Source organism: Aquarana catesbeiana, linkage group LG09 (genome assembly GCF_042186555.1).
Source record: "Aquarana catesbeiana isolate 2022-GZ linkage group LG09, ASM4218655v1, whole genome shotgun sequence".
Lineage (NCBI taxonomy): Eukaryota > Metazoa > Chordata > Amphibia > Anura > Ranidae > Aquarana > Aquarana catesbeiana.
Window position 1 is genome coordinate 48,090,850 of NC_133332.1, and position 131,388 is coordinate 48,222,237.

The 131,388-nt window shown below is 44.6% G+C and overlaps 1 protein-coding gene across 1 annotated transcript; it reads left to right on the plus strand.

Moving 5' to 3' along the window:
- Nucleotides 1–1,717: 1,717 nt before the first annotated feature.
- Nucleotides 1,718–106,292, plus strand: LOC141107590 (complement factor B-like). The gene is made up of 18 exons (XM_073598435.1): nucleotides 1,718–1,823; nucleotides 7,966–8,169; nucleotides 10,126–10,311; nucleotides 11,138–11,311; nucleotides 14,162–14,257; nucleotides 15,825–15,952; nucleotides 43,569–43,701; nucleotides 51,226–51,357; nucleotides 53,508–53,606; nucleotides 70,988–71,125; nucleotides 79,881–79,975; nucleotides 85,523–85,637; nucleotides 88,372–88,531; nucleotides 97,728–97,807; nucleotides 99,598–99,701; nucleotides 100,101–100,233; nucleotides 100,322–100,371; nucleotides 105,980–106,292. Exons 1-18 carry the CDS (start codon nucleotides 1,790–1,792, stop codon nucleotides 106,157–106,159), a joined length of 2,241 nt encoding a protein of 746 aa, XP_073454536.1. The 5' UTR covers nucleotides 1,718–1,789; the 3' UTR covers nucleotides 106,160–106,292.
- The last annotated feature ends 25,096 nt before the right edge of the window (nucleotides 106,293–131,388 follow it).

Here is a 131,388-nt window from a genome sequence, read left to right on the forward strand (position 1 = left end):
CTTAGACTAGCATTCTTTGAAACATCCTGTTTCAAATAATGCTAGTTATTTGTCGATAGCCCTCCCCGGGCTATCGTGGAGGAGGATGCCGATACCAGCTCCTTTGCAGCCTGACCGGGGGACCGAGATGCCTGCCACCTTTCCCAGGTATTTGTAGACCTCCTTCCCCTTCTCCCATAGGTATCTCCCAGGCTCAGGGGAAGGAGAGATCCATCCAGCCTCCTCCTCCGGTGAAGGAAAAGCAAAGACTGAGGAAGAGGGACAGAAGCCTCCCCTTTAAAGATCTGAATATGTGTTTCCTGCCTCCGGAGGTGGAGCCTATCTCTCTATTGCTGTCCTGGACAGACAACTAGAGAAATAGATCTACTTTAAAGTGGCCCTGTCATGACATAAATTTGTCCAAAACAGGAATACCTGTAATATAAGAGAGGAGATACCTACCTTTCCTGCTGCTCACACAACCAGTAAATCACAGCGTTCATTCAGTAGAAATAGTTTTCTGTCCACAGAAAACTGACACTTCCAGGAGTGTCGGCCTCCTGTGTCCCCCCACTGCTTTCTCCTGCTGACCTTCTCTAATTACACGAGACAGGAGTCACGCGGAGGTCAGCAGGAGGAACCCATGGAAGTAACGGGGGGCCCAGGAGAGCGACACTTCTGGAAGTGTCAGTTCTCCTGTAGACTTCAGAGCAGGATTCTACAGAACAGAACAGTGTTCTGGTGGTGTGAGCAGCAAGAAAAGTAGGTATCCCTGCTCTTATTTTGCAGACATGCCTATTTCAGACATAATTAGTCAGTAATGAGTAAGCACGACAGTGTGAAACGCGTCTACCGAGAACCTTTGGACTGACTATATGTGTGTTATGTTTCATTTTTTTATGGATCTTCAATAAAGCTACTGTTTTTAACTCCTGGATGTGCCGCCACCTTTCTCTTTTTCTATGGACTGTTTTGGCTGTGGACCAGGCAGGCACCCATGTCTTCACAGCAGTGCATGAGATCTTGCAGGCTGCTTGGAGCTTCCACTGTTTTGGACATGTTTATGTTATGACGGGCCTGCTATAAAGTATATCCAAATCCAGTAACTAAAATACAGTGCCAGGACAGTTTCATCCAGTGTCCAGGGCTAAAATACGGAACTGCACCCACCTCACCTTCTGCGTACTGCCCTGCCTGCTCTGGCACACCCAATTCTTCGCCTCTCATACTCTGGCTTCCCACCATTGATATTGAGGGTGTACTGTGCATGCATAGTCATTTGCTTGCCTTCTAGCAGCTGGGGGTGGACGGCGTTTGTTCCTCGTTCACTGTGGACAATCGGGGTTAGGAGGGCAGAGAGTGGGCATGTTGGAGCACAAAGTGTAAGCAGTAGTTGTTAGAGCAAACACAGTTTAGGGAAGGTCATGTTTCAATAGTTGCCAAATCTAGTGCATGCATGCAGTGGGGTGCTAGCTAAGCAGCACCCCCTTTCCTTATCCTCATACATAGCTTTCAACCCCAGAATCTGAGAAAGAGGGACACTTTGGGATGGAGAAAACATGGACGATGGTAGATGTGGCTACACTGCAACATAACAAGGTCACTAGAAGAATTTACTTTATCTTTCTTTGATTAATCTAAAGTATACAAGTTGTGAAATATTTATTTTAGCATTTAGCAAGAAATCAGCAAAATTCCTACTCTTGACCTTTGTGTTTTGTACCTAATGTCTATCCAGAGTCTGATCAGTAACATCATTGTGTGGGACAGGGAGGTGAAAGGACAGACTGTTGGAGAGGCACTTTTCAGGATGTTACCTTTGCTTCTACTCATCCACATTGCATGTAAGTATTAGAGGGATTGATTTTGTCAATGTCAGTAATCAAAACTGTCTTCCTTTAATGATCTATGACCACAGAGGTTTCCAAAAAAAAAAAAAAAATTCATAAAATTTGGGGCATGTGCCAGGCAGAATCTTCTACTTGTGGTCTATTAGACAACTTGACTGTTAACAGTGGCTCCTGTTTATACACTGATCAGGTATAACATTATGACCACGGACAAGTAGAGTGAATAACACTGACGTTGATTTACTAAGACTGGAGAGTGCAAAATCTGGTACAGCTCTGCATAGAGGCCAATCGGTTTCCAGGTTTGTTTGTGTTTTTTTTTTTAAATCGAAGCTTATTTGAACAAGCTGAATTTAGAAGCCGATTGGACACCATGCACAGCTGCACCAAGTTTTGCACTCTCCAGTTTTGGTAAATCAGTCCCATTGATTATCTCATTACAATGGCACCTGAAAGTGTATGGAATATACAAGACAGAAGGAGAAAACATTGTCCCTGAAGTTGAAAGCAGAAAAAAAAAAAAAAAAAAAAATGGACAAGCATAAGGATTTGAGTGACTTTGTGAAGGCCAAATCGTAATGGCTAGATGACAGGGTAAGAGCTTGTTCCTGGTGTGCAGTGGTTGGGACAGGACATTACCATTATCATCGAGAGTGAAAGTTAAACAGGACAAATAGAGAGGATGCACAGACAGCAACAAAATCCTGACAGAGGATCAAATCCCTCTCCACTTTATCCAAAACTAAAAAAAAAAAAAAAAAAAAAAAAAAAAAAAAGAAGTTTTGCCTTAAGTTCCAAAAATCCCTATTATTGAGACAGCACACAACACTTTTGACTTATGTTTTCATAGTCGGTCATCCAATTAGATTCTAAAAAAATAAATCGGGCTTTGCCATATCATCTTGCACCTATTCCTGTGAACAAATTGTAATATGCTCTCTCATTTCATTTGTCCTCAGCAATCTCATAACTTGCCAATTGTCTAAGTCAAATACTTTAATTGTATACTCAACACACCAGGGCCTTTTAAGATGCCAGTTAAGGAACACTTATTTATATAAAGCTTTTACCACTCCATTCAATAATCAAAAATAGGATAATTGATATAAAAAAAATCTTTTGCATAAGGAAGAACCAGCTTTTCACCCCACACATGTAGTAATCAAAGAACCTAACTGATTAAAGGGCTTCTTCTAATCTGTCTTCCTTTAGTCAATCCCGGAAAGCTCATCTCTTCAGGACAGCCTCTCATGCTCCAGTAAAAACTGGAATTTAAAACTTTCTCCATCAGCTTATCCTACACAGTTTTTACCTTTTGTATCACTTATTCATCCCTTTTAGATTGTAAGCTCTTACCACAAGCAGGGCCCTCCTAAAACTGGCCATGGATTGATCAAAAATCTGCTGGTTCAGCAGCGACACTAAATTTGTATCCATCTGTAGGCCATTCCCACTCCAGAGAAGTTGATCTAATAATCTGCAAGTGAAAAACAAAAAATCCTGTGTGCTGCTCACAGCTAAATCAAACTGATACGAAGCAGCTGCAAACTGTGTTCCCACATTCACCAGAAACTGAAAACCTAAAATGTATTGCGCTACTTCAAAAATGAACATATGCTCTACCCAAAACTGAAAAGTGACGCTAACATCCACTGTAATTATCAATCAACAATTCATGGATCAATATGTTAAGAAATAAATCAATATCAGTGAATTATACACTATATTGCCAAAAGTATTGGGACGCCTGCCTTTACACGCACATAAACTTTAATGGCATCCCTGCTCTAGTCTGTAGGGTTCAATATTGAGTTGGACCACCCTTTGCAGCTATAACAGCTTCAACTCTTCTGGGAAGGCTGTCCACAAGGTTTAGGTGTGTGTCTATGGGAATGTTTGACTGGCTCGCAGTCTCCGCTCTAATTTATCCCAAAGGTGTTCTATCAGGTTGAGATCAGGACTCTGTGCAGGCCAGTCAAGTTCCTCCACCCCAAACACGCTCATCTATGTCTTTATGGACCTTGTTTTGTGCCTGGTGTGCAGTAGGGTTGCCACCTCATCCCTTCAAAACCGACTACATATGAATTACACAGGTTCTGTGGCTGTTAAAAAAAAAAACTGATCCATTTATGGTTACCCCCCTGTCTTGAATTGTATTATAACCGTGTTGTCTCCCTTTATTTTGGCAAGTGCTGTGGAAACTGTTGGGGCTCTATAAATCCTGTATAATAATAACTCAAGACTAAACAAATATTGTCTAAACACAAGAGATGTGTATCTTTCTTTGAATGTTCCTTGGTATCGTTTGTGTACTTCTTCCAGATCTGTGCAGTAATCAAGGATGGAACAACTCCTGTACTTTACTTCTTTACAGAAATGTCCTGTGATAAGGACCAGTCACTGCGTCTCTCCCTCATTCAGCAAGGTGTCCAGTCTTGTATCTGCTCCTCCTGTAGTTTTCTGGAGGCAGCCTATAGTGGGATGACCTCATCGGTCCCACCCACATCTCTGCTCAAGCTATTTGCATCCCAGTGATGATGTCACCTTATTTAAAAGGCAGAATTTGAGTTTGCAAGAGATTTTGGTGCATACTAAGTGGATTTCTGACTATCGGGTGTGGAGCTCACCCCCAGGAGGGGCTGCTGAGAATATATCCAGGTCCCCCTTGCTAATACAGAGACTGCCAGTCACAAGCACAGTTCTATGCACACTGACAATACAAGATCAGTCTAGGGCAGGGGTAGGCAAACTTAGAGAGATCTACTTGAGCAACACTGATGAAGTCAAAGATCACAGGGCGCAGTGTCCTATTGTTAGGGCCAGTTCACACCAGAACGGAATGCCAGAAAGGCATGTTTTATGTGTGTTTCCTGCACCGTGTTCAAAACGCACTGCCTTTGTGATCTACTGCGGGTGATGACACATTGTTAACCCCAAACATAGATCGCAAATGCAGTGGACACAAAAAAAAGTATTACAAGAGAGTGCAGGGTTTAGGAGTGCGTTATGCTCAGAATGCAGGGTTCAGGATTGTGTTATGCTCAGAATGCAGGGTTCAGGCATGCGTTACGCTCAGAATGCAGGGTTCAGGAGTGCGTTACACTCAGAATGCAGGATTCAGGAGTGCCTTACGCTCAGAATGCAGGATTCAGGTGTGTGTTACGCTCAGAATGCAGGGTTCAGGAGTGCGTTGCGCTCAGAATGCAGGGATCAGGAGTGCGTTGCGCTCAGATTATAGGGTTCAGGGGAGTGTTGCACTCAGAATGCAGGGATCAGGAGTGTGTTGTGCTCAGAATGCAGGGATCAGGAGTGCGTTGCGCTCAGAATGCAGGGATCAGGAGTGCGTTGCACTCAGAATGCAGGGATTAGGAGTGCGTTGCGCTCAGAATGCAGGGATCAGGAGTGTGCTGCGCTCAGAATGCAGGGATCAGGAGTGCGAGGTGCTCAGAATGCAGGGATCAGGAGTGTGTTGTGCTCAGAATGCAGGGATCAGGAGTGCATTGCTTTCAGAATGCAGGGATCAGGAGTGTGTTGCCCTCAGAATGCAGGGATCAGGGGTGTCTTGCGTTCAGAATGCAGGCATCAGAAGTGCGTTGCTCTCAGAATGCAGGGACCAAGAGTGTGTTGCACTCAGAATGCAGGGATCAGGAGTGCGTTGCGTTTAGAATGCAGGATCTAGGAGTGCGTTGTGCTCAGAATGCAGGGTCAAGGAGTGCATCATGCTCAGAATGCAGGGACTGGGGGGGTGATGTGAAGTGTGGTAGAGGACACTGCTATCGGGGTGGTCCTGCCCATAGTAGTGTCCACTGCCCCCCTCAGATCACCCCCCCCCCCCACACACACACACAGTAGTGTGCTCTTCCCCCCTCCCTCCCATAGCATCCTACCTGTGTACACAGGAGAGCGAGAGGCAGCATAGTTCTGGACAGGGGGTGGAAGCTAACAGAGTGACTTTTCATATTAGCAAGCTGGTGATTGGTTGCTTAGGGCCTAGCAACCAATCACCTGTGGGTTAACTTGGCCAGCTCCTCCCCCCGCCCTCAATCCTGAGCTGTCCTGCCTCTTGCTTCACTGATAACAGCAGCAGGGGAGGCTGGGGCAGAGAGAGGAGGACCGAAGGCGCAGCGGAGGAGGCTCAGGGCTGAGAAAAAACAGCTAGCAATAGAAGGCCAGGATCAGAGGTGCAGACCAGTTTCCGGTCTACCTGTCACCTACCCACGGTCAACATGTAGCCTGCGATCGACGGTTTGCTGACCCCGGGTCTAGGGGTTGTCTTTTTTAGAATTTATGCTTGAATTACTTGAACAGGAGATAGGTTCAGAAATCAGGATACTCCAAATGATAGCAGAACAGGATAGAAAGAACAGGAGTATGGCTTCTTACTAATAGACATGTACAATTCGTTTCACATTCGCATTATGAATCAAAATTCAGACACAATTTTCCTTATTCAGGAATTTGGATGTATCCGAGATTCTGAATCACAATAGTAATACATTTCAATGAATTTAAAATAAATTATAACTAAACAAATTACCCGAATTCAAATTTAAAAAATAAATTAAAATTCCAATTTGAAAATGAATTTGAATTCAAAATGGAAACATATTGCGATAAATATAGTAAGGTATAAAAGTAAAATAAAAGATGATGATTCCTACTTAGACTGCTTTAAAGAACAGAATAGAATAGAACAGAAGAAAATAGAAGAAAACAGAATTTAATTTAATAGACTAGAAAGACTAGAAAAAGAATATAATAGAAAAAAAACAAATAGAATAGAAAAAAAGAATAGAATAGAAAAAAAATAGAATAGAATTAATACAGCCATCTTCCGAAATTCTAATTTTGGAAGATGGCTATATTCCTTCTTTTTATTCTATTCTTTTCTATTCTACTCTATTCTTTTCTAGTATATTCTTTTATTTTCTATTCTATTTCTTTATTTAGTATTCTATTCTTTGATTTTCTACTCTCTTTTATTCTATTCTATTACTTTATTATTCATTCTATTCTATTGTATTTTCTATTCTATTCGTTTCTATTCTATTCTATAAAGCAGCCTAAATAGGAATCATCATCTTATTTAACTTTGATAGATTACTGTATTTATTACAATATGCTTCCATTTTGAATTTAAATTTGTTTTCAAATTAGACTAGTTTCCAAATTGATTTGAAAATAATGAACATATGAAATGAATCCAAATATATGAAATGAATATCAAAAACGAATCATTCTAACATAACGAATATGACAAAATTAAATTATTACCCTAGTGAACTAATCCGGAACAAAACACATTTTTTTGCATCGTGCACGTCTACTCGCTAATCTTCTCTAAGCAGACTTCTCTGGAGATAACAGGGGATGGCCAGTATATCTAGGAATCTATAAGAGCAGTCCCAGTCCACATAGCATCCTCTTTCACTTAGTTCCCTTTTAGCACTTGCATACCCAAGAGTCCACAGCTCACCCAAGGTCCTTACTCACAATGTCCCAGATGGTGTCTGCCACCTAACATCCTCAGGTAATTCCTCAGTGAGGGCGATAACAAGAACCTTCTCCAGACCAGAACTTTAGGACAGTGCCCTCCAGCAAAAATCCATTAGTAATCTTCTCCAGGCCCTCAGCTCAGCACAGCACAATTTTTTGTCTCACTAGCTATCTCACATGGGCAGCAGCCCCAGGAAAACTAGAACCTTCCCTGGAGAGGAAAAACACTCTGGAAAGGCCTCCCAAATATTTATCACCTCCCCGGCCACCTTCTGGGTGCCTCCTTCCAGGAAATGGCTGGGGTATGATAAATATTCATACTGGTCATTTGACTCTCCCTGCATGATATTCTGGAATCTTATTCCAGGAGCAGGTGAGGGAAATCAAACACCCAGCTAGGAAATCCTGACTAGACAAAAATAATTGATCTTCTCCACTGGCTGCTGTGAAGCTGGAAACTAAATTTAGCCTAGCAGCCTAACTAAAAGAGGGCGTACAGGGAATATATTTCAATAAAATATTTTGTGCCTGGAGTTAAGCTTTAAATGTTTGCCACATCTATTCAGAGTGAGTTGAATGATCTTTTGTACAGGACATGGATGCAGTGACTTAATTGTTTTGTTCTTCATATTTCTCTCAGTGACTTTTGCGACTCCTGAAATAAAGTGTGACCTGACCAAACTGGCTATTGATGGCGGTAACTACACCCTAAGCGATGGTGGCAATATTGGCAGTGAAGTGCACTACAGTTGCCCCAAAGAAAAGTACCCCTATCCATCGTTTTTCCAGGAGTGCCTTGCTAATGGACAATGGACTTATGCTATGCACCAGTTTGTATGTAAAGGTAAGTAATAGCTGTGCCATTTGCCATGTATTCATGATTCATCCCATGTATTGCCAATGACCGTGTAGAGGCAAAGTTCCTTCACAGCTCTCCCTGGGCCTCCTCCTGCGATCGGTACACCCCCCCTAGTTGCCCCCCCTCCTGCTGCTGCCTAGTATTCCATTCCTCACTTCATTCAGCCGACAAATCCCCTCAGTGGCATATCACCTCAGCTTATATAGGAGGCCCGCCCCTGCCAATACCAATCTCCAAATGTATTGATACTCCATAAAAGACAAAAAGGTACAGCAGATGTTAATGCGTTTCAGCCATGATGGCCTTGTTTACAACAAGGCCGTCATGGCTGAAATGTCATGTGAACAAGGCCGTCATGGCTGAAATGTCATGTGAACAAGGCCGTCATGGCTGAAACGTCATGTGAACGAGGCTGTCATGGCTGAAACACGTTAACATTTGCTGTACCTATTTGTCTTTTATGAAGTATCAATAAATTTGGAGATATTTAGGAGCATGTATGGTGTTGCGGATCATCTTCTATCAGTTACGCTGCAGGCTTGCTTCTGAATTTGGACACAGCGTGATGTCAGCAGGCCCCGGCCAATGATATATGGCTAAGACCTGCTGATCAGTTGTGTCCAATCACAGCAGAATCCTGTGTTTACAAACACACAGAACACAGATCTGGCTGTTTCTTTGCTTTGCAGGAAGAAAAACAGCCAGATCTGTTAGTAAAAGCAGCACATATTACACACATTACACTTGTTAGGCACACAATTAACCCCTTGATTGCCTCTAGATGTTAACCCCTTCCCAGCCAGTGTCATTAGTACAGTGACAATGCACAGTATTTTTACCAATTACTGTATTAGTGACACTATTAATGTCAGTGTCAGTGTAACTCCCAGTGAGGGTCTGTTGTGCCCGCCACACTACCACAGTCCCACTATAAGTCGCTGATCACTGCCATTACCAGTATAGTATCATGCTGTATAAATTCCAGTATATATACAATAGTTTGTAGACGCTATAACATTTGCACAAGCCAATTAATATACACTTATTGGTGTTTTTTGTTTACCAAAGACATGTAACATTTTGGCTTAAATATATGGCAAAATGTGATTTTTCATTTTTTTTATTGGATATGATTTATAACAGAAAGCAGAAAATGGCGTTTTTTTCAAAATTTTTGTTCATTTTGGTTAATATAATTAAAAATAAAAAAAAATCCAGTGGTAATCAAATACCACCACCACCACCACCACTATTTATATGAAAAAAATATATAAATTTAATTTGGGTACAGTTTTGCATGACCACGCTAATGCCAGTTAAAATATCAATGCTAGTGTCGAATAGCAAAAACATGTCCTCGTCATGAAGGAGGTAAAACCTTCTGGAAGTCAAGTGGTTAAAATGAATGACTCTTAGAATATTGTGAGCTTATCCAGGAGCTTTGATTGAGTGATTTTTTTCATGTAAAATTTCTCTCTCCCCCCTGAGATTTAAGCTGGGTACACACTATGAGAAAATTGGAAGAAAAACTCCATACAAGACACGATCATTTGATTTTCTGATAGTGTGTACACAACTTTCCACGTTCAATTCAGACTTTCCAAACTAAAATTTCCGGAGGGACAAACTCCAAAATTTTTCTTGTATGTGAACAGAACTAACGATTTTCATTTAAAGTGTACTGTTTTTTTACACAAGAAAAATCTGATACAAAAGACATGTGCGCATGATCAGAAACAATAAACAAAAAAAAAAGCGCCTTTGTTGTGTTAGAATTTTCGTACATTATTTGCATCCTCGGTTTTGGCTTGCTGTGGAACATCATGGAAAAACGGACGATCGTTCACCCGATTTTCTTATAGTGTGTACCCATCTTACCTTCAGTTCCTTACATTTATCATGCTTGGCTTCTGTGTCATCTTCCATTTCTTTTTCTGCTAGATGTCCACTGTCCGGGTCAGCTGATGTTTGAGGGAGGAGAATACTTTCCAAGGAAAACAAAGCACAATGTTGGTGATGTCCTAAACTTTCAGTGCTATGCTGGATTTTCAATGACTGGACCAGAAAGGCGCATATGTCAGGAAGATGGACAATGGAGTGGAACCACAACTACATGCCAGAATTACTGTAAGACAGGCATAGGGACCAGAGAACAGTATGTTATTACCTTATGGTGGAGAGAACCCAATACCAGGCAGTTGTCAGTGTGGGGGTTTCAGCAAAAAAAAAGTATAAAAATTGTCTTTACATTCCCTAACCTCAAGCTTAGTGCAGTTTGGCCACACCCACAATTTACTAAATACAACACGTTCGGTTGATGGTGGAGAGACAAATGAATAACAGTGTCCCCTCCCAATCTCGTGTATCACTTTCACTGAAAACAATGCGAGGAGTGTTGTGAATGGAAGAGAGGACAGAAACGGGCAAGTGGCCCTTGGGGCTTTGTTTAACATGTGTGATTAAAGCTGTACTCAAAAAAAAAAAAAAATAACTATGCCTTTGTTTTAATCCTTAACTTTACCTAATCTTAATGCTTGACCCAGAGTCAAAAAAGAAAAAATGTGTTATATTGCAGTTTACAAGTCCTTAGATGCGGTGGCTACATTCATTTTCATTGTTTTCCAGGCTTTTTATTTTTGAACGATAATCCTGCAAATAACACAGTTCCTGTCCCCTCGTGGCTGTACTAACCCTTCCATTATCAATGGAGGGAGGCATGGTTGTCACATGGTTCTACTTTTAGGCTCACAGAAAGTAACAAGAACATGGCATTTCTGGCATGGTCAACAGGTATTTTTTGTACTTGCTGAAAATGTTCTTAGCCTGAATAAAGAAAACTAAATCAGTCACTGCATTTAAGGACTCGGAAGCTGCATTATATCACATTTTTTGTTCTTGGGTTAAGCTATCCTTTAAATCTTTTGTCTTTTTTTTAATCGCTTCTCCTGTGTAGTTGGACACTGCTCTGATCCTGGAGTCCCGCCTGGAGCAACTAAAGCCGGAACTTCATATGGAGTTAATGATGAAGTCCATTATTGTTGCCGAGCTGGGTTACATCTGATTGGATCTAAAGAAAGACAGTGTATGAGGAACAAGCAATGGTCCGGTGCTGAGCCATACTGCAAGGGTAAGAGGAGATGTTTTATTGTGAGCTAGAACTGGGTTGGTGTACTAAATTGCCATTGTCTATTCCCTTTTCACCTAGAGCACTGATTTGTAGTGGTATTGGTGAGGTACCCGGGCTCAACCTTATTAATGGCACAAGTAAGTGGGACCTAATCAGGTACACTTGGGAGGAACTGTACACACAGACACACAATATATGAAGCACTGATGTATTCTGTATTCATCTTGAGTAGGCTTATTAGTGCAACTAATAGGCAAGTCCTTAGCATGGCTATACAAGTCCAGTGAATAAACAGTTTCAATGTTTGGCAAGATGTGTTACCAAAGAACAGCTTCAGTTACCGGAAGTGGTGTCACTTTTTAGTAGCCTGCTCCACGCTCCCGTACCAATCACTGAAGTGTATAAAGTGATGAGGGAGCCTTTGCTGAGCTATCCCTGCTCAACTGGAACCTCTCTCTTTGCCGAGTGATGTCCCTCACAAGCAGGTTCCTCTCTCTGACCAGCCACCAAAATGACATGGGTTCCCTATTTAAAAGATTCCCCAATCAAAATGGTCAAAGTCTCTAGAGAGTTCTGTGCCCAATTGGACAACTTCCCTTTCCTAGGCAACTGACAGAATCCCTTAAGAGACCCCCTTTAAGTGTAGTAATGGCACAATGCCACCTACAGGTGGGAAGACTACCTTCACTTGTCTACACTTCTCAGTGGTCCCCAATGGGGAAATGACCATTGTTTCAGAGACAGAAAGTGATGGGAAATCCAAAATTGTTGAGTTGTAACCAAAGCAAGAATCGAGGAGAAGTGTTGCAATGTCATATGGGAATTCCTCAAGTTTTGTTCTCATTTCCTGTTGCGTCTCCAGGGCAGGAAGCAAAGGAAAAATCTCAACAGTGGAACAAAAAAAAACAGGGGTTACTCTTCTCTATTCTATTAAAAACGAAATAAAAACTTACCTGCTCTGTGCAGTTTCTTTTGCACAGAGCAGCCTACTCAAGCCGGCCCTCCTGGCTCCTCCCTTCTGCTGGGTTCCCCCACAGGAAGCAGCTTGCTCTGGGGGCACCAAAGCAGGTGTGCTTTCGAGCCACGGCTCTGTGTGTCCATTCACACATGGAGCAGTGGCTCAGCCCCGCCCCCTCCACCTCCTGATTGTCTCACTGGCTGAGATTGCCAGCAGTGGGAGCCAATGGCTCCTGCTGCTGCCAAAAGCCAATCAGGAGTGCAAGGCCCTGGAGAGGCAAGGCTCTCCTGGACACCGCTAGATCGAGAGTGGGCTTTGGTAAGTTTTAAGGGGGCTGCTGCACACAGAAGGATTTTTACCTTCATGCATATAAAGCATGAAGGTAAAAAACCTTGTGCCTTTACAACAACTTTAACTTAGATGCACATTTTATCAGTTTTGTATGGATGCACTGATATTTTTTGACACCACTAGAATTCACTTTTGAAAAATAAATATCGTTTTAGGGTATCTTGGCGAGTAATCCATTCCAAAATGGGAAGATTTTTAGGGTTCTTGCACAGGGCCATACATTAGGGTGTACAGAATATGTAGAATATGCCTTTTGTTGTGGTGCTCAGTAGTCACAGCTGCAATGTATTTTTAGGCATTACAGTATTCTATGTGCGCAGCTATATGTGTATAACCTGCATACTCTGTACACCCATTACTCCACTATACGGATGTGTGCAAGAGTACTTTTCTACTTAACCCCTTGCCGACCAGCGCACGACGATATACGTCGGCACAATGGCAAATGGGCGTACAGGTACGTCCCCTTTAAATCGCGGCATAGTGGGCGCGTGCACGCCATCATCGGGGCGCGCGCGTGCCCGCCACATACTCCATGAGCATGCCCATGGTTCCCGCGGACTCGATCGTGTCACGGAGCGCCAGTACGAGGAGATGCCTATGTAAACAAGGCATTTCCCTGTTCTGCTTAGCAACATGACAGAGATCTACTGCTCCCTGTCATCGAGAGCAGTGATCTCTGTCATGTTCTAGTGAGACAATCCCCTCTACAGCTAGAATCACTCCCTAGGACACACTTAACCCCTTGATCGCCCCCTAGTGTTTGACCCCTTCCCTGCCAGTGTCATTTACACAGTAATCAGTGCATTTTTATAGCACTGATCGCTGTATAAATGACAATGGTCCCAAAATAGTGTCAAAAGTGTCTGATGTGTCCGCTATAATGTCGCAGTCACGATAAAAATCGCAGATCGCCGACATTACTAATAAAAAAATTAATAATAAAAATGCCATAAATCTATCTCCTATTTTGTAGACGCTATAAATTTTGCGCAAACCAATCAATATACGCTTATTGAGATTTTTTTTTACCAAAAATATGTAGAAGAATACCTATTGGCCTAAACTGAGAAAGAGTTTTTTTTATATATTTTTCGGGGATATTTATTATAGCAAAAAGTAAAAAATACTGCTTTTTTTTCAAAATTGTTCCTCTTTTTTTGTTTATTGCACAAAAAAATTAAAATTGCAGAGATGATCAAATACCACCAAAAGAAAGCTCTATTTGTGGGAAAAAAGGACATCAATTTTGTTTGGGTGCAACGTTGCACGACTGCGCAATTGTCAGTTAAAGCGACGCAGTGCTGTATTGCAAAAAGTGCTCTGGTCAGCAAGGGGGTAAATCCTTCCGGGGCTGAAGTGGTTGTATGAGAGAGTATTATGTTCTCTTTGCATTGCTTCCTTTGTGTGAAATCCCTGGCGTTCCTGCCAGTCGCTAACTCACCTATCACCATCATGGCAAGATTTGGCTTTATAACTGGAAGATTCATTTTTAGGTAATTAATTACAAAGTGATTCAACTCTCTCCCATTGTATTACAGATCGGTACATGTTTGACACTCCAGAGAAGGTGGCAGAAAGTTTTTCCTACTCAATTGCTGAAATTATTGCCAGATCAAAAAAAACAGTTAGGGAAGGTAAGATACTGTATCCAAAATCCCAGCAGATGGAAGAAAATGCTCACTTGATTAGGGTCGCCATGTAGTAACATGGAAGGGTTTCCACCTTCTATGGCCTTTGTGAACATTGGCAAACTGAATATGCCAGTTTCCCACTTAGACTTGTGAATGAATGACTTTGTTTTTTAGATCCTGGTTTCCCAAACCAATACTAAAGGTGGCAGCATGGCCATTAGCTAAAGATAGACATCCTATTCTATATACAGTTTCTAATCTTATTCATTGTTTTGGGTGAAATGATATCCAATTCTTTGAGAGATATAATTTTATCTTATGTTGGCACATCTTGTTTTATCCATTTGTAACATTGTTACAGTCTCTCGCTCATTTTGATTTAGGGCTGATTCACACCATGAATAGCACAGGAATGCACTTTGCATTCCTGGGCGATTCACATGCCATCCAGGTACAGTGCGATTTCAATCATTTGAATGTGCTGAAATCACACAGGACCGCAGGAAATGTAGTGAAGGCACTACTTTACAAAGTGCAGAGCAACTGGATTGCATGGTACAGAATTATCATGCGATCCGGTGCAGGCAAATACACTGCATTTGCAACCCGCACTTGGGGTGTCATTAACATTCCACTGACATCTGCTGAAGATCGCAAGGGCAGTGCGTTTTGAACACGGTGCAAGAAACATGCACGGAATGAGGGTATCCTGCACCACAGACTCTGTTAGCCCTCCAGTGGCTATTTAGATTACTATGTAGTACTTTTGCCTCTTTTTTGGTGCAGACCACAGGTTATTGTAAGGGCCACAGACAATCTTCTTTCTTGGCAAACTAAAGCCTGACCAGAGCAATACCATGGTTTGTTTTGTGGTGCACGGGATAATAAATACAAATCAGAAGACTCTACATAGCCAGTGTTCAGTAATGATTAAAGCAGAGTTTCACCAAAAGTAGAAGCTCCGCTTATCTGCTTCCTCCCCCCTCTGGTGCCACATTTGGCATCTTTTCGAGGGGGGAGTGGATACCTGTCAAACACAGGTACCTGATCCCACTTCTCTGTATGGTCGCTGCGCCTCTCCTCCTTCCCCCTGCTGCCTTCTGGGAAACACACACAGGTCCCAGAAGACAGTGGGGCCATTTAGAAAGCGCAGCGCGACTCGCGCATGCACAGTAGGAAACAAGCTGTGAAGCCGCAAGGCTTCACTTCCTGTTTCCCTTAGTAAGGATGTTGGCGCTTGCACCCGAACCCGATGGACGGGTCGGCTTCGGGTGCTGACATCACAGGCTCCCTTATATTAAAAGTCAGTAGCTACAGTATTTGTAGCTGCTGACTTTTAGTTTTTTTAATACAGGTTGGAACTTTAAAAAGTAATACATGAACGAAATGTCATTTTGAGTAGAAAAAAATATCCCTAATATTATTTTAACTGTTGGCAACTGTGAACGCATCTGCAGTGTACATAGGCACAGCTGGACGCAAGCTGATGCAAGTGACTAGTGAAAACCCTGCGTCCTACTTTACATTCCTACCTCCTTGAATTGCTGACCATTTCCCTTTTAATCACCAGAAAGCCGCAAACTGGCAATAAGTAAAGAAGACACTCTAAATATCTTCATCGTCATTGACACCTCAAAAGGCATTGGGAAAATTAATTTTCAGACAGCAAAGTATATCAGTGAAATCTTCATAGAAAAGGTAAGATATCTCTGAGCACACACTAACATATTGAACTATGGTTAGCCTGGGGCGATTACTCACAAAGTACACTGGCACCTAGAACAAGTATGCAACTAGTGAAGTCAACAGGGAGTCAAAAAAGCCCAAACTCCTGCAAACTTGTTCCAGGTCAATGGCTTAAAGCACTGAGGCCACTGATTCACCATGACAGTGGGGCAACCAATATTTTGAGACAGAGTGGTCAACAATTGAAAGCCTAGAAGACTGGTAGTTTCTGTTGTATATTAACATTTAGTGCCAATAGACTGGTTTTGGTAGTTTTCTGTGCAGCTCCCGCCACAAAGATCTATGACCTACCCTACGCCCCCTCCATACTATCCCTCCTGGTAACCCTAATACCAACTTTCACCCTAAAACTCTCTGTTACACAAGCCCTCCTTTTTGTTTGCTTTAGAACTGTTTCTCTCCTCACAAGTCTATGCAAATTTAATAGCAGCTCAAGGTCAAGTGCAAGTTAACTGTGCCTGCAATGAATTTTGAATAGTCTCACAATTGTCTCAAACACATGTCAAAATCACACTGCATTTTACCAGTGAAGCCCTTGACTAGACATGCGCACAACAAAAAAAATTGCTTAGTTTTGTTTCTTTACATTTCCGTTGATTCGTAATTTCGTAAGACGCAAGTTTTTATATTCGGACTCGTTTGTATTTTCGTAACAGTTATATTTTCTTTGATACTAAATGATTCGTAATTCCGTTAGTCTAATTTTCTTTGATTCGAAATTCGTAATTTTGTTAGATAATAATTTTCATTTATTCGGTACACTACTCGTAATTTAGTAATTGTTACTTTTGTGTTTTTTGATTGCCTTTTTTGTTGATTCGTACTTTTGTAGGAAATAAAGAATAATTATCCTATGCTTGCTTTTCTAATAAGTCCTGTACTTACTGCAGTCCACTCCCTCAGTCACGAGACCTGACTCCGCCTCCTCCTCAACTGAATCTAAAAAGATTCAGGAATGCAGTGTGACTCAGACATAAAAGGGATAAGCTGATTGGCTAAAGATATTAAGTAAGATACATCACTCACTAATACACTGCCTATTCGAAAGAACGATTTGAGAACATGAAATTACGAACTTACATATTAAAATGCACTTACACTGTCCATTCAAAAGAACGATTCGAGAACACAAACAAACGAAATTATGAACAGATGAAGAAACAAAATTACGAACACACGAATGAAAATACGAACATACGAAATTATGAACAAAGGATTGAAAATACGAAATGTAAATCATTCGTTATAGATGTCATTTTCTTTCTTTTACTGTTTCGGAGTTTCGTATTTTCGTAAGTTTGTCCGTTCGGAAGTTCATATTTTCGCGTGTTCATTATTTTGCTTATTCGTAATTTCGTAAATTTCGTATTTTGGTTCTTTCAGTTATTCGGATGTTCGAATTGATCCGAATGTACGAATAATAACAAATTCATATGAAAATCTATTCGTTACGAACCGAATCGCACATGTCTACCATTGACATAAGTTCTAATTCTTGCCTTAACCATCCCCATAATCCTTATACTAACTGTGACCCTAATCCTTCCTAACCCTTCCTGTAACCATAACACTATCTGTTGTGTTACACTTTGTCAATTATTATTGCTCAGTGTCATTGGCTCTGTTCCCTTCTGTCTAGTTGAACTCTCTCCCCCACTGTAGTCTGTATATTCCCCTCATCTTCCTGTCTCTGATTCATTTGCTCAGTATACCACCATGCTATAACATCTTTTCATGTGGCTTACAACACCTTTGTTTTTCTACCTATGAATATCCATCATTAAACGGAACATTCAAAAGGATTCATCGTCTTTCCCTCCATACAGTGAGTTTATTCATTGAGTTAAGCTGTCTGAATTGATGCAAGGGATAAATAGATCACCAGGTCGTGTAAGCCCTATATGAAGCTGGAGATAAAGTTTATGGCCTTTTAGTTGAGTCAGAACAGTAGAAAAACAGAGTTTCAGAGCCTAATTACAAGATTTCTGCATGACAGTACTGCTACAGACAAGATTTACTGCCCTCATTGCAAGAAAGAATAATAGAGCAGCATGTGGAAGCTTCATAACCTGAGTCCAGGCTGAGTGATGTTATATTACAGCACACAGATCCCATCTGCTTACCACTCAATCATTATCTGCCATGAGTAGGAATGAGCCGAACACCCCCCTGTTCGGTTCGCACCAGAACATGCGAACAGGCAAAAAATTTGCTAGAACACGCGAACACCGTTAAAGTTTATGGGACACGAACATGAATAATCAAAAGTGCTAATTTTAAAGGCTTATATGCAAGTTATTGTCATAAAAAGTGTTTGGGGACCCGGGTCCTGCCCCAGGGGACATGGATCAATGCAATAAAAAAGGTTTAAAAACGTCCGTTTTTTCGGGAGCAGTGAATTTAATGATGCTTAAAGTGAAAAAATAAGTGTAATATTCCTTTAAATTTCGTACCTGGGGGGTGTCTATAGTATGCCTGTAAAGGGGCTCATGTTTCCCGTGTTTAGAACAGTCTGACAGCAAAATTACATTTCAAAGGAAAAAAAGTCATTTAAAACTACTCGCAGCTTTTAATGAATTGCCGGTCCGACAATACACATAAAAGTTCATTTATAAAAAACGGCATGGGAATTCCCCACAGGAAAACCACGAACCAAAGTTTAAAAAAAAAAAGGGTGTGGGGGGGTCCCCCTAAATTCCATACCAGGCCCTTCAGGTCTGGTATGGATATTAAGGGGAACCCTGGCCAATTTTTTTTTTTAAATGGTGTGGGGTCCCCCTCAAAATCTATACCAAACCCTTCAGGTCTGGTATGGATTTTAAGGGGAACCCCGCGCCAAAATTTTTAAAAAAATGGCGTGGGGTCCCCCCCAAAATCCATACCAGACCCTTATCTGAGCACGCAACCTGGCAGGCCGCAAGAAAAGAGGGGGGGACGAGAGAGCGCCCCCCCTCCTGAACCGTACCAGGCCACATGCCCTTAACATTGGGAGGGTGCTTTGGGGTAGCCCTCCAAAACACCTTGTCCCCATGTTGATGGGGACAAGGGCCTCATCCCCACAACCCCTGCCAGGTGGTTGTGGGGGTCTGCGGGCGGGGGGCTTATCGGAATCTGGAAGCCCCCTTTAACAAGGGGACCCCCAGATCCCGGCCCTCCCCCCTGTGTGAAATGGTAAGGGGGTACAAAAGTACTCCTACCATTTCACAAAAAAAGTGTCAAAAATGACAAGAGACAGTTTTTGACAATTCCTTTATTTAAATGTTTCTTCTTTTTTCTATCTTCTTTCTTCCTTTAGGAATTTAGGCGCACCCCCCATGTCATTTTTTGCACTTGTAGTGCAAAGTGGATTTGCCTTTCATAAATAACCCCCTATGTCCTAAGCCACTGCAGTGTACTCTCCATCGTCTCCAATGCTCCTGACAACATTGAGACTCCTTTACAGCTTCAAGTTAAAGTGGTTGTAAACCCTTTACAATCACTTTATACTACAGGCAAGCCTATAATTAGGCTTGCCTGTAGCTACACTGGATATCTCCTTAACCTGCACGGTTTAGGAGATATCCCTATATCCCTGACATCATTGGCACATGCACACTTAACCAGAGAAAAGGGAAAAAATAACTGCGCTTCAAAAACATGTAAAATATAAGCTGCGACGTCCTAAATGTGACACAAACACACAACGTAAATAGGAAAAATTGGTGACTCGCGCTAGACAAATTAGTGTGTGTGTGGCTAAAGGGTGCCACGACCTAAAGAAAATCCAAAATACAACAAATATATGTGAATGTGTGTGGTGTAGCACACTATATAGAATTGGGGGAATACACAAGCCCCCTTGGTGGGTACATATACAATCTATGCAATAATATATCACATTATAAGTCGCCCCCTATGTATTCCAGCAACGGTTTGTTAGGCTGTATCAATGACCAATATTTAGAAAGCATAGACTGATGACAGATATATGGAGTAAATTCATCCAAGCTTTTCTTCTAGCTTGTCCCTGTCAATCTATTAATGAAGAAAGCAGAGCGAGAAGGGGCGGCGGCACCTCGATGCAATAAAAGGGAGAGGTGTATTCCGCCCCTTCCACGTCCAGTTGAAGCTTCGTGACATGGAGTTGCGAAACGCGTCAACGTAACTACGGCCTGGAGACGCCGTCCAAATGATCCCCCAATCAAAATGGGAGGCGGAGAAATCTGAACGGAATACTTAGCTCACACAAACGGAGCTGCTATCTTCCTAAAGGATACCCTCACAGCGTGGCTGGAAACGTGCGAACACACCGAGGGGTATATCCAACAGTACCCAGCGTCTGATCCTTTTTGGTGGACGAGGACGTGACGGAATCTCTCTGGTGCTTCGGGAAATACAAGAGACCCCGGCCAGCATCTCTGCATAGTGAAGGCGGTAACGTTTAAAACCATCACATACCTAGGCTTTTGTCTTATTATAGACATTTTCTGCAATATATTGACTGCACAGCCCAGGGATAGTATTAGATCCTGAGATAGCCTTATATGATTGGTATAGAGCCAATGACGGGCATGCCTTTATGATGATTAAAAGGAAATCAGAGTCTGCATTATTCACTTTACTTTCCAAGGTTACTTCTATCTGGCAGCTGTCATCAAGTACCGCATGATCATTAACTGTTCCATATTTGAATCTAGTCTCTTAATGAATTTTGAACTTTATTGCAACGGTGTATTACTTCCAGGACTTGACATCCTTTGATGAAAAGTTTTTCGCATGTGCGTGCAATTTTGCAACTTCATAAGATGCATTTATTCCAGCTAATTCCAAAGGAACTAATTATCAGCAAAATTTAGAGACGTTGTGCAAGATTTGGTATCAATTTGACAGGCCACTTTTAGTTTGGCAGCAAGTTTCTGACAGCACTACCTTCACTGGTTTCTCCGCAACCCTGGGGGCCACGCATGCATAGTTTCCCTTTGTATTCATTATAGTTTTAATTAATTATTTTCCCCCACTGGCGTTTTTGCCTTTTGCCTCCTATGCATCCGCGGTAATACAGGCGCCTAGTCCGTATTTGTTATTTGTGTGTTTTTTGTCTGTTTAATGTCCGTGTAGTTTGTCTGTTTGGTGCACCATGTTTTCATGCATTTGGTATGCCATCTCTTTGATGTCTAGCAAGACCAGCTTTAATTAGCTCCTTTTCCTGAAGAATACTATTTTACTACTGTAATTTTGATACTTTAATACATTTTTGATTGATTTTTATCCACTCTCCCATTATTGCCCACTATAGCCTTAGTAGCCGTCTTTTTCCCGGGGGGTGTCCTCTCTTGTGATTCCCTTCGGAATATAATTTTGGTATGCTGTTTTTTGGTTACGGCAATAGCCTCATATATAGAGGAGTGGCGGTGGGTTAGTAATCACAACTACTTAGGTGGCGTGTGGTGGAAGATTGGTCGTTTGTTTTTGTAGAGATCGTGCAGAGCCTGCACCCCCACTAAAGGAAGAAGAATGCTGATACCTTCCATCCTTTGGCGTATATCACCCATGCAAACCAGACCAAATCAGAGTTGTCTTTGATTCCAGTGCTCAGCATGAAGGTGTTTCTCTTAACAACATGCTCCTTACAGGGCCCAATTTGAACAACAGTCTAATAGGAGTCTTGATTTGCTTCAGACAAGAGCCTATAGCAATAATGGCCGACATTCAACAGATGTTTCACTGCTTCATCGTCAGAGAAGACAAAAAGAAACTACCTCAGGTTTCTATGGCACAAAGACAATGACATCAACAAGGAAGTTATAGACTATAGAATGAAATTACATGTCTTCAGTGACAGTCCTTCCCCTGCAGTGGCAACGTATGGGCTAAGGAGAACAGCTTAGACTGGAGAAGAATATGGATCTGATGCTCATCAATTTGTTTATAGAAACTTCTACGTTAACGACGCACTCAAGTCTTTTCCAACCGCTAAAGAAGCGATTGATCTTCTCACCAGAACAAAGGAGATGCTGTCTACAGCAAACCTTAGACTGCACAAAATTATATCCAACAGCCAGGAACTTATGAATGTCTTTCACTCTGAGGACTTTGCCACTAGCCTAAAAAACCTTGATTTAGGTACAGATGTGCCTCCTGTACAGCGAAGTCTGGGTTTGTTGTGGAACATCAAACAAGACACATTCACCTTCCAAGTGTCAACTTGTGACAAACCCTTCACTAAGAGAGGAGTCCTGTCGGTGGTGAATACCATCTATGACCCACTGGGTTTTCTTGCTCCAGTTACCATTCAAGGTAAGGTCCTGCTAAGACAGTTATCTCCTGAGAACATAGACTGGGATACTCCCTTGCCTAGTGAGAATCAACACAAATGGGAAAGGTGGAGATATTCTTTGAAGTCACTAGAAAAACTTCAGATCTCCGTTGCTATGTTCCAGGTTCCAATTCAACTGTTAACCAGAGAAATTCATATTTTCTCCGATGCATCAGTTTAAGCTATTGCTACAGTAGCCTATTTGAAGACCTCTGAAATGAATGGAAAACCACACTGTAGTTTTGTCCTAGGCAAGGCAAAACTCACTCCCAAACCTGCACATACCATACCAAGACTTGAACTTTGTGCAGCCATGCTAGCAGTAGAAATTGCCGAAGTCATACGAACTGAAATGGACACTAGAATTGATTCTTTCACCTTCTATACAGACAGTAAGGTATACTTGGTTACATATACAACCAAACAAAACAATTGTATGTGTACGTCAGCAACAGGGTTGAAAGTATTAAGAGATTCTCTCTACCAAGTCAATGGCATCATGTTCCTACTGAACTCAACCCAGCTGACTGTGGGAGCCGTGTCATCTGCATAGTTGCCAACAGTCCCGATTTTCCCGGGACAATCCCGATTTTGGGACCCTTGTCCCGATTTAATTTTGTCCCGGGTGTTTTCCCGAATTTTTGGGGTTTGTCCCGAGAAAATCGTGAGTGTTTTTGTAAAAAACGGCAACGGCTCCACAAAAATGGCCGCCGTTGCCTCCACGAGTCAGTCACAAAGTTCCCCTTGTGTTCAGTGCAGGGGAGAGGGGCAGCCAATCCGCTTCTCTCTTCAGTGTACAAATAGAAAATTCTATTGTACACTGAAGCCTATTGGCTGGAGGGATTGGCAACCCCTCCCCGCTCTACACTGCACACAAGGAAGACGTGATCAGCCTCCACTGCCATCACCCTCCGCCCCCGTGTGTCCAACGGAGCTCAGGGAATAGTGGGAGTGACGGGAGGGAAGAAGGGAGGCTTTCATCTGGCTGTTCAGGAGTTGTCTGACCTGTGAGTAGTGGCCTGTCAGTGTAGTGGGGGAGAAGAGAGATAGGGGGAGGGGGTGTACTCAGTGTATGGGAGGCTTGGAGCTTTCCCTGCAGTACACTTCTCAAAGGCTGAGGTCCAGCATGGATGGACTGGGGCTCCGCTGGCTGGGGACATTGATGGTCCTGGCTCCCCTCTTGCACACCATGTCACCACCATACCTGCACCCCCCTCCCCCATGTTACCACCATACCTGATTTCCCCCTCCCCCCTGTGTCACCAACATACTTGCACCCCCCTCTCCCCCCTGTGTCACCACCATACCTGATTCCCCCCCTCCCCCCTGTGTCACCAACATACCTGCACCCCCCTCTCCCCCCTGTGTCACCACCATACCTGATTCCCCCCCTCCCCCCTGTGTCACCAACATACCTGCACCCCCCTCTCCCCCCGTGTCACCACCATACCTGATTCCCCCCTCCCCCCTGTGTCACCAACATACCTGCACCCCCCTCTCCCCCCTGTGTCACCACCATACCTGATTCCCCCCCTCCCCCCTGTGTCACCAACATACCTGCACCCCCCTCTCCCCCCCGTGTCACCACCATACCTGATTCCCCCCTCCCCCCTGTGTCACCAACATACCTGCACCCCCCTCTCCCCCTTGTGTCACCACCATACCTGATTCCCCCCTCCCCCTATGTCACCAACATACCTGCACCCCCTCTCCCCCCCGTGTCACCACCATACCGGATTCCCCCCTCCCCCTGTGTCACCAACATACCTGCACCCCCCTCTCCCCCCCTGTGTCACCACCATACCTGATTCCCCCCTCCCCCCTGTGTCGCCAACATACCTGCACCCCCTCTCCCCCCCTGTGTCACCACCATACCTGCACCCCCCTCTCCCCCCCCGTGTCACCACCATACCTGCACCCCCCTCTCCCCCCCTGTGTCACCCCATACCTGCACCCCCCTCTCCCCCCCTGTGTCACCACCATACCTGCACCCCCTTCTCTCCCCTCTGCTGGGGGCACCTTATGTAAGGACAGACTCTGCTGGGGGAACCTGATGGCATCTGGTGGCAGGCGACGTGGCAGGTGACACGTTCAGGGGTCCCACTGATTCTGCATTATGGTGAGTTGAATGATTTCATTATTTCTATTACAATGTAATAATAGTAATAATGCGCTTCAATCATCCTGACATTATAACAACCATGGTGCCGGGATGATTGAAGTGCTAACACCAGGTGTTTGGAGTATCTTTATCTGCTGATTGTTAAACTCTGGAATACACATTGCTATTATGGTGTAGGATCTGGGTCTGCTGTCCCTCCATCCCTCTACCCCCCTTTCCCTCTGCATCCCTCATTCATCTCAGACTCTAACCACACCCCATTTAGCCACGCCCATGTAAGCCACGCCCACTATTTCACGTAAACCACGCCCATTTTTGCGCGACGCATTTTTCCTTTTTTCTATGTCACGCCTACTAACGCATGCCCCGCCCCCTAATTATAGGCTGACTCCGCCTACAGCCAAAAAAAGTGTCCCGAATTTTTTTTTCCCAATGTTGGCAACTATGCATCTGCTGTTCTTCAGGACAGCTTATGGCTGTCACCTCCAAGGTTTTTGTGTGAGGACTCCTACTCACCCCCTATTGACACCACCTGTCACGTACCTGGTAGGTTGTGAGCCTGGTGTGCAGGAAAAGACCTCCCTTACAGCTCCCACTCCCGTTCCCCTGGAATGGAGACAGAGGGCCAGGAGTGAAGAGTGGTATGGGTGCCTGGCAGGATCAACAATTGCTGAAAGTCCAGTAGTGGTGGCACCCTCTGGAGTCAGTAGTCTGGGGTGTAGACTGAGGATAGAGACTGGAATGCAGGACTGGAACCAGGAACAACAGCAGGTAATAGCAGACTGGAAGCTGGACTGGAACCAGGAACAACAGCAGGTAATAGCAGACTGGAAGCTGGACTGGAACCAGGAACAACAGCAGGTAATAGCAGACTGGAAGCTGGACTGGAACCAGGAACAACAGCAGGTAATAGCAGACTGGAAGCTGGACTGGAACCAGGAACAACAGCAGGTAATAGCAGACTGGAAGCTGGACTGGAACCAGGAACAACAGCAGGTAATAGCAGACTGGAAGCTGAACTGGAACCAGGAACAACAGCAGGTAATAGCCTGGACGCTGGACTGGAACAACAGCAGAAGGTAGCCTGGAACGCTGGACTGGAACCAGGAACAACAGCAGGTAATAGCCTGGAACGCTGGACTGGAACACAGCAGAAGGTAGCCTGGAACGCTGGGCTGGAACACAGCAGAAGGTAGCCTGGAACGCTGGACTGGAACCAGGAACAACAGCAGGTAATAGCAGACTGGAAGCTGGACTGGAACCAGGAACAACAGCAGGTAATAGCAGACTGGAAGCTGATGAATACAGCGGAGGGTCAACAAGCCGGTGGTCAGTAACGTTCGGACAGCAGAGGTACCAGGGGTAATTCAGAGGGATGGTCAGGCAAGCCAAGAGGGTCTGGTGCAGGCAGATAGCAGGATCGTCAAACAGAAAGCCGGGTCAGATAACAGGAAACACAGATCAGATCAGGTAACACTCACAGAACGCTGTAGAGCAGACAGCGGAGATGGTGTGTGATAGACCGGTTTAAATAGCCCGCCTGATAGCGGGAGTGCACGCGCGTGTGCCCGTGCGTGATCGCACCCGTGAACGCGCGCGCATGCGCAGTGGAACCCGTGACCGTGTTCCCGGACGCCTGGATCGCCGGTTACTGGCAGGATCTTCATGACATTGCCCCCCCCCCAAGGGGCAGCCTCCGGATGCCCCTTTGAGAAAACTTCTCTGGATGGGATCTTTTAAAAGATTGTAACAGATCTTCAGCATGAATATTATCTTCTGGTTCCCAGGAATTCTCTTCTGGGCCAAACCCCCTCCACTTTATCAAAAATTGATTCTGGTTAGCTCTTTTCCTATAGTCCATAATAGCCTCCACCTCGAATTCCTCCTCCCCATCTACCAAGATTGGATCAGGAGGATCCGTACTTCGGCCCGGGAATGGGTTGGAGACAGAGGGTCTGAGCAAAGACACGTGAAAAAATAGATGTACTTTTAGTGAGTCCGGGAGCTCAAGTTCATATGCAACTTCATTAATGCTCCGTTTAACGGAAAACGGCCCAAGAAACTTTGATGCCCAATTTTTTGGACGGGCAAGCTAACCTGAGGTTTACTGTGGACAACCATACCTGATCCCCAGGTGCAAGTAATAGCTCACCTCGCCTCTTTTTGTCGAAGGTTGCTTTGTTATATTCCTGGGTCCTGGTCATGGTCTCCTGTAAAACTTGGTTGTTGGAAGAAAAGAAATCCAATTTCTCCTGAACTGCGGGTACTGTACATTCTGGAAGAGAGTTAGGCAAAAATGAAGGGTGGAAACCGTAGTTTGCAAAAAACGGAGTCTGTTTGATAGCAGAGTGAATAGAGTTGTTATAGGCGAATTCGGCCAATGGAAGAACAGAAATCTAATCATCCTGGGCAAAAGAAGAAAAACATCGCAAATATTGTTCAAGGGTCTGATTTGTTCTTTCTGTTTGCCCATTCGTCTGAGGATGATAAGCTGAAGAAAATGAAAGTTCAATGTTTAAAGTTTTACATAGAGACCTCCAGAATCGGGAGGTAAACTGTACCCCCCGATCTGAAACTATATTGACTGGTACCCCATGTAGCCTGATGACTTCTTTGATGAAAGCTTGTGCCGTCTCTGTGGCTGACGGGGTGCCTTTCATTGGGACAAAGTGAGCCATCTTCGACAACCGGTCCACTATGACAAAGATTGAAGAGAAGCCCTCAGCCGGGGGTAATTCTACAATAAAATCTATTGAGAGCATTTTCCAGGGTCTATCTGGGACAGGCAAGGGCTTTAGGAGTCCCATTAGGAGTCACATGCCTTTGTTCTGTGCCCTTTGTTTCTGATACAGGTGGTACAGGACTCTACAAACCTTTTACAATCCTCACGTAGCTGAGGCCACCAAAAGGTACGCTGTACCAAATCCGTGGTCTTGGCCACGCCAAAGTGTCCAGCCAATGCATGATCATGGCAGAGTTCTAATACTGCAACTCGTAATGTCTCAGGTATAAAGATCCTATTCTCATGCCACAGTAACCCATCCTTAACTTGGAGTTCCGCTCTAATGGAAGATTCCAATCCTGCGGAAGCCTGCTTAATTTGGGAAAGCAGGTTTCCCTGAAGTAAAAGAAAGTTCCCCGGAGCCAGAATGGTGTCTGGAGGAGAAATCTCTTGGGGTTTATGAAACATCCTGGATAGGGCGTCAGGTTTGGTATTCTTGGAACCAGGGCGATAAGTGACATGGAAGGAGAACCTGGAGAAAAAGAGAGCCCACCTGGCCTGACGTGGCTTTAACCTCTTTGCAGATCTCAAATACTCCAGGTTCTTGTGATCCGTAAAGATTAGAACTGGGTGAGCGGCGCCCTCCAACAGATAGCGCCACTCCTCTAATGCTGACTTGATTGCCAACAACTCTCTGTCACCTACATCATAATTCCTCTCTGCTGTGGACAATTTACGAGAAAAGAAGGCCACAGGGTGCAGCAGGGCCTTAGTTCCCTGTCTTTGGGATAACACTGCCCCTACGGCGATTTCAGATGCATCCACCTCTAATATGAATGGCAGAGAGGAATCTGGATGTTTGAGTACAGAGGCGGAGGTAAAAAGACCCTTGAGAGTCTCAAAAGATTTTTGGGCTTCAACTGACCAATGGAAGCGTGTACCTTGTTTTGTTAGTTGGGTGATAGGTGTAATGATAGCTGAAAACCCCTTAATAAATTTACGATAAAAGTTAGCGAATCCAACAAACCGCTGGATTCCTTTTTTGTCTGTCGGGACTGGCCAATCTAGAACTGCAGTGACCTTTTGAGGATCCATATTGATGCCCTTACTAGAAATGACTAACCCCAGAAATGGAATACTTTCCTGTTCGAATTCACATTTTTCAGCCTTTGCATATAGACCATGTTGTCGAAGCCGGCTCAACACACTTCTGACGTGCCTGCGATGGGATTCGAGGGAACAAGAGAAAATTAATATGTCGTCTAAATAGACGATAACAAACAGATCAAGAAAGTCACGTAACACATCATTGATAAAGTACTGAAATGTGGCAGGGGCATTGCACAGGCCGAACGGCATCACTAGGTATTCAAAATGTCCATAGCGGGTACGAAAAGCGGTCTTCCATTCGTCTCCGTCCCTAATACGAACTAAATTGTAGGCCCCGCGGAGATCAAGTTTGGTAAATATAGTGGCCGACCCTAACCTTTGAAACAACTCTGGCACCAGGGGAAGAGGGTACCGATTTTTCACAGTAATCTTATTTAGTTCACGGTAATCCACACAAGGTCTGAGGGTCTTATCCTTTTTCTGCACAAAGAAGATGCCGGCACCTGCGGGGGACGTGGATGGACGAATGAAGCCTCTTTTAAGGTTCTCATCAATGTATTCTTTCAAGGCCCCTTGTTCCACCTCAGTTAGAGGAAAGATTCTTCCAAACGGAATTTCAGCACCGGGGAGTAATTCGATTGGACAGTCATAGGCCCGGTGAGGAGGTAACACCTCGGCCCTCTGTTTGCTAAATACGTCCAGAAAGTCATGGTATGCAGCAGGGATGGACAAATGTAGACCAGGGTCTGTATCCAGGCAGAGCAGAGCAGAGTCTTCCTGGGCATTCTGGGTTCTACAGAACTGCTGACAATAAGAAGAAGGGAAGGTAACCTCACCCGTGATCCAAGGAATGTCCGGATTATGTGCCTGTAACCATGGCATACCGAGGATTATGGGAAACAGAGGTGAAGTGATAATATCCAGGCGTAGCTGTTCTTGATGTACGTTAGAAATGGAGACGGGTATTGGGATGGTCTCCTGGGTGACAGGTCCAGATTTGATAGTGGTTCCATCAGCTAAGTGGATGGAGAACCCGTGGGCCTTGGGTAACAGAGGTATCTGATGTTGGGTGGCAAAAAGAGAGTCCATGAAACAACTGCAGGCTCCGGAATCAATAATAGCGGTTATTTGCAGAGTCCTTCCTGGAAGCTGTAGCAGAAGAGAAAGGGCAAGGTGAGTGGTACTTCTAGCCAGAGGTGCAACATAGTCTGTGGACAAAGATAAGCACTTACGGAGTTTGATGGGACAGTTCCTGACATAGTGCCCAGGTTCCCCGCAATACAGGCACAGATTATTTGTTCGACGACGTTGTCGTTCCTCCTGGGTGAGAGAAGGCCGTAGGACTCCTACTTGCATTGGCTCAGGTCGATTAAACATGGAGACAGGTGGTGCTGGTGTTGAATGATGGGGAACCTTAGGGGTAACCCAAGTTGGACGGGAAGACCCCATCGCTCTCTCAGACCTACGCTCTCGTAGACGTCGATCGATCTGAATGGCCAGATCGATTAAGGCATTTAGAGTCAGTGGTGTACCCACCCTGGCCAATTCATCCTTCAGTGAGTCAGATAGTCCCATCCGGAATTGGTAGCGGAGAGCCGCATCGTTCCAATTAGTGTCCGCACTCCACTTTCTAAATTCAGCCACATAGTCCTCTGCCGCCCGGCGACCCTGTTGAAGGGTATGCAGGACAGTCTCCGCAGTTACGGACAGCTGGGGGTCATCATACAATTGACCCAGTGTGTCAAAGAAAGTAGAGAGGTTGTTTAAGGATATATCCTTTTGCTTCAAGAGGCGATGGGCCCAGGTTTGGGGGTCCCCAGAAAGCAGAGAAATTACATAGCCCACCTTGGTAGCCTCCAGGGAAAATGTACGTGGCTGAAGAGCGAAGAATAATTCGCAGGAGTTACGGAAGGCCCTGAACTTATGGCGATCTCCGGAGAAACGTTCGGGTGTAGGAACCTTTGGTTCTGGGGGAAGCATCACCACCGTTGAGGAAGGCCCAACTGAAGGAGCAGGAGCAGAGGAAGCCCCCATGGGGCTGGACAAAGTTAATACTCGTTCCTCCAACCTGGTATATCCTTGCTGCAGGTTCTTGACTGCTTCGGTCAATCCTGCCATGTGTGCACAAAGTTCCTCCATAGGAGAGGTTCCCTGCTCAGGCTCTGACATGGCTGTCTGCTACTGTCACGTACCTGGTAGGTTGTGAGCCTGGAGTGCAGGAAAAGACCTCCCTTACAGCTCCCACTCCCGTTCCCCTGGAATGGAGACAGAGGGCCAGGAGTGAAGAGTGGTATGGGTGCCTAGCAGGATCAACAATTGCTGAAAGTCCAGTAGTGGTGGCACCCTCTGGAGTCAGTAGTCTGGGGTGTAGACTGAGGATAGAGACTGGAATGCAGGACTGGAACCAGGAACAACAGCAGGTAATAGCAGACTGGAAGCTGGACTGGAACCAGGAACAACAGCAGGTAATAGCAGACTGGAAGCTGGACTGGAACCAGGAACAACAGCAGGTAATAGCAGACTGGAAGCTGGACTGGAACCAGGAACAACAGCAGGTAATAGCAGACTGGAAGCTGGACTGGAACCAGGAACAACAGCAGGTAATAGCAGACTGGAAGCTGAACTGGAACCAGGAACAACAGCAGGTAATAGCCTGGACGCTGGACTGGAACAACAGCAGAAGGTAGCCTGGAACGCTGGACTGGAACACAGCAGAAGGTAGCCTGGAACGCTGGGCTGGAACACAGCAGAAGGTAGCCTGGAACGCTGGGCTGGAACACAGCAGAAGGTAGCCTGGAACGCTGGACTGGAACCAGGAACAACAGCAGGTAATAGCAGACTGGAAGCTGGACTGGAACCAGGAACAACAGCAGGTAATAGCAGACTGGAAGCTGATGAATACAGCGGAGGGTCAACAAGCCGGTGGTCAGTAACGTTCGGACAGCAGAGGTACCAGGGGTAATTCAGAGGGATGGTCAGGCAAGCCAAGAGGGTCTGGTGCAGGCAGATAGCAGGATCGTCAAACAGGAAGCCGGGTCAGATAACAGGAAACACAGATCAGATCAGATAACACTCACAGAACGCTGTAGAGCAGACAGCGGAGATGGTGTGTGATAGACCGGTTTAAATAGCCCGCCTGATAGCGGGAGTGCGCGCGCGTGTGCCCGTGCGTGATCGCACCCGTGAACGCGCGCGCATGCGCAGTGGAACCCGTGGCCATGTTCCCGGACGCCTGGATCGCCGGTTACTGGCAGGATCTTCATGACACCACCTAGGGGCTAGTAAGTCCTGAAGATGATAAGGAAATAAGAACTGTGAACATCTCACTCGACACTTCTGTAAATAGAAAACAGAAGCTGCAGTTACACCCTTTTGAGCGTTTTTCTACCTGGTCATCTGCTGTAAGAGCTATTGCTCGCCTAATTCATATTGCTTGTTGCTTTGGGAAGAACTCTGCGGCAGAGTGTCACGGTTGGCACAACTGTTCTGGACACTTTACCTCAGCAGATATTTCACACGCAGTCAAGGTAACCAAGAGAGGATTGACACGAACCTTAACTGGGCATATTACAGAGTTAGTACTCCTTTTGCCAGGTGAGTGACTTATGCAAGGACTAGCCATGCTGTTGGCACAGCGGGGAGTAAATTGCTGCTATCTTCAGGTTCTACTCAGAACTTTGGATGAGGGCGGTGATCACCTGAACTTCCTGTAGTTATGATAACTAATAAAGTTCCCGTTTACATCAGGAGAGGAGAATTGGTCACTGTCCTGTAACCTAGGCTTACACTCATCCCCTGTGGGGGAGAGTGTGAATAACTTGTAGGTAATCCACCAATGGTTAGTGGTTAGAGCAGGAGCCGATCGTTTCACATTGTGTTTGGGGTGACAATCTCCCCAGCACTAGAGACAGTTCAGAGTGATATGTCAGCTTATCAAAGAACTCTCAATGAGAAACTAGTATTTGAGGGGGGGAATGAGTAGTAATTGGAGAAAATTCAAGGGCCTTTTTAAAGAAGTGAATAATAATGTGATATACATTTATTACAAAATATACAGAGCATAAAAATTATTTGGCAGTAATATTAGGCCATATAAACATTGACCAAGAATGATACTCAATCCATATAAAAACTTGAAAGATGCTTGTGTGTACAGTAAGCCGACGCCTCTCACAGAATCCTTATCTCCTTCTTCTGGGCAGCTCAACATGCATCTTAATCAATATTCAAATTGCAAAAACATCATAAAGATAACATTAGTATCATTTACAATTAATTTGTTCATCATATACCTATGGAATTTAGTTAGATTAATATAAGTGCTCTCCAAATTCTATGACATGACTGTGCAAACTGCAGCATCAGAAAGAACGGACGGCCCCTCATCCGGTAATTGATCAGTGATGTCAGAGTCACCGAACTGGTCTGGTGGGCATCAGATCATATCCAGGGCAAAATGGTTATAAACCAATTGTTATCTAAAATACTAGACATATATATTCAGATGAAAAATCCTTTACATCATCATACATGTAGAAGCATAAAAACAGACTACATCTACAAATGCTACGTGACAAGAATGTGGGAACAATGGGGGGGGGGGTTTGGGGGGGGGGGGAGGGAAGAAAGAGGAAAAAGGAAAAGGGAGGGGAGGGGAAAAGAGGAAAGGAAAATGAGGAAGGGGAAAGGGGGGAGGGGAAAGGGGGGAGGGGAAAGGGGGTGGGGCGATAAGCCAACCGATGCATATATCCATATATACAAAACAGTATATCCCTAATAAATCTACCTAAAACTACCCTAGTTAATGGCTAGGAGCAGCTAACCAGACATGTATATCCCCCAAAACCTCAGGCATAACAGAATGGAAGCATCCAAGAAGCATGACCCATATCTTGGTCATTTCTCATAATTTCTTGGGTACATTACCACAGCAGGTTCTTTACTCCAATCTCTCCAAAAAAAGCCTCCGTCCCTCCGTGCTTTGGCGCTGGAGAAAATCCCTAATCACTGATGTCTCGTGGTGTTTTGCCATCAGAATTAGTATCCAGTATGGAATTAGCCAGATCTGTCTCCCCCATGGGGGGGTTGGAGGGGTGTTTTCGGGAACCCTCCATGCGGCACTATGTGTGCTTCTTATGACATGCAGGTCTGTGCGAGGCTCTGGATCAACACACGCAGAGATGCTGTTGGCAATGTTCAAGATCCGCACACATGGGGATGCTGTTTGCGACGTCACGGGCGCTGGTGACGTCAACGCGTTTCGCTAAGGAAGTAGCATAGCTTCATCTGGACGTTGATTGGGCGGAAAACCTATGACACTTTTTTATACAGTGTTTTTCTTTCCACAGGTGCCATCTGTTTAAACAAACATTAAAGGGACATGATATGTGCTGTCCGGAGTTCATTGCAAACTGTCTTCTATATTTTTCCCGGGATCTTTCCTATATCAAGTTTTAATTTTTAACTGTCTAATGGGATAAATATAGTTTAAATGAATTGAGGAAACAGAAGGAAAGGAGGAAAAAAAGGACGCAAAGTAAATTATCCTGATATAGAGGTCAAGACCCAGGATCTGCTCTAAACATCTCTAAATGAGTATATAGTATGTTAATATGATTGTATGGCAGTCTTCCAAAGAGAGAGAGAGGGGGAGAAGGGAAGGGGGGGGATGGAGGAGAAGGGAAAAGGGGGGGGAGGGGAAGCGGAAAGGTAGGAAAAGAAAAAGAAGGATAAAGAATAATTGGTTACTAATTAAGATATGTATCTTATAAAGTATAAAAAATATAAAGATAGTCCATAAATTTCCATAAAAAGTTTATAAAAAAGATCCCGTATGGTGCAAAGTGGTGTCTCTGGATTGAACTTGCAGGTGTCATAATATATTGATTCAAATTATATGACACCCGCATGTTCAGTCTAGTGACACCACTTTGTACCATTCGGGATCTTTTTAATAAACTTTTTATGGAAATTTATTTGGACTTTCTTTTATATATTTTATAAGATTTATGTGTTTTTTAATATATGAATATTTCTTGTGCTGCACTATTTTCATTTATTAATTTGTTCACTTTAGAACTGCTTCTCTCCTCATACAAATCTATGGAAATATGTAAAAAAGTAGCTTAAGGTCAAATGCAGGTCAACTGCACCTGCAATGAATTACAAATGGTCTCAGAATTGTCTCAAACATATGTCAAAATCACACTGCATTTGCCCAGCGAAGCCTATCGACACTCTCACCCCAAGGGCCGGATTAAGAGCATCATGGGCCTGGTGCTAAGGATTTTGGTGGTCCTTTTTTGGAAATAAATAAAATGAAAACACAATTTTTGTTAAAATAAGAGAGAGAGAGAGTGCTTCTGGGTAACTTAACCTGTTCCGGACCAGCCACCGCAGTTATACTGCAGTAGGTTGGTCTGGCTGCGTGAAGCATCGTAGCTATATGTCACGTGACCGGCTTTTTTTCTTGTGAGTCTCACTACTGTACCAGTAAATTTACAGACCAAAATGTCAATTCGAAGGTACACTAGTGAAGAGGCCTACACATTTCCGAGCATGACAGATAGTGAAGAGAAAGTCACTCATCTGTCAGATGCAGGCTCAGAATATGAACCTGTAGACAGCAGCGGCACCCTGACAGATAGCTCTGACAACGGAGTTGTGGTCCCTGCCAAGGTCGGGCGTACCAGACCCCGTTCTTTTGCTGTTGTTGAGGTGCAAGAACCACAGTGCTCTCGTATGGAGCAGAGAGCCAGTACTAGTGCCGCTCATCCTTCTGGGGAACTGGCAAGCACCAGTGGCTTAGTACATCCTGGTCGTACATCCAGCACTGCAGTAACAGCTGGTGACGTGGCAAGTCCCCTAAGTGCAGTTCAAGCTGGCGAGGTGGCTAGCACGAGCAGTGTCCCGCTGCCACCAAGAAAAAGACAAACACAGGCCCATCGAGCCCATAGTGCCCTTCCTGCTGCATTCGCCAATCCTAATTGGGAACCCACCACTTCTGCAGCACCCATACTTCCCCCATTCACTGGCCAACCCAGAATTCAGGTGGAAACAGTTGATTTTACGTCACTTGATTTTTATGCGCTGTTTTCACCGAAGATCTCTATAGATCTATTGTGGTCTAAAACAATTTGTATGCTGGTCAATTCATCGCCACTAATCCCCAGCTGACCCTTGCCAGAGATTGGAAACAAGTTACAGTTTCCGAATTTAAGACCTTCCTGGAAATATCCCTCCTCATCGGCATAACTAAAGAGAGTGAGTTGCGGTCATACTGGTCCACTGACCCAATTCACCATATGCTCGTGTTCTCTGCCTCCATGATCAGGACACGATACCAGCAGATCTTGTGGTTCATGCACTTCAGCAACAATGAACTCTGTCGTCCTCGGGGTGACCCTGGATTTGATTGGCTCTACAAAATTCAGCCCCTCGTAAACCACTTCAACCAACAGTTTGCTGCCTTGTTTACTCCCCATCAAGTTGTCTGCGTTGATGAGTTCCTGATTGTTTTCTGGCTGCTTGTCTATCAGACAGTATCTTCCCAGCAAGCGTGCCAGATATGGGGTCAAGATGTATAAGCTCTGTGACAGGGCAACAGGCTATACATATAGTTTTATGGTTTACGAGGGAAGAGATAGTTACGTAGAGCCGGGGAACTGCCCAGACTACATAGGGAGCACTGGTAAGATTGTGTGGGACTTGGTGTCACCCTTTCTTCGGAAAGAGGTACCACTTGTACATGGACAATTATTACAGGAGCGTGCCACTTTTTAATCACCTTTTTGATTATGGAATTGGCGCATGTGGCACCGTGCGATCGAATCACCGGGGCTTCCCCCAAGAGCTTGTAGAATCCCGACTTAGACGGGGGGGGGGGGGGGGGAGCCTGCTTGAAGTATAATAATTTGTTAGCAGTGAAGTGGAGGGATTCATGGAATGTTTTTGTTCTGTCCTCGCTTCACGCAGATACGACGGTCCAAATTCCTATGGCGACTGGTGTTGTGGAGAAACCCCTCTGTGTCCACGAATACAACCTTAATATGGGAGGGGTGGACCTCAACGACCAGTTGTTGGTGCCGTACCTAATTGCCCGTAAGGCCAGACGCTGGTACAAAAAAGTGTCTGTATATTTATTTCAATTGGCTCTGCTGAACACTTTTGTGCTATACAAAGCTTCAGGATGGACTGGATCCTTCCTTAAATTCCAGGAAGAGATCGTCACAGCCCTTCTGTTTCCAGACGTTGTTTTGGCCCACCTTTGGTGGTTAGAAGAGTGGGTGATGTGTGGCATAAGCTTCTAAATGTTGTGCATAAAATGCCAGGACAGTTCAAAACCTCCCCAAATGACCCCTTTTTGGAAAATAGACACCCCAAGCTTTTTGGTTATAGGCATGTTGAGTCCATGGAATATTTTATATTTTGCCACAAGTTTTGGGAAATGTACACTTTTTTTTTTATTTTTGCACAAAGTTGTCACTAAATGTTATATTGTTCAAACATGGCATAGTTATATGTGGAATTACACCCCAAAATACATTCTGCTGCTTCTCCTGAGTATGGGGATACCTCATGTGTGAGGCTTTTTGGGAGCCTAACCGCGTACAGGACCCTAAAAAGCAAGTACAGCGTTCAGGCTTTCTAAATGCGTAAAATTGTGATTTTACTCCTCACTACCTATCACAGTTACGGAGGCCCTGAAATGTCCAGATAGCACAAACCCCCCCTCAAATGACCCCATTTTGGAAAGTAGACACCCCAAGGTATTTGCTAAGAGGCATGGTGAGTATTTTGCAGATCTAATTTATTTTTGAAAATGAAGAAAGAAAAGAAAAATGTATTTTTTTTCTTTTTTCAATTTTCAAAACTTTGTGACAAAAAGCGAGATCTGCAAAATACTCAAAATGCCTCTCAGCAGATAGCTTGGGGTGTCTACTTTCCAAAATGGGGTCATTTGGGAGGGGTTTGTGCTATCTGGGCATTTCATGGCCTCCGAAACGGTGATAGGCAGTGAGGAGTGAAATCAAAAATGTACGCCCTTAGAAAGCCTGAAGGCGGTGATTGGTTTTCAGGGTCCCATACGCGATTAGACTGCCAAAAAGTTCCACACATCCCCGTACTCAGGAGAAGCAGCAGAATGTATTTTGGGGTGTAATTCTACATATAACCACGCCATGTTTGAACAATATATCATTTAGTGACAACGTTGTGTAAAAAAAAAAAAAAAATTGTAATTTTCCCAAAACATGTGGCAAAAAATAAAATATTCCATGGACTCAACATGCCTCTCAGCAAATAGCTTGAAGCGTCTTCTTTCCAAAATGGGGTCATTTGGGGGGGGGGTTGTGCTATCTTGTCATTTCATGGCCTCCGAAACTGAGAGGTAGTGAGAAATTCATGATCAGAACCCCAGATGATGTCCCATAGGATGAAACGCGTCGGGATGGACTACTGATACCACTGATACTGCCATTGTTTTATATCAAAGCGCTTTTTTATCTTCAAGAAATGTGAGTGTTATTTCTTATCTTCAATAAACATGTTATGAGTTTTTACGGAATTACGCTATGTGCTCTCCTATTTCCTTTTCTATACACCATTGATGTTTTTTTGGACCAACTCCTTTAACACATTACTATAAGTTCCTTGATCCCTTGGAATCCGCGTCTTTTGCGGCAGCTGCCATCCGGGACCACCGGTTTTGATTGACCCATTGGGTGTACAGCCATCTGTGTCCAATCTCTTTGGTAAGCCTTTATGAACATAAGGTGGTGGATCTTCTATCAAATTTTTTTTTCACCTAAGTCACTGTTTATCATCTTCACTATATTCGGGTCACTCTGGGCATTTTTCTTTATGGATTAATACAACATGATTGTAACTACCATTTATGTCATTCATATCAATTCCACTCCTTAGTGACTTTTTATTCTATTATTGTGTACACATTATGTTTTTGGATTTACATATTATCCACATTTTATTATTTTTCCAGTACATTGTTTGTTTAGTCACTGGTTAACTGAATCCATCATTCTCAGTGTATATCTGAGATTCTTATACCTTAGGCGCTGCACTTTTTTTACACTGTATGTTACTTTTTGTATGAGTTGATCTTCTGCTGTACTGGCTGCTTATATTATCTTAAAGGGACAGCGCGGTGTATATATACCTTTTTCTATTTTAAGCGCTGAGTGCATGGTTGTGTGTATTATGTGCGGGAGAGGAGTGCAGAGTGTATGGCGGCGGGTAGTATGTGCAGGAGAGGAGTGCAGAGTGTATGGCGGAGGGTAGTATGTGCAGGAAAGGAGTGCAGAGTGTATGGCGGCGGGTAGTATGTGCAGGAAAGGAGTGCAGAGTGTATAGCGGCAGGTAATATGTGCAGGTGAGGAGTGCGGAGTGTATGGCGTCGGGCAGTATGTGAAGGAGAGGAATGCAGAGTATATGGCGGCAGACAATATGTGCAGGAAAGGAGTGTGGAGTGTATGGCGACAGGTATGCAGTTCAGGAGAGGAGTGCAGAGTATATGGCATTGGGCAGTATGTGAAGGCGAGGAGTGCAGAGTGTATGTCGGCAGGTAGTGTGTGCAGGAGAGGAGTGCAAAGTGTATGGCGGCAGGTAGTATGTACAGGAGAGGAGTGCACTCCACATGCCTCTAATCATCTTGGCACCCCAGCCCTCCCCCACTGCACACCTCCTCTTTGCTCATGTTTGCACTCCAAACTAATATCCCTTCTTTGTTACCTCTGGACCCCCCCCCATCCACTCACCTTTGCAGTACAGGCTGATGGCAGGCTCAGCAACAGTGGCAGGCAGGGTGTGTTTACATCTCCAACATTCAGCAGAGGTGATGGTGGACCAGGGCTCAGGAAAAGTTAATATACCTATGAATGTGCCCCAGTTACATAACAATGCTGCCTGCTGTTCGCAATTTATATATCAATATGGCCCACAAATTAGATATCAATCATGTGTACACACACAGAGCAGGACTAGGCAGCATTAGTGACCCACTGGGCTGGGCCTATCTTAAAATAGGGACCTAGAGATACAGTTCCAATAGCCCATATGTTAATCAGACTTTGCTCAACCCAACTCTTCCTGTAACCCCGTGCCCAGGTCATATAGCGCCCAGAGTAAAGAAGCCAAAGTGCTCCCCCCTCAAGATGTATGAGCATCATGTGTCAGCAAAAATCCCCCCCCCCCCCAAAAAAAAATTGAGCACTAATTGGCACGCTTAACCCCTAAGCATAAATTCCCTTTACAAGCCAAAATTCTCCCTCTCATTCCACTACAAATCTCCCCCCGCTGAAAGATTTGTGCTGGGAGGAGGACCCAGCAGTAATCTTTCCCCCATCCCCTCAGCACAAATGCCCCAGATCACCCCTCCTAGCACATCTCCTACCAAATTTCTCCTCCTAGGACAAATCTTACTCCTGTCATCCCCCAAATTCCTGCTCCCTGCACAAAACCTCCCTCCCAAATTTCTCTTTCCTAGTACAAATACCCCCCAATCATCCCTACTAGCACAAATGCTCCCTCTCCAAATCCCCCTTTTTAACACCCCCAAATTTCTTTTTCTAGCACAAATCCCCCCTCCCAAATGACCCCTTCTAACACAACGCCCCAAATTTCCTTTCCTAGCACAAACCCCCCAAATCACCCCCAGATTTTCCCCCTAGCACAAATACCCCCCCCTCCCATTATCGCTTCTAGCACAAATCCTCCCCCTACTCCCCCTTTCTAACACCCCCAAAATTTTCCATCCTAGCACACGTCCCCCTCTCCCAAACCACCCTTTCTAGCACAACCCCCAAATTCTCTCTCATAGAACAAATTATCTCCACCCCCCCATCCCATCACAAATCACCCTTCCTAGCACCTCCCCCAAATTACCCCTATTAGAACAAATCTAACCAGTCACCCCCCAAATTCCACCTCCCAGCACAAACCCTCCCCCCAGATTTCCCCTCCTAGCACAATAGCACAAATACCCCACTTAATCCTCCACCTAGAAGTAACCATCTCCCTCCCACTCCTGGTACAAATACTCCTAACCTCAGCACAAATTACTCTGACCCCCCGCCCCTTGTCCCCAGTGCAGTTCTCCCTTCCCTCATACACACAGACCTTGTAAACAGTGTGGCACATGGTTGTGTGTCCTTCCTATGTTCCTCCTTATTTTGATACGTCAGAGCTGAGGAGGAGCCTAGGAGAAGCCAATGTCTAAGTCTTTGCAGGCTGCTGGTAGGAGAGATGCCGCAGTTGAAGTGGAATAGGATCATGGCTTGGAGATACTGCCGGATGTGAGATTGGGATTTTACAGAGTTTGTTTACCCCGCCTCTTACCCATATTCTTCGCTGGGAGGAGATGGGGCAGGCACCCAGATAGCAAGGACAACTTGCCACAAATTTGTGGCAGTGTTGAATGGTAAGTCTGTTAACTTGCTGTACATTTTCACTGGCAAGTTATACACTTGCAGAGTACTTGAAGCACAAGTTCTAGTTGACACTTTTCCAGTTTGTAGCAAATTTGGGTGGCAAGTCTTTAGCAAGAGCAAAGTTGCAGTGGTGAGTCTACAGCAAGAGCTCTGCAAGTCTACAGCATGAAAATTCAGCCACAGTGACCCCATGTGGTGGGATGACTATTTCAACAACTGAACCAGAACTTGCAACAGACTTGCAGAATGTTTGCAAAGAAAGTTGATCTGGAGTCATGCAATGCGGACTTACTGCATTTGTGCAACAAACTGGTATAGCCTGGCAAGTCTAGCAATAGCTTAGCTAGTTATTTTCAAACTTGCAGCACAATTGCTTGCTATCTGGGTAAGTAAACTGTAAAGTCCCAATTTCACAGTCTGAATATGAGAGAACTACAGTGAAAGGAGTGTGAAGCTGGAGAGGAGGGAGAGCACATCCCACACCCCAACCTCCTTTCCAGATTCTGCATATGTCATCTAGCACTAAGCTGACAGGTGTAGTGATGCCGATGTCACTACTCCTGTCAGCTTGTAGTGGCAGAACGTTTCCTAGCAGCGGCCCTCTCCATCTCACATAATACAGGTGCCTGGGCAGCTGCCGCCCCCCCCCCCCCCGTATCCCTTTCCCCCTTGTCCCAGCCCTGCAATCCTGTAATCCTTACACTAACTGTTACCCTAACCAAAGTAGTTGAACATAGAGTGCAGGGAGATTTTAGGAGCAAGAAGCATTTCATTGGTGAAATAATATTTTTTTACTTTCTGCTATAAAACATATTCAATCAAAAATGTAAAAAAAAAAAAAAAATTTTTGATCTTCATCAATTTAGGCCAATATGTGTTCTGCTACATATTTTTGATTAAAAAAATCCCAATAAGTGTATATTGATTGGTTTGCACAAACATTATAGCATCTACAAACTATGGGATATTTTCATTTTTGTATTTTCTTTTTACTAGTAATGGCGGAGGTCAGTGACTTATAGCGGGACTGCGATAGTGCAGCGGACAAATCGGACACCTACCTGACACTTTTTGGGGGCCAGTGACACTAATACAGTGCTAAAAAATATGCACTGTCACTTTACTAATGACACTGGCTTGGAAGGGGTTAACATCAGGGGCGATCAAAGGGTTAACTGTGTGCCTAGTCTGTGCTTTCTCACTGTGGGGGAGGTGCTTTGACTAGGGGAAGACATTGATCCTGTGTTCCTGCAAAGCCCAAAGCCCAGTGTGAATGACACCTAAAGCCTGCAATTAGCAGTAGGGTGCAAGCACAAATAAACCCAGCTCTGAAGGACTGCTGAAAGATCTCATACACCCTCAGTGTGCAGAGGACTTGCTCTGCCTTATGTAATCATCTGATAAAGTGCATTCTTTTTTCTGAGATCGCCTTTTGTATCCCCTATACCTCTTTTTATCTTTCTGACGCCTTTTTGAAACATTGTAATTGAGCACCAGCTGCCACTGGGACAGTATGAACTTTTGTTAGCTTATGAACATTTGCATTGTTTTTCATTTAATTTACCACTGGCAACTGATTAATTTTTAGCGTTCCATTCCACTTTTTTTTCTCTCTAGTATCTTCAAAGTGAGGGGAAACCCCTTTAGAAAGTTGTCTCTGGAACAGTTGGAAGATTTCTTCTCACCTTCTGTTCTGGAGTAATGTGTTTGGATTTCCTATCAATTTCTATCACAATGACAATGGTCCTATGATGGACCAATGATGCCCTCCATTCACTGTATGCCATCTGTCGTCTGGGTTGAATGATGCTGAACATCATTATTAAGAGAAAAGGAAAAACTATGGGGAACAGCACTGGAGAGGAAGTGAGCACTGCAGTCTAACTGCATTTTTATTTTAAACACTGCCTAGGGGGGGCAATAAAAAAGCCCAGAGCTGAGCTTTAAACAAAGAAAAGCTCATTGATGATTGGATAATCTGAGTTTAAAGCAATGTTTGCATACAAATCATTGTAAGTGCGCAAATGATTGGAGACCTTCAAATCGGGGTACTCATGTTACATACAAATGGCAATTACCCCAACCTATAACTTGACGCATGTCAAACAACAACATAGAAAAAAACCCAGCTCAATTTACCAGCCAGCCTGCGATAAACCGAATTGTCCTGTCAAACAATTCACTTTAAAAATGTGTTTCGTTTTCACACATTTTCCATTACTGCGTAAGCGGCAAAATCCAGGCTATGGCACCCTGTATCTGCAGTCCTAACTCTATACATTTTGAGAGCCTCCATAGTAGGATCACATATATTATAATGGATAGATTGAGGGCAGGTATGTCTGGAGGGAGCCCACTTCTACTTAAAGGCACAGGGGCGCACTGGACACCCAGCACACAGCACAATGGCAGCGAAGGTGTACCCCCCCCACGAAATAACCAACGGTACAAACAAACAGCAATTGCCCCAACTTATAGCTGGCCTTAACAGCAAGGAGCACATGGAAGAGCGATGCATGTCAAACAACAACGAAGAAAAATTCCCAGCTCACTTACCAGCCAATCTGCAATAAACTGAACTGTTCTGTCTAACAGTTTACATTAAAAACAGAGATTTGGTTTGCACACATTTGCAAATACATGCGTAAGCTGCAGAGGCCACGCCACCCCAGTATCATTCTGGGTTCTGGTTCCCAATTCTCTAGAATATGGCAAACATCCACCGACTTCCCCCAATGTAGTGAACCATGTCTGATTCGTGGGGGGGGGGGCAGGGTAATAAAAAAGGCACAAATATGCAGACGTGCCTTTTTTGAGAATGTTTCTGAAAAATGCCTTATATAAATATATATATATTTTTTTATCTTAACTAGATTTCAGCCTATGACATTGTGCCTCGCTTTGCTGTCATCTTTTACGCTTCAACTGTAAAAACTATCGCAAGTCTAAATGACAGTTTGAATCCAGAGGAAGTAATTGAGAACCTTAAGACATTTCGTTACAGTGGTAAGATATTCTAGAGGTTGGACTCTTATTGATAACACCTGGTACAACTACGTTATTGGACAGTGCAGAGGACATTCTGGTGGGCAAATCGCTGTCAAGTATTTTTTTTTTCTCAAATAAATGATACATTGTTTATTGAAAAAAATCAGTTAAAATAAATAGACATCAATCCAGCACAATTGTCACAGGACAAGAAAAAAACAAAGTCAACACCAGTACCGTAGCAATAGGAAAAGGATATTCCAACAATAGAGAGAACTTAGGGCACATAACCTCACAATAATATTCTATCCACAATAAGATCAGTGGGACCAAAGCCGGGGTTTCTAGCCACAAGCCCCAGTTTTTTTTCAAAATTTCCTGAGCAGCCCCTGTGCTGGTATATGTATCTTTCCAATTGGAGCGTATTACTTATAGATTTAACCAATTCAGCATGTGTAGGGATCCTGAGACTTCCAATGAACCAGTCTAAGGGCCTGAAATAGAGCTCTAGTAATGGCTTCACTGATAAAAGTTCTCAACCTGTAAATCACTTAGGATACCCAACACACAGCATTTGAGAAGGGTGGTCACTATACCTGTCCAGTACGTATTCAACTTGGGGCATCGTCAGAGTAGATGGATTAGATCCCCATGATCTCACCTACATTAATAAACCAGGCAGCAGCACACATTAATATTTATATGATTAGATTTAATGCAAGTAGGATCTAGTAAAGCCCCCATCTTAATCTCCAGAGCTTCTTCCCACTACATGGCCTCAAAAGCACCTACTGTGCATCTTTCTCAGTAGTCAGATGGAAAGGCATTCAGTAACATTGCATAGCTCCTAGAAATATAACCCTTCACAAGAGCAGTACTTTGCATTAAATTAAATAGAGGGGTCGGAGACTGTCGCCACATTGTACCATCACCCTGGTCCCACACTGCATGGTGTAATTGAAGATGGTAAAACTGCATCCTGTGGGGGAGGCAAAAAGAAGTTTGCAATTCCTGAAAGGCATATAAAGTCCCATTATATATAATTCCATAGGTCTTCCATTTACTCCCATATTGGAGCTTATTCAGCTCGGGATACGCAAGATTGTCCCAGATCGGACTATATTGGGTATAGCCAGATGCCGGTTGAAGCTGCTTGGCTTTCTTCCAGATTTTTTGGATCAAAGTGTAAGTAGGGAAAAGTTTGTTTGACCTAGAGAAAGCAAGGGCCTCTAAACTGGGAGGGACATTGTCCGCTCTGGCGGTATGAAGAAGTATGGAAAGAGCAGGCTCAGCCCCAGTAGCAGTGTCCTCTCCGGGGTGGGGCATACATCTCTCTCTTTGTAGCTGTGCAGCAAGATAGTACAGCAAAGGATTCAGAATGGCTACCCCCTCCCTTTCCTTAGGCCTATTCCAGCCTGATACTTGAGGACTTATAGTGCCTCAACAGAGTGCAGAATATGGTATTAATGACTTGGAAACTCTGTAAAGGAATAACTACTGGGGGTTATGGAGATCATATAGAAGCTGAGGCATAAGAATAATTTTTTTAAAGTTTGTTCTGCCCACCACAGCCATAATTTGTTTCAGATCCACACTTATTAGATATATTTGATTTGTGAAGTCATCTATAAACTGCTGTACAAGGATTGGTTCTGGTTTTAGTGTCATAAAGTTGATACCTGCTGTCTTCCACCTGCCCTTTACAGGTAAGCCATCTTGAGCTGCCTCCGTTGGATGCAGGACTATTTTGATTGCATAATTTTAGCTTGAACTTTATGTAGGGGGTTTTATGTTTTATATTATGTCTTAGTCATTCTACTGATTTTTTTTTTGTTCATTCTTACACATTGCAATATCCTTCCTTAAATGTATTTTTTTTATTTGTGCATTATTCTGACCAGAATGCATGTCCCTCCCACCCCCCTTAGTCTATTTTTGGGGATTTGTTGGTTATTGATTAAACCTGCACCTATTGTGCATTTTGTTATATTCTATGCAATCTGTGAATAAAAATAATATTCATAAAGCAGATGTAAGTATACTAAGACACTATGGGGGTTATTTACGAAAGCCAAATCCACTTTGCACTACAAGTGCACTTGGAAGTGCAGTCGCTGTAGATCTGAGGGGAAGATCTGAAATGAGGGGAAGCTCTGCTGATGTGCAAGTTAAAATGCTGTTTTTTATTTTCCTTGCATGTCCCCCTCAGATCTACAGCGACTGCACTTCCAAGTGCACTTCCAGTGCACTTGTAGTGCAAAGTGGATTTGCCATTTTAGTAAATAACCCCCTATGGGTCAAATAAAGAAAGTGAAAAAATTGACTTTGCAGGCACCAATTATAAGAAATAAACAGTAAATGTTTATTAACAATTAATACATAGAGGTAAAAACATATTAAAATAGTGCAGTGTTGCTACAGTAGCAGCTAGACCTCTCCAATATGATCATGGATGTCAAAAACATGTCGTAACAGACATGTATGACACTGCTAAATTACAACATTCAAGTAACCTCTACATGTTTCTACATGTTTCGCAAAAATCGCTTCTTCAGGAGCTTTATAAACATTCTAAGGAGAGAAATAGACAGGCAATAATTGTAACAACTATATATACTATAAAAAGTAAATGTGAGGAATACCAAGACTGCACCCAGGAGCGGTAGAACACGCAGCATGCAAAGTGCACAGCAGGCAATATGTGGGGGCGTTCCAGGTAGATAAATATGAACATGTGTTGCACAAAAAAAAAAAAAAAGAGTGCAATACCTAAATTAAGTAGGCATGGAGAAAAAAGGGGAACATAGACTATGCATAACCACACCAAGATAAAAATGATATTGTGCATTAAAAAGCACAAAGTCCTATCTATGCCTACCTTGGCATAGACAATAAGTAGTTACAGGTTGTATCTGTGGAATGTGACTGAGATCTTCAGTTTAGGCTTAAACTGTGCTTAGCGGCAATAATATGCCATCTATGAAATATAAAAGATTGAGAATGGCTCTGAAGCAGCACAATTAACAAAATATGACTAATAAAAACTTTATCTCACCTGATGGTAATATTCAGTATAAAAGGGTAATGCCAATGTAGATAAACTGAACCGATACTAAACCCAAAAAGATTTACATCATAGGGGGGTAATTTAAACTGTATCACTATAAAAGCACAGAAAGCAAAAAGAGGGCTCAGATCCACACCATCTGTAAAAATTGGAGTATTGCCAATGAGTAATCTAGAAGTCATAAGAGTGCCATCAAAAACGTAGTAAAAACCGTAAGTACATACCAGGCCAGATAGGATTGTAAAGTACAGATTGGTCCAGAGAGGGATCAAGGTTGGAAGTGGTTGCCATGATATAAGGCTACACTATGTGCTTTATATGCGCACCCCAATCAGGTGTGCGGTGCAAGACTTCTGCATCACCTGACTCGGTCGTGACAGGGTGGGCACATCATCGCCCGGCCACGCGTGTGCAGTCCACAGATGCGGCGATCAGCAAGCGAGACCAAGCGGGGCAAGAATCCCAATGAGAGACACAGGGCCAGGAGCTCCCCCACAGTGTAGACTCCAGCAACTGCAGTGCAAAGAATCATGCACTGTATTGGTCAAAGTGGAAATTACCTAAAACTGCTGGATGGAATAACGGCCAGCCAGGGGTGACAACTAAGGGGAAAAAACCCTGGCCTAGGCCCACATATGCCGCAAGAACCATCCCACAATGGAAAGGGACTGCGGCTTACTGGCCGCACATATGTCCCGCGGCGCTAATGCGCTGTGAAACACCAGCCCATAGGTGCTGTCAGCCAGTTCCACGCACATAAAAAGACATGTTTTTGACATCTATGATCATATTGGAGAGGTCTAGCTGCTACTGTAGCAACAATGCAGTATTTTAATATTTTTTTTACCTTTATGTATTAAATGTTAATAAAAATGTTCTTATTTCTGATGATTGGTGCCTGGAAAGTCCATTTTTTCACTTTCTTTATTTGACCAATTGACGTTTAGGATGTGGCACTGCGCTACTTTAAGCTCCCACAGTTCCATCCTATGTTGGTGCTTTGTCAACTCTTTGATCTATAAGACACTATGGGGTTGATTTACTAAAGGCAAATATACTGTGCACTGCAAGTGTAGTTGCTCCAGAATTTAGTAAATGAGGTAAAGCTTCACTTTGCAAAGTATACCTAATCACATGGAAGGAAAAAAAAAAAAAAAAACAGTATTTTTGCTTGTACGTGATTGGATGATAGAAATCAGCAGAGCTTCTCCTCATTTCAGAGCTTCTCCTCATTTCAGAGCTTCCCCTCAGATCTAGAGCAAGTTGCAGTGCTCTTGAGCTATGTTATCTTGTGGTGTGTTGTGCATACCTCCCAACCGTCCCGGATTGCCCGTGAAAGTCCTGCCTTGGGAGGTCTGTCCCGCGCCCCATGTACCTTCATTCCGGGACAATACAATGCCCTGGAATTGCCCCCTGGGCCGATCTGATGCCCCCTAAAAATGCTGCCGCATCGCCGCTGTCCCTCACTGCTCGGCGTACTGCTGGCCGAGACTCTCTTTATTATTCACCCCCAGGCGTTGCCTGGCTCATTGCCCAAACAACTGGTTGCTAGATGCAGCCCACCTGGCATCTAGCAACCAGTGACGTCATGATGAGGAGGAGAGCAGGGCCCCAGCATTCATTGTGAACTGGAGGAGGATTTAACTTCCTCCTCCTCACGCCTAAGCTCCACAGTCACCTGTACCGCCAGCACCGCCCCTGACTCCGCCCCCTGACTCCGGGTCTTGCCTGAAGGCTGTTCTTGCCGCTGAAAAGAAAGGTAGGAGAAATGCTCCCTGCAGTGCCCCGAGGGCGCTCATGGTCACTCTGCTCCCTCCCATACACTGCCCCCCTCCAGTCATGCTGTACAGTCCCCCCATACTGCCCTCCACTATCCCTCTCCTATCATTCTGCCTTCACTGCCTCCCCTCCCATTATACTGCCCTCCGCCCCATCATACTGCCACCCCCTCCCATCATACTGCCCTCCACGGCCAGCCCTCCCATCATACTGCCCTCCACCCCATCATACTGCCCTCCACTGCCACCTCACCTATCATACTGCCCTCCACTGCCACCCCCTCTCATCATACTGCCCTCCACTGCCACCCCCTCCCATCAATTTTTTTAAAAAAACTATAAAAAATTAAATTGTAAAATAAAATATAATGGTAAAAAGTAATAAAAAAATAAAATAACAAAAATTTAAAACTACTTATCCCATCCACTGCCCTACTGATTATGTCCACTGCCCTATTGACCATGTCTACTGCTCTACTGACCACGTCCACTGCCCTACTGACTATGTCCATTGCTCTACTGACTACATCCACTGCTCTACTGACCACGTCCACTGCTCTACTGACCATGTCCACTTGCACTGCCCTACTGACCACATCCACTGCTCTACTGACCACGTCCACTGCTGTACTGACTGACACCATTCACAGTCCACCCTGACACCACTGGTGGAACTACCAGCAAAGGCTACATTACAACTGGGCCCTGGCCTTCTGTCACAATGGTGGGGACCCAAGACTGCAGGACTGCACAACATGTCAAAGGGATCCGCTGTGGGACCATAAAGGGTCGTGGGATCAGTGGGAAGGGCTCTAGGCTTGGAGGGAATGGCCCAGGCCGGAGGTTGGGGGCCCTTCATGGTTTCTTGCACCAGGGCTCTGAAGGTTCTAATTATGCCTCTGCTGCACCCTGTATATAGCTCATCCCAATACCCTGCACCCTGTATATAGCTCATCTCAGAACCCTGCACCCTGTATATAGCTAATTCTAGAACCCTGCACCCTGTATATAGCTCATCCCAGAACCCTGCACCCTGTATATAGCTCATCTCAGAACCCTGCACCCTGTACATAGCTCATTCCAGAACCCTTCACTCTGTACATAACTCATTCCAGAACCCTGCACTCTGTACATAGCTCATTCCAGAACCCTGCACTCTGTACATAGCTCATCCTAGAATCCTGCACTCTGTACATAGCTCATCCCAGAATCCTGCACTGTGTACATCTCATCCCAGAATCCTGCACTGTGTACATAGCTCATTCCAGAACCCTGCACTCTGTACATAGCTCATTCCAGAACCCTGCACTCTGTACATAGCTCATCCCAGAACTCTGCACTCTGTACATAGCTCATCCCAGAACCCTGCACTCTATATATAGCTCATCCCAGAACCCTGCACTCTATATATAGCTCATCCCAGAACCCTGCACTCTATATATAGCTCATCCCAGAACCCTGCACTCTGTATATAGTTCATTCCAGAACCCTGCACTCTGTACATAGCTAATTCTAGAACCCTGCACTCTGTACATAGCTCATCCCAGAACCCTGCACTCTGTACACAGCTCATCCCAGGACCCTGCACTGTGTACATATCTCATCCCAGAACCCTGCACTATGTGTGCAGCTCATCCCAGAACTCTGCACTCTGTACATAGCTCATCCCAGAACCCTGCACTCTGTATATAGCTCATCCCAGAACCCTGCACTCTGTATATAGCTCATCCCAGAACCCTGCACTCTGTATATAGCTCATCCCAGAACCCTGCACTCTGTATATAGCTCATCCCAGAACCCTGCACTCTATTCATAGCTCATCCCAGAACCCTGCACTCTGTATACAGCTCATCCCAGAACCCCGCACTCTGTATATAGCTCATCCCACAACCCTGCACTCTGTACATAGCTCATCCCAGAACCCTGCACTCTGTACATAGCTCATCCCAGAACCCTGCACTCTGTATATAGCTCATCCCAGAACCCTGCACTCTGTATTTAGCTCATCCCAGAACCCTGCACTCTGTATATAGCTCATCCCAGAACCCTGCACTCTGTATATAGCTCATTCCAGAACCCTGCACTCTGTATATAGCTCATCCCAGAATCCTGCACTCTGTACACAGCTCATTCCAGAACTCTGCACTCTGTACATGATGCCCCTTAAGCTCCTCCCGTTGTTTGACCACGCCCACATTTGCAGCGGCGCTCTATGCAAGGTTACTTCCTTCCTCAAGTTTACCTCATTCTGAAGTTCAAAAGTTGGGAGGTATGGTCCTGTGACATCACTTCCTTCAGGAGTGTAGAGTAGAAAATCAAGATGGTGACAGGAAACAGAATAACTTTTTTTAGCATTGCTACAGTGATGCATTACGCAAAAATGATGTATGCATGATTTTAGTGCAACGCAAGGCAACGTAGCACACTGGTGGGAACAACACAAATGGCCACTAATGTTATTTCTCTTGATTTTGTGTTATGATTGCATTGGGCAACGCCAGCCAACACATCACAATGGATCTGGTGTGAACCAGATTGTAACTCGTGTGGTTTACGAGCGGTGTGGTGTAACTCGGCTGGTTTACGAGCTTACTGATTTTACTTGTTGCTTCCAATGATTTGAGAGGTTTTTGTTTTTTCTTTGCTCTTTTTATTTATTTTAATCTTCCTATTTCCAAACATTTTTTCACCTCCCAGAACATGATGATAAAATGGGAACAAACACTGGCGGAGCACTGGCTGAAGTGTCTAAAATGCTGACTTTGGATCTGGCAAAAAATAAAGAGAAATTTCTGGAAACCCGGAATATCATTCTGCTATTAACAGACGGTAACTGCACTTGTACTTTATGGTGCTGATTCAGTAATGGGAAGAGCAGCGGGGGGTAGCCCATGTGCAGCAACCTGTAGAATTCAGTTTACTCAAGTAACCTAAAACTCTGTGCCTTAAACACTTGGCCGCTGCAAGATTTACCCCCCCCCCCCTTCCTGACCAGGCCATTTTTTGCGATACGGCACTGCGTTACTATAACTGACAGTTGTGCAGTCATGCGACGCTTTACTGAAATAAAATGTATGTCCTTTTTATCCCACAAATAGAGCTTTCTTTTGGTGGTATTTGTTTACCTCTATATTTTTTTACTTTCTGCTATCCAATAAAAGAATGTAAAAAAAAAAATCAAATTTTGTATATTGATTGGTTTGCGCAAATATTATAGCGTCTACAAACTATCGGACATTTTAATTTATTTATTTTACTAGTAATGGCAGCAATCAGCGACTTATAGCGGGACTGTGATATTGTGGCAGACAAATCGGACACTTTGACACTTTTTGGGGACCAGTGACACTAATGCCGCGTACACACGGTCGGACTTTACGGCGGACTTTGCCCGGCGGATTTTTCGACGTACTTTCCAACGGACTTTGTGAATGAACGGACTTGCCTACACACAATCCACCAAAGTCCGTCGAATTCGTACGTGATGACGTACGACCGGACTAAAACAAGGAAGTTCATAGCCAGTAGCCAATAGCTGCCCTAGCGTGCCTTTTTGTCCGTCGAACTAGCATACAGACGAGCGGACTTTTCGACCGGACTCGATTTCAACGGATAAATTTTAAACAAGTTTAAAATCTAAGTCCGTCCAACTTTTGAGAAAACAAAGTCCGCTGGAGCCCACACACATCGAATTGTCCGACGAAATCCAGTCCGCCGGGCAAAGTCCGCCGTAAAGTCCGCTCGTGTGTACGCGGCATAATACATTGATCAGTGCTAAAAAAATATGCACTGTCGCTGTACTAATGACACTGGCTGGGAAGGGGTTAACATCAGGGGCGATCAAAGGGTTAACTGTGTTTAGCCTGTGTTTACTTACTGTGGTACAAGGGGAAGGCATAGATCCCTGTCCCTGTTTTGCACAAGACCCATGCCCCCTGTACTGACAGAACGGGGACCTGCCTTGTTTACATAGGCAGATCGCCGATCTCCCTCAGTACCAAAAGATCGGCAGGTGCTGATGGCCAATGAGTTTGCATGTTTGCATGTTTTTTTCAGGCAGTATGAAGACGACTGCCTACAGAAAACATGCAAATTTCCACAATCATTGATAATATGGGGTTGCATGTCAGGTAAAGGTACAGGGAGATGACAGTCATTAAATCTTCAATAAAGGCACAAGTTTATAAAGATTTTGGATGCTTTTCTTATTCCATCAATTGAAAGGATGTTTGGTGGTGATGACATAATTTTTCAGCATGATAATGCATCTTGCCATAGGGCAAAAGCCATGAAAACTATCCTTCAAGAAAGGCATATAATGTCAATGGCATGGCCTGCAAATAGTCCGGACCTCAATCCAATTGAAAATCTGTGGTGGAAATGAAAGAACATGGTCCATGACATGGCTCCAACCTGCAAAGCTGATCTGGCAACTGCAATAAGGGAAAGTTGGAGCCAGATTGATGAAGAATACTGTTTGTCAATAGTTAAATCTAGGCCTCAGAGAATTCAAGCTGTTATAAAAGCCAGTGGCGGCGGAACAAAGTCCTAGTGGTATACTGTGTTTTTTTTGGTTTTTTTTATGATTCCATAATATTTTCCTTAGAATTAAGTTCCATATTTTTTTCCTCTGCTTGAAGTACAAAAACAGTTGCAATTGACCACAGTTTTCTTTCTTTTTTATTTTTATAATTGTTTCTTAATGCCAGAAGGTTAAATGAAAATAGTTTTGAGACATATCTGAATCATTTTTTTTATACAATTAAACCATTGAATGAACATTTTCCAAGAGTGGTGATTCCACAATTGAAAAGTGGGATTAAACAATTGAATGAACATCTTCCAAAAGTGGTGATTCCATACTTCCATACTGCCAGTGGTTGTTTATCCCCCTCTTTAGGAGCCATACATAAATTTTTTTGCTCCACTGCCAACCTGCCTTTATATGTTCTCTAATGACTAATTTTGTGATTCTTCAGGAAAGTACAATATCGGGGGAGACCCAGCTGTGGAAATTCAGAAGATCAGAGAGCTTTTGGGGATAAAAAAGGGCCAAAATGATCGGGAGCAGTATCTGGGTAAGTAAAACCAAGCATCCAATTGGGAGGTGCCATTAAATGAAGACTGTTGAGCACTGATACTGGTGGGTGCTGGCTGTCAGGCAAGTATTTCATCAGCTATTTTTGTAACTGATCGAGGAACAGACTGAAATTATTTTGATTTAGGTCAGCTTTAACTGTCTTGGTTTTGGGTCCTTTTTAAGTTTATATGTTTTAAACTGATGTTTTATATCTGTTCTCTTTTACTATATTTATACATTCTTTGTTTTTAAAAATAAAGAGTTAATATATGACAAATGATTCCCAGAGTACTATAGGTTAGCTAAAATGACAGCACTGCAGTAGCTGCCTGTCTTCAACCATGATTTGTCTTACTGAAACCCCAGATTGAGCTGCCTGTTACAGAAAGGGTAACAACTTGAGCTACTGAGCCCTTTAAACAATAGGGTGCTTTTGAGAAAAGAACTAAGGAGGGCCTGTAAACATGTAAAAGGGGGCCAAAGCTGTACCTGTGCTGACTTAAAAATACAAAATAGTCATTCAACCCATAATAAATAAGAAAGGAACATCTTTACAAAATCACTATACAGTCCTTTTTGAGATGAACAGAAAATGATTGAAAGTCCACGTATGACCTCTTCCCCTGTCTTTTGGTCCCATTTACTTTTGCTCAGCGCGTTAATTCATGTGTGTTAATAAGCATTATGTCACAGGTTAACATACTTTACATTAAGGGCACTTCCACACTGGGGCATTGGGGGCTTCGGCGGTAAGTCGCTGCTAGTTTTAGCGTCTTTTTAGTGGCGCTTTTCGGCTGATTTTAACGCCCCGCTAGCGGCCGAATAGAGGGTTAAAAGCGCTTTGCAGATGCTTCACGGCTCTGCCCATTGATTTCAATGGGCAGGGGTGCTTTAGGAGCAGTGTATACACCGCTCTTAAAGCGCCCCCAAGATGCTGCTTGCAGGACTTTTTTTAGCGTCCTGCCAGCGCACCACTCCAGTGTGAAAGCACTCGGGCTTTTACATTGGAGTGACAGGAGAGGCGCTTTGCAGGTGCTATTTTTATTTTATAAATTATAATAAATAAATTATATTTGTGAAAGTAGTCTAATGCTACTCACTGAAAATAACATTGAAAACATCATGAAAATCTGACACGTCACAAAAATTTTACACACTGGTTGCCTTGGTGCAAATGTAACATGCATTGATGCGCACTGTGTTAATGTGTGCTTTGCTGCAACATGTAAATGTAAATCGGCTCATAAAGTGAACCGGTGCTCTGCTCTTGCAGTGTAAAGCAATGGGTTTAACCACTTGCCGACCAGCCCTCGATGATCCCGAGCCATCGTAGCTGTACATCGGCTCCTTTAAGCGGGATAGCAGGCGCGAGCACACCCCCTGCACTGCGTGGGTGCCAATGCTCGTGGCCGGCGGTTGCGATGACCGCCAGCTACTCGCGATCGCACGAGAGGCAGAACAGGGACGTGTGTGTGTAAACACACAAATCCCTGTTCTGTGAGGAGAGGCAGATTGTAAGTTCCTAATAGCTAGGAACCACGATCTGTCATCTCCTATAGTCAGTCCCCTCCCCCTACAGTTAGAACACACACTAGGGAACACAGTTAACCCCTTGATTGCCCCCTAGTGTTAAGCCCTTCCCTGCCAGTGACATTTACACAGTAATCAGTGCATTTTTATAGCACTGATCGCTGTATGATTGTCAATAATCCCAAAAATGTGTCAACAGTATCCAATGTCTCTGCCATAATGTCGCAGTCCCGATAAAAATCGCAGATCACCGCCTTTACTAGTAAAAAAAAATAATAATAATAAAAATGCCATAAATCTATCCCCTATTTTGTAGACACTATAACTTTTGTGCAAACCAATCAATAAACGCTTATAGCGATTTTTATTACCAAAAATATTTAGAAGAATACATATCAGCCTAAACTGAGGAAAAAAAATTGGGGATATTTTTTATAGCAAAAAGTACAAAATATTGTGTTTTTTTTTTCAAAATTGTCGCACTTTTTTTGTTTATAGCGCAAAAAATAAAAACTGCAGAGATGATCAAATACCACCAAAAGAAAGCTCTATTTGTGGGAAAAAAAGTATGTCAATTTTGTTTGGGTACAGTGTTGCATGGCCGCGCAATTGTCAGTGAAAGCGACGCAGTGCCATATCGCAAAAATTGCCAGGTTATTGAGCAGCCAAATCTTCTGGGTCTGAAGTGGTTAAGTAAGTTCCCCCAAGCACACTAGCCATTGCTTTGAAAAGTGATCAGTGGTGGCGCTAATGCACCACAACCGCCAGCATTTTACTCTCTGGCTGTGGTGCTGCTCCATTGACTTGAATGGCCGAGTTTGACAGGCAGTGCTGCCTTTGGTGTACCTTTTCATTTTGGTAACTTTTCACTTAACTTTATTGATAACACACTGGGGGGCTGACAAGCATAATACATGACAGTTGTCTTTATGAACATTACGGGCCTGTTGGAAGCCCTACTTACTTACGAGAAGCATGACATTTCCAGCTTCATTCAGCGTAGAGATGATCAGTGAATGGATGTCCACTGATCATCGTCCGCTCTCCCTGCTGATACCCACCATGGCAGTCCAGGAGGGTGAAGAGAGGTCGGGCTACATGTTGCTGTACCCATGGGGGTGATCAAGCTGCTGTAATCATTTCCACAAGCATAGGTGTGCGCACAGGGTGTGCCAGGTGTGCCTGGACACACTCTAAATATATCCTGTCTCAACAGTGAGACATCAGGGCCTGTTTAGACCCCTGATGTTTCACCAAAGCCCCCCTATGGGGCTCCTAATAAAATTGGGGGCTGACAAGCATAGTTTACATGTCAGTCATCTTTACGAACGTTGTTGGAAGCCTAATGTCTCCTGTGGACCCTAACGAACTGATCAAGGACGGATTGTGGCTGTTGTGGCCAGGATAGATAGCTCTGAAACAGGAAGTGACAAGAAGCATTACATTTCCAGCTTCATTCAGCACAGAGATGATCCACTGAGCGTAGGGTTGCCACCTGTCCGGGATTCACCCGGACAGTTCGGGTTTTGAATCATGTGTCCGTATTTCAGACCTCCTGAAACCCGGATACAATATTCATAATGGAAACACGAACACAATATTCATAATGGACTCTGGTTCCCCAAGTAACCGAGTACCACAACCACCGAATGCATAGGGGTGTGCACAGGACCCATTCCCATACATAGACAGGAGAGGATAGAGGGCTTGATCTGTTGCTCCCCCTCCCGCCCCTACAACTGTCTGCCCATGCACACTCCAATCCCCAGTGTTCTGGTCCTCTGGAAAGGGACGTGTGTGCTGGAAATCTGAAGTTCAGCAACCGCCAAATACATTGTGGATGAAAGGTGTTGATACCTGAGCCTCCATCCTTGGGTGAGTGAGTTCACCATTCAATGTCTGTGACTGAAGTCTCCCCCCACCCTCCCTTCTCTCTCTTGCCTCCGAGCGAGTAACTACACTAAGGTAAGAGGGACTCAGATGTAAGGGATGCCCTGTGGACTCTGATTTAAGGGGTATTTGGGAACCCTGATTTAAGCAGAAATGCTGGGAACTCTGATGTAAGTGGGAGGTTTGGTGAGCAGAAACCCCCTTATATCAGAGTTCCCCTTTACACCAGAGTCCACAGCATTCCCCCTTAAAAAAAAATTAGCAGTGAGCCGGTTCAGGTTTGGCTTGAAGAAAAGGTGGCAACCCTACATGATCGTCCTCCGCTCTCCCTGCTAATACCCACCATGGCAGTCCAGGAGAGAGAAGAGGGGTTGGGCTACATGTTGCTGTACCTATGGAGGTGATCGAGCTGCTGTAATAATTTCCACAAGCATAGGCGTGCGCACAGGGTGTGCCGGGTGTGCCTGGACACACCCTTATTACCCAGTGCTGAGCAGCTGCCTGGACCTCACGTGTCTTCAGCCCCCCACCCCCCAGCAGCACTGCTGGTTTCCAACCTCTCCTCTGTTTACTAAGCGTCAGTTTGTGAATAAACAGGAAACCACTGAGCACAAAGCACCTCCCGTTCCTTCACTGTCCAATGCAGCTGAAGCTGCAGAGAAAGGGAGTGGGGATTCTCTGTCCTCAGTCCCTTCCTCTGTCTTGAAAGTGAGACATCATGGTCTGTCTAGACCCCTGATCTTTCACCAAAGACCCCCGCCAATATTGTAAAAAAAATAATAATACAGATAAAAAAAGACTGACACCGTCCACTGCCCTACTGACTGACACCAACCTCTGTCCTACTGACACCAACCTGTTTTAATAATATATATATATATATATATATATATATATATATATATATATATATATATATATATATATATATTATATATAGTGGGGACGGAAAGTATTCAGACTTAGGTGCTGTCCATTTCTTCTGATCATCCTTGAGATGGTTCTACACCTTCATTTGAGTCCAGCTGTGTTTGATTATACTGATTGGACTTGATTAGGAAAGCCACACACCTGTCTATATAAGACCTTACAGTTCACAGTGCATGTCAGAGCAAATGAGAATCACAAGATCAAAGGAACTGCCTAAAGAGCTCAGAGACAGAATTGTGGCAAGGCACAGATCTGGCCAAGGTTCAAAATTTCTGCTGCACTTAAGGTTCCTAAGAGCACAGTGGCCTCCATAATCCTTAAATGTAAGATGTTTGGGATGACCAGAACCCTTCCTAGAGCTATTGGGGGAGAAGAGCCTTGGTGAGAGAGGTAAAGAAGAACCCAAAGATCGCTGTGGCTGAGCTCCGGAGATGCAGTCGGGAGATGGGAGAAAGTTGTAGAAAGTCAACCATCACTGCAGCCCTCCACCAGTCGGGGCTTTATGGCAGAGTGGCCTGACAGAAGCTTCTCCTCAGTGCAAGACACATGAAAGCCCGCATGGAGTTTGCTAAAAAAACACCTGAAGGACTCCAAGATGGTGAGAAATAAGATTCTCTGGTCTGATGAGACCAAGATAGAACTTTTTGGCCTTAATTCTAAGCGGTATGTGTGGAGAAAACCAGGCACTGCTCATCACCTGTCCAATACAGTCCCAACAGTGAAGCATGGTGGTGGCAGCATCATGCTGTGGGGGTGTTTTTCATCTGCAGGGACAGGGCGACTGGTTGCAATCGAGGGAAAGATGAATGCAGCCAAGTACAGGGATATCCTGGACGAAAACCTTCTCCATAGTGCTCAGGTCCTCAGACTGGGCCGAAGGTTTTATCTTCCAACAAGACAATGACCCTAAGCACACAGCTAAAATAATGAAAGAGTGGCTTCACAACAACTCAGTGACTGTTCTTGAATGGCCCAGCCAGAGCCCTGACTTAAACCCAATTGAGCATCTCTGAAGAGACCTAAAAATGGCTGTCCACCAATGTTTACCATCCGACCTGACAGAACTGGAGAGGATCTGCAAGGAGGAATGGCAGAGGATCCCCAAATCCAGGTGTGAAAAACTTGTTGCATCTTTCCCAAAAAAACTCATGGCTGTATTAGATCAAAAGGGTGCTTCTACTAAATACTGAGCAAAGGGTCTGAATACTTAGGACCATGTGATATTTCAGTTTTTTAATAAATCTGCAAAAATGTCAACAATTCTGTTTTTCTGTCAATATGGGGTGCTGTGTGTACAGTAATGAGAAAAAAATTTAACATAAATGATTTTAGCAAATGGCTGCAATATAACTAAGAGTGAAAAATTTAAGGGGGTCTGAATACTTTCTGTCCCCACTGTGTATATATATATATATATATATATATATATATATATATATATATATATATATATATATATATAGTAAAAGTATTGGGACACGCACATGAACTTTAATGGCATCCCTGTCTTAGTCAGTAGGGTTCAATATTAAGTAGGCCCACCCTTTGCAGCTATAACAGCTTCAACTCTTCTGGGAAGACTGTCCACAAGGTTTAGGCATGTGTCTATGGAAATGTTTGACCATTCTTCCAGAAGCGCAGTTGTGAAGTCAGGCTCTGATGTGGATGGGAAGGCCTGAATTGCAGTCTCCGCTCTAATTCATCCCAAAGTTGTTCTGTCGGGTTGAGGTCAGGACTCTGTGCTCTTTATGGACCTCTGCACTGGTCCGCAGTCATGCTGGAACAGGAAGGGGTCATCCCCAAACTATCATCCACAAAGTTGGGAGCATGAAATTGTCCAAAATGTCTTGGTATACAGATTCCCTAAGAGTTCCCTTCACTAGAACTCAGGGGCCAAGTCAAAGCCCTGAAGAACAACCCCACACCATAATCCCCCCTCCACCAAATGATTTTGACTAGTGCACAAAGCAAGGTCCATAAACTCATGAATGAGCGAGTTTGGGGTAGCGGAACTTGACTGGCCTGCACAGAGTCCTGACCTCAACCCGATAGAACACCTTGCCCAGCTCAATATTGCACCATGCGGACTAAGACTGGGATGTCATTAAAGTTCATGTGCATGTAAAGGCAGGTGTCCCAATACTATTGGTAATATATTGTGTGTGTATGTATGTGTGTATATGTATGTGTATATATATATATGTGTGTATATATATATATATATATATATATATATATATATATATATACACAGTTGTGCTCATAAGTTTACATACCCTGACAGAATTTATGATTTCTTGGCCATTTTTCAGAGAATATGATTGATACCACAAAAACATTTCTTTCACTCATGGTTAGTGTTTGGCTGAAGCCATTTATTATCAATCAACTGTGTTTACTCTTTTTAAATCATAATACAAAATATACAGGTACTGGTATAGATCTATTTGGGACATCTTGTGTCCGATTTAGGTAATGCTGCTTAGTATTGTTCAGTAATGTTTATTTTCTGTTTTGGTTTATCACCACTTGCTAGCACTATTTCACTTTAGTGCTGCCATCTAGTGTTTGCCATTATTATTGTTGATTTTCACATTGATGTTTTTAGCCATGTGACAGCACCAGATCCGATCATGTGATCGGGACTTGAGCTGAGGAGATTCGGTTTCCGTGACTACCCTCTCCCATCCTGTGCACCTTTTGGTGGTTGTTGATTGGGTCAGGGAGCCGGGACACCGCCCCTTCACACCACATCACATGACCAGGAAGTGATTCATTACCAGGAAGTGATGTCCACTATTGTTTGACCAGGAAGTGATGCATTACCAGGAAGTGATGTCTACTATTGTTTGCCATGCGGTGGGGAGGTCTCCAGGCATCAGTCTCACTATTAGACTGCGCTATTGGGTCCTACACTCACCGGCTGTTTAATTCATGATTCTGATTGGTCTAGCGATCAACAGGATCCAGTTCCTGATTACTTGACCTTTGTAGCTCCACTGTGATTGGCTATAGGGGTTATCTTATTGGATTAGATATTTATATATAGGAGCAGCGTGAAGGGAGAAGCTCATGCTTCTGTTGAAGACCCCCTTGGTCGAAACGCGTCGGACGATCTCCCCTTCCTTACGCTGCTTAGATTTTATTTTAATTGTGATCACTTTTATCCATTTTTTGTATGGTATTTTTAGAAATAAAAATCCCTGGTTTACCTGCACTATGCAGAAGCTTTTTATTTTTTATTTGCATATTATCCCAATGCAAGAAACTGCCTTCCAGTAGCCCTACTTCCATCACGGGGTCTGGATCAAATCTGTCCCCGGCTTCTCCTTGGAACACATCCTTGAGGTCTATTGGCTGATATCCAGTTGGCGGCCCTTCCTGATGTTTCTTCACCCCACCAGAGAAGTCGAGAAGTGAGACAGAGGTTCCACCGTTCCGGATATCGTTTTCCAGCCTAGGTTTGGCTCCATGCACCATTGACTCCATGTCATATGACAGTGGAGTCCACGTCATCTGGTAAGAGTACCCATCTTATCTTACTTCCTGATGTTTTCATTCTGATGCCCCATATCGAGATGTTGGTTTACAGCTACGGAAGTTCTGTACCCTGTTGTTGACTCACAGTCACAGATCCACACCGTGCACCATTGACTTTATTTTCTAGTTTCACATCATTTTTTGGTCCATACCAGTTCCTCTTAATAATTTGAGTTTGGAATCATCCATTTACCATATGTGGACACTTTATACTGTGTTTGTTCATTTCATTTCACTTATGGTTTTTGCACATATGCTTTACTGTTCAGTACAGCATCTCTTACTTAATTGTTTCACTACACCCTAACTTCCTATTACTTCTTAGCGCTGCATTTTTTTCCCATTTACCAGTTATTGTTTGTCACAATGTATGCAGCTGCTGGCTCACATATATTTTATTTTTGCTATTAGAGCGCAGTGTTTTCTTATTCTCTAGTAGATAATGGCCGACCGACCGGTCCTCTTACCAGACCTGGGGATACAACTATGGTTCCTATGATCAGAAATTAGCTCATTCTGGATTGCCTGTGGTGACTCCACTGGGTGGCACCCAGATCTGTATTCTGGAAATAACTTCATTCCTTTCTTCACAAGGGATGGTGCTAGACTGTGTGCCTTTCCCTCTGGTGGTGCAGTGCAGTGGGGTTCTCTCTCTCTGATGGAGTTCTATCAGCACAATCCTCTTCCTCTGGAGTCCTGGGTGCACTTCCCCAAAAGCTCTCCCGGGCTCCTGGCTCTCTCTCCCTCCTCTTCAGCTGGGCATGCTGGGGGCTGCAGTTTCTTCCCTTAGTGTTGCAATGTCCAACCTTCGGGACTACATGTCCCACAATCCTCCTCTCTGCTTCTTTTTGAGTGTTTTTTTTTCCCTGTCCAATAAGAAGGAGGGGGGAAGAAACATAGCCAGCGCAGCTCCCGAGTACAGTGGTGAGAGGAGGAGAGGGGGGGGGGGAGAGCCCGAAGCTGCTCTCTCTTCCCAGAGAGACACATCCGCTCCGCTCTCATGCTGTTGTGCTCTCCTCTGACAGGAGGAAGGAGGGGAAGACTGGCAGGAAACACAGAGAGCCCTCTTCCCATTGCTAACAGTGGTGGCGGCACAGTCTCTCCTCCTCTGATCCGCTCCTGTCATATGCCGGCGGGGAGAGCAAGCAGGATGGAGATCAGCGGCACCTGCTGCATGCATTAGGCAAATTAGGCGGCCGCAAGGTCCCTGTGAGCGCGAGGCCTAAGGCGACCGTCTAATTTGCCTAATTAGAGAGCCACCTCTGTACCTAGGGGCCAATTTATTTGCCTCAGACGCAATTGTGCCCTGGACTCTGACTATCAGGATCAATCCTTAGTCCTGGCTAGGGATGAGCTGAACACCCCCCCCCCCCCCCGGTTCGGTTCGCAGCAGAACATGCGAACATGCAAAAAGTTTGTTCAAACACGCAAACACTGTTAAAGTCTATGGGACACGAGCGTGAAAAATCAAAAGTGCTCATTTTAAAGGCTTATATGCAAGTTATTGCCATAAAAAGTATTTGGGGACCCCGGTCCTAACCCAGGGGACATGTATCAATGCAAAAAAAGTTTTAAAATGGCCGTTTTTTCTGGAACAGTGATTTAAAAAAAATTCTTTAAAGAGAAACACTAAAAATGAAATATTCCTTTAAATATTGTGCCTGAGGGGTGTCTATAGTATGCCTGTAAAGCGGCACAGTTTTCCCGTGTTTAGAACAATACCACAGCAAAATGACATTTCTAAAGGAAAAAAAGTCATTTAACACTACTTGCGGCTGTAATGTATTGTCGGGTTCTGGCAATATAGATGAAAATCATTGAGGAAAAACAGCATTACCCCCCCCCCCAGCCCATTACCAGGCTCGTTGGGTCTGGTATGGATATTAAGGGGAACCCCACACCCAAATTTGAAAAAAAAAATGGAGTGGGGGGGGCCCCCCAGACACTACATACTCTGAACAGAAGCATATATACTATACGGCCTGCCCTATATACTCTGCAGAAAATTGGGCCTTAGGTGTTGGTGGTGCCAGAACACGGTAACCCCACACAGTTACTCTTGTTGTGCGCAGGAACAGACCCTGCTGTTAAATATTATTTCAAAAATTGTAATTACATGCCCCTGTTAAACAGGGGCAGAAAAATTTGGCCTTTGGTGGTGGTGTCACAACACTGTAAGCCCTCACAGTTACTCTTGGTGGGTGCAGGAACGGGCCCTGCTGTGAAATATTAGATCAAGAATTGTAATTACATGCCCCTGTTAAACAGGGGCAGAAAAATTGGGCCTTTGGTGGTGGTGTCACAACACTGTAAGCCCTCACAGTTATGCAGTGTACACATGGTTGGAATCTCCAACAACAAATGTTCGATGGGAGTTTGTTGTTGGAAATTCCGACCGTGTGTAGGCTCCATCGGCATTTTCCATCGGAATTTCCGACAAACAAAATTTGAGATCTGAATCTCAAATTTTCCGACAACAAAATCCGTTGACGGAAATTCCGATCGTGTGTACACAATTCCGACGCACAAAATTTGATGCATGCTTGGAATCAAGCAGAAGAACCGCACTGGCTATTGAACTTAATTTTTCTCAGCTCGTCGTACGTGTTGTACGTCACCGCGTTCTTGACGTTCAGAATTTCCGACAACATTTGTATGACCGTGTGTGTATGCAAGACAAGTTTGAGCCAACATCCGTCGGAAAAAAACATGGATTTTGTTGTCAGAATGTGCGATCGTGTGTACGCGGCATTACTCTTGGTGGGCGCAGGAGCGGGCCCTGCTGTGAAATATTGGATCAAAAATTGTAATTACAATACAGTGCAGCCGTAGTGCAGTTGCTGCTACTTTTCTGGTGGTGTACACAGTAGACAATACAGTGCAGCCATAGTGCAGTTGCTATTTACACTTCTGGTGGTGTACACAGTACACAATACAGTGTAGTGTGGTGTTGCAAAACAAAATATACACCATGTCCGGAAGGCCACCAAGGAGAGGCAGACGCTCACAGGCCACTAAAAGAGGGCAAGCAGCCTCTGTGTCTACAGTCGACAGTGCTGGTCGTGGACATGGTGTATCCTCTGCAGGTGGTCGTGGGGCACGCTTGTCCTTTTTTTCTGCTGCTGGCCTTGTTATTGAGCCAGAATATGCAGAATAGTTGGTGTAGTGGATAACAAAGCCGTCCTCATCTTCCTCATCCTCTGTCACCCAGGCTCAGAGTAGTTTGCCTTCCAACGCAGCTGCCAAAGTGCCCTATTCCAATTGCTCCTTGTCCACAGTCACTTCTTCCGTAGCCCCACCATCATGCACGAAGGAGTCACCAGAATTATTCAACCACAGTGTTGGGTACATGCTGCTGGAGGATGCGCAGCAATTTGAAGGCTCCGATGTTGGTTCCCAGGTTGAGGAAGGGAGTAACGTGAGCCTAGAGAGAGGGGGTGCCCAAGAAAGAAACTGGCAGTCATGTTCCCCCAGCTGCAGCATACTGTCAAGTTTGCTCCAGTGACGAGGAGGGAGGGGATGATGAGGTCACGGACCGTACTTGGGTGCCTGAGAGAAGAGGAGGAGGGGGCACAACTCCAATGAGGCAGGATGTCCTCTAGGGGGCAGCTTAAGGGCAGCCACCCTACTGCATCACACTGTAGAGCTCCGCAGGTTCAGGGCGCTGCTGACTCCCCAATGATTTTGAAAAGTCCCTTGGTGTGGGCCATTTTTTGACACGCGTGCAGCAGATCGCACCATTGCTGTTTGCAATGTCTGAAGCGGATCAAGTGTGACCAGAACAGCAGCCGCTTGGGCACCCCATGCTTGACCAGACATATGATGACCTCCCATGCAGTCTGTTGGCAACAGCACTTGAAAGACCCACATCAAAGGAAAGGGCAGACTTCTCCTTGCTCCTCATCTGGAATCTCCAACCTCACTATACCTCCAGTCCTCTCAAAAACCTGCACTGAGAGGAATGAATGTATAGTAATAGGTGTCCCCAAGTACTTGCAGCCAATCTGCTATCAATACACCACCATCTGATTTTAGCAGGCAAATTTCCCTACCCCAGCTGTTAAACCGTAAAAAGAAATTCGGTCCCAGCCATCCACATGTTTAGCGTCTGAATGCTAGCTTGCCAAATTGCAAGCACTGCAACTGCTGCCTTTTCAGCTGGTAGACTCTGCCCCCTTTTGTGAATTTGTGGAATAGGCTGTACCTCAGTGGCAGGTTCCACAACACCATTTCTTTTCACGGAAGGCCATTCCGGCTCTCTACTGGCATGTGTAAGGCAATGTTATGGCCTCGTTGGACAGGGGCGGTCAGCAGTAAGGGGCATATTACCGCTAACTCATGGTCTAGCAGGCATGGGCAGGGACGTTACCTTTCCTTCACAGCGCACTGGGCAACTCTGCTGGCAGCTGGGAAGGATGCAGGACAGGGTTCAGTATTCTTGGAGCTTGTTCCGCCACAAAAATGCTAGTGGTGATTCTGCCACAGCTCTCTCCTCTACCCCCTCCTCTTCTTCTTCCTCCATGGCCTCTTCTGCAGATTTGTCCTCTGAACCAGTGGTGCTCCGTAAGCATTCAAAAGCCTACGCAAGCACTCAGTCAAAAAGATGCCATGCAGTGCTTGAGTTGGTCTGCTTACGGTACAGGAGCCACACCGGGGCAGAGATTCTGTCAGCTCTGCAGGGGCAGGCTCGGAGGTGGTTGACGCCACGCCAGCTTCAGCCAGGAATGGTTGTATGCGACAATGGCACCAACCTTCTCTCCGCCCTCTGACAGGGACACTTGACCCATGTCCCATGTTTGGCACACATCCTGAATTTGGTGGTGCAGCGGTTCTTGAGCAGGTACCCAGGCTTACAGCATCTTCCGAGGCAGGCCAGAAAAGTCTGTGGTCATTTCTGCCGGTCATACAATGCCAGTGCTCGGCTGGCTGACATTCAAAGGGAATGCAACCTGCCCACCAATCGCCTCATTTGTGACCTGCCCACCAGGTGGAACTCAACATTGGCAATGCTGCAGTGGCTGCATACGCAGCAGAGGGCCATCAATGAGTACCTGTGTGAGTATGGCACCAGGACAGGGTCAGGGGAGCTTGGCTTCTTTTTGCCACGCCAGTGGCTACTGATCAAGGTGCATGCGCTGTCTTGTCACCATTTGTGGAGGCCACAAGGATGGTGAGCAGTGACAATGAATGCATCAGTGACACTGTCCCTCTAGTCTTCCTGTTGGAGCACACACTTCATGGAATCATGGACCGGGCACTTGAGGCAGAACAGTGGGAGGAAGAGGAGGACTTCCTTACCTCTCAAGGCCCCCTTTATCCAGATAATATTCCTGCGGGCCCGCCAAACACACAGGAAGAAGAGGAGGAGAAGGATTGTGTCAGCATGGATGTGGAGGATAACACTCAGCAGCAGTCTTCAAGGGATGGTTTTCAGTCCCAGAAACCCAAAGAGTTGTACGTGGCTGGGAGGAGGTTGTTATGGATCATGTGAACCTTAGTGACCCAGAGAATCCAATGCCTCTGCAAACTTACGCTGCATGGCCTCCCTGATTCTGCAAAGCCTGTGAAAAGACCCTAGAATTTGTGGCATCAAAGAAAGGGATCATTGCTGGCTGGCAACCCTTTTTGATCCACGTTACAAGGGTAAGGTTGCAGAACTCATCCTGCCTTCGCAGAGGGAGCAGAGGATGAAACATCTTCAGGAGGCCATGAAGAAAGGTTTGTGCAATGCATTTCCAGACCCTGGGAGGTTACAATTTCCTGGTGCTGGACAATGTGTTGCTGAGGCTTCTTTCAGTCAGAGGAAGAGTGGTGGAGAAGGTGGCCGGCTGACCGATGCCTTTAGACAATTATTCAGTCCTCAGCGCCAAGGTCTGATCGGTTCAAGCAACCATTACCAGCGTCTGCATTACATGGTGCAGGAATATCTAGGGGCAAGAGCAGACTTGGAGACCTTTCCAACAGACCATCCACTGGGTTACTGGGTCTTGAGGATGGACCACTGGCCAGAACTTACTCAATATGCAATTGAGCTACTGGCCTGTCCTGCATCCAGAGTTCTTTCTGAACGCACATTCAGTGCTGCTGGAGGGTTTGTAACGGATCATAGAGTGCCACTGTCCACAAACTCCGTTGATAGGCTCACATTCATAAAAATGAATTAGTCTTGGATCAACAGCTATTAAGCACCTAATGCTGATGTAACTGATTGATTTTTCTATGGATGTGGGATTCCTTGAAGACTGTTGAGTGACTATCCTATTCCTCCTCTATCTTGATGATGCTAGTTTCCAACAATATTTTTGGTTTAGGGCACCACTGCCTAAGGCCCAATTTTTCTGTCCCTGTTTAACAGGGGCATGTAATTACAATTTTTGATCCAATATTTCACAGCAGGGCCCGGTCCTGCGCCCAAAAAGAGTATCTGTAAGGGGTTACAGTGGTGTGATACCACCACCACCAAAGGCCCAATTTTTCTGCCCCCTGCCCCAGCAGCAGAAAAAAAGGGCAAGCGTGCCCCACGGCCACCTACAGAGGATGCATCATGTCCACAACCAGCACTGCTGACTGTAGACACAGAGGCTGCTTGCCCTCGTTTAGTGGCCTGTGAGCGTCTGCCTCTTCTTGGTGGCCTTCCGGACATGATGTATATTTTGTTTTGCAACACCACACTACACCGTATTGTGTACTGTGTACACCACCAGAAAAGTAGTAGCAACTGCACTATGGCTGCACTGTATTGTGTAATGTGTACACCACCAGAAATTTACTAGAAACAGTATACCACGGAATGCACTGTATAGGCTACACTGGATGCAGAGTATATATAGATAGATAGATATATATATATATCTCTATATATATATATATATATATATATATATATATATATATATATATATATATATATATATATATATATATATATATATATATATATATATATATATAGAGAGAGAGATATATATATATATATATATATATATATATATCTCTCTCTCTATATATATATATATATATATATATATATATATATATATATATATATATATATATATATATATATATATCTCTCTCTCTCTCTCTATATATATATATATATATATATATATATATATATATATATATATCATACATACATATAAATATATATATTATTACTACACAGCCTGAAGTATATTAGAAATAGTACACCACGGAATGAACTGTAGATATAGGCTACACTGGATGCAGAATATATATATATAGACATTTGAGCAAATCATTTTGAAACATTGGGATATCCTTAAAAAGGATAGGTTATTGGGTGAAGTCCTTCTCAATTGTTCCCAATTTATTTATAGAAGGGCCCCGACTCTTGGAGATGTCATTGCCCATGAATGATGGACCCACCGGCCATAGAGAAAACAGAATTTTCTATTTTTTAACAGGTTTTTATTTATGCTTGTGGTATATGCATAGCATGCAGACAATGCAAGTGTAATATTAAAAAATGAAAAGAGTTTTGTATATGTGCTGGAGTGCAATTGTGGACTCCAGTATATAGGTAGGACTTCTAGACCCTTGAGTGTACGCATTAGGGAGCATGTAAACAATATTAAAAAAGGGACTAAGGTCTCACAGTGTTTCTAAACACTTTAGAGTTTGTCATGATAGGGACCCCAGGGGACTCAAATTGTGGGGCCTGGAAAAGGTCGATAGACATTGGAGGTGGGGTAATTTTATTTTTGAGGCTAAGTTGTTAAAGCCTGATGGGTTAAATGTCGACTTTGACCTAAATTGTTTCATTTCCGATAGATAATTTGTGTTTAGTTTAATTAGCAGGTTTATTCATTTTCTTATTAAATTTGAAAAGTTTTTTTTATTGAAAATATTTTTTAGGATATATATTTTAATTGTTGCATTGTATTTGTGCAATGTTCTTTAGTTTTAATGTGCATTGTTTTTATGGATGTGCAGGATACAGCGGGTGCTTTATTCAATTGTATGTTTTTTGTGTATTGGTATATGCAATGCCTTTTTTATAACTGCCACTAGAGGTCAGTGGTTTGCAGCCTTCATTCCATTTGGCAATGTAAGATTGCTACTTCCTGTCTGTGGATTAACTGCAGGTCTGTTGACGTTTCCTGGAGAGGGAGTGGTTTCATGCCGCCGCCTCTGTTTACGTCTAGTCTCTGTGACGACCATGCTGTGTATATAAATGATCGGGTGACACTAGTTGGCTTCGCCCCACTGAGGTAGTTTGTATGAACGTAACGTGTACGGGGGAGGAGCCTTGCTTTGACGTCACCCACTGTCATCCTGGATCTTCATATTCATGTTTTTTTGCTCCTACCCTGTTTCCCCGAAAATAAGACCTAGCGTGATCCTCAGTGATGGCTGCAATATAAGCCCTACCCCCTAAATAAGCCCTAGTTAAAGTCCTTGTAGGTCTTATTTTCTGGGTAGGGCTTATTTTGGGGGAAACAGGGTAGGGCTTATTTGGGGAGTAGGGCTTATATTGCAGCCATCACTGACAATCACGCTAGGTCTTATTTTTGGGGAAACAGGGTATATGCGCTATTGTAATGAAGCCCTTGTGAGTAGCCATTTGCTTATTAATAAAGTCCTTTTAAGAAATCATCAGTGTGCACTTTGCTTTTGCTTCTCTCTTACCGCTATATCCCTGGGATGCCGATCGGTGGATCTGGACCTTTTTTTGGAGGTTATACCCATATGGCACATGCGCTGTTGACCATCTGTTAGTTCAGTGGTCCACACCTAGAGGTGAGTAAAGCAAGTGTGCTGGAGGTGGAGTGAAAGTCACCCTTACATTGAATTTTCTCACGGGGTCTCTTTGCTTACTGGGACTGTTAGTCCACCTTCTGTTTTTTGGATTTTTATTAAGTTTTTTTATCACATTTGAAATGTTTTATTGGGTCCTGATATTGCGCTGCACTCCTTTGTATAATATGTCCACAAGAAAGCCGATAGAAGTATGTGTTAGTAACACCAATGCCACCGACGTATATTTGCAGCTCACCGGTGCTTGACATTATGGCTGATTTCATTTTTCTTTCCCTTTTTTTCCCTCTTATTTCACCTGTTGATCCTGCCAGTAACACACCTCTGGTTCTTTGGTAACAACACTCACTCACTGTACTATGAAAGAGCAGCATTGTCACCCTAGAACAGGAAGCATCTTAGGTCTACAGAACACCTCCCCCTCTCCTACAAAGTGTGTTCTGCAGACCTCAAACACTTCCATACTATTGTCCGAGATAAGACTGCAGGGAAAACACAGGGCACAAGACAGTTCTGGATTTCTGGAAGGATGAACATATTTTTTTGCACTTTTTGAATAGATATAATCATAAAATACTTTCAGTTGAATATGGAACAAACCAAAAGGGACCTAATAAGAGAAGTTTATTGTTTGAGTATACATGATGTCCCTGAACACCAGTGACCACAGCTCATGTGTCCACCATCTTGTTCTCATGATTGCAGATGTCTATACCTTTGGCCTAGGTGATGATGTGATAATCGAAAAGCTTAATGATGTTGCATCCAAGAAAGAAGGGGAAAAACATGTGTTCCAGATGGAAAATCTAGATAGCATGAAGAGCGCCTTTGATAACATAATAGGTGAGATGTTGTGCTTCAAAAATGTTCTTAACCCAACTTAGTTCTCTGTCAGATTTTTCCATAAACTGGGTAAGATGTCCTTTGCCAAGCGGCTGGATGGTGCCAGATATCCACGCTTATTTACCAACGGTGACCCATTAATCTGCTTCTCAACTCTCACTCAATAAAAAAGTTGTTTTCTCAAGTGCAGTCAATCAGAGTTTTTAATCTTTCTAAAGATAGACCAGTACCAAGATTTTGATTGGTTGCTGTGAGTTACCGAACATAAAAATTACCAGTTTGAAAGAAGTATAGTTTATCTAAATCAAGCTCATATTTTGTGATGATATTACTGTGTTTTTCTTTGAAGTCATTATTATCTAGCTTTCACTTCCAGGCAATTTTTTAACTACTTCCAGACCGGCTAACCTACATTTACATTACCAGTTTGGAGTGTTATAACAGGATTATAACGGGATGATGCTTGCAACTGCAGGCATCAATCCAGTGTTATTTTTTCAGCCAGCGATACCAGCTTTTGTTGACCCACCATATTATTCTCTAGGGTCTCTGCTTAACCACTTGAAGACCAGACTTTTTTTCTCACACTTCTCATACACGTAAAGAGTAAGGATCAGTATTTTTTGCTAGAAAATTATTTAGAACCAACCCCCCAACATATATATATATATATATATATATATATATATATATATATATATATATATATATATATATATATATATATATATATATATAATTTTTTTTTTTTTGGCAGAGGCCCTAGAGCATGGGTGCTCAACCTGTGGACCTACAGCTGTTGTGGGACCACAAGTCCCATCATGCCTCTGCCTTTGGGAGTCATGCTTGTAACTCGTGCGTTTGCCTTTGTGTACGAGCACGGGGAGACGGGACGCTTTAAAAACGCTTTAAAAAAAACATTTTTTATTTTATAATTTTATTTTTTTACACTGTACTTATTTACTTTTTATTTTTATCGCAATATAAACATCCCTTGGGAAAGCAATAGGCAAGAGTGCAGGGATGTTAGAGCGCTCCTGATTGGGGTAGCTGGGGGGGAGGAGGGGCCATATGCAGCAGATATAGTAATTGGCCCCTCCCCAGCGTTCAGTGTCAGCGTAAGGAGCGAGCTTCCAGCCAGCATGTCGGTGGTGGACACATTGCTGGCCCAGCTGCGGGCTGAAGCAGCGTCCCGGGGTGAGGAGTGGCTGCAGGAGCTGCTGGCATCGGTGCTAGGTGAGGGGTCACCAGGAGCCAGCACAACAGGGCAGGAGTCTGCACGAGCTCGGCGGTCTTGGCCGCCGGATCGCTTCTCCCTGGACAATTCCCCCTACAGAGTTCGGCGTCACGTAGGGAGTCCCATATGGGCCCCTTCATGGCCTCCTGCCAAGCACTCGGCTGGGCATGTGATGGGGGATCCTGGGAGGAATCCCCCTCAAGGACGGAGCTCGGCGGGCGGGCCTCCAGGAGCACCGGAGTCCTCACTAGGCCAGCCACACAGCGGGAGCAGGACCATGCGAGCTCCGCCCCTGGCGATGAGTCAGTGGGGGCGGGGCTTGGGCGGGGGAATAGAACAGCTGTGGCCGCCGGGCCTTCCCATGCTGCAGCCGGTGTTTTCTGCCGAGAAAGTTCCTCTCGGCGGATAAGGACCCCCATCTACTGTGCAGGCGCAGCACCTGCGCAGTAGGAACCGGCGGAAATAACCGAAGCGAAATACAGAAGAAATCAGCTGTACACGGCACCTGTAAGGGGGCCCCTCGCGGCCTCGCTTCGCTCGCCACGCTTCGGGCACGGCCTCGCTGCGCTCGGCACTTTTTTATTCCCCCTCTAGGTCCACTTGGATGGAGGGGCTTCAGCCTGGACCTAGGGCGCAGGCTCCGTGTACAGCTGATTGAAGATTTTCATCTTCGGCTGTTTTCGGCGGCTCCTAGTCATTCGTGCTGTGCAAGCGCAGCGCTTGCGCAGTACAGGGGGGAACTTATCCGCCGAGGGAACTTTCTCGGCAAGACACCGGCAGCCTCCAGGGACACGAGTGACGACAGATGGGGTCGGATGGAAGAGGCATAGAGGGGAGTGTGGTCAAGGCCCGAGGAAAGCTACCAGAAAATCTGTGGGCGGATCCGACATGAGGAGGCGGGGCCCGCAACAGCGCGAATCCGTCTGTATACACAGACAGATCCCCTGGAGGGCAGTCGGCAGTGGAGGAAGACATGACGGTCGAACGATCGGAGGGTGAGCTGTTCTTGTTGGAAGAGGAGGAGCCTTGTAGACACCCGGCAGTGATGGAGGTGGGATCTTCGGCTGGTGGGACCCTTCCTAGGCAGCCTGGTAAGTCCACTGTTAATTCTGTCTGTGCATCTAGAACTGATGGGGATGTGGAGGTGGTTACAGGAGGTGTGCCTAGGTCCAGTAACAAAGCTCCATGCCAAAAGGGCTGCTTTGCCCGTGGAATCTGACCCGGTCTCGTTGGTCCGCGACCACGCCTCGGCAGATGTGGGGTTACAGGGGTTCCTAGCGGGTTTGAAAGTATTGGTTCAGAGGTTTGAGCCTGGGACGGGCAAGAGGGTCACCCCAGCGGCGGCCTGGGTAGCACCGTAGTGGATACTGCGGAGGTGGGTCAGGCTGTGGCTAGCAAGGCGGCAGCAGGGGACAAGGCTGAGACGGGTGGTGAGGCAGCTAAAAAACAGGATGTAGTGAGGCTGGCCGACTCCGCAAAATGCGAAGTCTACGTATGCTTTGAGGGACCCCTGGGGGCCCACCTTAAACCTGAGGTTCGAGAGAAGATTTGGAAAGGTGAGTACGTGGAGATATTTTCACTGCTGCCGCTGGAGAAGTTCAAAGGAGCACAAGAAGGAGGATGAGGAGAAGGGGCGATACAGACTCATCCCGCAAACTTTCCCTAACTGGCTGCAAGCTTTCGCCATTATGGCAAGTGTGATCAGTGAGAACAACCCTGAACACTGTTCAGCACTCTTCTGCTATTTGGACACCATGGGAGAGGCATACAGAGTCAGGGGAACGGCATGGTTAAAATACGATGAGCAGTTCCGTCAGCATAGGGCTATCCGCCTGTCCTTGTGGTGGGACCACAAGGATATTAGCCTGTGACTTATGACGTCGGTGAAGACCCTGAGTCAGATTTTTCAAGGGGGGCCAGTGGCTCATCCACCCCCGGATAATCGGTTGCAAAGGAAAGGAGGGTCTGTTGGCAATTTAATGAGGGTTCATTCAAGTTTGGGGGGGTCTTGCCGATACAAGCACGAATGCTCCGGCTGCGGAGGTGCCCATCCTTTGTCCCATTCCTGCAAACAGGGAAAAGGGCGTGCCGGTGAGTCTATTGGCAAAAGGGACAACGCCAGTGAGGGTAGAAAGGATTCAGCCTTTCCTCGATAGGTACCCGGACAGGGGGGCGGCGTGGTTGTTAGGCCTGGGGTTCTCGGAGGGATTTCGCATTCCCTCAGCGCTGGCCGAAGCACCACCTGTCCAGGAACTTGTGCTTGGCCTTGCAAAATGCGGATGTGGTTTCTGAGAAACTACGGAAGGAAGCTGCATTAGGCTGCATGGGAGGCCCCTTCCCTGCTTTGCCTCTAGCGGATTTGGTTATCTCGCTCTTGGGGGTCATGCCGAAGAAGGAACCTAATAAATTTAGGCTGATTCACCACCTTTCCTTCCCGAAGGGGGGTTGGTTAATGATGCTATCAATTCAGAGATGTGCACAGTCTCGTACACTTCCTTTGATGCGGCTGTATTTTCGGTGCAACGGTATGGGCAAGGGGCTCTGATGACCAAATCTGATATTGAGTCTGCATTCAGACTGCTTCCCGTTCATCCGGATAGTTTCTGTCTGCTAGGTTGTCATTGGCAGGAGGAATTCTATGTGGATCGTTGCCTGCCTATGGGCTGTTCCATTTCATGTGCTTTATTTGAGAAGTTCAGTTCCTTTTTGGAGTGGGTAGTTCGAGATGTAGCAGGGGTGAATTCCATCATCCATTACTTGGATGATTTTCTTTGTGTGGGTCCGGCCTCATCGGAGATCTGTGCGGTGCTTTTGGCTACGTTGGAACATATTGCCGCCCGCTTCGGCATTCCTTTGGCCCCGGAAAAAACGGAGGGACCAATGTAAGTGATTTGTTTTCTAGGCATAGTTTTGGATTCAGACGCAATGAAGTGTTGCCTGCCGGAAGATAAGCTGGTGGCGCTCAAGGCAGAGATTCGTGGGCTCTTGGGATTACGCAAGGTGCAACTTCAGACTCATCAGTCACTGTTGGGTAAGTTGAATTTTGTATGTTGCATCCTACCAATGGGGAGAGTATTTTGCCGGCGGATGTCGGCGAGTACGACGGGGGTCAAGGCTCCCAATCATTTTATGTGACTGGTACGGGAGCACAGGGAGAATTTGCAAGTCTGGCACTCGTTCCTGGAAGATTTTACCGGGAGGGCATTATGGGTGTCAGGGCCAGTGAGCAAATTTGATTTGGAACTTTACACAGATGCTGCCAGTTCGACAGGGTTTGGGGCCTTTTTTCAGGGTAGATGGAGTGCGGATCCTTGGCCGGATTCGTGGAAAGAGGCGGGTTTTCTCCGGAACATGGTATTACTGGAATTTTTTCCCGTGGTGCTGGCCATGGAGCTGTGGAGAGAGTCCTTCAGGAACATGAAAGTGCGCTTTCACAGGGACAACTTGGGGGTGGTGCAAGTCATCATCAAGGTTTCGGCCTCGTCCCCTCCTGTGGTTCGGTTGCTCCAACATGGTGTTGAGCTGTCTACAGATGAATGTTTTTATTTATGCTGTACACCTCCCGGGAGTGGAGAACGTCATTGCTGATGCTTTGTCATCGCTTTCAGTGGGACAATTTCCGGGAGTTGGCGCCGGCGGCAGAGCAACATGGGTTTCCTTGTCCCGAAGGGCTGTGAAGGATTGCCTTGGGATCGTCTCCGGATGGATCAGACAATCAGACAATCAGTGAGTGACGCAACGTGGGCTGCATATAGCAGGGTATGGCGACAATGGTTGTCCTTTTTACAACAGGTCGAGAGGGAGCAGGAGGGGCAGGACCTACGGTTGATGGTACTGTATTTTGTCTCTTGCAATATGGAAGAAGGGGTATCAGTGTTGGCGTTGGAGAATAAATTGGCAGGATTGGCATTTTTGTTCAAGTTGCAGGGTTGCCAGGACTTCACAAAAGATTTTTGAATACAACAAGCGATGAAAGGGTTTCAGTGCTCACAAAAATGCAGAGACTCCAGGCACCCTGTTTCCTTTGAGCTGCTGGGGAGGGTTTTGGCCCAGTTGGTTGTTACATGTTCATCGGAGTATGAGGTTTTGTTGTTCAAAACGGCATTCTCCTTGGCATTTTTGGGGGAATTTTGGATAGGCGAGCTAGTCAGCCCTTTCAAAAAGGTCAAGGGGGGCCTTTTGGCTACAGAGGTCACCTGTGGGAAGGATAGGTTGTCTCTGTTGTTGCGCAAATCTAAAACCAATCAGTTGGGCAGGGGTAGGAAGGTTCAGATATTTTCTATAACGGGTTTTCCCCTATGTCCGGTGGAGTTGGTAAAGAGATTCCTCGCAGTTAGCCAAAACGTAGAGGGGTCCTTTTTAGTGCATGTGGACGGCACCCCTTTGTCGAGATTTCAATTCATTTCCATGTTCCAGAAATGCCTACAGGCATTGGGTTTGGGGGATAAGGAATTTTCCTCTCATTCGTTCATTCATTTCGAATTGGGGCGGCTACTGAGGCTGTCAGATGGGGTTTGAATGATGCAGCGGTAAAACGCATTGGGCGGTGGGAATCACTGTGGTTCAAGTTGTATGTTCGTCCCCACCTGTTGTAAGAGTAATGGGGGTAGAGGATTTCAGGGTATATGCCAGCACGGGGATGCGTGTAAGGGTGCATCTTGGTTGTTATGATGGTTGTTTTCTTCTCTTTCAGATGGAACACAGGGCCTGGTCTAGATATTGGGCCATTCATATGTTTTTTTGGGGGCAAAAAGAGCAGATGTGAGGCCTGAGGGGAGACAGTTGGGCATTTCTAGACAGGAGGCCTGTATACTGTTGTTGGGGGTATGCTCTGGAGCAGGACGGTTCCAGAAGTTCATCGTTTTGCACGTCTGGATCAGCGTCCGGATGTTTTAGTGTGGCAATGACTTGGGTTTAAGGTCCATGTTGGACATTATGCGGGATGTTAAATTTGATTTCTTGGGGCCCCGCATGGCCTTCCGGGGGGTGCTGATTGACTGGTCCAACATCATTGCTCGGACTACCTGGCGGTTAGCTAGATCAGTGGAGTGGATTAATAAGGCCCGGAAAAAGGTTAACAGGGACGTGGGCAAATTTGTAGTCAGGAACGGTGGGCTGGTTATCAGACATTTGGAGCTGGAAGTGGACACCTGGCATTATCTCGGGGGGATGGGGTACACCTCAATGCGGTGGGTATTGACATGTGGGCTTTAGGATTACAAGACAGTATACAGAGAGCGCTGAGGGTGTGGAGGGGCACACAAGGGTAAGGTTTTCCCCTTGAGTGCCGTGGCGGGTGTTGGTCTTTGCGGATGAAGGAAGAAAACTTGGATAAGGAAGAGTTCAGGACCCATCGGTGGTATGGGTCCTTCTGGTGGTATTGGTCCCGCTGGTGGTATTGCAGTTAACGGTGGTTTAGCTGGAATTTGCTTAAAAGGGTGCACTGCGGTCAGTGGTTTTGTCTCTGAGCTAGTATGTCAGCTGGAGGCCTTTTTTGGTTTAAAGGCACCGCAGTGCATTATTAACATAATATGGTCATTTTGGGTTTCTTACAAAGACCAGTATGATGGGTGGTGGTTTAACAGATGTTTTTTATACAGTTATGTTAATTTTAAATGAGTTGTTAAATAAAGAGGCTGCTGCAGACAATATTTACTCCAAATTGGTGTGCTCTCCATTAATGGGGGAGGTTAGGGGGAATTGGAGTATGGGTTGATCTGGCAGGTATGTTGTAAGTATGGCTCATCTGTTATACAATGGTCAAGACTTTGTGCTTGTGTTGTGTAATTTGGCTCCCTGTATCACCTGAAATACCTGGCTGATCTTGCCTGTTAACATGCCTTCGTCATCTGCAGCTCTCTTCTGTCCCCTCTCCCCCATCCTCTCCCTCCCTGCCTGTCTGCCTGTCTGCTCTTACCAGTGCCCGCCCCTCCCCTTCTGCTGCTGAAATAACTGTGTAAACTGTGTAAAGTATGCACAATCCCCTCTGTTAGAAAGCATCCTATGCTGCAGTGTATGTTCTTTGTAAAAAATATGCCCATTACTACTTTATTTCAGAGCGCCGCTTGGCACTCATGTGACTCCTCGCTGCTCTCTTCCTCTCCTCCCTGGCTGACATGTTGGCTCTCTCCTCCTCTCCTCCCAACTGATGTCAGCAGGGGGGTTCTTGGCTCCTCCTGCTGTAGCTGTTCGATTGGGAGAGGAAGCAGCAAGGAGTCACGTGAGCGCCAAGCGGCGCTCTGAAATAAGGTAGTAATGGGCATATTTTTTTACAAAGAACATACACTGTTGCATAGGACATTTTCTAACAGAGGGGATTGTGTTTACTTTACAAAGTGGCTTTACAACCACTTTAACACAAGACTATAGTTTGCCATTGAGCATGTGGGCAAAGATAAGCCCTTCTGGAACAATGTGCTGTTGAATGAAGACTCAAAGATAGAGTTGGCTGGTCACAGTATAGTATATTGTTTGGCCCACACTGAAGACAGCATTTAGAAGAAGAGAATACAATATGTAAAGCACATCTTTGAATTAATTTTCTGCTTCAGGGCCTGGGCAGCTTGCAGTCTTTAAGTCAGCTATGATTTATGCATCATATCAAAGTGTGCTTGTTGAGAATATTAGAATATCTGCCCATAAGGTAAAGTTGAACCGAAAATGGATCTTTCGACACGATGATCCAAAGCACAACAGCAAATCCACCAAGGAATGGCTTAGAAAAATAAATGGACGGTTATAGCGGTTGTAAAGTCACTAATCACAAATCCTGGAATCCCCTCTGTTACAGAAGGATATACTGTGCAGTGTGTGTGTTTTTAAAAATTATGCAGCAAAATATCTTATTTTACAGCGCCACTGTGCGGTCATGTGACCTCCCAGCACTCTCCTTCCCTGATCTGAGGACTACAGCGGGAGGGCTGAGATTCTTCTCTATCGTCAGCCAGGAGGAGGGGAGGAGAGTGGCAGGAGGTCACGTGAGCGCACACATTCTGTGTACAGAACTCCTCCAGGTAGCCATATTGCTTTGCACTTTCAGAAAGTTACAGCGTTGCAGATTGAAAAGGAAAAGTAATTTTTAATAACATCCAATCCCAATATGACTTGCGTCACAATTGTATACGCTATTTTTTTTGTTTTGTTTTGTTATTTTTTTCCCCCACAAAATTAGAGTTATCCTTTAAGAATCACAGTGCTTGTGTGCTGTATGTAACATGCCCAGTCAACATGCATAAGGTGGGCAACCAACAACACAGAGGGATTATCTATTTGAATACTGCATAGAATTGTTGGCCTGACCTACAGTACTTGACAGGGAACTGGCGGGACCAACCAGTAACCGCTGTATAATAGGAAAGATATTGAATCATGAGCATATTATGATCGCTTGGCTATTATTGGAAAGGACTGACACAGTGATTTTGATTTTTGCCTGGAGATGCAATCTAACCTTCCCCATGTTTTAGTATTAGTGTTAATGGAAATCATGTCTGAAATATTTCCCTCTGACATTTTCAGATGAGACTAGTGAAATTGATATGTGTGGACTGGCCAAAGATCACTCAGAAGATGGATCTGAAAGATTTCCATGGATTGTCAAAATTACTATTACAGTAAGTAGTACCAATACACTGATGCCAAGTCGTAATGGATTTTTACACACTAAAGAGATGTTCAAGGGAATATATAGTTGTTTCAAATAAATAGGCAGTACATATTGTTATCTTTGTGTGTCAATGTGGTTGTAAACCCTTACATGTACCCAGTGACTGGCCTCAGGTGATACACAGAGATTAAACAAATCCTCCTACATACGTTGTACCTGTTTATCTGCAGCTATTTGTCCTGTACATCCTGGCAATACTCAAAGATGAAATTGATTTTTCACAGACGCACAAAGCAGGGGGAGAGGAGCTGCAGTTGCACACTGATTAGAGGGAAGGAGCTGATTGGAGGGAAAGGACACCCCCCTCTTTCACACAGCACACAGGAACAGAACTGAGATTGTGAATCACAAGCTACATGCTGGAGCTCCCTCCCTTGTCACCTTTTACCCCTTGGTGTCAGGAAAACTTGTCAGAAGTAACTCATGCTGATAACAGGGGAATGAGACAGCAGAGATAGATGACACTTAGTGCTCTTAATTGAGCCAAGTACACACTATAGAAATGTGTGCTTTGTTCATATCTCATGTCTGAGGTGCATAACCACTTTAAAAGCCCTTTTTTGTATGTAATTACAGTACATCTGCTATTCATCACCTGCTCTTCCTTGCACAATGGGTGTGTTTTACTGCTCCATTTCACAATGAAATTATCCTCATATCATGAAATGTACAGATTCCAGCGAGGTTGATGATCTGAGATTTCTTAAGGTCCCACTCCAGGCTGCTGTTAAATTTACCTGTATCCAGGGGACTCCCCTCCCACACTGCATGGGTTAAATACTCATTTGGCTAGGAGGTAAAAGAAAATCCTTGTTGCTCACTCCTGCAGACTTTCTTTTCTCCATGCAAGTGCTCCCTCAAAGCCTCTCCACTTTACTGGTAGCAGCTCTCTGACGTCATCATGCACTTCAGGTTTAGGAGAGCAAGGGTCTGTGAGGAGTAAGGTAATTCGTCTTGTTGATCTTGGAAAATGGAGAATTAAGAGGCACACATAGAAAAAAAAAGTGGGAGATTTTGGTGCATTATTATAAAGAACTTGGAGTATATAGAATGTTGTTCTAATGCCACGTACACACGATCGGACTTTCCGCCAACAAAACCGTGGATTTTTTTTCCAAAGGATGTTGGCTCAAACTTGTCTTGCATACACACGGTCACACAAATGTTGGCCCAAAATTTCGAACGTGAGAGCGCGGTGACATACGACGAGGCGAGAAAAAGTTCAATAGCCAGTGCGGCTCCTTCTGCTTGATTCCGAGCATGCGTGAACTTTTGTGCAATGGACTTGTGTACACACGATCGGAAATTCCAATAACAAAGTGAAGTTGGCTGAAAATTTGAGAACCTGCTCTCAAACATTTGTGGCCGGAAATTCTGACAGCAAATGTTCAATGGAGCATACACACAGTCGGACTTAGCGACAACAAGCTCATGTTGAACATTTCCTGATGGAAAGTCCGACCGTGTGTACGCGGCATTAGACAAAAATATAGTTATATGACCTACATCTGGTGACCACATAAATCGTGTGCGTAACCGGAAATCCAAACTTATGCAAAATAAGGCTGTCTCTTCTTTGGAAGGTCTCGTGTGATGCTTAGGGAACACCGCTCCTGGTTTTGTCTGAAAGCAGCAGGTTGGTGTGTTGATTTTGGATAGAAAAAACAAAAGCCATGTATTCCTAAGTTAGCAGAGGTGAGGCACCCAGTATTCCTAAGATAGCAGAGGTGAGGCACCCAGCAGTAGATAGGAAAGTCTGGTAGTCCCATTAGGATACACAGAACCAATAGATTTTCATTGGTGGGTGGCCCAGGCTCTACAATCATAAACTTTACTTCTCTCAAAGATTTCTATAAAACCCCATTGGCGAACCTTTTTAGATACCTAAAGATCAACAATGTTGTAGCCCACTCCATTAGAAAATACCACTTTCTACAGACTAGCAACAATTGAACATGTATGCTATTATGATCCCACAGCCAGAGATATATAATACACACTACAATATACTATACTCTTTTAGAAGGACAGGCCCTTCTCTTCTGTGTCTGGAATCCTGGAATAAAGTGTGGAGCCTGAGGACTGGAAACAAATTTGTTAAACCGGCGTTCCACCATTTTTTTTTTAAAGTCAGCAGCTACAAATACTGCAGCTGCTGACTTTTAAAATATGGACACTTACCTGTCCAGGGAGCCCGCAATGTCAGCACCCGAGGCCGATCTATCTCTCGGCTGTCGGGTGCTGCCGCCGCCATCCTCGATAAGGGAATCAGGAAGTGAAGCCTTGCAGCTTCACTTTCTGGTTCCCTACTGTGCATGCGCGACTCGCGTTGCAATATCCTACTGGTCCCTGCTGTTTTCTGGGACCCGTGTGTATCCCAGAATAGAGCCGGGGGGGGGGGGGGCGACGACAGGGACGGGAAGTGGCATAGATACCCGCGGGTGGCTCAGGTATCTATGCCCGGAAGTGGGAGCATCTTGTGCATCTGGACCTGGTGTGGTGAGCGGGCACTTGCCCAGATCAATATAGTGCACTGTTGCTGTTTAAATTATTTCCAGACTGTTGGTGGGATCTGTAGCCCCACAGAAGTGATCCCTCATTAAAGAAGAAGTTCTACAGGTATCTTATATGTGCAAGCACTCAGTTACCAGCATGCCATTTCTACTATAATTTGCTACCTACTTGTTTCTTACCTGGATTTACAAATACTTCAGTCTAATATAATAAGCTAGCTGAAAAGGAAGAAGACAAGGAGACTTTTGTCATTTTCTATACATCATCACAACTTCGGTTTGCAGAGTGAACAGTGTAATACCATATCTAGGGGGAGCCCTTGAGTACATGATATAGAAATATGTATTGTATTGTACTGCTGCATTGTACTTAATATTTCGCTGCAAATCTGGTGTGTGCTCTGAGGTTGGATTGGGAAGGTGCTCAATATTAGTGCTTTATCATATTGGACATAAGTCCCACCCTTTGCTTGTCTGCATATACTCCTTAGGTGTTTATTAAGTTCTTTGTTCATACACATTGATTGTCATTTACTTTCATTCTTTATATTTAAGTTACCACTGTGTCTATTGTGTCAAACAAGTCTTTCAGTAAACTGCTTAAGTTGTTAACTTACAATTTGTGTGAGACTCTATCTATTACTACAGTTGGTGCAGTGACAAGTACAAAGGTGACAGTAAATATACAGTACAGTGTGTTATTACTGTGTTTCTCTTTACCATTGGTTCTTACACTAACATTACCATACAGTTGTGCCAAGGGGGTCGAGTCCATCTCTGGGTTTGAGAGGCAGAGTGCAGACCCAAAACAATTATCAGCAGCTCCTTAGGGGGTAAGTGCTACATATATATATATATATATATATATATATATATATGTGTGTGTGTGTATATATACACAGTATCTCACAAAAGTGAGTACACCCCTCACATTTTTTAAAATATTTTATTATATCTTTCCATGTGACAACACTGAAGAAATGACACTTTGCTACAATGTAAAGTAGTGAGTGTACAGCTTGTATAACATTTTAAATTTGCTGTCCCCTCAAAATAACTCAACACAACCATTAATGTCTAAACCGCTGGCAACAAAAGTGAGTACACCCCTAAGTGAAAATGTTCAAATTGGGCCCAAAGTGTCAATATTTTGTGTGGCCACCATTTTTTTCCAGCACTGCCTTAACCCTCTTGGGCATGGAGTTCACCAGAGCTTCACAGGTTGCCACTGGAGTCCTCTTCCACTCCTCCATGACGACATCACAGAGCTGGTGGATGTTAGAGACCTTGCGCTGCTCCACCTTCCATTTGAAGATGCTCCACAGATGCTCAATAGGGTTTAGGTCTGGAGATATGCTTAGCCAGTCCATCACCTTTACCCTCAGCTTCTTTAACAAGGCAGTGGTCATCTTGGAGGTGTGTTTGGGGTCGTTATCATGTTGGAATACTGCCCTGCGGCCCAGTCTCTGAAGAGAGGGGATCATGCTCTGCTTCAGTATGTCACAGTCATAGTTGGCATTCATGGTTCCCTCAATGAACTGTAGCTCCCCAGTGCCAGTGTTTTGCAGAGAAAGCCCCCCCCCTTTTGTAATACTAACGAGTTACATGACACCAAGGAGGGAAAAGGGCTAATTGGGCCCAATATGGACATTTTCACTTAGGGGTGTACTCACTTTTGTTGCCAGCGGTTTAGATATGAATGGCTGTGGGTTGAGTTATTGTGAGGGGACAGCAAATTTACACTGTTATACAAGCTGTACACTCACTACTTTACATTGTAGCAAAGTGCAATTTCTTCAGTGTTGTTCATTGAAAAGATATAATAAAATATTTACAAAAATGTGAGGGGTGTACTCAGTTTTGTGAGATACTGTATAAGAATGTCAAAATGCTCTCTTATTACACCTATAGCTACTCCCAGATCCACCACAAATTTCCTCAGTTCCTGCCTCCCTATACAGTAGGTACTCAGATGTCATCATATGCAGTGAGGTGCCATGGGTGAAACATAAAAGGGCCTCCATAGTGCAACTGTTAAGAAATAAAATTAAAATGAGATGCACTCACTTGTATATATGTCAAGCAAGGCAAGTAGTAATCATGCATATAAGATCCAGAGAGCTCCGCAGCACCTTGGCCACAACTAAGTGTCAATGCCGTGTACACACGACCGGACTTTTCCAACCGGACAATTTGACCGGACTTTTCGACAGCAAAGGTCCGACGGAACAAATCCGCCGGACAATTTGATTGTGTGTGGGCTTCATCGGACCTTTGCTGTCGAAAAAATAAGACGGACTTTAGATTTAGAACATGTTTCAAATCTTTCTGACGGATTCGAGTCCGGACGAAAAATCCGTTCGTCTGTATGCTAGTCCGACGGACGTAAACCAATGCTAGGGCAGCTATTGGCTACTGGCTATGAACTTCCTTATTCTAGTCCGGTCGTACGTCATCACGTTCGAATCTGTCTGACTTTGCTGTGATCGTGTGTAGGCAAGTCCGTTTCGTCGGAACTCCGTCGAAAGTCTATCGAAAAGTCCTTCGGAGTTCAGTCCATCGAAAGTCCGCTGATGTGTACACGGCATTAGTGTGCGTCAGACAAGGGGAAGTGACGTCAGCCGGAAGTTCTTACAAACGCGTTTCGTCATCTGCGTTCACCATCCTCAGGGGGTAGATAGGAAAAAGTGAGTCCTGTATTATAGAGGTTCTACATTTTTTATAGAGGACAAATATTGAGGCGCTCAGTGCCTCAATATTTGTCATCTAGATTAGGTTTTTGCCATTTGCAGCTAAAAACATTGAAGTCAATGGCTAATTATTTAAATTTTGAAACACTTAGGTGGTGCCGTTTAACTTTTATATTTTCATATCTACATTTTTTATAGTTTCATTATTTTTATATGTTACCTTTTAAAAATGCTAAGACATCAGGTATGGATGAGCAGTTGCCGATCACTTTTGTTGTTTTGTCTTTCCAGGGCCCATTCGGGGGAGCAAGTTGTAAAGGATCCATTATAACTAAAAACTTCATTCTGACCGCTGCTCACTGTTTAGGGCTGGACGTTCTTGAACAGTACATCCATGTGACTGTTGGTAAGTGCTGCCAAAAAAAGTTGCTATACCTGGTCTAACTGAATAATTATGGAATGCTATTTTCAGCTAAAGTGGTCACAGGTTACACTACCAAAAATATTGACCTTATTGTGTGATTCTGTCTTATAAACAATAAGTCCTATTTTCACTGATAAGGCCCTAAAAAAATGACATGCTGGTGACTAGAGAAATAAGTGAAATTCATTTTTTATTCCTCCAAAATTTTTGCAAAATTCAGGAGATTTAATTTAAAATTCATGTAATTTTCATTTATTTTGGTCAATTGAAAAGGTGAAATTAAAGTGTATGTAAACCCAAGAATAAAGATGTACTAAACTGCAGTTTACTAGTCTTAGAATGTTGTGACTGCAAGTATAGAAAAATGCTTGTTGATCCTGCCAGAATTCTTGTATGCTTGTAACTTTCTGTGCATTGAACTGAATGCAACTTACTAATTCTTAGATGTGGTGGCTGCATTCGTTTTCTTTTTTTTTAGGCTTTTTTTCACCTGGTGATACAGCCAGTAAATCTCTTATTCTTCAACTTCGTTTAGCATATTTTTAGCACTGATCACTGTATTAGTGTCACTGGTTCCCAAAAAGTGTCTGTTCGTGTCCGATTGTTCGCTGCAATATCGCAGTGCTGCTATAAGTCGGTGATCGCCTCCATTACTAGTAAAATAAATAGATAAAAATAAAAATATCCCATAGTTTGTAGATGCTATGTTTGCACAAACCAATCAATATATACTTACAGTAATACCTCGAATTGCGAGGAACGTGGTTAACAAGTGTTTCTCAATACGAGCTATTATTTTTTCAAAATCCTGACTCGGTTTGCGAGTATTGTCTCGCAAAATAAGCAGGATTCAAGCCTCTGCGGTTTGCAGTACCACATTTGGCCAGAAGTGCAGGGGCGCTGGTGACACTCAGAGCCGGTTGGAGCTGTTCGGATGCACTCGGAAACACTTGGAAATACTCGACCTGAGTATTTCCGAGCCTTTCTGAGTTCATCTGAGCCGTCTCTGAGTATTTCCGAGTCTTTCCGGCGCCCCCCCCACCTCTGGTCACATGCGGTACTGCATACAATAGAAGTCAATGTGGAACTAATTATCTTCATTTCCATTGAAACTCGCTTTGATATGCGAGTGCTTTGGATTAAAAGCATTCTCCTGGAACGGATTATATTTGTAATCCAAGGTTCCACTTTTATTGTGTTTTTTTTTTTTTTTTACCAAAAGCATGTAGCAGAATGCATATTGGCCTTAATTTATAAAGAAATTAGATTTTGTTTTCAATTTTTTTTATTGGATATGTTTTATAGCAGAAAGTTATATATAGATATATATAGATATATATATATATATTATATATATTTTTATTTTATTTTTTTACAAAAACAATACTTTGTTTATAGCATAAAAAACGGGTACAGTGTTGCATGACCGTGCAATTGTCCGTTAAAGTAACACAGTGCCGTATTGCAAAAAATGGCCTGGTCGTGAAGGGGGATAATCTTCCAGAGGTCAAGTGGTTAATACCACTCTAAATCTTAAAAAGTTTAAAATGAATAATAAAATAATAGAAGTGAAAAAAAAAAGGTTAAAACACAAATGCAAATATCAGCGGAACAAACCCATATCCTCACATTCCACCTGTACAGCTCGGTGAGCGAAATTGAGAGTTTTAGCTAAAATCTTCTGACAGCAGAATCAATAATTTTGTTGAAAACTCTCTATAAATCACTAGTACTGACCTTGGCCAAAGGTAGATTTAAAGCGGAGTTCTGCTTAAAAAAAAAAAAATTAAAGTCAGCAGCTACAAATACTGCAGCTGCTGACTTTTAATAATCAGACACTTACATGTCCAGGGATCCAGCGATGCGGGGGATACGAAGCCCCGCTCGTCTCCCCCTCCTCTCTGCGGCCCCGGAATTGTAACTGTGGGCGCAGCACCGCGCGCCGTGACTGGCCGGGCAATCATCTGGGACCTGTGATGTGTCCCAGATGATTGCAGAGAGGGAGGGGGGAGAGGTGCTCTCCCTTCTGGTGCCGTGGGGCGCCGGGAGGAAGTGGGAGCTGGGACCCTCTAAAAAGAGGGTACTGGCTCCCCCCCCCCCCCAAAAAAACGACATGCCAAATGTGGCATGTCAGGGGGTCACCTCCCTTAAAGTGGAAGTTCCATTTTTGGGTGGAACTCCGTTTTAAGCCATCCATAGATGGTTTGAATCTCTGCCAGTTTAGCAGGGACCGGCCGAGATTCAAGCTGTCTATGGGCAGGCTGAATGTACCGATTTGGGTACAACCAACATGTCTGATTTTAAGCATGCAAAAATTGCTATAGCCGCTAGTAATCACTGTTCTCCCGGCAGGGACGGCTCCCAGCCAGGAGAACACAATAGCTTCGCAGGAGGTGTCAGTGTTGATGGGGGAATCAAGCAAATTTCTTTCCTGCAACCACAGGTTGCAGGAAAGAAATTTGCATCATCTATGGCCCACTTAAGGCAAATTGAGTCCCCAAGGAAGGTAGTAGATTTGGCCTCCCATTCCTTTTGACTGACATTGATAGGGATTACAATAGGCACAGATAAGCTGCCCCATTTGCATTGTTTGTGCTGGCATCAGTGCCAACCATTCAGTACCTACCATAGATACAACATATTCCAAAGTAAGAATTCTGGTGATATTCTAATGCTTTGTTTCTTACGCCCATCTCTCCATCCCCCACCCATCTAGCTCCTTTCATAGAAAACAGAAGGCACAAAGTGAAACATATATACCGTCATCCAAAATATGACCAATCAGCAAAGAAGGACAAAAATATCTCTGTATCTTTTGATTACGATGTGGCTTTGTTAGAACTGGACCAAAAGCTTGTATTCACCTCTACTACCAGGCAAGTGCACCAACTGTAACCTTTATGCATCTGCAGATATAGCCATGAGTATTTTTTGCTGGAAAATTACTTGGAACCCCCAAATACATATATATATATATATATATATATATATATATATATATATATATATATATATATATATATATATATATATATGTCACGGAACGTCCCACACTCCGCTTGAGTGCTTCCGTCTGTATACCGCTTCCTAAGTTCTGGAACACGAGTCCAATGGATCTGGCTATAGAAACCCCAAGAACTAGACAACACCAGTCTTGGAGTACATCAGAACTGCCTTTATTTTGAGATCTCACAGACCTTTTTATATCAGGGATGACTCAAAGCTAACCTAATTAACATGACCTAATTTACTACAAAATGTACCCAGACCAGATGACAGTCTTGTGGGCACCGGGCTTCACACATTAATACAATTAACAATACAAACAACAATCTCCCCCCTCCTCAGCCTAGACCATTCGTCTCTTAGCCAGGGCTGGTGGCTAATGTGATCAGCTCTCTCAATTAACATAAACACATGTTGATAACACCAGCATCTCCTCACAGGATGTGTCCCAACAGAATGAATCAGTCTTATCAGCAGGGGGCTGCTGGAGGAATCCCCCCTCCCTCTTCAGGGACACAAATCTACAGTAAGGAGTCCCCATACAATATATACATGACTGAGTCCGATTAATACAGTTCAGACTGGATTTCTCATTCACCTCAAATGCTAGGGCCCATAATCGGTGGGCAACAGGCTTGCACACAGTCCTCTCCAACAGCCTCCGCTCTGGCCATGCCCGTGACAATATATATATATATCAAATGGAAAATTTATTACCAATACTTACCGTAATTTTCCTTTCCTGTTGGACTCCATGGCAGAATACGTGTGGGTTAACCCCACCTCCTCTCCAATGCTATAGGACCTCACTCCCATAAATTTGAGCTCACCACTAGAGGCTGAGTTCCATAACTAGCCAACTCTTTGACCGATGGGTGGGAACTCTGTCATGGAGTCCATCAGGAAAGGAAAATTACGGTAAGTATTGATAATAAATTTTCCGTTTTCCTGACAGACTCCATGGCAGACTACTTGTAACTAGCCAATCCACACGGGTGGGTATACAGATCAAAAGAAATTAAATTTAGCCCGTCAACTGACAGGACTCTTAAACCAAAGTTCACAGAAGATAGAGACGCAGGCTCCATGCAAAAATGTGACATAAAGGTATTAATGGAGGTCCATGAGGCTGCTTTACAAGTGACGTGTGGAGCCACATGCCGGGCTGCTGCCCCCGGTGGAATGTGCCATCGCCACCTCTGGAGGAGCCAAGCCCTTGGCCCTATAATCTTGCTGGAAGGACTGGACAATCCAAGCCCCAATCGTTCTGGACAAAGCTCGCTTCCCTCTGTTACTGCCTGAGTGCAAGATAAACAGGTAGTCGGAGCGTCTAAAGGAAGAAGTAACTTGCAAGTATTCCTTCAGTATTTCGCCTACATCCAGAGGATGAACTGCAGAGGACCCGGGGGTCCTGAATGTAGGTAGGACAATTTCTTGGTTCTCATGGAACACTGAAGTAACTTTCGGGTTTGAGCCGAGCATAGGGATCAGGACCACCCGCTCCGGAAAGAAAGTCAGGAAAGGTTCTTCATGACCCAAGGACCTGATCTCCGAAACCCTTTTGGCCGAAGTGATGGCAACTAGGAACGCAACTTTTGCAGAAAGATCTTTGATAGAAAGCGGCGTGGATCCTGCGGTACTGAGACCAGACAATGAGTAGAGAACTTATTGTCTGGTCTCAGACCAGACAATGAGGGAAATCTTGGTCTTCTTTGGTGCCTGAGTCTTGTCGCCCCACGGAAGAACTGCCGGATTATAGGGTGAACCGTCCATGATGTTCCAGGGAAGGCTGACAGAGCTGAGACTTGAACTCTGAGAGCTGATGGATAGACAGATCTAGGCCGGATTGGAGGAAGCCCAGGATATCCTGGACTCCTGGATCCCTGTAGCATCTGTCCGTAGAGGATGAGGATTCAAACTTGGCCCATATCCTCCCATAGACTTTATTCGTGCTCGCTTTTCTCGAGCTCATGAGGGTGGAAATCACTCTTAAGCACACCCGAGAGATTCCAGCCTTTCCCTCTGAAGAACCAGACCATCAGTCTTAATGACGCCGGAAAAGGGTACAGGACTGCCCCCTGAGAAAGAAGATCCGGCCTGATAGGAAGAGGCACCGGGTCACAGAAGCTGAGCTGGGAAAGGAGGGGAAACCATGGCCTGTTCGGCCAGTATGGTGCAATCACTACCACCTCAACTGTTTCCGCTTGGAATCTCTGTAAGAACCTGAGGATGATCGGAAGCGGGGGGGAAAGGTGTATGCCCTGTTGAAGCTCCACAGATCTTTCAGGGCATCTACTCCGAAGGCCTGGCCGCAACGGCCCCAAGTGTAATACTTCTTGATCTTGAAGTTTCAGGGGGATGCAAATAGGTCTACTTCGTGATTGACTCCCAAGGACAGGATCCATTCGAATGTCTGCACATGAAGAGACCACTCGTTGTCTGTGTGCAAGACAGGAAGTTCGATTGGACGTTCTGGACTCTGGGGACAAAGACCGCTGAAATATTGGGCAGGTTTTTCTGAGCCCAGGACATGATGGGCTCGACTTCTTGGAGTAGTGTGGAGCTCCGAGTGCCCCCTTGCCTCTTCACATAGGAGACCGCTGCGATGTTGTCCATTCTCAGTAAAACTGACTTCCCTTTCAGGAGATGAGTAAAAGATTGAAGGGCACACCAGGCTGCCCGTAGTTCCAGGACGTTTGAGCCCAGGTTGTGAAGACATGCATCCCACTTGCCTTGAGCGAGTTCTGACCCGCAAAGGGCTCCCCAACCAACACCGCTGGCATCGGTTGTGACTGTGACCCCTGAGAAGGGGGCTATGGAGTGGCAGGTGAGCAAATTTCTGCGCTGAAGCCACCAGAACAGGCTGTTCCTCATCATTGAGGTTATGTGAATGGACTGATTGCTGTCCCCTGAGTTCCACTGATGGAAAAGCCCTGTCTGGAAAGGGCGTAACCTCCACAGGGACCATTTGACCATAATTGTGATAATTTTTAGGCACTGCAAGGCCTTTAGGCGTGAGGAGCTCAGAGCCCGTGAGATTCTCCCTCGGATGACTGGGATCTTCTCCACTGGGAGAGAGATAGTGCTTTCCACCATGTCGAACAGGCCCCTAGGTATACCAGGCGCTGAACTGGTTCCAGATGGCTTTTCTCTAAGTTTAGGAGCCTACCAAACTCGAGCAGTGTGGTGATAACCTGCTCTCTTTTTGGATCAGTAGCTGCTTCTTGTCTTGGGACAGTAGCAGGAGGTCATCGAGATAGTGGTACAAGCTTATCCCTTTTGTTCTGATGAGGGCCACTACAGTCAGAAGAACTTTTGAAAAGACTCGGGGTGAGGTTGTCAACCCAAAAGGGAGGCAAGTGAACTGTAGATGTTCTTGCCCAACTCTGAACCGGAGGAATTTGCGGAATTCTTCTGCCACAGGCACATGAAAAAAGGCATCTTTTAAGTCAATTGAGATTAGCCAATTGCCTGGCTGCACCGCTTGTTGGGTGGTAGACAGTCTCCATTTTGAATCTTTCGTATTTTATATACTTGTTTAGGTAAGTTAGGTCTATCACAGAGCACCATGAACCGTTTTTCTTCTGCACAAGGAATAGAGGGGAGTATACCCCCTGAAACTCTTCGCCTTTCAGGGCAGGCACCACGGCTCCTTGTACTATCAGTGAATCTATGTAGGACAGTAACACCTGCTTCTTTTCTTCTGACCATGAAAGCAGGGTGGAGATAAATCTGGGGGGAGGAGTACTGGTGAAGGACCATGTGTGGCCTATGGAGACCGACTTGATGGTCCAGTAGTCCAAGATCGAGGCCACCCAGACGTGCCGGAAGAGAAGTAGAGGCCCCCCAACCTGATCCACCTGGGCGGGCCCAATCTCAAAATGACTTAGCCGACTCTCGTCCACTGGACGCCTGGCTTTTAGCAGACTTTTGGAAGGATGTCCGACCTCTGCTCCAATTCCTTCTGAAATCCCGTCTGGACCTGTAAGAGCGTGCTTCCCTTGAACGCTCAGTACTGCGTCTTTGCCCTGAGGCTTCTTTTGACCAGACGGTTATCCTGGGGCAGGAAACTCGATTTCCCACCCGTGGCTCAGGATATGGCACTATCCAGCCTGTTACCAAACAATGAGGGCCCTTCAAAGGGGATCCTACACCAGGCCTGCTTAGATGCTGGATCAGCGAGCCAAGGGCGCAACCATAGGGCCTGCTTAGCCGTGACTGAGGATAGCATAGTCCGGGCCAATAGGCAGATAAGATCGATAGAAGCTTAGCTTAGGAAGGCCACTGCTAGCTTCAATTCCTGGACTGACGAGCCCTTGGCCAGATCTTCTGAGACGCCCTTGAGCACGGAGGCGGTCACCTGTCCATGGCAACCTGGCGGACGAATAGGTGATGATCCTGCAGCTTTGTAGGAACACTCACTCGTCCTAGGAGAAATGAATGCAAATGCAGTGTAGCTTCCCCTTTAAGAGCCATCTCAGACCCCCCCCCCTCACCCTGCACCATAGCTCTAGGCTGGAGCTTACCTTCACCTGAAAGCCTGGTGCATGGAGGAGCTGTAGCAAGTTGCCCACAGGAATCCCCAATATGACAGGGGCTGACAGGGATTTAAATTCCCCGCCGTAATGACGTCACCGCCATGCCCCGCCCGCGCCTGCGCAATGGCGACCTGCTGTAGAGCGCCTGCGCGACCGCCGGGTCCCTGGCCGTACTGCAAATGAGTGAAACCAAGCCTTGGGTTTGCCCGAGGATCGCGCATGCGCAGAAGCGCACCGGGCCGCAACCCAGAAGAGGGAGCCGTATCCTGGAACGCACCACGAAAGGCCGTCCCCACCACCAGACATAGGGGCATGGAGCCGCACACCCACCCATGGCTGGGCTCTGGGCTATCTTCACACCGCTAGGACGTATGCCCGGCAACAACCTCGATCGATTTGGATGTCCGAAAAACGTAAGTGCATTGTTTGTAGGTCCAAAGAGGAGGACAAAAAAGGAATACAGTCTCTAGTGGTGAGCTCAAATTTATGGGATTGGGGTCCTATAGCATTGGAGAGGAGGCAGGGTTAACCCACACGTAGTCTGCCATGGAGTCTGTTAGGAAATATATTTGAGCAGAGACCCTAGAGCAGTGGTTCTCAACCTGGGGGTCGGGACCCCCTCTGGGGTCAAATGATGATTTGCCAGGGGTCACCAAATCCTTGGCTGTTTCTGAAGCCTGCCCTGCTCTCCCAGCCTTTTTGCGGCCGCCCAGCAGGGCTGTCCCTGGAGCCCGCAGCTGCCCACTCAGTCTCTTCGCAGCCGCTCATTCAGTTTACGGCATGACTGGGGGCAGAGACTAAAGGGCAGCTGACTGGTGAGGAATGTGAAGTGGGAGGGGCTGGAGGAGACCCTATTTTGGCATAGGCATAGACCCCTGATTTCGGCATAGGTGTCACTGCTACAAGACACCACAAAGTCGGAGACACATTGAGTAACACTACCTTATAGTTGCCATTAAAGGTCCCCACTACAGTTCTCAGATCAGCAGATGACCTTGATCAAGAGCACCTAAGTTGGCTGATCAGAACTCCCCGCCAACACTGCCACTTATCCTATCCCCCCACCCCCCTACCAAGGAGTAAGAGAAGGAATAAAAATAGAGAATATATGTAAGGGAGAGGAAAAGAGGGGGAGGAACAAAGAAAAAGGGAGAGAGAGAATAAGAGAAAAAACAAGAAAGACAGCTAGAAAGAGAGATGGGGGGGGGGGGGACAAGAGATTAGGATAGTGAGAAATAAAAGGGAAAGAAAGGAGAACAAAGAGAAAGAGTAGTACATCGTAAAATGTACCATAAGGGGTTTTAATATTGTACGAGTGTAGGGACTCAGGGAGTGCTAAATGTCCATGGGTTAGGGGCGCAAATTACTTATCTTGCCTTGGGTGCTGACAACCAATGCTATGAATATAATTTTATGGTTGGGGGTCTCCACAACTTGGGAAATTTTATCAAGGGGTCACGGCACCAGAGCGGTTGAGAACCACTGCCCTAGAGAATAAAATGGTGATTGTTGCAAAATTTTATCTCACACTGTATTTGCGCAGCAGTCTTTCAGATGCATTTTTTTGGGGAAAAAATGAAATTTAATGAAAAAAAAAAACCCACTAAAGTTAGCCCATTTTGTATAATGTGAAAGTTATGTTATGCCAAGTAAATAGATACCTAAGATGTCATGCTTTAAAATTGTGCACACTTGTGGAATGGCGACAAACGGTACTTAAAAATCTGCATAGGCGATGCTTTAACATTTTTTACAGATTACCTGTTTAGACGAGGTCTAGTGCTAGAATTATTGCTCTCACTCTAATGATCACGGTGATACCTCACATGTGTGGGTTGAACACCATTTACATACGCGGGCGCGACTTGCGTATGCGTTCGCTTCTGCACGCGAGCTCGGAGGGATAGGGCGCTTCAAATTAATTCTTTTCTTATTTATTTTACTTTTTATTTTTACACTGTCCCTTTGTTTATTTATTTTTTGATCACTTTTATTCCTATTACAAGGAATGTAAACATCCCTTGTAATGCAAATAAGCAAGACAGGTCCTCTTTATTGAGAGAGCTGGGGTCAAAAAGACCCCAGATTTCTTTTACCCTTAAAAGCAAAAAAAAAAAAAGAAAAAATTGACACTTTGACTTTGAAACAATCCTGTAGCTGCTGACTTTTAATATTAGGACACTTACCTGTCCAGTGATCCTGCGAGGTCGGCACACCGGCCAATTGCTCAGTCGGCTCTCGGGTGCTTCCGCCGCCATTCCTTATAAGCCTTTGTGGCTTCACAGCCGGTTCCCTATTGCGCATGTAAATGGCCCGGGGGAGCGGAACTTCCGGAGGACGGGTACCTGTCAAAAACGGGTACCTGCTCCCCCCCCCGAAAGGTGCCAAATGTGGCAGCGGAGGGGGGGAGGAAGCAAACAAGTGGAGCATACCCATTTGGTTGGAGCTCTGCTTTAAGCACGAGAACCAGAAGTGACGTTGGAGGTAGCTCGGTTCCTCCAAAGCCATAGAACCGAGTGGTGGCCATCTTGCCCTCACACGACTTCTTGCCTAGCCATTGGCTACATTGGATCGGTTCAGGGCTTACCGACAGCTCCAGTAATTTCGGAAATGACTGGGAAGAGGCAAGATATGCACCTCTCATTCCGCCTCTAAAAGTGATCCAGCGGCGAATCCGTCACTGGGACCACATTTAACAGATGCTAAAACGCGCACAGAACAAAATGATACTGGGGTTATGGGGGCTAACTTCTGCCATAACAACAGTATTTAACGTCAAAGTCATGACGTAAATGTACTGTGGGCGGTCGGCAAGGTTTTTGTTTGTTGTTTTAAAAAGACTGGGAAGTGAGGATAGAACCGCTGTTATGTTTTCATTACTGTCCACACTAAATAGATTTCACCAGACTTCCTGCCCCGGAAGCACAAAAGGAAGCAAGTGGAAATGGCCTTAGCTGGGGAAAATTATTTGAGTTGTACAGAGGAGTGCCTGGTACAAAAGTTCATCTCAATTTAAGGACTTTTTGAAACATTTAATGGTTAAGAGCATCAACTACAGCCAACGCGTTTCAGGGGAAAAACCTCCCCAGCTACCTTTAGTTGTATCAGAAGATGGTAGTCTTTATCGAGTCTTAACACAAGTCCCTTAGTGCAGTGGTCCATCAACCCTGTCCTCGGGGCCCACTAACAGGCCAGGTTTTATGTATTACTTTGGGGAGATGCAGACTAGAATACTGCAATCACTGAGCAGCAAATGATATCACCTGTGATGTATTTCAGTTATCTTGCAAACCTGGCCTGTTAGTGGGCCCTGAGGACAGGGTTGATGACCACTGCCTTAGTGCATTCAGCCATAATTTTATTAACCGCTTTAGGACCGGCCGTCGTCATTTGACGGCAGCACAATGGCCCTCCTGCGCGAATCGCCGTAGGTGTAAGTAGGCTCGCGCAGGCTCAGTTGTGGGCAGGAGCGTGCCGCCACCGGGAGAGTGCCCGCTGGTCAGTGGGACTCGATGTCCTCCGGCGGCCCGCAATTGCCTTGTACACAGGCATAAAGGGGGGATGCCTATGTAAACAAGGTATTTCTTCATTCTGACAGGTGACATGACAGGGATCCACTGTTCCCAGTGGTCAGGAACAGTGATCTCTGTTATGTCCCAGTAAGCCCTTCCCCCCCACAGTTAGAAACACTCATAGGAACACAGGTAACCCCTTGACTGCTCCGTAGTGTTAACCCCTTCCCTGCCATTGACATTTATACAGTAATCAGTGGCTCTTTTTAGCTCTGATCGCTGTATAAATGACAATGGTCCCAAAAAAGTGTCAAAAGTGTCCGAATCTGTCCGCCACAATGTCGCAGTCCCACCAAAAATCGCTGATCACCGCCATTACTAGTTAAAAAAAAAAATAATAATAATAATAAAAATGCTATAAATCTATTCCCTATTTTGTAGACGCTATAATTTTTGCACACAAACCAATCAATATACGCTTATTGCGATTTTTTTTTTTTTTTACCAAAAATATATAGAAGAATACATATTGGCCTAAACTGATGCAGAAATTTGTTTTAAAATTATTTACTATAGCAAAAAGTAAAAAAAATTTTTTTTTTTTTCAAAATTGTCGCTCCTTTTTTGTTTATAGCGCAAAAAATAAAAAACACAGAGGTGATCAAATACCACCAAAAGAAAGCTCTATTTGTGGAAAAAAAGGACGTCAATTTTGTTAAAGTCAGTTAAAGTGACGTAGTGCCGAATCGCAAAAACTGCTCTGGTCATTTAGGGGGTAAAACCTTCCAGGGCTGAAGTGGTTAATTCCAACTGCTCAAGCCCTGAAGAAGGGGAAGTGTTCGGCTGTTCCTGCTCAACTCCTGTTCAATTGCAATTTGGCTGCTCCCTGCTGAACTGGCCACATTTTGATCACTATATGGCAAGCTTTATAGAGGATAACATGTCTATATACTCTATCATGTCACAAAAAGCATAACAGATGTTTATGGGTTCGTAATGCCTCTGTCTTCCTCCAGACCGATCTGTATTCCCTGCACAGAAGGCTCTACCTGGGCATTAAGGATGAAAGGAAAAGGGGTCAACTGCAATGATCATGGTAAGTAAGGGGACTGTCAGAAGGGGGTGTCAAAAGAAGATCCCAGTGGGTAAGGGGTGTTGCTGTTGGTAAGTAGTAGTGGTTATACACTTCTGTTATACCATTATTTAGATCTTGTAAATTGGCACTGTTAATGTTCAGAAAAAAAGATGTTCTCTTTTGGCCTCTCTGCTCCCATGCAGGACAAGGTAATTATATACTATAGAAGGTATAGCTTTAGTACTACATAGAGCAGGGTTATAACCTCAAATTTTTTGCCATCTGTGTTCCCATTGGAATACTTGGGAACTTTTGTAATCAACGGGACTGAAATTGGAGATGGCACAGGGTTTGTCGTAGAGAGACAGAGCCAGTTGTGGTGCAACTCCATTGCTAAACCATATGTAATAGTTGGCATGCTCCAAAACAGTGACAATGGTTGTGGTGCACATACTGCCTCACAGTAAAATAAGGGGATCATGTCCGTTACTGTAGACCTCTCTACACCTAGTCTAAATCACAGCCTTTAGATGCATTTAAACAAAAAATCTTAGTTTTTCTTTAAAAGCAGTCACATCTTGAGTAGAAAAACCTGTTTTCTGCCAGAATTATGTACAGAAGGACCTTTGCTCCCATCGCGGAAGCAGCAGTCTCTCAGTAGAGGTCCAACTATGCCCTTCATTAGGTCAGACTTTTACTATGCATTTGGCAAAGCTCATACCACCTGCTGATGGAGGAGCTGTAAATCTGACTCAGACGGGAGGGGGGGGGTTGGACCTCTGCAGAGAGACCACTGCTTCCACACAGACAGCAAGGGTAAGGCTCGGTTCACACTAGGGGCGGCACGACTTGCAGGTCGCCTCACCGAGGCGACCTGCACACGACTGCCACGGCAACTTGCAAAATGACTTCTGTATAGAAGTCTATGCAAGTCGCCTCCAAAGTAGTACGGGAACCTTTTTCTAAGTCGGAGCGATTAGAACGGTTCCATTGTACTGAACGGGACGCTACATGTCAGGCGACCTAGGTCGCCTGACAAGTTGTCCTAGTGTGAACCGAGCCTAAGAGGCAGGCTTTTTTTTTTTACTAAGGCTGTGACTTATTTTCAAAGAATTGAATCGTTAAACTTTGCACACCTTGTATTTCAATGCACTTGGACTTAGACGGGAGGTATTTTAAACTGAAATTTCAGGTGGGCTTTAATGGTTCACTAAAGTTTTAAAAAAATAAGAAAGGGGAGAGTTAAAGAGGAGTTCCACCCCCCCTCCCCCCAAAAAAAAAAAAAAAAAAATTAAAAGTCAACAGCTACAAATACTCTAGCTGCTGATTTTTACTATTGGTGCACTTACCTGTCCAGTCATCCATCGGTGTCCTCACCCTAGCCAATTCTTGAATTGGCTCTTGGGTGGTGGCACCACCATCTTGGCTAAGGGAAGCCTACTGCGCATGCGCAAAATGCGCTGCGCTTTGTGGATGGGCCAGCTGCAGGGGGAAGGAGGGGGGGCAAACTGAGCCAGAATTGGGAGTGGGTATCTGTCAAAACCAGGTACCTGCTCCCCCCTCCCCCCCCCCAAAAAGGTGCCAAATGTGGCAGAGGGGGCGGGGGGGGGGCAGACAAGCGGAGCTTCCCCTTTTGGGACATTTTAGAAGACGAGAACTCCTAGTTTTTAGTTGCTCCATGTGACAAAAGACCTGTGTTGGGAATGAATGTGCCACAGTAGAAGAGATCAAGCTGTGCTGTGCCTGTCATTACAGCAATTTCCTGATAAGATTGGTGTCATTAATTTCTGGGGGGGGTTTTTCTTCTTTAGAAAACTTTCTTCTGTCAGGCGAACTTGTCAAATCTATGTTTATAACAGAAAAAAGTAGGAATTCATTTGAACAAATGGATGTGCTTATCAAGCAAGGAAGCAAGGTACTGATGTCCTCCTGGACCCTATGGACCCCTTTAGCAGCATCCCATTCTTGCTCTGCCTCCTCTCTCCTCTGTCCACATTAATTGTACTCTGTTCATCCCAGCCACATCTGTCTTTCCATATACACCCTAACCATGCTCAACCCCATTTTTCCTATCTTCCCAATTTCCCATGATCAATTGTAATGAGATGCCACACTTGACCAAATAATTCAATCCACCTAAAATGTCATTTGATTGAGCGGTAATGCATATAATATGTTATAAATCACTGAGAGGCCAAAAAAAATTTATCCCAATGAACCTAATAATGGAAATAAACTAAATTGCTTAATGGTCACCTTTCCTCTAACCCCCTTGTATTCTTACTTTAATGTCCACTTGAATTTTCCTCTACAGAGAAATGCTTGTTTAGAAGATGTTAAGAAGATTAAGCATTTTGCAAAAATAGCAGACATACGTGATTTTGTTACCGATCAATTCCTTTGCACAGGAGGGATAGATCCCGTAGTAGACCCCCAAACTTGTGGACGTAAGTGTTTATTTGCCTTTTTTTTTGTACTCTACTGTACTTTGCTACATAATCTAACCTGTTATGTATATGCTCTTTACTCACTTAGACGATGGTGCCACTCCCCTTATTATTAATTATCGTGGGCGATATATTCAGGTGAGTAGACAATACAGTACATACATTTGCAGCTCAGTGATGATTATAACATCTATGGATGTACAGTATAAACCTTTGTAGATGCTTTACAAGGAAACCTGATATAGCAGGATGCTGCAGTTTATAGACCTTAGAGAATACGTAAACTCAAGAACTAAAATCTTCTCTATTCTAAGATGCATGTAAATAAACTGACATTTAGGTCAACAGAAATGTATTTTTACATATTTTAGTAAATCTTTTTCCCAACAAGAAGGCTTAAACTATATCTAAACCGAAGAACACTAACTCCTCCCACTGATACTAATGATGAGGCACTATTCCACTCAATGACACCAACAACGGGGCATTATTCCACCCAATGACACCAACAATGGGGCATAATTCCTCGCGCTGACACAAACAATGGGGGCACCATTCCTCCCACTCACACCAATGATGGGGCACCATTCCTCTCACTGACACCAATGATGGGGCACTGCTCCTCCCACTAAGGTCAACAATGGGGCATTATTCCTCCCACTAAGACCAACAATGGGGCACTATTCCTTCCACTAACACCAACAATGGGGCACTATTCCTCCCACTGACACCAACAATGTGGTATTATTCCTCCCACTGATACCAATGATGGGGCACTTTTACATTACATTAAGGTAAAAAATGTTTAGGCATCAGTATCCCTCCTCACCCCCCCGCCTTTACTTACCTGAGCCCTAATTTGATTCAACGCTGTGCCCATTCTTCTCTCCTCTCACTTCTTGGTCTCTTGGGCTTTGCTGAGGCAGCCTTCCTCTGCTGTCAATCAAAGCCAGCGAGAAGGGAGCAGGGGGAGGGGAGTCCTGCTTGTGGGTTAGGTGCAGCATTGTGTGGTGGGCAGAAAACATAGAGTCTGAGTTCTGCAGTAACAGTATATTATAGAAAAGTGCAACAGGCCCAGTGGGGAGCACATCCAACCAAAGAAACTTGCAACTGAGACAGCGGTGGACCTACGAGATGCAGTAAGGAACATACCTACAGCATCTGCCACAAGGAGCGGAATGTGGCCTGGCCAGTCCACACCCAAATGGAAGGCTTCCTGGAAGATAGATGTAGTATCTGCACTTTCCCTACTCTTCTGGAGTCTTTCCTTATCTCTAGTAATGTCAGACAGAGTTTATTTCCCTGCGCTAGCCCCTCGCAAAAAGTGCCCCAAACCCAGGAGCCGCAGTCTTAAAGAGGAGTTCCACCCAGGGGGTCCATTAAAAAAAATAAATAAATAAAATAAAAGTCAGCAGCTATAAATACTGCAGCTGCTGACTTTTAATTGGACACTTACCTGTCCCTGGGTCCAGCAATGCGGGGGATCGAAGCCCCGCTAGTCTCCCCCTCTGTTCAGCGGTGCCGGCATTGCAACTGTGGGTGCCGGGCTGTGGCTTCACAGCCTGGCACCCACTGCGCATGCGCGAGCGGCGCCGCGCGCCGTGATTGGCCGCTCAGTCACCTGGGACCTGTAATGGGTCCTAGATGATTGACAGGAGGGAGGGAGCAGAGCGGAGCCCTTTCTGTGCCGAGGGGGAAGTGATGTCACCAGCCCAGGCACTGGAAGGGGCAGACTACGAGGGACCCCCTAGCAACAGGCATTTAGAGGTAAGTTAAAAAAAAAAATATCCAAATTTTTTTTAGTTTTTTTTAGGATTTTTAATGTATTTTTGTTTTTTTGGGTGGAACCCCACTTTAAATATACTCTACTTGACCCAAGATGGCCACCAGAGTCACGTGGGGTGCCAGCATCCAATCGGATAGCTGCCTCCCTGTGACCAAGGAAATCATAGAGGAATCAAGTTTCTCTCAACTTCCTCCCCTACCTGCATTGCTTCTGCGATTGAGCGCCACCTGCAGTGGAGAATGCAGACTACACCTGCCTACACTCTGTGTCAATAGACACAGACAGCAAAGCTTGGGAGTGAGCTGCCCGCATGAGTGCACTCATAGAAAGCAGATTTCTATGGGGGCACTCGGTGGAGGACAGAGGGCAGGAGCACCACCGGGGAGACCTGAGAAGAAGAGGTTCGAGGCTGCACTGTGCGATTCCCGGTCGTGAAGTGAGTTGTTGAACAGCCACTTCATAACCTCTGGGGGCGGTGGAAGGCCCCCCCCCCCCGTCACCTTTCCTGAGCTCTGCTATCCGATTGCAGCACCAGGGAGCACTGCGACCGGTGGCGATGGCTGCACAGAGAGAGAGGAACTGATGTTGTACCTCCCTCTCTGTGACCCCCACAAGGATTTTGTCACTTCTGGTTTCGGCTCTTTGTTTACCTGGCCACTAGCGGCCAGGAAAGCAGCCAATCAGACCGATCTGTGTCTGATCTGCTGCATTGGAGGATTTGGGGTCTAATGGACCCAAGATATTTACATAAAGAGTACCTGTCAAGGCCCAAGCTGTCACAAGGGATAAGTTAATTTAAAAAAAAAAATTAAGAAACAGTATAAAAAAAAATAGCTTTAGATAAAATAAATAATAATAATTAAAAAAAAAACTAAAGCGCCCCGGCCCCCCTGTTCTTATGCACAAATGCAAACTCATACATAAGCCCCGCATGCATTAGTAAATGGTGCTAGCACCACACATGTGAGGTATTGTCGCGAACGTTAGAGCAAGAGCAATAATTCTAGTGCAAGACCTCCTCTAACTCTAAACTGGCAACCTGTAACTTATGGAGAATTTTAAGCACCGTAGTTTGGTGCTATTCCACAGGCATATGCTATTTTAAAGCAGGACATATTAGGTATCTATTTACATGTTACCAAAAAATTGGGTATTATATTGTGTTTGTGTGCAAGAAAATTCATGAAAGCGCATTTTTTCCAAACAAATTGCATTTGAAAAACCACTGAGCAGATACCGTATGACATATAAAATAGCAAAACCAATAATTTTATTCCTTAAATCCTATAAATTTATGTCCTTATAGGGCCTCTGCTGAAAAATAAATATATATACAGTATCTCACATAAGTGAGTACACCCCTCAAATTTTTGTAAATATTTTATTATATCTTTTCATATGAGAACACCAAAGAAATGACACTTTGCTACAATGTAAAGTAGTGAGTGTACAGCTTGTATAACAGTGTAAATTTGCTGTCCCCTCAAAATAACTCAACACACAGCCATTAATATCTAAACCACTGGCAACAAAAGTGAGTACACCCCTAAGTGAAAATGTCCTAATTGGGCCCAATTAGCCATTTTCCCTCCCTGGTGTCATGTGGCTCCTTCGGAGACTGGGTCGCAGGGCAGTATTCCAACACGATAATGACCCCAAACACATCTCTAAGATGACCACTGCCTTGCTAAAAAAACTGAGGGTAAAGGTGATGGGCTGTCCAAGCATGTCTCCAGACCTAAACCCTATTGAGCATCTGTGGGGCATCCTCAAACAGAAGATGGAGGAGCACAAGGTCCCTAAAATCCACCAGCTCCGTGATTTTTGGCAATGTGAACTCCATGCCCAAGAGGGTTAAGGCAGTGCTGGAAAATAATGGTGGCCACACAAAATATTGATACTTTGGGCCCAATTTAGACATTTTCACTTAGGGGTGTACTCACTTTTGTTGCCAGCAGTTTAGACATTAATGGCTGTGTGTTGCGTTATTTTGAGGGGACAACAAATTTACACTGTTACACAAGCTGTACACTCACTACTTTACATTGTAGCAAAGTGTCATTGTTGTCACATGAAAAGATGGAATAAGATATTTACAAAAATGTGAGGGGTGGGTGAACCTGCTTTTGTGAGATACTGTGTGTGTATGTGTGTGTGTATGTGTATATATATATATATATATATATATATATATATATATATATATATATATATATATATATATACACACACACACACACACCCAAACACATATATAGTATTTGAATTCGGGTAAAGGATGGAGCCTAATCCTAATATATATTGGAATAAATAAAAACCTGGACAATCCAGGTGTGATGGCCCTTATAATTGACTATTACCATACCCATCCCTAACCAGCTGCTCCGGGTTTTTTATAGGCTGATAGAAGTGTAACCTCAACATTTCCCCATCTGGAATATCCTAAGACTTTACTGCTATGCCTGGTTGCCTGTAGCCATAAGCAATTGCATTTACTTCACAGGCAGCTAAAACTACATACTGCATAACACAGAGCCAAGGTTTCTTTTCTTCAGCTTATTTACTAAACAGTTCTTTTAACAAAAGAATACAGGAACAAGCTATACAGCTCAGCAATACAGTCTTTACAAGTGATATACCATAGTTCTTCCCAATGATAAGGTAAATCATGGTTCCTAAGAAAGTAGTTATCTGACCAGTCTAATTTGGTAACCTACAGTCACAACTTGTTTCCAACACTAGGTTGCTAATAGAGGTGCTGCTATAGTGCCTTAGTGTCCCAAATCGTGGCTGGCAAAGCCCTTTCTATGAGACCCACCATGCGCACCCTTTTACGAGAAGATGCACACTCTCATCCAAATCCTACATATCTCTTGGTCTGACCCAGCATACTTCACTAAGGTCCTGTTCACACCTGTGCATGTGTTAAAATAAAATCCTGCTTGCTGCTACGTTGATGTGTTTTCATCAAAAATAAAATTACCATACCCATCCCTAACCAGCTGCTCCGGGTTTTTCTTCCATATAGTTCAATGGTAGATCATGTAATATGCACCTAAATTGTCACCCACCTAACACACACACCATACAGGTGTGACCTAAGCCTTAAAGCTGGGTACGCACAGGCCGAATGTCAGGAGACAATGACTTGTTAAAAAAAAAAAAAACGGCTGACATTCAGCCTATGTGTTTGTTGTTCTGTCCAACAGAAGCCGGCCGTGTTACCGGCTTTTGTCGCACGAGCATGCTGGAAAACCAGCATCCGACCGACTCCCAATCAGTGCTCTCCACCAATGGCAGAGAGAGCTGATCAGAGTGTTCTGGCAGTAGGGCTGTCCCCCTGTCAGAACACAACAGCTCAGCAGGGGAGATCACTGGACTAACCTCGCATGGTTAGTACAGTGGCTCCAACCGGAGCTAATTTTTTTTTTTTATTAAATCAGGTTCCTGGTTATCACTGCTCCTGCTACAGAAAGAAATAGCTTTGATTGCAAAAGTTTTCTGATTAAAAACTGCAACAATGTAGCTGTCTTAAATGGGGAGCCTTGATTTTTAAATGAGGGCATTGTTTATTAAATGGGCGCACAGGTTATTAAAAGTAATAGTGTGTACCCAGCTTTAATCCTTCCAGGCTCAACCTACGTGCCAGTGGATGGGCTTTAGATACAAACACACAGGACCATCTTTAATATTGATTGGACCTTGGCCTGGGCAATCATTTTCTTGGTCCATCCCAAATCCACTTATCAAATATTTGCGGGCAGTGTGGGCTCAAGTGGCAGTTGCTTTGGGCCCCACAACAATGACTGAGCTGCCCCTTTTGCCCTGTATTAAAGAAGGCCCTGCAAACACATTAGAAAGAGGATGGGGAAATGGTTGACACTGTTTCTTCCCAAGACAAAGTATGGTAATGTCTTCTAATATATTTTACTGAAGCTCTGTTTTCCGAATTTTCTCTAGGTGGGGGTTACAAGCTGGGGTACAGTAGATAGCTGCCACGGATATAAACGTAAGACTCCAGTTCCAGCTACCAATCGAGATTTCCATGTCAACCTTTTCAGCGTGCTGCCCTGGATACAGCAAATTGTAAAAGACGAGCTCACCTTCATCGGAATAACCCAAAACTCTACATCAAGTTAATTTTCTTTACAAAATGCCAGTCTTCCTGTGTGTACCCAGATGAAAAAAAAAAAACGCTAATGAGTTCCTTTCATAAATTAACAAGCCATGTAATTTGCTGATATACATGATAATAAAATACTCTATTAATATATCCTCCTTTCCTATCTTGTATGCAAACTGGAACAAGAAACATACTTTATATTCAAATATATAAACAGTCAATGGAGACTATTTCTCATTGATTAGTTTGCCAATTTGACAAACATTCACATTTCACATTTTCAGGGCCTGTTCATACCAGCAGGCACATGTTACGGTCAATGCAATGAATACACTCCGTTGTTTGTTGTGTTGGGGCAGTGCCATGTGTTGCTACAACTCACAGGGTTTCCGTTTTCCCTTTATTTAAAAAGAAATAATAATTTAACTGTTACAAAATCATTTTAATGCTTTTCTATATTGCATTGCACATGCATACGAACACACTTGTATGGTGTGAACAGGGCACATAATGTGCCATGGATCAATGCACCTGGTGTGAACAAACCACACCAGATATTTAATATACTTGATTACATGTAAAATCTGCCACATACAATATGTGGGCAGAACAACAAGGAGATTGCGGGATCGCCTCCATGATGATGTGTATGATATACAGAAGAACCACTCTACAAATGTTGCTAATCATTTTAATAGATCAGATGGTGGTAATCTTGCAGCTCTACAAATACAGGGGATTGAAAGAATTTAAAGCGGGGGTCCACCTATCTCTCGTTTTTTTTTTTTTTGAGTTCATTCACAAACTTTTCTTCTCAGCATTACATACTCACATATTGTGTGTAATATGTCCGCCTGTGTCAGATTTCATCGGAAAGAATAACTTATATTATTCACTGCAGGCAGTTTCCATCTTCATTGTGGGCATTTGAAGCCCACAAGCATTTATTTCCTGGATGTAGTGAATGCTGTGCTCCCAGCATTCACCGCTCGTTCCCGCACATGCTCAGTGGCATCCTGGGAAGCCTGAGACTAGCTCCCAGGAGTCTGGGAGAGGCTAGAAACACGCCTACTCCCACGGGAGGAGAACCAGGAAGTGCAAAGAAGAATAGAAAAATAAAAGGTAATTACAGCGATTTAAATTTTTTTAAACGGCATGTCAGCATCTAGGCAAGGAAGAGAATACATACAGATATTGTTCAAAATTTGGGTGGAACTCCGCTTTAAAGACCACCTAGGGGAGGGGGTGTATTCAGGTTGCTGTGCAAGTGGGATGTCTTTTGGATTTTCCATTTGAAAACACGGATTCCTAATGGGCTAAATTTTGAGTGGGATTTTACCTATTTTTATAATTGACCTCACCTTGTTTAAGAGAATCTTCTTCTCCTTTTTTTCTAGCTAATTTCCTGCAGTTTATTAGTACCTATTTTTCTCCATTTTTTTTGTTGCTTTTTTTTTGTTTTCCTTAGCTAATTTCCTGCAGTCTATTAGCACCTATTTTCCTCCTATAATATGTGTTTTTTTGTTTTTTTTTTCTTTTTCAGCTAGTCGCCCTCAGTCTATTAGTGCCTACTTCCCCTTAGTAGTTTTTTTTTTTTCTTTTAAGTTTCCTTTCCTGTGTCACAATGGATCTCCTGCAGCTTTTTACAGCCAGTGACGTTCATCCGAGGATATACACATATATGTACATTTTGCGAATATGTCAGTATTGGTGCTCATGATGTTCTAACACTTTGCTTTTAAAACAGTGGCAGCACGTGGTTTTTTGTTTGGAGTGAGGGCGGCAAACAACCACCCCACCCCCCCCGCGGCACCTCAAAGTCAGTCCACTTACCCCATCTAGGCGGCGGGCATCGGTGAGGATTGGGCAGCAGCGGACATCAATGAGCGGCGGGGATCTGTGCTTCCTGAACGGGGCCGGACACATGAATAGAGGGTGGTGGTGGAAATGGATAGAGCATTAATAGGGGGTAGTGGCCGTGGATAGAGGGGGCAGCGCTCGGGAGCCCCTAATGGATGGACCGCCACTGCCTTTAAAATAATTTGTTCTTAACATCAACTTGATTGTGTGTATGTATACATATATACATTTTTTTTCTATTATTTTGTGTATGTTGTTGTTACTATACAATGATTTTGAAATATGTGTCGAGTTTGCTTCAAGTTCAATTGATGTATCAGATTTTTTCTGGCAGTGGATTTGGATCGAACTCTTCACATTAGATTTGAGTGTATTTACCGTGTACTCCAGCCAGGTTTACTTTGTGATACCAGCTGAGTATTGTTTTTCTGGTACAATCATTTTTATTGTAATAAACATGACAACCATTCACCCACACAGGGGTATAGCATATTAAACAGAATGAAAAGGCATGGGCTGAGAGAACATGAACTATTAAAGAGGGTGTAAACCTCCATTTGTAAGTTGTACCTATAGGTAAGCATAGGGCTTACCAATAGCTACTGTAAATATCTCCTAAACGTGCGCCGTTTATGAGATATTTGCTGTACACTGCACCATTGATGTCATTGATGCCATGCGCTGTGAAGAATTGGCTGTCTCTTCAATAGCGAGTGCTGTGGCGGGAGTGACCTCACACGACTCCGGACAGTCACAGAGCCGGAGTCCACGGTCCGGAAGGAAGAGGGGCGAATATGGATGCGGCCTACAGCGGGGACATTGCGGGCTTCGTTTGCAGGTAAATGTCACATAATGTGCTAGTATGCGATGCAAACCAGCACATTATGCTTTTACTTCACAGGGGGAAGTAAAACCCATCAGGGTTTACTACTTCCTCTTTAACTTTTATAGGTAATAAATGTCATCTGAGCCAGTGGTTCTCAACCCTGTATTCCAGGTGGACTTCTGCAGCAATCAGACAGTGGTAACTCTGCAATGCAGCAGCAACCTTTAGCTAGGCTCGGCATCGTCACAGCAGAAATAAGCAGGTCTGAATCTCTGCTGGCTCTAGTACTAGGCCTCGGGATGATCCCTGGCTCCAGCGGACAGCAACATGGACACAGACTGGGCTTGGTATATTGTAGAAGCTTTCTCAGTTCTACGGAACTGGCAAACAATATCTCTACTGTAATGCACAGCCTTTCCCTGTTTCTTCCTCCCTGTCTCACTCCTAGACAGGACTTTCACTCCTGCACACACCAGTGTCTCTTTCCCAGACTGTCTTGTGTTTTCCCGGGCTTTCTAATTTATACGAGCCCCCCCTGACTTAAGGCACACAAGGTTTTTTACTTTCTTGTGTCTGATTAGTAATGGAGTTCCTTCTGGCTGGGACCACAATTCCCAAAGTGCAATGCTCTAACTGGAGATGAATCAGAGTCCACAAAGCTCCATCTTGTAATGGAAAAAGCTTCTTGCAAGAAATGTTAACTATGATAATGCATTAACAAACTTGCACATTTCAGTTAAAATGAGCCTTGTAGTTTGCTGTCTAGTGTAGGTTATGTTGCCATTTCCTATTGACAATCATACATGTATCATAGCTTCAGGTAACCAACCAGCCAGGGAATGGGTGACTTGGCATTGAGTGACAGTTACTCTCGTAATGAAGGGGTATTGTGCTCATCCTCTTCACTAGCAGCAGTTCCCTGCATTTTGGGACCAGACCTGTGGCACAGAGTACCAAGGGAGTTAGCCTGGAAGTCACAGGAGAGATGCAGAGGGGACACCTGAGAGAGAGATAGCGAGCATGTAGTTACAGAGTGAGGTTAATTTCTTGTATCCATTGGTATCTGTGGACATGTCACTGGGAGGGAGGTGACAGGTATTGCTGGGTTGGTGGATATCGATGCACGCTCTGTCACCAGTTCCTAAATGCCATGCACCTGGGAGTTTGTTTTCTCTAACTGTAGTAGTGTCTGTAATGATAACAGTATAGTCAGTTAGCCTGGAGTTGTTAGAGGGTTAACTGTTTCTTTTGGCTTACTTCTAAGTCTGGAGTTTTGCTTTAATTCTGATTTTCAAATGAACACAAACTCCTGCCTAGAACCTAGGCACTTAGCGAGTGTAGTTCTAGCGTCCCCCTCTAGGGTGCCTAAGCCCCGCCCACAAATTACTTGCTACAAATTACTGTCCTGCTGCCCAGACACCATCCTGATACAGACAAAAACAAATGATTCAGACCCCCACAACCCAATACAGAATACACCATGCTGGTATTGTACAGGGGATTAATAGAATCTTTTAAAGCTACCCTGTCGCCAGACCATCATTCATTCTTGCCATAAGATTTTTACTATATATGTATTTAACATATTTTATTCATGTTATTTACCTGTAAAAGGCTCCTTTGTGTAGACTACCAAATGTCCCGAGATTTCTGCTGGGAACCTCCATCTTGGATGCGATGCCAGCAGACACAAGTGACACTCTATAAAATTCCTTTTCACTCCTTTCCCAGCTGCTACATAAAAGGTTATGTAGGGTGGTAAAGGGAGGTGTTTTTTGGTGCACTGACAAAAAATTAGTTAGTTTTATATTCATTCATTCATTTTTTTTTTTTCAGGTCATTCTTTATGATCGAGATTCGTTATTTTAAATATATTCATAAATCTGAAAATTCGGAAATTCAAAATCCGAAAATTTGAAAAATCAGAAATTCGATTATATGTTCAATAACAGCCAAATTTGAAAGGAAATTCCAATACCTATAATTTAATAGTTAGTAATAGTTATTATTATTAGTTAGTTATTATTTCAGATTTTCTAATTTTCGGGTTTTCTCATTTTTGGGTTTTCGTTCTTATTTTCGGATTTCTGATTTTCGGAAAAATTCAAAAAATGGGTTTTTGTTCATTCGAATATTTCCGAAATATCTAATTTTTTTCTAATTTTATCGAAAAATGAATTTGGAATTAAACTAATTGTACATGTCTAGCACAGAGCATATACAGTGGGGATGGAAAGTATTCAGACCCCATTAAATTTTTCACTCTTTGTTATATTGCAGCCATTTGCTAAAATCATTTAAGTTCATTTTTTTCCTCATTAATGTACACACAGCACCCCATATTGACAGAAAAACACAGAATTGTTGACATTTTTTCAGATTTATTAAAAAAGAAAAACTGAAATATCACATGGTCCTAAGTATTCAGATCCTTTGCTTTGACACTCATATATTTAACTCAGGTGCTGTCCATTTCTTCTGATCATCTTTGAGATGGTTCTACACCTTCAGCTGTCTTTGATTATACTGATTGGACTTGATTAGGAAAGCCACACAACTGTCTATATAAGACCTAACAGCTCACAGTGCATGTCAGAGCAAATGAGAATCATGAGGTTAAAGGAACTGAAAAACAAACTGGAATCTTTTAGGTGGAGGTAAGTAAAAATAAAAAACGAAAAAATGGTTGCATAAGTGTTGACACCCTTAAACTAATACTTTGTTGAAGCACCTTTTGATTTTATTACAGCACTCAGTCTTTTTGAGTATGAGTCTATCAGCATGGCACATCTTGATTGGCAAGATTTGCCCACTCTTCTTTGCAATACACAATGGGTGATTTCCTCTTGGTGGGACTTTAAAGGGTAGGAGTCTCAAAACAATGTCAACAAAGTATTAATAATAATAAATGCGTATTTTTATTTATCAAAAAGTTAAAAAGACATGACAATCAATAAAACACAAAGAAAAAGCGGATGCTAAATTGCAAATGATGATGATACAATAGTAATATAACACAGATTGCAACGATACACTTATCCCCACAAAAACTGTTCCAGCAAGAGGGAAGCTGTACAGTAGAGCCCGACGCGTTTCAAGGTTTTATCAGTGTTGTGACCTCTTCTTCGAGGGCTGGTGGTGAGGTACTTAATCTGTCTAAAGACATTTTATGAGCAAGAAAAATATAAAAAAGAGAAAAAATATATATAAATGAAGGGAACATAACCGATGAACATCAACAAGCAAAATGAACAGCACCGTATAGACCAAACATAGCCCATTGTTCCCTATTGCGTGATATACATCACAGTACTATGTAAAGAAAGGTTCTAACCGTGTTATTCCTTGATCAGCATTCTTTAGCATCCAATTTAAAAGCTTTGAGGGGATAGAATGGTTTGCCAATGGGGTTCAAAAACTGAAAAGCCTCTACTGTCACTGAGGGACTAAATGTTTCCCGCACCTAGGACACGACACAAAGGGCGTCCCGCCCACCAGCTGACGACACTGTTGATGTTTTAACAGTAGTGATGTGTAGTTGTTAGCTACAAAAGAGGAGAATATATATAGTGTGAAGAAGTATATCCCATACAAAAAAAAAAAATATGTATATAAACGGAGTAATGTCTAAATTAGACTCACACCTGCTGAAAGTTTTTTATAAATATATATATATATCTCTGTATAGTAGGTACATACCTGGCCGTGCATATACAGGGTAGTTAGCCCTAGTAACACACTAAAAATAATAATAATAATGTCCCCAAAAGTGCTGTCTGGTCTCAGCACCAAAGAAGAATCACCAAAGTAGCCTCTGCAACCAGTAGCTGTAGTCAAAACACAGAAGAGGAAAAAGAAATAAATGTGGGCTCTCTAATCCAACTGAAATGAACAAAATCGAAGCAATGATCACTGAAGGATCAGTATTTGGAAATTTCCCCATGCATGAGCCGACATCCCTGTGCTTTGCATGTACATTACATGCTGAGCTTAGGGGTCATTGCTATTCAAGCATTATACAGAGGAGAGCGACATGGCTTACCTTTGAGGTTTAACAGCTGAGCATACCATCCGGCGTCCACTCCAACCTGGAGTGAGGCGTCTCCACTCACGGTTTAAATGGCATCATAAATTACAATGAGATATCCCTCAGCTGACAGGCGGCAGCATCATCACCGGTGGGCGGGGCCGCCCTCCGAGTCCCTGGCGCGTAGGCCAGCCTCCTAACCCCACGCACGGCTGCCAGCCCAGGGAGACAATCGTCATATCCTGGAGACAGAGGATCCGTGCTGGGAGGGAGCTGAGGTCCGCTTCAGCGGCCCGCGGCGTGCCGATCGCCATGGCAACGAGGTAAACTATCTCGGCCATAGGTGATCAAGAGGAGAGAGCCAAATGCTGCCAAGTGAATATGGTGCTGTTGGCCCCCGTGCGCCGAGTGGGGTGTCCAGGTGCAGACCAAGCAGTCATCCAGATCTGCATCAGCACAGAGTTCAAACCCCTAATGGCACCAGGACAGATGACAAGGAGTGAATAGGGGAAGACAGGGAAGAGAGAAAGAAGAGACTATACAATGGAAAATGCGCTGTATTATCAAAATTATATGACAATCCAGCATTAAGAAACAGAAAGAAGATAAATGCATATGAAATGTAGTCATTACAACAGGATACATACTTAATTGACATTATAGTATCATTGTAGTATCTAGAGTGTGTCTCCCTACCTATTCCAATATAGTCTATTACTGTTTGGACAGAATCAAACCTAACGTGGTTGAAAGAGACATCTTAGAGAGGGCCGACCAGTCCTCGGAATCGCATACGATATAGTGTAATCTGTATTGGCAGACACTTTTACCAAAAGTGGGGGGTATGTACCCCAGGGGGTTCCCACTCGGATCCCCCCGAGGTAAAGCCCTCTAAAAAGGGTCTGTATGTGGTAGCATCGTTGAGGCCAGGTGCTTTGGTGGCTTGAAGACGATAAATCCATTTCTGCTCTTTTTGCAGTAACGTTTTATTCCAGTCCCCACCTCTTAATCCTGGGTGAACACGATCCAAGATTACAAAGGATACTTTGGGAAAAATACCCGCGTGAAAGTTGGAAACGTGTCTACCCAGTGGTAGACTGGGGTTGCATGTTTTCATTGAGGCGATGTGGCGATATGCCTGCCGCCAAAATTCCTGATTTGTCTTGCCCATGTAATAACATGCACAATCACACATTAGCAAGTATACCACCCCAATTGTTTTGCAATTTGCAAAATGCTTTGGTGTGTATTTTTGACCATCTGGTAATCTGATATAAGGGCAACCGCCACAGCGAAAGGTCCCAGGTGGTTTACATGGATCTCGTTTACCCGCACCACCGCCTGTATACTCACTAGCCACCAGGTTATCTCTGATGGATCTTGCTCGTCTAAAAGTGAACGATGGTTTGTCCTGTACAAAAGGGCCAATGGTGGGATCTAATTTAAGGACATGCCAATATCGTTGCACAATACTTTTAATCCTAGCGTGTTGATTGGAAAATTTTTTAATAATGCGAATTGGATTGGTTTGATTCTTCTGGGCTTCTGTCTTAAAAATGAGCTTGTGTCTAGTTTTGGAGCAGGCCCGTTTAAAGGCCTTCTTCAGGCATTTTTTTGAGTACCCGCGTGCCAGGAGTCTCTCCATCAGTGAGTCGGCCTCCTGCTTGAAAACCTCGTCACTTGTGCAGTTCTGCCTGACACGTAGGTACTGGCTATAGGGAATTGAGCGGATCAGCGGTTGTGGATGAAAGCTTGTGGCATGTAAGATAGAGTTGCCAGAAGTTGGTTTGCGATATAATGAACTGGTGAGTGAGCCATCAGATTGTTTGTGAATGGTTACATCCAAGAAGGTGATGTTCCATTCATGAAAAGTCATGGTGAAAGTGAGATTCAATGGGTTGTTGTTCAGTTCATGCAAGAAACTCTGAAGATTTTCAGGGGTGCCCTCCCAAACAAGAAAAATGTCGTCGATGTATCAACGCCACATCACCACCTTTTCCATGTATAAACGCATGGATTCTGACTGTCTCAACATGCTCTCCCATTCCCCCAGGTACAGGTTGGCATACGATGGGGCACAAGATGTCCCCATTGCAACCCCCTGTACCTGGAGGAAAAAGCTGCCATTGAATGTAAAATAATTATGATTCAAAATGAAGTCCAAGGATTCGATCAGGAACCGTCGTTTCCCCGCACTTAGGTGGCCATCGCGTGACAATACATGCTGAATGCAGTTCAATCCCTTGTCATGGGGTATCGAACTTTAAAGAGCTTCTACATCCAAAGCTACCAAAAGGGACTTGGGTGGAACATGAATATTATCTATAATTTGCAAAAGATGCAAAGTATCCTTGACGTAACTAGGTATGTTCAGCACATATGGTCGCAGGTGACCATCTATAAACTGACTCAACTTCTCAGTTAAGGAGCCGTTGCCTGAAATAATTGGACGTCCCGATGGTTTGCAGATACCTTCTGGCAACTCTATCTTACATGCCACAAGCTTTCATCCACAACCGCTGATCCGATCAGTTCCCTATAGCCAGTACCTACGTGTCAGGCGGAACTGCACAAGTGACGAGGTTTTCAAGCACGAGGCCGACTCACTGATGGAGAGACTCCTGGCACGCGGGTACTCAAAAAAATGCCTGAAGAAGGCCTTTAAACGGGCCTGCTCCAAAACTAGACACAAGCTCATTTTTAAGACAGAAGCCCAGAAGAATCAAACCAATCCAATTCGCATAATTACAAAATTTTACAATCAACACGCTAGGATTAAAAGTATTGTGGAACAATATTGGCATGTCCTTAAATTAGATCCCACCATTGGCCCTTTTGTACAGGACAAACCATCGTTCACTTTTTTTAGATGAGCAAGATCCATCAGAGATAACCTGGTGGCCAGTGAGTATACAGGCGGTGGTGCGGGTAAACGAGATCCGTGTAAACCACCTGGGACCTTTCGCTGTGGCGGTTGCCCTTACTGCCAATTCATGAATGTCAAGCCCAATATCAGATTACCAGATGGTCAAAAATACACACCAAAGCAATTTGCAAATTGCAAAACAATTGGGGTGGTATACTTGCTAATGTGTGATTGTGCATGTTATTATGTGGGCAAGACAAATCAGGAATTTTGGCGGCGGGCATATCGCCACATCGCCTCAATGAAAACATGCAACCCCAGTCTACCACTGGGTAGACACGTTTCCAACTTTCATGCGGGTATTTTTCCCAAAGTATCCTTTGTAATCTTGGATCGTGTTCACCCAGGATTAAGAGGTGGGGACTGGAATAAAACGTTACTGCAAAAAGAGCAGAAATGGATTTATCGTCTTCAAGCCACCAAAGCACCTGGCCTCAACGATGCTACCATATACAGACCCCTTTTAGAGGGCTTTACCTCGGGGGGATCCGAGTGGGAACCCCCTGGGGCACATACCCCCCACTTTTCGTAAAAGTGTCTGCCAATACAGAATACACTATATCGTATGCGATTCCGAGGACCGGTCGGCCCTCTCTAAGATGTCTCTTTCAACCAGGTTAGGTTTGATTCTGTCCAAACAGTAATAGACTATATTGGAATAGGTAGAGAGACACACTCTAGATACTACAATGATATTATAATGTCAATTAAGTATGTATCCTGTTGTAATGACTACATTTTATATGCATTTATCTTCTTTCTGTTTCTTAATGCTGGATTGTCATATAATTTTGATAATACAGCGCATTTTCCATTGTATAGTCTCTTCTTTCTCTCATCCCTGTCTTCCCCTATTCACTCCTTGTCATCTGTCCTGGTGCCATTAGGGGTTTGAACTCTGTGCTGATGCAGATCTGGATGACTGCTTGGTCTGCACCTGGACACCCCACTCGGCGCACGGTGGCCAACAGCGCCATATTCACTTGGCAGCATTTGGCCCTCTCTTCTTGATCGCCTATGGCTGAGATAGTTTACCCCGATGCCATGGCGATCGGCACGCCGCGGGCCGCTGACACGGACGTCAGCTCCCTCCCAGCACGGATCCTCTGTCTCCAGGATATGACGATTGTCTCCCTGGGCTGGCAGCCGTGCGTGGGGTTAGGAGGCTGGCCTACGCGCCAGGGACTCGGAGGGCGCCCCCGCCCACCAGTGATGAGGCTGCCGCCTGTCAGCTGAGGGATATCTCATTGTAATTTACGATGCCATTTAAACCATAAGTGGAGAAGCCTCACTCCAGGTTGGAGTGGACGCCGGATGGTATGCTCAGCTGTTAAACCTCAAAGGTAAGCCATGTCGCTCTCCTCTGTAAAATGCTTGAATAGAAATGACCCCTAAGCTCAGCATGTAATGTACATGCAAAGCACAGGGATGTCGGCTCATGCATGGGGAAATTTCCAAATGCTGATCCTTCAGTGATCATTGCTTCGATTTTGTTCATTTCAGTTGGATTAGAGAGCCCACATTTATTTCTTTTTCCTCTTCTGTGTTTTGACTACAGCTACTGGTTGCAGAGGCTACTTTGGTGATTCTTCTTTGGTGCTGAGACCAGACAGCACTTGTGGGGACACCTTTATTTTTAGTGTGTTACTAGGGCTAACTACCCTGTATATGCACGGCCAGGTATGTACCTACTATACAGAGATATATATATATTTATAAAAAACTTTCAGCAGGTGTGAGTCTAATTTAGACATTACTCCGTTAATATATACATATTTTTTTTTTTTTGTATGGGATATACTTCTTCACACTATATATATTCTCCTCTTTCGTAGCTAACAACTGCACATCACTACTGTTAAAACATCAACAGTGTCGTCAGCTGGTGGGCGGGATGCCCTTTGTGTCGCGTCCTAGGTGCGGGAAACATTTAGTCCCTCAGTGACAGTAGAGGCTTTTCAGTTTTTGAACCCCATTGGCAAACCATTCTATCCCCTCAAAGCCTTTAAATTGGATGCTAAAGGATGCTGATCAAGGAATAACACGGTTATAACCTTTCTTTACATAGTACTGTGATGTATATCACGCAATAGGGAAAAATGGGCTATGTTTGGTCTATACGGTGCTGTTCATTTTGCTTGTTGATGTTCATTGGTTATGTTCCCTTCATTTATATATATTTTTTCTCTTTTTTATATTTTTCTTGCTCATAAAATGTCTTTAGACAGATTAAGTACCTCATCACCAGCCCCTGAAGAAGAGGTCACAACACTGATAAAACCTCGAAACGCTTCGGGCTCTACTACAGCTTCCCTCTTGCTGGAACAGTTTTTGTGGGGATAAGTGTATCGTTGCAATCTGTGTTATATTACTGTTGTATCATCATCATTTGCAATTTAGCATCCGCTTTTTCTTTGTGTTTTATTGATTGTCATGTCTTTTTAACTTTTTGATAATAATAATAATAATAAATGCATATTTTTATTTAATACTTTGTTGACATTGTTTTGAGACTCCTACCCTTTAAATTCCCACCAAGAGGAAATCCCCCATTGTGTATCTATATACAGGGATGTGGGCAAGGTGTCTCTTTCCACCAAGTCCCGGTCACTAACCCATGGTTATACTCTTCTTTGCAAAAACACTCCAAATATTTCAGATTGTGAGGGCATCTCCTGTGCACAGCCCTCATCAGATCACCCCACAGATGTTTAAACGTCCTGATTATGCAAAGAGTGCAATGAACAAGAGCACATACCATGAGCAGGCTTAAGCAGAGCAGGTCAGCTGGAACTTGTAGTTCACCGCTGTGGATGAAGGTAGATGTTGGCTGGATCTTGTACGTCACCGCTGCAGATGACGGTAGATGTTGGCTGGGCAGCCAAGTAGTAATGCTGAGTCTGGCACTACCGTAGAATCAAGCAAAGCGTAGTCTAGGCAAACTGGGTCATACACAATTAGATCAGAGTCCAAACGGTACCCAATCAGAAGCGAGCAAGCAGGGTCGAAAACTAACTGGGTCATACATGAAATATACAGAGCAGATATCAGCTGGGTCAAGCAGTAGCCCACAAAGGTAACAACTCTATCACAAGCACTGATTGTATGCTGATAGAGGTGATTTAAAGGTGAGCTGGCCAATCGCTGTTGTTTCCGAGGCAAAGGCTGTGTCAGGTGAGTTTTGCTGGATCTTAAAGGGATCCTAGTTCTGACAGTGCCAATATTGACTGGTATTTGGAACTGTTCATAATCCCCTTTACCTTTTCTAAGGCCCCTGTTCCATTTGAAGAAAAACAGCCCCAAAGCATGATGCTGCCACCACCATGCTTTATGGTGGGTATGGTGTTCTTTTGGTGATATGCAGTGTTGTTTTTGCACCAAACATATCTTTTGGAATTATGGCGAAAAAGTTCAACCTTGGTTTCATCAGACCATTTTCCCACATGCTTTTGGGAGACTTGAGTTTTTGAAAAATTTATCCAGGCTTGGATGTTTTTCTGCATAAGAAAATGCTTCCGTCTTGCCACTATACCCCATAGCCCAGACATATGAAGAATACGGGAGATTGTTGTCACAAGTACTACACAGCCAGTACTTGCCAGATATTCCTGCAGCTCCTTTAATGTTGCTCTAGGCCTCTTGGCAGCCTCCATGACCAGTTTTCTTCTCGTATTTTCATCAATTTTGGAGGGACGTCCAGTTCTTGGTAATGTCACTGTTGTGCCATATTTTCTCCACTTGATAATGACTGTCTTCACTGTGTTCCATGGTATATCTAATGCCTTGGAAATTCTTTTGTACCCTTCTCCTAACTGATACCTTTTAACAATGAGATCCCTCTGATGCTTTGGAAGCTCTCTGTAGGATGCGACTAAGAAAATGTCAGAAAAGACCTACTAGAACAGCTAAACTTTTTTGGGGGTTAATCAGAGGCACTTTAAATGATGGCAGGTGTGTATTGACTCCTATTTAACATGAGTTTAAATGTGATTGCTTAATTCTGAACCCAGCTACAGTACATTCCCAGTTATAAGAGGGTATGCACACTTATGCAACCACATTATTTTCATTTTTTATTTTTACTTTTTCCCCTAAAAGATTTCAATTTGATTTTCAATTGAGTTGTACAGTTTATAGGTCCCATTAAAGGTGGAAAAAGTTCTGAAATGAATTATCTTCATCTCATTGTTTTACATCACAGAAAACTGATATTTTAACAGGGGTGTGTAGACTTTGTATATCTACTGTATATCAAGCCTAACCTCCATTTTAAGCTTTACCTCCATTGGACACGTAGCACTGCTCCCGCAGGAACTGCTGGATTATTTGTCCCCTGGACTTCCCACTGATTTTCCTGCAGCCAGTTACATGGTTATTCACACAGCCAGGTGCACACACTCTTCCACTCATTGTCTCCAATGACCAGTCTAGGGGATTTGTTTTTATGTTTTATTTGGAGAACTTGGATAGGAGAAGGGATTTAGTAGGATACTCCAAATTAACTATTCACAGGTGAGGACAATTCTCTCTGTAGAACTGTAGAAGCAGATTGTCTGCTGAACCATACAGGGTCTGTTTGGAAGAATAAGTCCCTCTATAGCAGAAAAAACTCAGTGGATTTTGTAATTAGACTCAAGTCTTCAAGACACTAGCCAGTGTCTCTTTTAGTTCACACACCCAGTATGCTGACTTCTAGGATCAGAGGGGGATTTCAGCAACACACACGATATCAAGAATCCCTTTAGGGTCTGTACTCACAACATGTCCAGGGACAGCTGGTAGCCTCCTTCCAACTTGCAAGCGACACTTTATACCAGTGACACATGACCAGATCCATAGAGTTTCTCCCTCAGCTTGCACAGGAACCCTGGGTGGTTGTAGCGTGCAGGCTTCATTCTATCAGATCTTCAATCTGAGGCCACATGGCCTTCCACACTAGGGAGAGGCAGTCATAGGGTTGCCACCTTTTCTTTGAGCCAAACCCGAACACTTCAGCGATGCATGACATTTTTTTGTAGTATGTACTATGGGATTGTAAAATACCTGGGACACCTCTGTGAGCTCCAGGGAAGTAGTAATGTGGCACATGCAGCGCGCAGCGGCAAACAGTGAGTGCGGCCAATTGCATTACCAGGCAAAGGGGCTTAAAGAGGCATTGGGGCTGTCCCCGTGAAGTCTGATGTGGCCAGCAATGGCTTGTCCTGTGCCAAGTATTTATCCCACCAAATATATATACATACACCAAATCTATAATGGGCACCATGTTCCTCAGGTGTCACGTACCTGGTAGTAGTCTGATATGACGAGGTCGGCCTCCCTTGTATCTCCAGCCCAAGCCCCACTGAAGGTGGAACAGATGGTGGCTAGGGCCAGGAGGAACACGATTGCCTGTAAGTGTTGCTTGCAGAACTTTTGGATGGAGTAGTAGGCTCGGTGGCACAGGCAGGACAACAGGCAGTGTTTGAGCCAGGCGAAGAGCAGGAGCAGGGTCTCAAGGATAGCCGGGTTCAGTAACAGGCAGGCAGCGAAGTACAAAGGCATGAGCAGAAGCAAGGTCAAAATGGAAGCCGAGATCAGGAACCGTAATCAGGAGTCCAGAGCCAGAGTCAGGGTAAGCCGGGTTCAGCAACAGGTATCAGGCAGAGTACAACAGGAATCAGAAGATCAGGACACAGCTGAAGACCAGTCAGCGCTGTTTGTGAGTCAGAGCACCCTTTAAATAGGCCATTAGGCGCCAATTAGCGTTAGGGATGCGCTCCTGCACGTGCACGCAGTCCGTTGCGCACACGCATGCGCATCAGCTCCCTGGAAGTCCGCTGTTGCCCGTGGTTCTCTTACACCGCTGTTGCCCGTGAGTGCGTGCATGCACACGTGTGTGCACCAGAGCAGTTCTCTTACATCAGGACACATTCTCCTGCCATGCACCCAGGCCACCCACCTTCTATACCACGCACTAAGAGACATGGGGGAATGGGAGCCGACTCGAACTACACCCACATCCAGCTAGAATGGACTACAAGTTCCAGAATTCCACAAAAAAAACTGTGCAGAAAGAACATACCCTAGAAGCCCACCAAAGTTCTGGTATAAATAATAAGGTCAGTAATGATAGTGTCCACAGTGATTAACTAAATCACTTGTGATCAGAGCCCCACACAACCCCATCAAAAGAAATCTGTCAGGCATGAACTGCAGCCAAACCATCCATAGGATGGATCTAACCTGTGTAATGATTCTACCTCAGCTTGCAGGATGTCAGTGACAGATGGAGTAGATCCATTTATTGTACAACAATTTATCTTTAGAAAAACAAACAAATAATCTCAATGTATCCTTCCAGAGAACAAACAGCCACCGAAACTGAGTGAAAAAGTGCTGGATACACAGCCAACTCTTGGCCGGAGAGGTGGAGGGGAGCTAGGCCTCACAGACAGAAGAAGCTTCTTACTTAGTGAGAAGGAGCAAGCCACACATACCGTCTGCCTGGAACACCCGCTTACCCACTGCTAGAACCAAGGGAAAGTCCAGGTGACAGATGGATGCGGAAGCTGAAAACATCCCACTCCACTCATCCTGTGTGGAACCAGACCACTGGGGCAGAGGCAGAAACTGCTGCTGGAGCCCCGCGAGGTACCCGAATTACTTGCACCTGTGTGTGTTTACTACACTCTCAGTACTGAGCACCCGCAACACCAACCGTGTGTTTGTCTCCTGCAATGCCCTGCTCCGCTCTGACCTCCCACCCTGGCAGGGGCGTAGATAAGGGGGGTGGGGGGTCAGGGGTGTTCAAACCCCCCCAGGGCAAAAACGAAATGCATGGTGTCCCTGCTCTGCAGCCACACATGGCACCAGCAACAGGCAGCACTGCAGTCAATGGCACACGGAGTGTAATAATGCCGCTGCAGCAAGTGTAATAGATCATTAGGCATAACCGCGCGTATGTTGTGGTACACCGCCAGGCCAGTCTATTGGGCTCGGGCTGAAGGCTGACAGATCTATCACCAGGCAGCATAGTGGGAGCCAGCAGTGCGTGTAGTCCTGCCCACTGCACACCAGGGGCGGATCCAGAGTCTAGTCTCGGAAGGGGCACTGCCAGAAAATAAGGTGTACCTGTACGCCATTTTGTGCAATAACCAGCAAAGGCACGTGTGCTGATTGGCCAGAGGGGGAGCCAATCAGCGAGTCCGGCGGAAGTGATATCCGCCGGCCACCTGCAATCGCTCCCCTCAGAGATAGAGCAGCGGTCTGCTGATGTAAACAAGGTAGACCACCGTTCTGTCAGAGATGAACAGAGTGATCTTGTGTTCCTGCTAACCAGGAACACGGATCACTCTGTTCATCTAGTGAGTCCATCTCCACACAGTTAGCAAGCACCCCCTAGGGACACAGTTAACCCTTTGATCCACCCTGATGTTAACCCTTCCCAACCAGTGTCATTAGTACAGAGACAGTGCATATTTTTAGCATTGATCACTGTATTTGTGTCACTGGTCCCCAAAAAGTGTCAAAAGTGTCAGATAGGTGTCCGATCTGTCCACCACAATGTTGTAGTCCCGCTAAAAAAAAAAAAATCACTGATTGCCGCCACCATTACTAGAAAAAAAAATAAAAATGCCGTAAATCTATCCCCTATTTTGTAGATGCGATAACTTTTGTGCAAACCAATCAATATACATTTATTGGGATTTTTTGCCAAACATATGTAGCAGAATACATATTGGCCTAAATTGAGGGAGACATTTTTTTTTATAGAAAAAATGTAAAAATATTGTTTTTTTTTCTTCAAAATTGTCAGTTTGCTTATATCACAAAAAATAAAATATCACCAAAAGAAAGTGCATTAGTGGAAAAAAAAGGACATCAATTTTACTTGGGTACAGTGTTGCAGGACCGCGCAATTGTCAGTTACAGTGACGCAGTGCAGTATCGCAAAAAATGGCCTGGTCATGACGGGGGGAGGTAAAACTTTCCGGAGCTGAAGGGGTTTAGATTGAACAAGACTAAAAGGGCAGCATTTGCTTTCCATAAACAATGGCAGTATGGCACACAAGATTTAGCGATTTTACACATTCATTAATTCTTTTACTCACTTTTATAAATTATTTTGGTGCTCTGGTGGGGGGGAGGGGCTCCCATGCAGGAGCAATGGAGATGAGAAGGATCCGTTAACAGGTGCAGCCGGCAGCATCAGATGACAGTGACACGCAATCACTGCTTCTTCCTGTGTTCACGCCGTGCTGTGGAGAAGATAGAGGGAGGAGGTGGGTGGAGCCAACACTCAGGGGCGGAGAACGAAGAAGGCTCTGCTATGAATGCTTGGGTTCTCCTCCTCCTCAGCAGCGGCTCCAGCCTCGGACGTGACTGACGTCACTGGTTGCTACACGCCAGGCGGCCCAGGCGTTAGCAACCAGTGCAGGGAACACTAGCCAGCAGCTCCACCCACCTCCTCCCTCTATCTTCTTCAGGTCCAGGGCGGCGTAATGACCGCAGCACGGAGTCTCTCTCAGCGCCACTGATCGGCTAATTATACTGATGTGAAAGAGAGAGACTGGGTCGGGACTGCAATGATATTTTCGGGGGTGCAATTGCCCGGTTGCCCCCCCTGGATCTGCCCCTGCTGCACACCATGTACACCACTGTATTCCCGTTGGCTTGCAGTGCCACTCCCACCTTGGGCTTGGGAAAGGAGCTTTGCCTGAGCCCTGGAGCGCAGAGTGCTTGTAAAGTGCTGTGTAGCCGCCGGCCCCCCCACATGGATGAACTGCTGCTGTCCTGTCCAGGTATGTCCCTCTTTCTCTTCTGACCTAGTCTCAGAGAGTGTCCTCAGACTTACCACTGCTCAGACTGCTGTGCAGCTGCTAGCATTCTGCTGTTCACACTAGGTAATTGTGAGTCAGTGAAAGACTGTCTGTGATTTTGTGTGGCAACTGGCAAAGTATGTGATACAGGCTGGCTGGGCTAAATGTTGCATTGCTTGTGTTACTTACAGTTGACTGAGGCTAAGCTGAGTTTTCTATTGCTTGTGTTACAGACAGGCCAGCTTGGCACTGGCAAGCTTGTTGTGGTGCTCATCGGTTTACTGATTCAGCAGCAGGGCCGGACTGGCCTACCGGGATACCAGGAAATTTCCCAGTAGGCCGCCTGCCCTGGGGCTGCTTTGAGCTGCAGCTGCAGCGCTCCGCTCCCTCTCTCTCTCTCCTCCTGTGTATAACGGAGCTGGGTCTGTGTTCAGCGGCTGTGCTGTTACAAGGTCCCGCCCCCTTAAGCTCATGTGAAAGTAGATTGAAGGTTCCACCTATCACATGAGCCGGTCCAAGGGGGGCGGGACTTTGTAACAGCGCAGCCGCTGAACACAGACCCAGCTCTGTGATACAACGTGGGAGATATCCGCTGTCTCTGTGAGTGTGTCTGAAAAGTGAGGCTGAATTCACGGGCACAGGCTTCAATGGTGGGCACAGTGAGGCTGAATTCACGGACACAAGCTGAATGCACGGGCACAGTGAGGCTGCAATGGTGGGCACAGTGAAGCTGCATTCATGGGCACAGTGAGGATGCAATGGTGGGAACAGTGAGGCTGAATTTACGGGCACAAGCTGAATGCACGGGCACAGTGAGGCTGCATTCACAGGCACAGTGAGGATGCAATGGTGGGCACAGTGAGGCTGCATTCATGGGCACAGTGAGGATGCAATGGTGGGAACAGTGAGGCTGAATTTACGGGCACAAGCTGAATGCACGGGCACAGTGAGGCTGCAATGGTGGGCACAGTGAGGATGCAATGGTGGGCACAGTGAGGCTGCATTCACGGGCACAGTGAGGATGCAATGGTGGGCACAGTGAGGCTGAATTCACGGGCACAGGCTGCAATGGTGGACACAGTGAGGCTGAATTCACGGGCACAGGCTGAAATGGTGGGCACAGTGAGGCTGAATTCACGGGCACAGGCTACAATGGTGGGCACAGTGAGGCTGCATTCACGGCACAGTGAGGCTGCAATGGTGGGCACAGTGATGCTGCATTCACGGGCACAGTGAGGCTGCAATGGTGGGCACAGTAATGCTGCATTCACAAGCACAGTAAGGCTGCAATGGTGGGCACACTAAGGCTGAAATCACGGGCACAGTGAGGCTGCGATGGTGGGCACAGTGATGCTGCATTTGCGGGCACAGTGACGATACAATGGTGGGCACAGTAAGGCGGAATTCATGGGCACAGGCTGCAATGGTGTGCACAGTGAGGCTGAACTCATGGGCACAGTAAAGCTGCATTTGATAGGCAAAGTGATGCTGCACTGATGGGCAGTGAGGCTGCAATGAAGGGCACAGTGAGGCTGCATTGGTGAGCACAGTGAGGCTGCAATGATGGGCACAGTGAGGCTGAATTTATGGGCACAGTAAAGCTGCATTGATGGGCACAGTGATGCTGCATTGATGGGCAGTGAGGCAGCATTCATGGCAGTGAGGCTGCAATGATGGGCACAGTGAGGCTGCATTCACGGGCACAGTAAGGCTGAATTCACAGGGCACAGTAAGGCTGCAATTGATGATCACAGTGAGGCTGCAATTGATGGGCACAATAAGGCTGCATTTGATGGGCACAATAAGGCTGCATTTTATGGGCACAGTGAGGCCGCATTTGATGGGCACAGTGAGGCTGCATTTGATGGGAACTGGTGAGGCTGCATTGATCTCCAATATCATGTCTGCAGTCTCTGACCATCTCTTGTAGCATGTCTGCATTCTCTTACCATCTTTGGTATGATGTCCTCAGTCTCTAACCATCTCTTGTATCATGTCCGCCACCTCTGACATCTCCTGTATCATGTCTGCAGTCTCTGAGGGAGTCTGGAGAAGAGTCAAGAGTGGGAGCACCTCCGGGATGGGGGTCATAGGAGAAGTCAGACGTGTGTGGACTGTGGTGAGGAGACTATAGAATAAAACCAGAGCCACCAGCTGGAGCCAACTGACTGAGCCCTGCATGGTGCACCTGAGAGGAGGTCAGTGACAGTGCCGCCAGGCCAGTCTGTATTGTTTCAGCGGAAGGTGGTCTCTGGTCAACAGAGTATATATATATATATATATATATATATATATCTCTATCTATCCCTATGTGCTTTCATATCTGTCTTATCTATATATAATACACTCTTCAAATGTGCTTTAAAATACATGGTTTTCCCTTTCATGAGCAAGAAAGTTATGCTGTTGGGCTGGTATAATAATGCTATGGGGCTGGTATGAAATTTTTGCAGCGCTGGTTTTCATTCCCAGTCCGGCCCTGTTCAGCAGTTGACACCACAACATGTCTCCCAATGCCAGAGCCAGGCTGGACTTTCTGCTGCCCTCAGTGGCATGCCTTGGCCTTGTTTTACCCCTGGTTCATACATATGTGGTACAGGAAACGCTGCAATCCCTGTGCATTTCCCGCACTGCATTGCAATCACACTGTGTTTTTGATCTGCTGCAGGTGTCAATTCAAAGTTAACAACTCCCCAAACGAAGGTCGCAAACACAGTGTTTATCTGAACCAGATTGCATGGTTGGTTTTCAAAAAAGGTGCCTGAACGTCTTTCGTGCGATGTGGTGCGATTTAGCCCATTCAAAATGGGCTCAAATCACACTACACACAATCGCATGTGAATTGCACAGGAATGCGATGCAGTTCCTGTGCGATTTACATGCAAACTAGTGTGAAAACAGGCTTACTGTGTTGATTGCGGTGCAATCAAGGCCCATTAATTTTGAATGGGCTCAAATCGCACCAAAGTCATGCATGCACCAATTTTGGAACCGCACTGCAACTGGTTTGCATGGTCATTTTGTGAATGCGATCTGGTGCAGGTAAACACACTGTGTTTTGCAACCTTTGCTTGGGGTGTTGTTAAGATAGCACTGACACCCACTGCAGATTGCAAGGGGGGTGCGATTTGAATGAGGTGCATGAAACTTGCGTGGATTGAGGGTTTCCTGCATTGTAATGTACCTCGGCGTATCCCCTAAGCAGTAGTGTGTTTTTCCTTTGCCAGTGCAGGAAGGTGTGCAATTACACATCTTCTCGCACCTGCTTAGATATGAACCTAGCCTAAAGAAAAGTCAGTGTATTCAAGGCTGGTAATTTTTCAGTTGAAATTTTTTATTTTTTTTATTCTGCGATTAATTGAAAATTAAGCTAATGTGAACACAGTGAGTGTGCTGCCTTCCACAAGATGGTGCCCTTTGTACCTGCCCAGTAGGATTGGCTATTACAGTGCACCATCCTATGGTAGGCAGTGCATTCCCCCTTTGTTATTTTGTTAATCTGTAAAAGTTAAAAAGTCAGGGAGTGCTCTGTCTGACACAACATGGTGCACTTTGCACCATAATAGCCAACCTTACTGAGGAGGTGCAAAGGGCACCATCTCCTTGTAGGTAGGCAGCACACTCACCTTGCACCTATTCAGTTTGGACACTAATACTGGACAATAGCCAACAGCATTAATAAAAACTGGAAGAAGGAAAAAACTGAAATCAGGTTCGATTTTCTAAAGGACCTAATAAAATACAATTAGGATGTGATTGCTTACTAGGGGCAACACATACCGTTTTTCCTTTTTCCAGTCTTTATAATTTTGGCACAAGTTATTTTATTTAAAAAGACTTTTACTTAGTACCTGCTGCTGAACCCCCCAGAACAAGAAAAATTATCTACGGCCCTGCACCCCGGCTATGGCAGCCACACATCTCCACTGCACCTGTCTGTGTCCTTGTCTGCCAGCTGTTTTCATTAGTCTGCATTGAAGGGTATAGGGGAGGCAGAGAGCATTTAGAAGTGAAGACGCAGCCTTCAGGATTCATTGAATCCTGCATTGAAGGATATAGGGGGAACATGGACAGAAGGTATGAACCCCCTACTGAGTTCCCACACTGGCTGGGACTGGAGGTATGCTGCCGTGTCCGGGTTTTCTGGTAGGACAGAAACCCGGGAACAAGTGTCAAAACTTGGATTGTCTGGGTCATTCCTGTACAGGTGGCAACCACCTCCTTCCCACCTGAACCTCTGTTCTCAGAAGTGGGCTGGACTGGAACACCAATATAAATACAGTCACCCAGCATGCAATGGGGCACCTCCCCTACTAATTGGCCAGGGCTGTATCTACATACATGCTTTCACCTGCTGGGTTTCCTCCCACTGTCCAATATGATTCACCACTATTTCAGTGTGAAATTCTCCAAGACATCATGAATCGGCGTCAGCGCACACTGAGCAGACCTCACTCATCAATCACTGCTCTCTCTTAAGCAGACAGCATCTAAATTTGCCTGTCTGCTTCTCTGTTAAAGTGGAGTTCCACCCCCCCCCCCCCAAAAAAAATGTCATTAATGTGCATGAAATAAATAAAAAAAAAAATTTGGAGAAAAATTTTTTTTTTACTTACCTTTTTATGCCTGTTGCTATGTGGTCCCCCAAAATCTGCCTTCTTCAGCACCTGGGCTCCTGAGATCACTTCCCTTGGCGCAGGAAGGGAGATCACCTCTCCCCCCTCCCTCTAGGCAATCATCTGGGACACGTCACAGGTCCCAGATGGTTGCGCGGCCAGTCGCGGTGCGCGCATGCGCAGTGGGTGCCCGGCTGTGAAGCCACAACCGGGCGCCCACAGTTTCAATTTTGGCGCCGCCGAGCGGAGGGGGGAGACAAGCAGGGCTTTGATCCCCCGCATTGCTGGACCCTGGGACAGGTAAGTGTCCGATTATTAAAAGTCAGCAGCTGCAGTATTTGTAGCTGCTGACTTTTAATTTTTTTTTTTTTAAGCGGAACTCCGCTTTAAGCAGAAAAGCCAAAAACTACATACACTCTCTAGCACCTACCTAGGAGGGTGCTACAGACATACGAAGGAAAGACCTGAGTGGAGGGATTATAGATTCTTAAGGTAACAATGGGATGTTGAGGAATGTTAACATATGAGTTTTGTTCTAAAAACAATAAAAATTTATATTTATAAAAAATAAAAACACATGAGTTTTAGTGCTGCACTATTAATTATTATAATACTATATGAATGATAACTAATAAAGATGTTTATGCTGTTGGACACACATGGTTGAGAACCCTTGTTTGAGTAGATATCAATTCTCTGGTTCTTCACCATCTTTGAATGGGTATATTTACCAGGGCATATCCTTTAGCAGTTATTCAGTGCCCATATTTGTGCTTTGACAATATATTTTTTTTATGTGCTAATGCCGCGTAAACACGGTCGGAATTTCCAACAACAAATGTTCGATGTGAGCTTGTTGGAAATTCCGACCGTGTGTCGGCTCCATCGGACATTTGTTGTCGGAATTTCCGACAACAAAAATTTGAGAGCTGGTTCTCTAATTTTCCGACAACAAAATCTGTTGTCGGAAATTCCGATCGTGTGTACACTATTCCAATGCACAAAACTCCACGCATGCTCGGAATCAAGCAGAAGAGCCGCACTGGCTATTGAACTTCATTTTTCTCGGCTCGTCGTACGTCTTGTACGTCACCGCGTTCTTGACGTTCAGAATTTCCAACAACATTTGTGCAACCGTGTGTATGCAAGACAAGTTTGAGCCAATATCCATCAAAAATAAATCCAGGATTTTGTTGCCGGAATGTCGGATTGTCTGTACGCGGCATAAGTATAATGCAATCTGATATTTCAAAAGCAAGTCAAGACCAAAGCCTCAAATAACCGGCAACCTATGAATACTATCCAGGAACAATTTAAGTTTTTTTGGGACAAAAAGAGCTAAGTTTTATCTGAATTTGTATAATCCCTTAGAGTCAGATTCATCAATATTTTGCAATGCTGGTAGGATTGCTGCTTCTTGTCACACAATCCTTGGCTCAGAAGTTTCTTCTCATATGTAATATCCTTGTTGGTGGGCTTCTGTGGACTCAGGGAAAGAGAGAGGGGCTGGAACCAGGAAACATACTGGCCTGAATTTTAAAGCTTATTTGTAAGAGCACATCTATAAGGTTAGCCATTTGTGATTTATGCTTCCCACCAAGGTGAATGGAAATCTGACTGCAGCATACCCAGCCATTAATTGTATTATGTCAGGACAGAACAGTGCTCAGGACCTTTAATAAAGCTATATCGACCCACAGTCCCATTGCAGGGTCCACTATGGAATGGTCACAAAGAAACAGCCACCTTGGCTTCAAATGTCATATCTTTTATTCCAAGCATGAAGATAACCACGACACCATATAAAATGATCAATAGCATGCAAGCAGTGCCAATTACTGGGCTCTGTGGCTGTGATGGAAGATCAGCCATTCCTCACTAAACAGTGCAGGGCAATGGTATGGAAGATGCCGATGTGGAAAGGGGGAAACATCCAGTCTGTCATCTAGCTGTGTAAGCTGACCAGGTATGCCAGAAGTGACGTAGTGAAGTCCCGGGAGGAAACTGGAGAGGAGCCGTGGGGAGCCAGAATGGTTCGCAAGCGGTCAGGGTTAATTATCAGGTGCAAGACTGTTTGTAATTAGGTGTGAGTAGGGTTGCCACCTCATCCTTTTAAACCCGAACACATATGAATTACACAGGTTCTGAGACTAATTTCATTCAGATAAGGCACCAAATGTGTATAATTACCAT

Bases quoted from the DNA above. Each gene is read 5' to 3' on its own strand.
- LOC141107590 (XM_073598435.1), top strand. From the start codon at position 1,790: ATGTTACCTTTGCTTCTACTCATCCACATTGCAT. The intron at 11,312-14,161 runs GTAAGAGGAGAT...ATTGTATTACAG, and splicing joins TGCTGAGCCATACTGCAAGG to ATCGGTACATGTTTGACACT. The intron at 100,372-105,979 runs GTGAGTAGACAA...AATTTTCTCTAG, and splicing joins ATCGTGGGCGATATATTCAG to GTGGGGGTTACAAGCTGGGG.